General features: G+C 56.9%; 2 protein-coding genes across 2 annotated transcripts in view; both read left to right on the forward strand.

Annotated features, from left to right (window-relative positions):
- Window positions 1-32,976: 32,976 nt before the first annotated feature.
- On the forward strand, window positions 32,977-86,476 carry PMEPA1 (prostate transmembrane protein, androgen induced 1). The gene is made up of 4 exons (XM_079785175.1): window positions 32,977-33,489; window positions 77,662-77,816; window positions 81,858-81,911; window positions 82,341-86,476. The coding sequence occupies exons 1-4, from the start codon at window positions 33,378-33,380 to the stop codon at window positions 82,884-82,886; spliced, it is 867 nt and encodes a 288-aa protein (XP_079641301.1). The 5' UTR covers window positions 32,977-33,377; the 3' UTR covers window positions 82,887-86,476.
- An 11,645-nt stretch (window positions 86,477-98,121) lies between these two features.
- The window catches only part of ZBP1 (Z-DNA binding protein 1), a 10,581-nt gene continuing 3,702 nt past the window's right edge, over window positions 98,122-105,000 (forward strand). The window contains exons 1-5 of the mRNA XM_079783449.1: window positions 98,122-98,290; window positions 100,441-100,662; window positions 102,165-102,347; window positions 103,485-103,649; window positions 104,720-104,911. Coding sequence (XP_079639575.1) covers window positions 98,257-98,290; window positions 100,441-100,662; window positions 102,165-102,347; window positions 103,485-103,649; window positions 104,720-104,911 — 796 coding nt within the window. The 5' untranslated portion in view covers window positions 98,122-98,256. The remainder of the gene's footprint in view (window positions 98,291-100,440; window positions 100,663-102,164; window positions 102,348-103,484; window positions 103,650-104,719; window positions 104,912-105,000) is intronic.

The raw sequence follows: 105,000 nt of genomic DNA on the forward strand, positions 1-105,000 counted from the left end.
GGCCGGCTGGCTTTGCATGTGCATAAATGCATCCAGGAGGCACACATGTCCCTGGGCCCCTGGGCACCCCCTTATTGTGCTCTAATTAATCGCTCTCAACCTGAGCCTACAAGGTCTGCCCTCCCTCAGACCAGCAGAGGCCAGCCTGGGCTGTCCATCTGTATTACTTATCGCACCTGGAGTTGGAGGCAGACAGTCGAGAGAGGAATACACGCTGTGCCCTGAGAGTTAGCAAGCATGGCCACGTCTGAGAGGGGGCAGGAGTCGTCACCGGGAATGGGCAGGTCCCGGAGCCCAGTGATGCCTCCCCTTCTTGGAGCATCTCACGGCAGAGGCACCCAGAGAGCTCACCCTGCCCTCCAGCGACGTGGGCGTTGCCATGCGCCACCTGCCCGAGGAGGAGGGACACACTGTCCCGAGGTTGGACAAGCTGGACCTTCCAGCAGCGGAGTTTACCACCAGAAGGATCCTGTGGCCAGCGGCGACATTCCACAGAGGGAGCAGGGTCTCGCTGAGTGTCTGCCTACAACACAACAGCCTCCACCTGCACTGGGACGCTGCCCTACTGCTCACAGCCCTGTCCTTCCTCGGCCTCCACGCCATCGGCAGCTGCCCTCACCCTGTGGGTGCTGATCGCTTCCCCTCTCCCCCGCACACGTGTGTCCTGTGAGCTTCAGCCCCGCGGGCCCAGCACGGTGCTGCCTGGCCGGTGGAAGGTGCTGGGTCCACTTTTGCTCCATGAAGTGACTCCATAAATGAAATAAAGAGGATTTTGAATCTCAGCTAAGCATGGATGGGTGTGATATCAGACTGACTAGACACACCCGGGCCCCGGTCACCGTGGGCCCTCGGAAGCCACTGGCCCGCCACCTCGGTCTGAGCAAGCTCCTCCCGCACAGGCTCCTCGGGCGGGATCAGCTGTGCGTGGTCACGCGGGCCTCCCAGCAGACGTGGGTGACCGCCTTTGAAACCACTTTGGCCTTTGAGTTTGAAAGCCGCCGATTGTGATGAACTGACCTGAATGTTAACGGCACGGGACTTTCATTTGTATTCAGACGGGAAGGAAATCCGCCACTCGCAGGAGCCGGTGCTGCTTAATTAGTGTAGTAGCTAACTCAGAATCCAGGCCACACGCGGCCAGGACCCGGAAGGGAAGCGGGACCTCCCGGGGACTCAGCGACTTCAGAGAAAGAAGCCAGTGGCTCAGAAATGATGAGTGCGCTTCCTGCGAGAATCAGGCCGGAGCCTCCAGCCAGGCGCTGAGAGTGCTCCCCCGGCTCCTGCTTCTGTCAAAACTAAGGACTAAAAACAAGTGGGAACGTGGTAAGGACTCAAGTGTGCACACGAGGGTACATGACGTATGACTCCAGGGGGGGAAGAACCAGCTTTTAATAACAGCAAACAGATCCCCCCGGTACTCAGAACAGCTCGTTTGGTTCAGAATAGCCCCCAAAATGGAAATCACTCAAATGCCCATCCATAAAAGAAGGAATGAATGAACGGTGACATAGTCATGCCATGGAATAGTATGCAGCAATGAAAAAGGACACGCTCTTGCTATGCACAAGAACACGGACAAAATGCAGAGGAATGATGAGTGAAAATGATGGCACCAAAGGTTACACGTGTACTGGATGGCTCCACCCCCACCACGTTCAAGAACAAGAGAAACGAAGCTGCAGCGATAGAAGGCAGAACAGCCTTACCTTGTCAGGAGGTACAGATAGGGGCTGACATGCTCTGCATCTTGATCACAAAGGGGTTAGAGAAGCATGCATTTGTGCAAAATGCAAAATGTGCGTGTTTAACGTGCAAAGCCACGTGGAGTGGACGTGTTATAAGACCTGTGCACGCACCTGGATGTTGGTTATACTTCAATTTAAGTATATGCATATTTAAAGAAAACCCTCTTCTAAGTAACGTGGCAGCTAAGGTGTGCGCCGCGGCACTGCCTGGTGCCACACTTGTGACACGTGCAAGCTCAGCGCCCGCATCCCACCCCACGCAGCCGACAACCGCTGCTCAGGCAATGGGAGCCATTACCCTCACAATTACAGGTTGAATTCTTTGCAGTTGTCTCTTCAGTTCACAAAATAAATTATACATCTTCCCTGTACCCTCTTCGCCCACGTGTTTGAATACAGTGGGGAGACTGGACAATTCTTGCTTTTAGTTAAGGGCTCCAAGGGGTGGGAGACACGAAGACGCTGCAGATTACGAACTGATTTGCTCCTCATGAAATTTCACGGCAAGCAGGAAGCCATCCCTGTCCCCACGAAGCGCAAGAGGGAGAAATGAATTATGCTTCAAAGCCATAAGACGTGAAAATTGATTCAGGAACGCTAGCTGTTTTCAATTTTATACTGCCATTTATTTTAAGAACGCCCAGGCTCTCCCAAACAGGAGTTTAGAGGCAGATAGAAAATATAATTAACACTTCAATGCCGCTCCGTCCCGGGAGATGGGTGTCTGGGCTCTGATCTGCATAGCCAAGCAAACAGGACCTGGGCCAGAACCCAAGGAAACATCGAGGGATAAACAGAACATGAAGAATCTGCTGCCTTTTTCCAGTTTCTCCTCCCAATCCTGTGTCTCTCTGAACTTCTATGTGGAAACGTCTCTGAGAGGGGTTGGAAACAGTGAGAGGAGACAGAGTTCCAGGGACTTGCAGATTGAAGGATTGACGGAGGAAGCACATCTGGCAAGGCCAAGAGCCCAAGTGAATGCTGCTTGCACATCTGCAGAGAGGAATGCCAGAGGTCGGGCGAGCTTGGGGTTAAGAGGCAGAAAGATCGTATCCCAAGATCAGCTTGATCGCATGCCAGCTTGCACGTGTCAGTCCACTTCTTGAGCCTTGGCTTCCTCATCTGTACGTTGCAGATCCGAGCAGTAACCTGTTTAGGGTTGTTGGGAGGATGACACGGAAGTGATTCTTGCAAAGCGCGTTGCTTAGTTTCCAGCCACAGGGCAGAGGCCCTCACAGGCACTAAAGAGCCAGGCCCCCCCTTGTCACCTGGGAGCAAGGCCGCTCTGCAGGTTGCGGAGCCAGTGCAAAACAAAGACATGGGCCCCTTGTTCAGAAGCAAGGGGAAGTGCCGCTGGCATCTCAGCTACAGCCTTCTTCCCTTCCTTCTGCAGACTCTTGACTTGTCGCCTATTTTTTATTTGCCATTCAAAGTTGTCCTAAGAATGCAGGTTTAATTATTTGCATGCATTGGATCATTCATCCTTTTATTATGCAATGTCAATTTTAAATGCAAATATGAGAGCATTTGACTCATTCGCGGAGTCACCGAAATCACACTATTTGTATTTCATTGCTCATACATGCATATGTATTTTGTTCTTTCTGGAACTGTAGAAACACCGCACAAAACTGACTCAGCTGTTTTAGTTCTCTCTCGATAGCACACACTCTGCACACACCCTCCCGTGGGCCCACTGGTGACTCAGGAAGGCCTTCAAGGTTGCTCTCTCTTCCCCTTTCCTCTATGGCATCGTTTTTAACAGAAGGGCTGGTTGGGACAGGGAAGGGACATAAGAAAGCATACGATAGGGTTCCTTTGGTCATCGTTGTTTCTTAGAACAAGGGTGCCTTCTTTCTGTGTTAGAAGCAAGCTCTGGCTCACAGGGGCTGTGGGCTCGCGGGGTGTCCATGCCACTCTGCCTCAGTCGCAGATGGAATGCCCTGACCTTGTACTTGCTTGAGTCTCGCTGAGCTCCCAGGAGCCTCCCGGGATTCTGTGCCGGTGGGTGTTGTGAAGGGGACAGCAGGGAAGAGGGACACTCATACTGTCTCCTCTGCTCGCACACAGTGGCCTGTGGACTTCACTTACAAACACAAGTTCGAGGCTCCTCAGAGCAGGACGCGCCTCAATGACACGCCCACCCCGGTGACTGACAGCCCTATCCTGCTGATAAGGAAATCAAACAAGGAGTGGAATCTTCAGGATTTTCACTTTTCTCCCAGGTAGAACGTGTTGCTTTCCCTCTGTCTCCTGGGAGCAAGCCCACTTCCCTGTCCACACTGCAGGCAACAAAGCAGGAGGGAAGAAAAGAAGCATGCCTGGTCCTGAGGGGACGATTGCAAACTCAAGATTTAATTATCTCCAGTTGATAACTGGCAAGCTGTCTGTGATCTTCCTGCATCGACTCGACTGCCTGATGGTTTCCTTTTGTTGAATGTTAATGATGTTCTGGGCAGCCTTTGAACTGGACTCCCAAATCCAAAGTGACTCCTTGTGGTGGGGAGATGGGAGAGGGGCTATCTGGGAATGATGGTTGGAGGTTCCCTGGTGGGAGCCCAAGATGACCGGTCTACACATCCTGATGCTGGCTGAGCATATATCCTCTGCCAGACCCTCTCACAGCAACTTGTGGGCGCAAGCACCTTCCCACCCCAGGGCCTTTGCACGTGCTATTCCCACAGATAGAACACTCTGTCCCCATATGACCTCAGAGCAGCTCATCCTCGTCTTCCCAGGGAAGGCTTCCTGGACTCTGCTCTCTAAAGATGGATTATCACACATGCTTGCTTATTTGTTTTGTGCAAATCTCTTACCTCAACCTGCAATTGTACATGTTTAGCCTGTTTATTTGTCTCACCTGTTATAATGTAAGTTCACGAGGTCAGGGCAGGATGTTAGCTTCACTCCATGTCACTTATGCCTGGCACAGTTGTTGTGTTTTTTGGAGGGGGGGCGGGGCGAGGAGGTATCAGATGCCCAATGAATGAACAGAGGTTGAATGAGTGAATGGGCTCAGTATTTGGGAAAGGAAGAAAGGAAGCAAGGAAAGAATGTGGTCCCTTTTGGATCTCAGTGTCCCCTGGCCTCACCTGCTTTGAGCCAGTGACTAGACCGAGTACCAGCTTCATCTGCTTCCCCAGCAAACATCCTCACGCTCTCCTTCCCAGAGTATGGTCAGATAGCTGGATGGTGGATACATGGATAGATGGCAGGATAGCAGGATGGATGGATGGATGGATGGATGGATGGATGGATGGATGGACGGAAAGATGGATGGGTGGGTGGATGGATGGATGGATGGATGGATGGATGGATGGATGGATGGATGGATAAATGGATGGATGGATAAATGGATGGATGGATGGATGGATGGATGGATGGATGGATGGATGGATGGATGGATGGATGGCAGGATGGATGGATGGATGGATGGATGGATGGATGGATGGATGGATGGATGGATGGATGGCAGGATGGATGGCAGGATGGATGGCAGGATGGATGGATGGATGGATGGATGGATGGATGGATGGATGGATGAACATATGAATGGATAAGTAGATGGGTGGATACAGGGATGAACGAATGAGTGCAGACCAGCTACAAGTGCCCTGATTGGTTTCCGTGGATGGAAGTGGTCACACCCAGCCCAGGGACAATCCTTGGCTCCCCCTCGCTGGCTGGGCTCCTGGGCCCTCAGCCCAGCACACTCTTCCCTCCCGGCTGCACTGTGGCCTTCTCTTGCCAGGACACACTTGTCCCTCATTGTTTTCTTGCTGTGACTGGATGTCAGTATTTCCCGCAGGAGACTTGGCTGAGTGAACGGTTGCTTCCCTAGGAGCTTCCTCTGGCTGGACCAGGCACTTCTAGGCAAATCGGGGCATCACCCAGGTTATTTGTTCTCACTTCTGTCAGACAGAAACCTGGAGATGGCTTTCCCGTCCTGCAAGCAACCAAAACTGAGAAGCAGTGCCGTGCCTGGGGTCTGCGGGGGGTCTCCCATGGGACCATATGCTGGAAGCCTTCTTGTCAACTGAGTTGTGCCCAAGTGCTCATGGTTTTCCTAGGTTTTGTTCCCAATCTCCACACAAATATTGACGTTGTTTCCCTTCGCATTACAAATCAAATGAAACCTTGACTTCAGTACTTTATGCGGCTGATCTCATGTGCTCTGTCAACTTTCTCCGAGCTCACATGGGCTGCAAAGCAGTGGGGAGGCGGGGCGGACGTGCTCCCTTCTCCATGGTGTTAGCTTCCGAGGAAGGGATCTGCAGGGGAGCCCTTAGGTGCCGGCAGGTGAGAGCCAATGGCCTCCAGGAAAGGACTCGAGCCCAAGAGCAGCGTGGTGAGTGTGCACAGTAATTTCACTTCACAAATCCCACCCCACTGTCTCAGCGGATGTCACCACAGCCCAGGGAAGGAGAGAGAAGGCTTGCTTCTTGCAAACTACACGTGCGGGGCCTTGGGGCTCAGATGGAAGCAGTTAGCATTTACAGGTCTCCATGTGCGGCATGGAGACTCGCCATTTCCCCCTCACTCCTTCACCTCCCCAGTCACTCACCTGCCTGCCAAGCATTCATTAAGCACCGATTGTGCACCCGGGCTGCCCACTCAGTGCCCAGAACACAGCGGTGAACAGAGCAGAACCGAGTCCGCCTAGTGAGCGTTCAGTCTCCAACAGGGAACAAATGAGGAACAAACAAGGAACAATACAAGGAACTCTGGCAAATCAACAAAAAAAGAGAAAAACCCCAATGGAAACACGGACAAAAGATATGAAAATGCAATTTACAGACAAGGAAACTCATGAAGCTGGTGAACAAAGGAAGAGATGTTGAAATCCATTAGTAACTAGAGATATGCCAATGAAAACATCGACTGACATTCATTTAAAAGGCAGTTAGTACAGAGGGTTTGAGGGCTACATGGGGTGCAGGGGCCCTCGTGCCCTGCCCCCCGGGGAGGGGGGGGCGGGTTCCATCCAGTAAAGTTTCAGCAGTTCTGAATCTTTTTTTTTTTTAATGAGAAAGATTTTCTTTTCTTTTTTTAAAATATATTTTATTGATTTTTTACAGAGAGGAGAGAGAGGGATAGAGGGTTAGAAACATCGATGAGAGAGAAACATCGATCAGCTGCCTCTTGCACAACCCCTACTGGGGATGTGCCCGCAACCAAGGTACATGCCCTTGACCGGAATCGAACCTGGGACCCTTGAGTCCGCAGGCTGACGCTCTATCCACTGAGCCAAACCGGTTTCGGCAGCAGTTCTGAATCCTATGGACGTTGCTCACCAAGGTCCATAGGGGACACATTTGAGAATGTTCATCACAGACCCACCAAGTGTGGGTCCTGGAGACCACCTGGCTGTTCTCTGAATCCCATGGACAGACAGGAAGCATTGAGAGCAATGGACCAGATGTACATGTATGTGTACATAGATGAGCTTCAAAACATGATGTTGAATAAAAAACAAAAGAAATAGTGAGATCTCTAAGTCATGTATCATTTCCAAAGCATAAAATGCACACACCAGATAGTACGATGTATTTTGCAGGGACACACCCAGCAAAAGGAGGCGCAGCAAACACTGAATGACTGCTGGGACTAGGGGCATGGATCGATTGGAGTAAATAAATAGAAAAAAGAGTAAAGAGCGGTGTTGGCTCCTGTTACTCGTGCTGCTCAGGGCTGGCCCTCCGTCCCCAAAGATCCAGGGGCACCAACTCACCTGGCTGGGCGGGGAGGCGGGGGGGTGGTGCTTTACTGTGAAAAGGTCTCACCACTAGCCACAGGCAGCTGCTTGCACTTATATTTAAACTAGAGGCCCAGTGCACAAAATTCATGCACGGGGGGTGGGGGTCCCTCAGCCCAGCCTGCACCCTCTCCAATCCAGGACCCCCCAGGTGATGTCCAACTGCTGTGGGATCGGGCCTAAACTGGCAGTCAGACATCCCTCTTGCTGGCTCTTAACCACTCACATGCCTGCCTGCCTAATGCCCCCAACTGCCCTCCCCTGCCGGCCTGATCACCCCTAACCCCCTGCCAGCCTGATCTCACCCCTAACTGCTCTCCCCTGCTGGCCTGATCGCCCCTAACTGCCTCTGCCTCAGCCCCCACCAGCATGGCTTTGTCCGGAAGATGGCCGGTCGACCGGGTCTAATTAGCATATTACTCTTTTATTAGTATAGACTAGAGGCCCGGTGCATGAAAATTCATGCACTGGAGTGGGGGGTTCTTCAGCCTGGCCTGCCCCCTCTCACTGGGAGCCCTCAGGGGATGTCCTACTGATGTCCTAAGCCACAGTCTGGCCTCCCTCTGCAGGAGGCAACTGGCCAATCAGGGAAAGGCGATGCCCCCATCATGCCTCAGCTGCTGCCACTGCTGGCCGCTGCAGCTGCCTGAGCCTTGGCCCTCGCAGCCACTGCCGCTTGCCTGAGCCTCGGCCTGGCCCTCGTTGCCTGAGCCTTGGGCCCTTGCAGTGGCAGCCGCCGTCTGTGGCTTGCCTAAGCCTTGAGCAGCCACTTTGGCTTTGTCTGGAAGACATCCGCCCTAATTAGCATATTACCCTTTTATTATGTACTAGAGGCCCAGTGCACGAAATTCGTGCATGGGGGTGGTGTGTCCCTCAGCCCAGCCTGCACCCTCTCCAATCTGGGATCCCTCTCACAATCCAGGACTGCTGGCTCCCAACTGCTCGCCTGCCTGCCTTCCTGATTGCCCCTAACCGCTCTGCCTGCCAGCCTGATCACCCCCTAACCACTCCCCTGCCAGCCTGATTGATGCCTAACTGCTCCCCTGCTAGCCTGATTGCCCCTAACTGCCCTCCCCTGCAGGCCTGGTCACCCCTAACTGCCCTGCCCTGCAGGCCTGGTCCCCCCCCAACTGCTCTCCCCTGCAAGCCTGAGTCCCCCCAACTGCCCTTCCCTGCAGGCCTGGTCACCCCTAACTGCTCTCCCCTGCAGGCCTGGTCACCCCTAACTGCTCTCCCCTGCAGGCCTGGTCACCCCTAACTGCCCTCCCTTGCAGGCCTGGGTCCCCCTCAACTGCCCTTCCCTGCAGGCCCAGTTGCCCCCAATTTCCCTCCTCTGCTGGCCTGGTTACCCCTAACTTCCCTCCCCTGCAGGCTTGATCGCCCCCAACTGCCCTTCCTTGCAGACCTGGTCCCTCCCAACTGCCCTCCCCTGCTGGCCATCTTGTGGTGGCCATCTGTGTCCACGTGGGGGCAGCCATCTTTGACCACATGGGGGCAGCCATCTTGTGTGTTGGAGTGACGGCCAATTTGCATATTACTCTTTTATTAGATAGGATAGATTACTTAATATTATATGAAATGAAAACTCAGTTGTACAGCCTCACATGGCTGGTGGCTACAGCAATGGAGAAGAGGGACATGCTGGTTACCAGAGAGTTCTATTGGTCAGTGTTGCTCTGGAGCAGGCTGGGCGCATGGAGGGGTGGTCGTCAGGGTCTGCAGCTGGAGAATGAAGACCACCCGCCCCCCAGATGTGCACATCCCAGCTCTGGTCGTCTCTGGCCATTCAGAGAGCAGGAGAGGTCTGAGCGCCCGGCCCAGCCCCAGCACGCCTGTCGCTCTCCGCGCACTGGGAGCCGCTGCCTTTGCCAAGACAGAATAGATCACTGGGCGACAAATGGAAAGCCAGGAGGCAGGAAGCCTCATCCCCCTTTGGCCTGTCAGTCACATCGTTAATAGAGATGTGGCTCGGGAAGGCAGCCTTTCCTCCTGCCTGCGAGCTGCTTGAGGACAGACCCCCAAACTGACAAGCAAGGCTCCCGGTCGCCCCCACCTGGGGCTGTGGGCAGCTCCCGCTGAGGTGATGAGGCCGCCTGGGGATGAGGGACCGGCTGCGCTGGAGCCCCTGCCTTTGCTGATCTGTCTATTGGGCAGCAGTTAGGACAAGGGAACTGAGCTCAAGGCCCCGGATAGAGACCCAGCCCGGCTCTCAGCAGCTGGGACCCCTGGGCATTTTGCTCAATGTCTTTAAACCCACCTCGCGGCCACTGCTGTGGGGCGCAGATGAGATGCAGCGAAGACTGTCACACAGCACCCAGAGCAACGCAAGTCCTTGTAAACAGTATGTGGACATTGTTTAAACGTGGAGCGTAGTTCACGTGTGGCCTGAGGGGACTCCTGAAGTCCGGAATATAGATCAAACCCTCTAGCCCTGGCCGCCGGGCTCAGTGGTTAGAGCATTGGCCTCGCACCTGAGGGTCTCCGGTTCGATTCCCAGTCAAGGGCACATACCTGGGTTTCAGGTTCGCTCCCTGCCTCTTGTCCAGGCATGTGTGGGAGGCAACCAGTCTCTCACATCAATGGGCCTCTCTCTCTCTCTCCTTCACTCTCTCCCACCTTCCCTCCCTCCCTCCTTCTCTCCCTTCCTCTCTCTCTGAAAAGCAATGGGAACAATAGCCTCAGGTGAGGATTAGCAACAGCAACAAAAAGATCAAACCTCTAGAAGATGCTCCTAACAGAAACCATATAGGAGAGAGGACAAGGGTGGTATTTATTACACGGACCAGGCGACCTGGGTGGCCCTCTCACCTGTGTGTCCCAGTTTCTTCAGGGGCAGTGACAATGCCCCCCAGGGAGGGTGAGGATGGATGTGCAGACCGCGGGCAGAGGGAGGTGCTGGATTAAGGAGTTGCCTGCTGGGGAGCTGGGCTCCTGCAGACTTGCATGAGGAAGGCTCCAGGGAAACCCCATGAGGCTCTGGGCTTTCCTCTCCAGCTCAGCAGGGTGGCCTGTGGCAGAAAGCCCTCCGCCCGGAGAAAGTATGGAGCTGTGTGAAGACTGGTTCCAGCCCCGAGTGCACAGAGCCTGTGCCTGCAGGTCTGCTCTGTAGACCTCCGCAGGGAAAGAGGTGAGAGGTGGCGAGCCTTGTGGTGGCTTTAAAATCTGTTCGCAAATCCTGCTCCCTTCGAGGGTGGGGCTGCATTCCTGTCCCTTGAGTGACAGCTGGGCTTTGTGACTTGCTTCTAGCAGACGGAATAGAGCAGAAGTAACTAGGGCACAGGAGGCACACAGCTGCCTCCTGTTCTTTCCCTTGGTCTAGGATAAGATGCTGCCCTGCTGTAAGGACACTCGGATAGTCCTAAGGAGGGGCCCACATGGCAAGAAACTGAGGCCTCATGCCCACCTCCATCAAGTGAGCCATGTAGAAAGTGGACCCTCCGGCCCCGGTCCAGCCTTCAGATGGTGCAGCTCCCGCTAACACGCTGATGCAGCCTCATGAAGGACCCTGAGCCAGAGCCACCAGCCAAAGGCAAGCCACAGAAACTCTGAGATAATAAATGTCCAGTGCTTTAAGCCACTCAGTTTGAGATAATTTGTTACATAGCACCAGTTACATAGCAGCCAGGGGATCGGGGACTAATATGTCAATTGATTAATTGAATGGATGAATGGGTGTTGGTTTTATTCTCACGTGTTAATGAGAAACTTAGCATGAAAAATAATACCGCGGACACTCCTGGCTGACTTCATGTAACCATTGTCCCTTCCTTCTTCCCCAGCCGTCTTAGTTCAGGAAAAGGAGAGATACCTTATTGTCACTTTCTACTCTTTTGCACAATTTTGTTTTTAGCATGTGTCTATATCTCAGGTTCAAGGAAAAGATTTATTAAAATTAAAAATCTCGACATATAAAACCCTAATATGCAAATAGACGGAACGGCAGAGCAACCGAACAACTGGTCGCTTTGACATATGCTGACCACTGGCGGGGGGTGGGGGGGGCGGTGGTGCATGGAACATGGCGGGCATTGGCAGCAGGCAGCAGAGCATGGAACCTAGTGGGCATTGGCCACAGCAGGATGGTGGAGCAGGTGAGTGGGGGGCTCCAGACCAAGGCAGGGCACCAGTTGCTGTCATCAGGGTGACCCTCTGGTGGTTACTGAAAATTCTTTGCTCCCATGTGCTGTGGTCCCACCCAGCACTTATACCTGCTGCTGACGCTGACCCCGCTCGCACCTGCTGCCAGCGCCTGATCGTCCCTCAGGGCTTCTCCACCTCCCCTTGCTCCTAAGGGGCGATCAGGGCTGGCAGCCACTGCTCACACCCGCTGCCAGTGCCCGGCACCGGTCCCGATCACTTGGCACCATCAATGGGAGTGAGCAGGGCTGGCACCATCAGCACATGGGAGCGGTAATGGTAGGAGTGGGGCTGCCGGCAGCCAGGGGACCGGGGACCGCGGCAGGAGGGGCTGGGCGGGGGCGCAGAGGATGGGCCGAGACCAGCCCCTGTGCCTACCGTAGCCTCGTGGTCCACAGTTCCTTTCAAGGTGCATGAATTCATGCACTGGACCCTTAGTAAAAGAATAAGTTCAATAAGCGTTGTCACGGGAAGATGCCAAGATGTTGTTTTGATGCTTACTTGTTTTGCTTAATATGCATAATGCAACCACATTTAAAGACAAGCAAAGTGATACACATACACACACTCACAATTGTTCTCCCGAAGGTGAGGAGGGACATGCTATAGGGAGGGGTGTAGGGTTAGGGGGTAATAAGACCTCATTTTACTCCCCATACATCTGGAATTTTTAATTTGTTTATAATAAGAATGTTTGCAAAATATTTATGAAGATGTTTTAGGTAAGAAAACATACATTTTAAACAAGAGGAATCATCAGACAGTGTGATGTGAGCTCAGGGGAGCCCAGGCCATTAGGAAGCTAGAGGAGGGCAGCTAAAGAACTGGCATCAGGGAAGGCTTCCTGGAGGAGGAGGCATTTGAGCTCTCAGAGAATGTTCCTCTCCTTGAGTCAACAGAGGAGCGGCCCTAAAGAGGGCCCCTCTGCTTGGTCTCACCTGCTTCTGTAGCAAGAGGAGTGCTGGTAGGACCTGCCTCTCCCTCCTCCAGTGCCATTAGGATTTGCTGGGCCAAGGCAGAATGGGGAGCCGTTACCCACAAACACCAGAGTCCCTGCTTCTCCTTTCCTATCTTGGGCATCCATCTCCTTTACAACAACAATAAACTCGTGTTAACAATCACCACCCCGTGCAGGTGTTGCTGGAGCACCTTGTCTTCACTTAGGGAGGAGTATTATTAAGGGCGACATTCTGACTTTACAGATAACATGTGCGTAGTACACATCTGGAGGCACAGAGTGGGTGAGTGACTGCCCAAGGTCACACAGCTGGAAAGGGGCACAGCCCAGATTTGGGCCCGTGCAGGCTGGCTCCTCGATCCAGACCTCACTGTCTCAACAGACTGCTTTCCTTACAGGCGTTCCCTCTCGCCAGCAGTCCCCCCACCACGGCCCTCTCCTCCCCAACATTTCTCCCTCTTTCCTCTCCTCTCTCCCCACCTCCTGCCCTGGCACTGCGGCACTGCGGGGGCTGGCCCTGAGGGATGTCAGTTTCCGTCCTTCCGCAGACAAAGCACATTTCAGCAGCTCAGGCTCCTGAAGGAGCCCTCCTTCCAAGCCCTTTAAAATTTATTTACCTAATTAAAACTCTCAGCAGCTCAACATGCTGGAAGAGTTCATATTTAACCAACACACGGCCAACCCAGCCGATCGGGAGGGCAGCCCCATCCCAGGAGCACCACACCGCCCGGCCTTGCGGGCCAGGGTGAGCAGAGTGGCCATCGCCCCTGCAGCCGGTCCCAGCCAGCTGTGTTTCCGGCCAGTGAGCCTGCTGCGCAGAGCCTCCTTTTTAATTAACTCCATATCTCAGGCGGCCAGAGCACGCGGCACGCTTCTGTCTGACTTCCCCACGAAGCCCCAGCACATCCCAGTTTGCTCTCTGAGAACAGAAGCGGGAGATGGCGAGGGAGGAGGCTGGGATCTAAAAATGAATGTGCAGCCCAGAGCACAAGGAGCCAGCCTCGGAGAGGGGGAAAGCCACACGCCGCGCACTGCCCGCCAGCCGCGGGGCTGTCGGCTGCGTCCAGGGTGTGAATCGCAGACCTGGCAGCGTGCCGGACTGTCTGGCAGGGAAGGGGGTGGGGTGGCGCTGCCCGAGGAGCTGGCAGCTGGGGACGCCCATGGGAGTCTGGATCCTTTTCCGGGCTGGTCGGTTCCCCCAGGCAGCAGACGGGACTCCTGGGCTTTCAAGCTGGGCTCAGGGGCTCATGAGAGCCCAGATGTGGCCCAAGGTTTCAGGAATTCAGGCGCCAAAGGCCGTGCGGGGCTGGGGGGATTCTACCATCAGGGATGCCCCTACCTCCACCGGGAAAGTGAGAGAGAAGAGGAAAGCCGAACCCCACTCCCCAGGGCGACACTGAGAAATCGATGGGGTGGCATACCTAGTTAATAGTAACAAAATCAGTAACAACAAAAAGAATAACAGCTACCATTCGCTGCGACTTCACTCTGCCCATCCCTGCTCTACATCCTTTGCTTGGCATATCTCACTGAGCCTCCTGACAACCTGGGGGTACAAGTTCTTCTTGCCCCCGTCCTACGGCTGAGGAAACTGAGGACGAAGGTCACACACTCAGGAAGGGGTACCCCAGGATGGGAGCCCAGGGGGCCACTGCGCGGCCCGGGCCCTGCCTCCCTCAGCAGCAGCCCCTGCAGAGCCGCCTAGGCATGGCCTGCCTCCCTCAGGGCAGGAGTGCGGCCAGGGGTGAGGCTATTTGGGGTCCTTGGACCCAGCATCAAATCACAGCAAACTGCACAGGGAAGGTTCCTCCCTTTCCATCTTCCTCAGCCCTTGCAAGGAGACCGCCAAGGAGCAAGTGTCCCTGGCGCTGCGCACCCTTCACACCCCTCGCACTTGCTGGCTCCCCTGAGACCAAGAGCGCAGGCTCGCACCCGCCCCGGAGCCAAGGGCGCTGCTTTGCCCCCTCTGTTTACTCTTCCATCTCTACGGAAAGTGACCCGGTGCTCCTTTTAAGGCAGTGATACAGAGTTCACTTTTAAGGTAAACTTGGTTTTAAAAGTCAGTCTTTTGAGACAGACACTGAAATATTTATGGCTGAAATGACATGATGTCTAAGATTTGCTTCGAAATAATCTGGAGTGGGGGGACAGGGAGTAGAAATGTAGAAAAAAACAGAATTGGCCGTGAGTTGACATTTTTTGAAGCTAGCTGATGGGTTTTATATATATAATATATATATATATATATGTGTGTATATATATATATATATATATATATATATATATATATATTATATATATAATTATTTGTATGATTTTACATACAATTTTAATACATTTTATATATTATATTATAAACTAGAGGCCTGTGCACGAATTCGTGCACGGGTGGGGTCCAGCTGGCTGGCCCCAATGGGGGCCGATCGGGGCCAGGCCAGCGGGGGTGGAGTGGCTGCAGGAGGTTATGGGGGGGGGGCAATTGGGGCCCCCAACGGGCCAGTTGGCCACTGCAGTACGCATCATAGCATGACCAGTTGTTCCAGTCGTTCCACCGTTCCAGTCTCTTGGCTTTTATATATATAGATTATATATAACTGTGTAAATGATATGTTTTACTATATTATAAGAAATACTTATCCTATCTAATACAAGAGTAATATGCAAATTAACCATCACTCCATCATAAAGGTGGTGGCGCCCATAGCGGCCGGGGTGGGATGCTGGCGGCGGCGCCCCAGCAACGTGAGCCCAGCGTCCCACACCCCGGCCATGTGGAGGGAGGGAGGGAGGGGCCTCTGGGGGTGACGCGAGCCCAGCATCCTGCGCCCCAGCCGTGCAGAGGTAGGGAGGGGCCTCTGGCCAGAGGCTGGGGTGCGGGACATTGGCATCATTGCAGGCCGGGCTGAGGAACCCCCCCACCCCCACCCCCTGCACGAATTTCATGCACTGGGCCTCTAGTACATAATATATTCTATTGCAATATATTTTATATTACATATGATGAGTACTTATATTCGGTTATTCAGGCTATTTTTGTATATGTTTGAAATTTCCCATTGGAAAAGGATTTCTTTTATTTCTATATAAACATTTTTTAAAGAAATCTGTTTTAAGAAAAAGGTTAAATCATAGTCTAAAGTGGTAGGTACTCAGGTGTGGCAGAAACAATGAAAGTGAGGTGCAAATAAGTGAGGTGCGCAGACGCTGGCACCTGGGGTTCCCACAGGCTGCCTGGGGTGGGGGTGGGGGTGGGGTGGGGGTGGGGGATCAGGAGAGGTCCGTGGTCTGGTGTCATCCTTGTCCACCCTGGGCGGGAGGGCAGGAAAGAGGGCCTTGCCTTTGCATCTTTCTCCTTCAGTGGTGTAGAAGTGCAGTGTTGCTGAAAAGATTCCCATCTGGAAATCAAATGCATCAGGATCAGCAGGCCTGGCTCAGGGGAGGGCTCCTCACAGGTCACTCCCAGGCCGGCTGCAAGTCCCACCCAGAGGACCGCAGGCTAGGAGCTGGAGTAGCCGGCCTCCTGGTCTACCCAGAGCCCAGACTCAGGGTGGGGGCTCCCACAGTGGAGCTGGGATAGACCCTGAGAGGCTCAGGGCTTCAGGAGCAGAGCCCATGAGCCCATCAGAAGAAGGTGTGAGAGGCCCCAGAGTCCCCACCCAGGGTCCCATATCTCCACCTTTGTCCCCTTGGGTCACTCCCAAGCAGGGCTCCCACAATCGTTTCAAACTCCAAACAACAAAATGCCTCCATCTAATGGGCATTCAGTTTTCCGTGATTCATTCATTCAGTTGCTTAACTGACACTTATCGAGCACCTGCAGTTTGAGAGGCAAGTATCTCATTGCCTCTCAAACTGCATTCTGGGAGTTGTTCTGGAAGCTGAAAACACAAGACAGAGAATGACACTTCCCAGGAGTCTTAGCACTGCCATGTCAGGAGGACACTGTCATCACCCCATTTCCAGATGGGGATCCAGCGTGTTCCCAGGAGGGGAAGGGCACACAGCTGAGCTCTATTGAGCACCAACTGTATCCCGTGCTGTATCCTCTCCTGTCCCCCACCATGAGGTGGTACAGTTGGTAGATGCCTTCTGCATTCTAGGCCAAGGAGAGGGGTGGGTCTGCTACCTGAGTGTGTGCTGTTTCAAACACGCGGGGGACCCTCCCTTTGATCTGTGCTGTGCCGTGTGGCAGCGACGTGTGGCCCTGGAAACGTGCTGGTCTGAAATGAGGTGAACCGTAAGTGTAAAATACTTGCTGGATTTCCACTGCCTGAGATGAACAAACGAAGAATGGGAAGTATCTCATTGATCATGTTTCATTTGATTACATGTCTGATGGTAACATTTTGGATACATTAGGTTAAACATAACTTTTAAATATATTGTTAAAAGTAATGTCTGTTTCTTTTTACTTTTTTAAAAAAATATATTTTATTGATTTTTTTTTTTTTTACAGAGAGGAAGGGAGAGGGATAGAGAGTTAGAAACATCGATGAGAGAGAAACATCGATCCGCCGCCTCCTGCACATGCCCTACTGGGGATGTGCCCGCAACCAAGGTACATGCCCTTGACCGGAATCGAACCTGGGACCCTTCAGTCCGCAGGCCAACGCTCTATCCACTGAGCCAAACCGGTTAGGGCTCTTTTTACTTTTTTAATGTGACTATTAGAAAACGTTGAGTGACATTTGTGTCTAAGCCCATTTCACAGATGGGGAGATCAAGGGCACAGGAGGACCAGCATCGTGGGCATGCACCGTACAGTCACAGGGCCCAGGCTCGGAAAGGCTCCATGCTTATTTTGACGCTGTGCTGTCCCACCTTGAAAGTCTTACTAGCCCTTGAACGAGGGGCCGGGCATTTGTATTTTGCACAGATGGAGGAAGGCAAGCTGCCCACACTGACCCAGAGACTGTAGTGGAGCCAGATTCAAATACAGCCCCCGCCTAAGCCCCCGCATCACTGCTGCCTGGGTTGTGGGGGGGAGGGCAGCCTGCCGGACACAACCTGGAATGGCCTTGAGGACCCAGAGCCACACCCTCACTCCTTCGCCCCATTCTTGGGGTTTCCTGGACATTTCTTTCTGAAAAGCCTGAAGTGGGTCCTCCTTTAGAAAGCTCAAGCACACTCCCGGCCTCGCTAATAGTTTCCCAAACTGGGCCCAGCTCCTCGCTGTTCCCCAAGGCTCCAGAGGCTCAGGCAGCCTTCCAGCAAGTCCTTGCTCATTCCTTGAGTAAAGAGAAGTGAAGAGACCTAATTGGGAGCAGTTTATGATATCACCGAGGCACTTAGGAGTTATTAACACCTTTTATGAACCCATTGTTTAAAAGCCTGCCATGCTTAATCATTTTAGCACCATCAAATCCATATTAACAACCACCCCACTTGCACTCCGAAATGTCACCGTTTGATAACACTCATGAAACGCAATGCCTTGGAAAATCTGGGCAGAGCCGGGGAGCTCTCAGCTTCCCTGAAAATGCACCCTCAGTTTTGGAGGCCCTGAATTAAAGGGGGGTCCCTCCTACCTGCGGCGCAGGTCTAGGGTCCTGCCGAGACCTTCCTGAGAAATCGCTGTGAGCCCCACTTGGATGAACACCCGCGGTGGCAGGCCTCAGAGGGGCCTGCGATCAAGTAGGTAGTGACAGGAACTGTGTCAACTGAGTCATGTTTTATTCTTTTTCATGTTTGTCAAACAATAGAGACATTTGTAAAATAAGAAGTGTTTGCCCTTCTCCCCCACACTCGGATCCCAGCTCTGCTACTTGAAAGCTGTGTGACCTTGGGCAAGTGACTTCACCTCTCTGTGCCTTTATTGTCTTGTCTGTAAAAGAGAACATCATTCTAGCACCAACCTCATAGTCTTCTTGTAAAAGTGAGAGAATCTGGCGGGGGCAGAGGTGGGGGGAAGGGGAGAGAAGGGGGTCCTAATATAAGGTGGCAGAAGATTTGACTTTGGGTGGTGGGCATACTGTGTAATATACATCTCTGAAACCTATATGTTCATGTTGATCAATGTCACCCCAATCAATCCTATCTAATAAAAGGGTAATATGCCAATTGACCATCACTCCAACACACAAGATGGCCAGCCCCATGTGGACACAAATGGCCAGCAGGGGAGGGCAGTTGTGGGCGATCAGGCCAGCAGGGGAGGGCAGTTAGGGGTGACCGTGCCAGCAGGGGAGGGCAGTTGGGGGTGACCGTGCCAGCAGGGGAGGGCAGTTGGGAGTGACCAGGCCTGCAAGGAAGGGCAGTTAGGAGTGACCGGGCTGGCAGGAGAGGGCAGTTGGGGGGGGGACCAGGCCTGCAAGGGAGGGCAGTTGAGGGGGACCAGGCCAGCAGGGGAGAGCAGTTAGGGGCGACCAGGCCAGCAGGGGAGGGAAGTTAGGGGCTACCAGGCCTGCAGGGCAGTTGGGAGCAGCCAGGCCTACAGGGGAGGTCAGTTGGGGGGACCAGGCCTGCAGGGGAGGGCAGTTGGGGGCATCCAGGCCTGCAGGGGAGGGCAGTTAGGGGGTACCAGGCCTGCAGGGGAGGGAGGACAGTTGGGGGAAACCAGGCCTGCAAGTGAGGGCAGTTGGGGGCAACCAGGCCAGCAGGGGAGGGCAGTTAGGGGCAAGCGGGCCGGCAGGGGAGCAGTTAGGCATCACTCAGGCTGGCAGGGGAGTGGTTAGGGGCTGATCAGGCTGGCAGGCAGAAGCAGTTAGGGGCAATCAGGCAGGCAGGCAGGCAGGTGAGCGGTTGGGAGCCAGCAGTCCTGGATTGTGAGAGGGATGTCCGACTGCCCGTTTATGCCCGATCCCACTGGGCAGTCTGGCATCCCTCGAGGGGTCCCAGATTGGAGACAGTGCAGGCTGGGCTGAGGGACACCCCCCACCCCCATGCATGAGTTTCATGCACCGGGCCTCTAGTTTAATTAATAAATATATATTTTTTAAAGTGAGAGAATGTGTGTATGCAGCATAGTGCTCAGCAACTAGTTAATGCTCCCCAAAGTATATTGCCTCTCAAACTTCAGCAGAAACACTCCCAGCAGATCGGGTGTATCCTTTCAGACGTTTGTGCACCTATAAGACCCATCTGCACGCATGTTTCCATGGCTTTGTTGTCGCGCATTGTTCCTCACAAAGCAGAAATCACGCAGTCGTTGCTGTTGCATCCCCCCTGCTGTCAGTGTTTTTCCCAGGCAGCAGTGAACGAGCAGAGCCTCCCACCACGGTGTGTACTGATGTAGCGAGATTTTTCTGAAAAGGGTCAAACAGTAACTATCTTAGGCTTCGTGGGCCATCTGGTCTCTGCCGCAACTACTCAACTCTGCCCTTGCAGCTTGAAAGCAGCCAGAGACGAAATGTAAACAAAATGGCTTGTTCCCATAAAACTTTACCTACAGAGGCAAGCAGTGGGCCGCACTTCCCAGCCCAGCTCTAGCCCCACGCAGCTCCCTGGTGTCCCCCGTGCGATTGTACTATGAACTACCCAGGTCCTGATCACAGGGCATTTAGGTTGGCTCCCAGTGTGACTTTTCAAGCAGAGCTTCCAGGTCTCACACCAGGTCTCTGAGCACTTGAGCCAGGGGATGCAGTCCTCCCGCTGGGATGGCTAGGGGACAGGAGAGGTGCCCCTTGAATGTTACCAAGCCGTGCTTTATTTGTATTTATTTTTAAAATTTATTTTAGGCTTCCCTGAGCACTGGATGGTGGGTAAGGGTTAGAACAGAGCCCCAGGCAGGGTGAACAGTGTTAGCCATCACCATGCTATCCCCATTCTCCACTTTCCAGCGGGTCCTCAAGTCCCCAAAGCACCTTCCCTACAGCAAATCCAAACTGAACCCCCAGTGCCTCCGGGGCTGGCGAGAGCAATCCTCAGACTTTCCAATCACTGGCTCCTCAGCAGCTCCAGGAGGTACGTCCAGTTATTGTTCCCATTTTAGAGATGAGGAGACTGAGGCAGCAAGAGGTTTAGGGACGTGTCCCAGCTGAAACGGTGGGTGAGGGGAAGAGCCCAAACTCACCTTCATGCCCTTGATTCTAGAACCCCCAGTTACACAAAGGGCGGTACACAGGGGTGTCCTCTGAAAACCAGACACAATCTGCGTGTCCACCCATCGGGGATTGCATCCAGTCACTCGTGTTCCGTCGCCTCGAAGACGATAAATCCGCACTCATCAGCACGGGGCGGGGAGAGGCGAGAGGGCAGAGCCAGGCACCCGCGGGGATTCTATTTTGGCTTCAATATCTATTTAAATATATATGTACATCCCCCCATGTGTGCAAATATGCACAGAAATGAAACTGGAAGAAAATGCATCCAAATCTTAAAAGTAGTGTTTATGGGCGGTAATATTCTACATTCTCTGTTTTTTTTCTATTTTGCCGTGAGCATGGATTGTTTTTATAATTGGGGGCGGGTGGAGATGTAAAAAAAATGATTTGGCTATTTTTCATTTTGAAAATTGTGCAGTTTGCTTTCTCTAGGTCCAGAGAAATCACAGCCCCGTTGTAATTCCTGCACCTGCTCCAGAGTGTGGAGGTACCGCTGTTTATTTAACCGGTCCCCTGGTGACAGTGAAGGGGACGGGTGTCACTCCTGTGACCACATTATGTTGAAGGACCCCCATCTTCCCAGTAGACCCCTCTAGACTTTGCTCTTCCTACTGTTTTGAAGAAGGAAGCAGCCACGAGCCCCACATGAGCCACGAGGAAATCTATTCTACCAATAGCCTGAGGGACCTTGTTGCGGATTCTTTCCCAGCCCCACACCTTGAATCCAGGTGAGACCACAAAGCCCATCAGCACCTGGATCTCAGCCAGGTGAGATCTTGAAGCAGATGCCAGACTCCTGGCCCATTGAAACTGTGAGATAAAAAATGTCTATTGTCTAAGCTGCTCGTTTATGGTAGTTTGTTACGCAGCGATAGCTAACTATAACAAGCTCATCTGTTCATTCATCCAACTCAGCTCTGCTACACCGGCTGCGGGTTTAGCAAATAAATACACACAACCCCAGTCAGGTTTGGATTTCAGTCGCATTCAGGTCATATTTCATTTCTTCATTCTTGGACTGAAATTCAAATTTAAGTGGGTGTCCTTTATTTCATCTGGCGGCTCCACTGCTAGACCTCATGGAAAAGATGCTGAGCAGAGACCTTGGGCAAATCCTTGCCTTCTGCTGAGAGGCCTGCGTGGCAGACCCGGCGACGCCCTGAAAACTGCCCTACAAGGCCAGCTTGGGAAAGACAGGAGCCAAATCCTAAATTCCCCGTTTGTAACCCAGTTTTCAGCACCACGTCACCGTCCCGCAGTTGAAGCGCCCTGCATTTGGCTTGCCTGGGCCAGAACACACCCAGACACGGCAAGGAAGTGAGGGCTGGAGCTCTCACACTTAGTGCTCTTCTGGTTAATGAAATAAAGTCATCCGTCCACTTAGCTCCGCCAGGGGCCTGTGACTGCAGTTCATGGCACCAAGTTACAAAGGTAAGTAAGAGACAGTCTTATTCCTCAAGGGGATTAGGACCAGTAGGAGACAGGAGAGAGGGAGAGGGAGAGGGAGAGGGAGAGGGAGAGGGAGAGGGAGAGGGAGAGGGAGAGGGAGAGGGAGAGGGAGAGGGAGAGGGAGAGAGAGAGAGAGAGAGAGGCATTTGTACAAAAATGTTCATCGCAGCAATATTCATGATGGCCAGACACTGGCAACAGCCCAACCGGCCTCCGCAGGAGGCTGGGTAAACAGGCCGGGGACGGCCACGCCGCAGAGCACCACTGAGCCCTAAAAGGAACAAGCTGGGACACACGGGAGAACAAGGGCGAATGTGAGCGAAGAAGCCAGATGCAGACAAAGAACACATTGTATGACCCACGTGTACAAAGTTCCCGAACCAGCACCTTCCTCGTCTTAGAAGACAGGGTGGGGGCGGCCTCTGAGGGGGAGGCCGCGGCCAGCAGGGCACAGGGGCTTCCGCTGGTCATGCCGCTTCTCCGTCTGGCTGCTGGCAACACAGGTGTGTGTGCTCGCGTTGTGGTCGGTGTGATCGGTGCACTTCTCTGTGTGCCTGCCATATTGCAATCCATAGTCGCATCGTAAAAAAAGAGGTAGGTTTATCGACAGGTGACTGGGTGAGCAAGCTGGGGCGGGTCCATGCCAGAGAATGCCACCCAGAAATAAAAGCCACACACAACATGCACCAACCTCACAGCAATCATATCGAGTGAAGAAAGCCAGACCAAAAAAAGCCTGGACTGTGCGAATCCATGCTTACATAAAACTCTAGAAAATGCAAAGCAATCTACGGTGACAGAGCAGGTCGGCGGTTGCTCTGAGGGGGGTGGAGGGAGATGACCAGGGGACACAGGGCCCTTCTGGGGCGATGGAGATGTTCAGTCTCTTGACTGTGAGGATGGCTTCACCCGTGTTCACATAAGTCACACCTGACCACATTGCCCACGCTAAGGATGTGTGTCAACGGCGCCTCAGTAACCCTACCTCTATATATAAAAGCCTAAGCAACCGAATGACCAAACAACTGATCGCTATGATGCTCACTGTCCACCAGGGGGCAGATGCTCAACACAGGAGCTGCCCCCTGGGTCAGTGCCCTCCCACAGCCAACCTTCTCTCCCCTCCCACCCCCCCTGGCTGGCCAGCCCTGATGGCCCCGATGGAGGCTGGGTGAGACAGCTCCGATTGGCCCTGATGACTGGCCAGGTCGAGGAACCCCACGCATGCACGAATCTGTGCACTGGGGCCTCTAGTCTTTAAATGTAAGGGCAGAACCCCAGGATTGGCCACTGGCCGGGATGTGGGGGGTGAGGGACATCAAGGAGGTGTCAGAGCAACCCCAGCCTCGCGGAACAAGGAACTGGGGCGGGGCGATAGAACCTGCATCACAGTTGTCATTTACTGCTCACGCCACCCCAGCTCCCGGAAGGCAGTGCCCGGGCCTGCATTTGGGCACCGTTGTCCCCCTGGTGCTCAGCACAGGGCCGGGCACCAAGAAGGACCTGGCTGTGAGCTGAGGGCTGGCCCCAGGAGAAGGCTCTCTTCTAAAGATGATGTAGGCTGCAGGGCCTGGCCCACCGCCCATCCCTGGACAGGGGCTGCTCCTGTGTGTTTGCTGTGTAGCAGTCCCCACCCCAGTTCTGGGGCAGAGAGCGGGGGAAAGAGAGAGGCCTGGCTGGTATCACAAAGGCCCCACATATCCCCTAGAGAAGAAGAGCAGCGGGCGTTTGCCCCACGTGCTACCGCTGACAGCCTCGGCTCCATCAGTGTCTGCAACACCTTAACCAGGTCAGTACTGATACTACATCCATTTTGCAGGTGAGGAAACTGAGGCATGATGGTTAAGAACCCGAGCTCGAGAGCCATGGTTTCCACCCTGGAGTGATTTTGCCCCCTAGTTAAGGTTGGCAGAGTTAGCAAATAAAAGTACAAGACACAAGGTTAAATTTGAATTTCAATAAACAATGAAACATTTTTTTTTACTATAAATATGTCTCAAATATTGCATGAGACATACTTATGCATCCATTTGGGACATAATTATACTAAAAGGATTCGTTGTTCATCTGACATCCACATGGAACTGGGTGTCCTGTACTTATCAGGCAACCCTACTCCGAGCAGGTGTGTGGTGATGTGCGGGACCAGTTTGGGTTGTCACAGGCAGGGGACATCACCACTTGCATCTAGTAGGGACTAGGGACCACGGACGCTGCTGAGCATGAGGACAGCCCCCAAGACAGAGTTATCTGGTCCCAAATGTCAATAGTGACACCATTGAGAGATCCGGACCTAGAGCAAGACTTGGGGTGAAACTCGGGATCTGCCCCTGTGGGGTGACAGGCAGACCTAGGGTGTCATGCCTCACCTGGGGAGCTCACAAGTAGGGACAGCGAGCACACCCCCACCCCCATTCCAAAAGGGCAGGCCCATCCCCGCACGCCCTGAAAAGCGTGTATCTGTTGGTCTCATTGGTCAGGAGAGTGTAAAATGATACAGAGGGATGGAAAGTAAATAAATAACCAGAGAGGCCCAGATTAGCCGTCTGATGGTTTCAGCATGGAGATTTGGTACAGCTTGCTCCAAGCATCCTGGTTTCCTTGGATACCCTGGCCACGCATTAGCTGTCTCAGGCCAAAAATAAAAGATTTTCAAGAAAGAAGTCATAGGACATTACTGCTGCTTTTAAAAATCACACTCCAGGCTCCGGGACAGACAAGGGCTTAGCTCTCTCTTCCTCCTGTCACAGGACGGTGCAGGGGCTGACAGGGTGGACCCCAGGGCCAGAAGGGTCTGAATTCAAATCCAGGCCCTATAGTAACCGGGCAGGTTTAAGTGCGTTATAACTTCCTCCCCACGCCCTGGGGAAGCGCCTCCTCGTCCAGCACCAGGGAAGACGCTCCCACTGTGAGGCCCAATACGTGGGAGCTGCCTCCCAGGTCACCAGACTCTGAGGGCAGTGAGCACCCGAGTCCCCCTGGCAGCCCTGTCTGAAAAAAATCAACAGCTGGAAACAACCCAGATCAATCAGGTAATCATCAGGTGAACGGTGCGTCGAGGTGGTCACCCGTGCTGCAGAGCAAAAGGAACAAAGCACTATGCCCGCAGCAAGGATGAGCCTCCGGCTCAGCAGTGAGTGCAGCAGAAAGTCCAGGGGAGAACCGGCAGCTGTGTGGCAGGCGGCAGGGTGGATCTGTGAACCTGGACCCCCAAGGGAGCCGCAGGGACACAGACCACGCCCCCGCAGGTGCCTTTCCCTGGCCCCTCCGGAAACTCCCCTCTCCGTGGGCTCCCGGCAGACCCCCTCCAGCCAGGGAGGTTCCGGAGGACGTTGCAGGATCAGGGACCCCTGGTGGGGAGCAGGGCCTGCTTCATGGGGTGGGATGTGTGCAGTCATATGGGACTCTGCCCCTGCTCTGTCACCTTGACACGCAATGGTTTTGAACTACATCTTTAGTTTGCACCGGGCTCCACAAATGACGTGGCTTGTCTTGAATGGAAAGCCGTGATGTTTAGCTTGCTCCTCAATTTCTGAAGCAGTTATGCTGCCGGGAGCATGAAGCTATGGACTCTATGAAGCAGGTGGACCGCAGCTTGATGTAAACAAACAAAAAACAAACAAAAACCCCACAACTTCCCGTCAGCTACACTGGAAACACCCGTGCAGATGCCCGCAGCCACCTTAGTGGTTGCCGGTTTAGACGGCCGGCTCCATGAGGCAAGAATGGGCCTGTCGTGCCCACCAGAGTACCCCCATCCTAGCCTAGCAGGGGCCTGGTATGCCCCAGTGGCAGCCAGTCTATTCACCACTCTGACCTCTGCCAGCCCGGAGGGCTGGGCAATGAGGGGGGTGGCAGGACCCCAGCTCACCTGGCTGTGCCCTACACGCATGATTCCTACGCCTCCCTCCTCTCTTGCTTCCCAGTAGCACAGGCCTGGAGGCAGAGCGTTCCTGGTGAGTGCTGGAGAAGTGCAGTGGTGGTTCAGATCAAGGGCTCTGGAAACAGACCTGGTTTGACTCTAGCCCCACCACCTTCCAGCCACAGGACCTTAGAAAAGTTACGTGGCCTCCCTCTGCCTCTGTTTCCACGTTTGTAAAACGGGGATAATGACAGCACCTAACTTTTCTTTGTGTGAATATCGAATTAGAGAAGAAAGGCATAATTTTTTGAGTATTAAGTTTTATAAGATGTCATTTTGTATTAGTACTGTGCTAAGACTTGGTCTTTGAGATAATTATGCAACAAGTATATATGGAGCATGAACCATGGGGCGGATCCTTCCCATGGATCCTTCCACAAGGTACCCCCCCCACCCCCACCCCCATCACCTCCTCCCCTGCGGAGCTCAGGTAGGGGAGACAGAGTAGGAACTAAGGTAGAGCAGAGGGGTGTTGGGGGGGGGGAGGGGGAGGAGGAGAGAGAGTAAAATTTGCCCTCGGTTACTCAGATAGAAAGGTGGGATTCACAGCGTCTCTCATGGATTGTTATCCCACCGGACCCTGCCTGGCACAGAGTAGATGCTCAGTAAACGTCCGGCGAATGGACGGATGCCACTGGACCTCAGAAGATCCTGTAAGATACCTGCCGATACAAACAGGCCCCGGACGGCAGGAGGCGTGGAGGACGGCACCCCGCACTTCTAAGCGGGGAGCGGACACCAGCCCCAGAAGCGGAGCCGCCGCGGCCACGCCCTCTCGCCACCACGTGGATTTAAAACCCACGCTGCCCCCGGGCTCCTGCCCCTCTTCCGTCATTGGGCGAAGCCGCCCGCACTTGTGTCCAATCAAATAGCTGCTCCCGGAATCCGAACTTGGGATTGGCCGGCCCGCTGTGTCATTTCGGGCTGCCCGTGATGTCAGAAGTGTCTGGCACCCCCGCCTCTTCTGTGTCTTGACTGGAGTTAAAGGAACCACAGGGAAGACGTGGGCGGGTGTCGCTTCAGAGGCGCTTTTAAGTAACCTTTAAAAATTTTTAAATTAACGTTCATTGCAGAAAATACAGAAAACAGTATAAGAGAAATGTACATTCCACAAAACGAACTGCTGTTAACATTTTGGCATATATCATTTCAGTCTTTTTTTAATATAATTTTATTGGTACAAAATTGGGATCAGTTCTGCAGCCTATTTTAAACTTTACTTTATAAAGGATTTTTCTCTCTTCCACCAAATAATCTTTGAAAACATCCTTGTTAAGCGTTGGATTATCTTTGACCTTCTTTGTTTAACCAGCCCCCCCCCCCCCACCCTTCCTTAATTGTATTGCCTTTTTGCTTTCAAAAATGAAGATAGGATCAATATTTTGTCCTTAATACTCAGTTCTCATTATTTCCTGAAAATGTGTTGTAGAAAGGGAACTAGAGCATGAGGATGCTCACACTTTAAGGGCCTCATTCCCATTGCAAAATGGTCCTGCATTCCTTCAGCAGATGTGCACTGAGCCACTGATGCTCCCAGCTGTGGGTCCCCAGGGCCCTTTCCACAGGGCAGTGACATTTCATCACCTTTGAGGTTGGCTCCTGGACATGTGTTCCAAGCCCCCTAAGGGCACAGGCTCCCTGTGCAGAGGGGAGGGGGCCATATCTCTAACTCTGGCTGGGGACTGAACATGATGGCAAGGGTGTTTTCTGTGTGCCACTCCCTTGTAGGGACTGACGGGGCATCGTGTGCCCTGCGGGGCCTGGGCTGAGAGTCACGGACAGTCTTCTAGCTCAACTCTGCCTTCACCAGCAGCTTGACCTTGGCTAAGCCTTGTCCCTGACTGGGCCTCAGTCTACCCATCTGTCAGAAGACAGGATTTGGCTCTAATGTTTCCACTGTCCTCTCCCTCTGCCTACCCCTCATCTCCCTGCCTTGGTCCCAAAGCCCTGTGTTCTCTGTGGAAACCAGTTCCCTCCTGGGAATGAGAAGCTGGAGGGAGAGAAGGAGATGGCTCCCGTGGGAGGGTGGGGGTAGGGACCTGTGACCATGTGGCAGAGCTTGTTTGGCTCGCTGCTGGAGAGCTCAACCATGTGGCGTTTGTCCAAGCGCTAAGCTCCTGTGTCAACACCTAAACACACAGAGACAACCAACAAAACACACAATGCACATATACCTCCCACAGCACATATACACCCCACATATATATGCAACACACATATGGGCGCCCATGGACCCACAACACACAGAGTACACACACACACACACACACACACGAATCGACTTCATGGTTAAGACTGTCTGGCTCTGCTCCAGTACCAGGTAAGTACCTGTTCTTGGTAGGTGCTGGCCCAGGTGCCTGGCTTGCCAATACTTTCTTAGAAGCTTGTCATTAGGTGGGTATTCAAGGGACAGGACAAAAGGAGATGTATGGGGGTGGAGGGAGTGAGGAAGAAAGGAAGATGGAATTATCAGCAATTAAGGTAGCCCCAAATGCTCATGTGAGTGGGTGCTGCTCATGCACTCCCCTGAGGTTTGCCAAGCACCTATAGTATGGCAGCCCCCGATCATCCCACCCACTGGGATGCATTGGGACAAGCCAGACTGTCTGGGCCCTTGGGGTTGCCAACCAAGGGCAGGCAGACAGACAGTGAACACTCAAACACACATTGTCAGTGCTGTTGGCCACTGTGCTGAGGCCTTACTGCGCGCGCACACACACACACACACACACACACACACACACGCACTGTGCAATTCTGTTTCCACCCCCATTTGGCATGGAGGAGATTCAGGATTATCCAGGCAAAATGACCTGCTAAAGTCACTCACACACAAGGTTCTGATATCAGAGTTGCCTCTCTGAGTTGGTCTCCACCTTCTTTCCACCTGAGCCCACTTCCACCTGACCCCTCCCTGCAGAGGTCAGCTGGGAGCCTCCAAGAAGCCCAGGGCCAGTGTTGCCCGAGGCCAGCAGGAAGGCCAGGAGACCCCGGCAGAGGTGAGGAGGGCAGAAAAAGTGCCAGCAGTCACATGCCACTCCATCTCACTCATGCCTCAGTGTTCCCATCTGTCACATGGGAATAGTAGTAGCTGGGACCTCACAGGGCTGTGGTGGGGATGCACTGAGGTACTGCGGGCTGGCTATAGGACCGGAGGCATATATGTTGAATGATGAAGCTGATGAATATGCGAATATGCAGGGCCTGCCACCCAGGCAGTATCCAATGAACATTAGCTCTTGTTACTGATTAAAAGTAAAACAAGACAAAAAAATAAAACATGAAGTCCAAAGATGCAAATCTGGGAAAGTTGACAGGCCGATTAAACCACAGGCAGGACTTGGGGGAAAAATGAGTCAGCTGGCTGGATTTCCAGCGCTGGGAAGTCAGCAGGAGAGGTCCCTAAACCCTACGTCTGGCATTGCTTCTGAAAAGGCAGCTCTGTCCTCAGGCCTGGGGCGGCGGGAGGTGAGGGGACATGGCTGGCCCTGAGCAGGCTGAGATCTGCTTTGTACCACTGCCGCCCTTTGTTGACTCAGTCCAGCACTTTCCACAATGCCCAGCAGGCGCAGTCTGGACATGGCCAGCCACCCCCAGTGGGGGCCAAAACCCATGCTGGCTTCCCCAGCTTCCCGGCCTGCTGCCAGGCTGCCAACGAGAGCCGGCATCCCAGTAGGACCGACTACAGGATCTGCAAGTCCCCTTGTTCAAAAGTGATTAATTATTAAGAATTTCAAGATGGTGACAGTAGAACATTAAACAGAGCACGGGGCACGGTACCTGCACCGGCTGGCCTTGCCTCCGAGCCCAGCAAGGCCTCCTGACTGGCTTAGACTGGACTTTCTCTCTCTAAGGTCCCCCCTGTGGCAGATCCAACCCACACTCAGGGCAGACAGGGCACGTGCTGTCTGGAGGCTCAGAAAGGCGTGTCCCCAGCAGTCGTCTGGGGACACATGTGCTTTTCACAATCCCATGACCCGTAACCAACCAGGTTGGGCAATGTGTCCCCAATCCCAGACTTCCTGGGACCATGAGGATCCCTTCATTCCTCTTCCACCAAGGGCTTTGGCCTGGGCACCTGTGCCCCCTGGCATGAGGCTCCCTCTCAGCTGTCCCACCTCCCCAGAGAGGCCACCCTGACCCCTTGGGCTCCAGCTGGGTCCAGCCAGGGCCCTTTGTATTCTTGCCAGCTCTTGTCCCTCTGAAGCCATCACCTGGACTTAGGTGTTTACAGACCCACAAGAATGAGTCCCAGGAGGGCAGGGAATTGTACTGCCCCAGGCAGATGCTCAGTTAATATGAGTGGAATAAAACACCTCTTCAGGTATTTCCTGACCCCCCTCCAGGCCGCTAGCTCATGGTCGCCATATGTGAAGTGACCTAGTATAGCTACCAGTTTGCATGGGGGCTTATAGTCTCTCCTGCCCCCCACGATGCCACACGAGGACAGCGTGCCCAGTGCCCAGCACAGCGTCTGGCCCGGAATGGGGAGCATAATTCTTACTGACAGAATGCAGGAAACGTCTTTTCCTGATTTGTGGCCTCCCTCCCATGGGCTCAGGCTGGCTCAGCAGAGGTGGGCCAACACCCATACCTCCCCAACACCCCAACCCCCTTAGAGTGAGGCTCTCCCATCGGGGCCAGTAACACCTCCTCATGCGCCTGGCCTGATGGTGGGTGTGCCCCTGCATCGCTGATCCCTAGCACCACACAGGGCGGTGCCTGGCACACGTCTTTGGAGATACAGTTGTGACCACCGTGCCTGACACCCTGTGTTAGGCCTCCGGGCAGAACCAACTTTGGAACCAGGGCTGAGACCAATAGCCAGTTCCAGGTGCCACCATCATCAGAACAGTGGTGTCACATTGTAGGTACTCAATAAATATGGCCAGTGCTCTTTCCCCAGACCCATCGACCAGAGCTCAATGTGGATAGGGTTTTTTTTGGTGTGTGTGTGTGTGTGTGTGTGTGTGTGTGTGTGTGTTTTAATCTACTGAATTAACTGGTTATTTTTGCCTGCTGGCGGTTTAACCTGGATTGCCTCATTTCCCAAACAATCAATGTGTGTGTGTTTCCGCTTACCAGACAGGACAGATGTCTGCGAGAGACTTGGAGGAGGGCAGTGGTTTTGCCGGGCATGGCTGAATTCCCAGCACTCAGAGCTGAGCCCAGTGAAAGTTTGTTGGTTGAATGAATGGAAGAATGGCTGAAAAGAGGGGCAGTGGTGGTGGTCTCCTTGGCCTCAGATAGGAACGGGGCCCAAGGTCAGCCCCAGGCCCAGCCAACATTTTCAGGGTCCCCCAAGGAATTCTTAGGACCTCCTTCAGCCTCTCTCCAAGCTGCAGAGGCCAAATTGCAGCAAAACCTATCCCCTCCCCCTCTGTGGACCAGCAGGTGAAGTTGACCCCTCCTCAAGGTGGGGGCTGAGTCTGCCCTCAGCACTCTCCCCATCCAGGCCTTGGGCTTGGACTTCTCCAAACAAATGATGGTCAGTGCCTTTGACCTCTGCTGTACTGGCACTTGCGGCTCCCCCATAAAGCTCCCACCAGTCCTTCACCCCTCCAGACAAAGTTTCCTGCCCACCCTGGTAGGAGAGCAAGAGGCATCCTGGCGAGCAGTGCAGGGGGAGAACTCACCCACTTACCAGGCCTCTTTCTCCCCATTCTGCTGGTTCCAGTCTATTGAAAGGAAATAATAACTTTAGGACCCCTTTCCCCTTCCGCCCCCCCCCCCCCCCCCAACACAAAAATAATCCCTGCTCATCACTGAAACTCCAGGCATTACAGGGGCGTGTGGATATTTAAAGAACTAGATATGTGTGTGTGTGTTTGTTTGTTTTTGGGGGGGGGGGGGGGCAGGTGAGGGGGCAGGTGCCCCAGGGCCTGGGTCGCGCACAGGCTCCACCATTTGTGTGAGTTGAGATTAAGTCAACGACTCCAGGTCAGTTTCGGCTCTGTGAAATGGGATAATAACAACCCTGCCTCCCCAGAAAGTGCCAGGTTGAGTTCATATTGGTTAAGTTTCTGGCACGGGGTAGGCCCTCCATGTAAAATACAGACTTAGGGAAGCGTCTTGGAGGGGACACCCCAAATTGCCAAAAGGCAGGGGTGTGTGTGTGTGTGTGTGGGGGGGGGGGGGCTCTTACATAACATTTCAACATCTTTTTACACCAGGAGGTGTTCTTGGCATTTGAGTAATTAAAACTTAATGAAACAAAAGTACCTCTTCCTACTCGCGAGCCGCGACTCCCCACAGCCGGTGGCCCCTGGGGCAGCAGACAATGGGTGTGGATTCGCCCGGGGCCCTGCGGGCTGGGACTTCACACTGGTCCCGGACTCCTATTTACATGACAAGGGCTCTCGGGCATTTGTCGGAGCTGCCCGGGGCGTGTCTACGGGACCTCCAGTTTTCCCAGCCTACCTCCTGGGGATCCGGTTAAAGTGCGCCGGGGGCGAAGCGGGCTGGGGGCCTCCTGGGGCTGCAAACCTGGAGGTGGGGAGTTTCCTGCGAAATCAGGCAATGGGTGATCTGGAGTACTCCCCCTTCTCTAATTCCCCTGCCCTGAGCCCCAGGAACCTCCAGCTCCTTTGGGGGACCCAGGCTTCCTCCCAAACTCTAGGTCAAGAACCCGCCGGGCCGAGGGGGCGGGGAATGCACCCGGCAGTGCGGCTAAACCGAGTCTCCCTTTCCCCGGGCCGGGGTGTGCAGGGCAGGGGTCCCAAACTGACCCCGTTGGAAAGGGGACCGAACGCCCCTCTGCTGCGCGGGTCCCGGTTCTTTGCGGGCCGCCTCACTCTGGCCCTTTAAGAACCCGCCCCCTTCCCCGTCACCCCGCCCCGCGGCCCGGGGAGGGGATGCGGGGGAACCTCGGCGGGGATTGGCGCAGCGCGCGCCCCCTCCCCGGCCCCCGCGCGGTGGGAACCGGCAGCCCCGTCTAGCGCTGACGTCAGACCGTCTGCCTGCCTCCGACCGCGGTCTCGGAGCGAAACCCGATCTCCTTGGACTTGAATGAGGAGGAGGCGGCGGCGGCGAAGGAGGCGCTCGGCTGGGGGAAGCCAGCAGCGGAGGCTCAGCCCCGGTGGCAGCGCGCGCCCCGGCTGCCAGCCCATTTCCCGGACGCCACCCGCGGGCACTGTCGACGCTCCGGGGACTGCGGAGGGGCGGCCGGGGGTAGCAGGGGACCGCGGCCCCGCGCACTGAGTCCCGCGGCGCCCCGGAAACTTGGCGGCGTCCCGAGCCCGGCGAGCCGGGGCGCGCCTTCCCCGCCGCACGCCTCCTGCATGCGGGGCCCGAGCACCGGGCGTCGGCCGGAGCCCCCCCCGGCCGCCCCCGCGCACCTCGCACCCCGCGCCGCGCCGCCACGCCGTCCATGCACCGCTTGATGGGGGTCAACAGCACCGCCACCGCCGCCGCCGCTGGGCAGCCCAATGTCTCCTGCACGTGCAACTGCAAACGCTCTTTGTTCCAGAGCATGGAGATCAGTGAGTGACCCCGCGCCCCCCTCCCCGGAGGCCCCATCGGGCTCAGACCCCGAGTCAAGGCGCAGCTGCGGGCGGGGACCCGGGCTGTGCGCGCCCCCTCGGGCCGTGAGCCCTGCGCCCCGGCTGCGCCCGCCGCGCCCCGGGCGCGCCCTCCCGGCTCGCGGCAGCTGGCGGCCGGCCCGGCTTTGTCCCGCGGCGCTGCGAGCCTGGCACGGCCCCCGCTGCCCGCGCCCTGCCCGCAGGGACTCGGACCCGGGACCGAGTGGTAGAGGGCGGCGGGGCGCCCGGCGAGAGATAGCTGGGGTGGATGCGTGAAGTTTCCATTTTATTTCCCTAAGGGGCAGTCGCGTTGGAGCAATTAGGCCGGCTCTATATCAACTTTGGCTGGGAGGGGGGTGGCGGGCATGTGAGACACTGTCTGGCCTGCGAGGTGTCTGGGGCTCCGAGCGGCTGTCTGGAGTGTGCGTGGCACTGTGTGTCTCGGTCTCTGTAAGTGGGCTTCTGTGCGTTTATGGAGTGTGCGTCTCTGTGTATGTCTGTGTGTCTGAGTCGCGGTCTGTCCCGGGAGTACGTGTTTGTGAGTCTTCTTAGGTCTGTGTCGGGCTGGGTGCCTCTCTTGGGGGTCTGGGGGCCGTTTGTGTCCAGGTGTCTGGATCCGGGGCTCGCGCTGGTGGGTCTGGCCCAGCGGTGGATCCCGAGTATGTGTGTCATTGTGTGAGTGTCTGTCCCCGACGTACCTATAAATATCCTGTCTGGACAGCTTGGCTCAGTCAGACTGGGACGATGGTTACAAATGAGTCAAAGTTTGGGGCTGTTTGTGTTTGGGACTGCCTTGCCCTGACAGGGGGAGGTAGAGGAGGGTAGGGAGGGGGGTGTTTGAAGCTCAGCCTGATTTGCCCTGTACTTTCCTCCTATAGCCCACCCAGGTGGAGGTATAGTTGGATGGGGAATTGACTGCCACCCCCTGGGGCCTGTTTTCTAGCCAACACCCCTCCCCCAGCCACCCTTTTGAGGACCTCTTGCCTCTCCGAACTTCATTTCCCCATCTTCGCCCCTGGACACCTCAGGCGAGGGGCCACACAGCCCTCTGCATGGCCAGCCTTCCAGCTGGGACCAGGAGCCAAGAGGCAGCTGCCGCCGAGCCAGGGCAGTCACTAGGTGACTCATAAGCCAGTTTCCAAAGGCGGCTGCCACAGCTTTCGGCCCCTGAGCCTGTACAGTGAGGCTCAAGAGGTAAAAATAACCCGTGACCCGCCCTGCTGGGGCAGGCTGGCGGGCTTGGGTGGTGGGTCCTTCCATTCACCTCGCCCCACCTCCTCCAGTCAATTGAAAGCCTTGCTCCCCCTCCCCCAGCTGCCCTGCGCCAGGCCAGCTAGGTGCCAGGAGGACCTGCCCGGAGCCAGCGTTTTCGGAATTGAGTTGCATTTAAACCAGATTGCTTCCCAAAGGCCCTTTGTGAACTCAGGAGGCTAATGAAATGCACGAGGATATTATTAAAATATGTTTGCACATGTTTGGAGTCTCCCAGTGCTAAATGGATTGCTGCTCCATGCCTTGTTTTTACCCCCTCCTTCTGTAAAGCTGCTTGGGGGACCTCCCGCCCAAGGGATCCACGTTGTGTTGAACTTGTCACCTTGAGGGCTGGGCTCTGTCTAACACTGCTCTTGTCCATCCTTTGGGTACAGGACTTAAAGGACACTCGTTCTTATTTCTGCCCCTTCTTTGGCTAATATTTTGATTGACACTAAGGTGTCAGTAAACCCATGGCCTGCAGGGACCCTTGAGGGTAGCATCCAGAACCCTGGCCTGTGGCGCTGAGCTGGCCCAGGGCGGCCCATTACTCGCCTGTACTTTTTTCACAGGGCCCCCTGCTTGCGGGAAGAAAGCCCATGGCAGAGGAAGCAGCTTTAAAGCCAGGTATAATGTAACAGTTTGTTGCAAGTGCTAATCAGATTTCAGTCAAGGGTCTGCTGAGGAAGCCCGAGGGCCTGGAGTCTCTTTATACAAAGAGATGGAAGGAAGGGAGGGAGGAAGGAAGGAAAGATTGAAGAGAGGAAAGAAGCTGAGCAGTGGCCACTGGGTAGTTCACACAACAGCGCTGGGAACGTTACAGCTGCGTCTGGAGGGGGCCTGCCGGGCAGCATTCAGGTGGCTCTTCCATGAGAGGGGATTGCCCCTGTTAGGGCCTTTAAGCCACCTGGGCCTCAGGTTCCTCACCTGATAAAAGTGACCATGAGGTTGAAATTCTACCATCTTTCAAGATGGGGGCTCTGCCCTCCGAGCTCTGGCTGGAGGCTTCCGTGTCAGAGGTGGTCCGGCTCCAGTGGTCCTGGGTCCTCCGTGGGCTCGGGATCCATGCCATCATCCTAGGGGAGGGGAGGTGGCGATGGAAAGCTTCGCCCCAGGTCCCCCACCCACGCTAGACCCCGACCGGCTTATTTCTCGTGGAGTGCACACACTGTCCCTGGAATTTGGAACTTGGGCTCCAGAGTAGGCCCACCTTGAACTTGGGGGGCTGGAAGGAATCTGTGGCATCCCTTTTGCAGCATGGAAGGAGGGGGATGGGAGGGGGTCTCTGAGGCCAGACATCTGGAATGGGCTTGACTTGACTTTAACAAGATGCTCCATCTTTTCTGAGAGTCGAGAGTCTGATGGCAGTTCGCTGTTCCCAAAACACAGTCCACAGAAAAACGCGCCACTCTTTAAAAGGCAGGGGTCTTGAGATTAAAAGCCGCAGGCTCAAGTGACAACCCACCAAGATGGCAGCCAGGGAGGGGGTTTGCTCCCCTTCCTTTGAGAAGGATTTCTCCTGGTACGATTTTTTCTTGGCGTTCTTGTTGACCTCTTTTCTGTGTCTCTTAGAAATGACCCCGTCTTTCTCCACCCGCTTCTGCTCTTAGGGGCAGGTAGAAGCTGACTGCTCTCTGGGCAGACTGAATTGTCTGCCGTACAGCTGCTGGCTCTTGTGACAACGTTTCTTGAGGGCCCTGGGAGGCGCCCCCCGCACCCTTGTGGGCAGATCTGCTTGGCAGTTTGGGTGTTTAACACCACTGGAGTCTGAGCCTCTGATTCCTCTTCTCCAGCTGGTTCCAAACCAGTAGTCCAACACAGCTTTCAGAATGCAGGGCGCCCAGTGTTCTGACGGTTCTCCTGACACGCGTGTACCGTTGAACACTGAAGTCCCCGTGTCTCAGCCTCGGCACTAGGACGCCCTGGGCCAGATGATTCCCGTTGGGAGGGCGGGGAGGTGGTCCTGTGTGCTGAGGTTCGGCAGCATCCCTGGCTGGTCCCCACTGATGCCAGTGAGAGTAGCTTCTACTCCCCCCACTGAGTGTAACAACCCAAACTACCTGCAGACTTTGCCCAGGGCCCCCGACAGGGCCCCTGGCTGAGACCCAGGCTCTAATCGGTCTTGGTTTCTGCCGGGCGGGGGGGGGGGGGGGAGGGGAGGAGGGGGGGGAGAGGGGAGAGGGGGGGGCAGGAGGGCAGATCTGAGTTGCCACATCCCCTGTCCCCTCATAGTCAGTCCCTGTGAAGACTGCCTCGCTCTCCAGTTTGGCGCCTATTGTGCGGGAAGGGCTGGGGCTCCCTCTGGATGAAGGTCCAGTTTCCATCCTGGGTTTGCGTTTCTTGGGAGGAGAGGCTCGGGCATCTGTGGAAAGTGGGTGTTTCAGGATTTGGGTTAATCTTGGTGCCGAGGGCCCGCCGTGCCCTCTGTGGGCCCTCTCAGCAGGGCTTTTCAACCCACAGCATTTTACGGCTGATCTTAGCTTGAGGTGCGATTAGGGGTTGAGTTTCGGTGGGTCCTCAGGTTGGGCAGGAGGTCTGGGTTAAGCCAGCTACACCGCCCCGCGAGGCCCGGGGTCAGGGAGGGCTTAGTCTTATCAAGACAGAAGATCTAATTGCTCCTGCTGCACAAGTGCCCCCACGTGCCTGCCCACATATACATGCATACCCGTGTGTGCACACTCCCATATGCCTGCACCCATACACACACACACATACATGCACACACTCCTCTCGGCCTTTCCTGCCAGCTTCTCTTTGGGTGTGGATGGTTACTTCTCCTGGGCACGTAGGAAAAGAAATGGGGAGAAAGTGCACACACATCTCCCCCTAAGAGCTGTGCCATTGTATGCACTCTCCCTTCGAGAGAAGGGGGATGGAGTGACATGAGGAGCCGCCTGGAGAGGAGGCTGCTGGGAGGGTCCTGCGGTGGCTGCTGGCCTTCAGCGCAGGAGCATGCACGTGCCCCAGTGCCCGAGAGCTGCCGCTCGGTGCACCCGGGTGGCTGCCCCGCCCCGGGGTTTTAAACGTTATGGTTTGTTCAAACGTAAGAAAGGGTTTGAGAGGAGAGTCCTGGTGGTGGGGCCCAAACCAGAGGGTCCGGGCGGCTTTTTGTTTCAGGTATCGTCTCCCAGAGACAAGTTTGCAGGCAGCTCGGCAGCGGGGATCCTGCCCAAAGAGAGGCCGCTGCTTCACGTTGGATTTGGGAGCTGTGTGCACGTGCGGATGGGAGGAGAGCAAAGCTGAGGGCCCATTTTGTGCTTTTAAAAAGATGTCATGTGCACGCACGTGTGTGTATGTGCATGTGTGTGTGTGCGTGTGTGTGCGCACATATTGAGGGACACACGTTGGGCTGTGCCGGTGTGCCCACTGCCCTGGGTGTGCCTGTGGAGCAGTGGGGCACAGCCTGTGCGCCGGGGGCTCCCGAGCCAGGAGCATGGTTCCCATGAGAGCCGGTTTCTCTGGGGTGGCTGCAGAGGATGAGGTCTGCCCCCAGGGGCCCGGCTGCTGGGCTCGCCATTGCCACCTGGACCCCCATGTGGCCAGATCTTTCTGTTCCAGGGACCTGGACCGCTAGATTTTGATGTAAAACTGGGGTTTTAGGTACTGGCAATAGTCTACTTTTCTCACTACGAGGGCCTACACCTGTCCGCACGCCCGGTGAAGCCCCTGTGCTAGTCGATTAAGAGTGTGATCCGGGGCCAGAGGGACCAAGGCCCAACTCGGTTCCAAAACTCACTGGCTGCGTCACTTTTCGCTGTCACTTGTCCGGTCTGTAAAGTGGGGTAACAGCAGCCCGGGTGCTGGGGTGCTGGGAATAAGCAGGCCTCAGGGCGCCCGTGTCTGCGCTGCTGCCCTTCCCCCTCAGGCGGGCCACACCCCTCTGCGAAGTCATGCCAACTGAGCATTGACAGTCAGCCTCGCCTGGCTAAACCCTGACATCTCGGGGTCTCATCAGGGCCTTGTCAGCCTCTGGCAAGAAGTGCCGGTCACCAAGCTGGGAAAGTTCTGGAATGGCCTGCCCACCGGAGCGGGGGCTTCAGACCCTGGCTTGTGCCTCAAACTGTTTGGGGCATTGCCAAGCTTTCGGAGAGCCACAGAACGGCTTCTCTCTTCGGTTTCCAGGGTGACTGATGGGTTTTTTGCTTCCACTCCCTTTCCTAGTTGGATACAGAGAGCTTATTATGTGCCAGGTACTAGTGCTGCATTTCTCTCCATCTTCAAAACACCACCGTGAGTGAGCTATTGCTAGCACCGATTTGCAGATGCAAAAACAGGATCCGAGAGGGTAAGACACTGGCTGCAGGTCACACAGCCAGGAACTGATGCTCCGTTGTGACTCACACCTAAGCTCCCTACTCCCAGGACGTCTTTCCCATGAGGCCACACTGCCTACCCGAGCTCCAGCGTTTTCTTTGTCAGACCTGACATTACAGTGGTGTTTTTGATTTTGGCCTAAGACCAAAACCCGTGTCGGACCTGCCTTCAGGGAGGAATGCTAACAGACCTCAGAGCTCGAGGTTGCCTCTGATGCCACACTGGCTGTTCCAAGTGCTGTTCCAGGTGCTCCGGGACATCCGGGAGCATCAGCAGCAAAGCCCTGCAGTCCCAGGGCTGACGTTCGGTGAGGACACAGAAGACATGAGCTCCTTTCAGGGGGGGCTGAGACCCCCAGCTCCCAGACTGGCCATCCTGTTTGGGCCCCGAAGCCCCCGGGAGTCTCTCTGTGGGACCTGGCGCACAGTATTGAGCACCATGTGATCAGTGTGCCATACCCGTTCCCAGCATGAGATGCCCCCAGCCTGGCAGATAACTCGTATGTGTAGGAGGAGGGGAGAAAGTGGGCAGGGCAGGCTGATGGGCTCATAGAAGGTTCCAGATAGGAGAGGAGGTAGTCAAGATACAGACTCTGAAAACCGTCCTGTTTTGGGTTTGGACGAGGGTCCCTCGGGCGGAATCCCCTCCGGGCCTCCACGGCCCCTCTGTGCAGTGGTCCTCACAGGTTGCGGGACAGGAGCCTGAGCGCTGAGAGCACCGGGCACAGAGGAGTAATGTGGGCGCTCCACTCCGGCAGGAAGCTGTGCCTGAGCCTCTGCACCCGTGGGGGGTGCTCTGAGGGGCGGCACCGAGATGCCCACAGCCCCGTCGGCGGGAAGAGGTCCAGCTTCTCAGGGTCGTGCCGTGTTGGTCAGGGCATCAGAGTAACCGAAAGGCACCGCCAGGCCGTCCTCGCCCCACAGGGAGAGTTTCTGGTGATTCTGTTCCCACACACTTGCCCCGGACTTGGAGCGTCGTTCGCTCACTCTCCTGCCCGTTGGCACCCCTGGGTGGAGCTGCGTCTGCTCCGATGTGATGTGATGGTGAGATGCCACGCGCTGAAAGGGGTTAGGCAGCCACGTGACTCGCCTTTGGCGGTATCGGGCGGCGATGGGATCTCGATGCCTGTGTTTTCCATCGGGGTAGGGGGTGGAGAAGGGCTGGTTGGCTTGGCTTAGAATCCTCGCCTGCAACAAGCTTGCTGGGAGGCCAGGTCATTGGGAAACCTTACGTTCCTCCCCTTCACATATGTACCAGTGGGTCTGGGAAATGGCTGTACTGGCAGGAAAGAGAGTTTTAATTATTTGGTGACAAGTATCTAAGTGGCTCTGGGATCTGAATGCTGGAGAACATTTACCTCTGGCCTCTACCAGCCAATCCTAGAAACGCCGCCACAGGGCAGGGCTCAGTGCTGACCCCGCACCCCCCCCCCCCCCCCGCACCCCCCAGGCTAGGCAGATTCAGCCGAAGTCTGAGTTGGAGACATTGTTGCAGTCCATTGTCCCTAATATGGGCTTTGGTGGTGATGGGGGAGGGGCAGCGTTGGGATCCGGAGAACTTTTGCGTGATCTTGGCACAGAGTAGATGCTCAGTAAACCGACACAGTTGTGAAAGATGTGCCTTGGTTTCCCCCGTGGCTTGGGAGGTGAGGGTAAAAAGCGGAGCTTGCCATGATGTTCTGCAAACTGCTAGCACGTGATGGGGTCTGGCGGGGGCGGCGGGGGGGGGGGGGCGCTGCCACCCTTTATCTTCTCTGCTGGGGCGTCACCGATTCCTGGTGTGTGGGTCACGGGGGCATCGCGGGTGGGAGCGTCTCTGTTGGTCCTGAGGGTGTCCAGGAGCGAGGTTTCCATCCTGGCCTGGGAGGTGAGGGTGAAAAGCAGCAAGTCTGATCGTGGCCAGTGATGATGAATATAGAAACGTGTGCTTTTATATGTAAAACCACATACCTCTGTGTCTATGAAACATAAAGATGTGTTTTATTGTGCAACGTGTAGACTATTTTTAAATGTGTGCAGTCCACTCCCCAAGGCTGGCATCGCTGCTGATGTGATGGGACTAAGCGGGAACCACGCCCCCACCTCCCCACCCCCATTCTCCGGCTTTGCCCTGTGCTCCCGGAGGAAGGTGACCCCCCAGGGTTCCCAGGCTCTGTCCTCAGAAGCAAGATAAGTGAGGAGCTGAGTCAGTTTCAACAAAGTTTGGGGCAAGCCCACTGCCCTTTCCCCAAAGAAGTGTTTACCCCCAGTAGTCTGGTCGCCCACTGCTCCCTCTGTCGACACCCTGACTGCTGGGCACCCCACCTGCCTTGCGTTGCCCGAGGCTGTGCAGGCAGTGAGTGGCCATGGGCCCGCTGCCCGAGAGCGTAAGCCAGGTGTAGGCTCGCCTATTGCGCATGCCCACGAGGGTTGGACATCCCTGACAGGGACGCTCCCAGACTTTGCTAGTACTGTCCGGCAAGGGTCAACCCCTGCCCTGTGGGGTGATTCATCCCAGCAGCCACACTGCCATGAGGGAGGCTCAGAATTGCACGTGGCCGCTGCAAACACTCCTTCATCAGCCGAAGTTAAAGCAGGTGAAACAGCTTTGATCTGAGGGATAAGTGCAGTTGATGTCCGGGGAAAGGTGGCGTGAGAGTTTGGTTCTTGTTGAAGATGTGTTTGAACAGCCTCATCACAGAAGGGAGAATCTCTGTTCTATTATGGCCCCTCCATTGAAGGAATTAAAAAAAAAAAGTTAATGCCAAGACTGTCACCAGAACTATGTATATCCATGCTTACTCCCTTTATGCTGCTCACGTGGCTGCACATTAGAAGGACTTCCTGAAGGTCTTAACCGCCTGGAGCAAAGTAGAAAGTGAAGGTCGTGGGAGGGTCCATTCAGTGCCCGGGAGGCCTGCAGGAATTTGGTGGCTGCCCCGCCCCAGTTTGCAAATTCCCAAACCATCCGGCTGATGCACAGTAGCCGCTCACAGGTCTAACTCTAACTGCCTTCCTAAAAACAATGTAGCCAGTGCTAATTCTGTAAACCTATGAATCAACTTTGCGCAAACACCCTGAGTAATTTCTTTGTTCCTTTTTTTTTTTTTTTTTTCTACGTGGTAATTGGTGTCTGTAAAAGCCAAAGGTTTGGGCTTGCAGAAGGCATGATTCATTTATTGGTGTCTGCGCCGCCCCGCCATCATTCAGTCATTTCAGGATGCCGTCGCGGTGAGCCAGGCGTGATTCATCCCGGGCTGGGCTTAGCAGCCCGTGGGGTCATGACCATCGGAGGAAGCGGTTTTTTTCTAATCTATTTATGGTATGGGAGAAAGAGGTGGGTGTATTGAGATGATGGAGAGGGTGTCAATTACATTAGTGAATATAACCGATTAAATAACACCAACCAGCCCTTTAAACACCACTCCATTTACTGCTGTAGATCATTAAGATAGACCACAGCTGAACACGCCCCTATCGGCTGCATCTCGCCGTGCTGACGGATCCCGATCTCTGAGCAGGCTACGTGCAGGGATGCCCCGTCTAACCTGGAGCAGAGTTTCAAGCTGGGAGCTACTGATGCAGGGATGTTGCCTTTTAAAAAGTCTACTAACTGGGCCCACCTTGTAACAGTTTAAATGTCTCTGCTTCGGGGTCAGGGGCCACTCCCCACGCCCCTCTCATTTGCTTACACGTGGAGCTGCTGGTTTTACCTAATTTTATTAGTTACTTTGGGCTCTAAATAAAATTGTCACCGTCCTCCCATCTAGAGGTAATTAGTAGTGCTTGCTGCATGGCCGAGGTGTAATTATGAGTCCCAACTTCCAACCCCATATGAATCGAGGCCCGACTCGCAAATCACGGGCCAGAGCTGCTTGTGTTTAGTTGAAGAACGTTTCCTCCTGCGGCCACTTCTCCCTGCCGTCCCTCTGGGTGGTTTTCCGTCTGTAGCATGTGCTCCGAGGTGTCCTGCCCGCGGCCTCACTGAACAGAGGTCTGGCTCCGTTCGTGTGAGGCCTCAGCTCCTGTAAACCGTTAGTCGGGGGGACATCTAGCCAGGATGTCTCCAGCTGCTTTGTGACTTTAAGGTGTGGAACGGGAATGAATGCTTGGCGTTCGGCCCAGCACATCCCTTCCTGCCTGAGACAGACATTGCCAAGCCAGCCCGCGCCCACCCCTGCTGGGCTCCCATTCCCTCCGCGGTGGTGGGCCCATGCCCTCTCCCAGCCCGGGTCAGGGTGGGCTCCAGCAGTGAAATCACCGTGTAGGTGGTCCTCACCGGGAACACTGGGCATTGTCTGCAGAACGGGCCGCGGGAGGGCGGGCTGCGGGACTCCTGGGGGGAGAGAAGCGGCTCCTGCTTGCAGCCACCAGGGCTCCCTGGCTGCCGCTCCTCCTGTCACATGGCGGCGGCCTAACAGGCCAGGGACAGCTCCTCCTGTGAGATCCAAGGGTGTGCCAGCACCTTGGAGGGACCCAGCCCCTGCCTTCAGCTGGCAGGCCTGGGTCCCTCTCGGACCTTGGGGCTTGTGCGTGGGGAGATGGGGAATGAGACCCCACCTACTGCAGTCAGTCCCCGACGTACTTCATTGGTCTTTAGACTCACGGCCACCAACTCGAATGCCACAGAAGCCCCCATTCCACCTTGCAGTCGCTTTCCCGGATGTCTTGAGCCCGACCTCAGCCCGGTGTAGCAGTCCTTTACACCCTAGTGAGAATGAGCTCTGGACACTTTCCCCAGAATAGACTCAGGCAAGTGGGGGTGGGGTTCGGGAAGAAGAAGAAAGGGAGGCGCTGAGAGGCACCTGCACCCAGCACCCAGCACTTTCGCTGACTTACCGCTTTCTGGGTGTTTGCTGGCGGCAGCGAGGCTTTTCGAATCCCAGCGGATCCTCCTGTCAGTCTCGTGGCAGCCTCGTGCACACGGGGAGCAGAGCGAAGGCACCGCACGTGGCTGCGGAGATCACCCCGCCAGGAGCAGAGCAGGATTCGAACTGGGGCCGCGGGGCCCCGAGGCCTGTGCTTTGCCCACTGTCCCCTGGGCCTCAGAACCACCGATCCCCCAGGTGAGGCTGTGGCCGCTGCCAGGCCTCTGCGCCTTTGCCCTCTGGCTTTTCCAGCTGGGCCCGTGTCCTTCCAGTCCCTCCTCCACACTCCCTTCTTGGGAGGGTCACCTGGCCGCGGTCCTGAGGCTTAAGCTGCAGAGAGCAAGGATGTGTCCGGCATCGGGTTGCAGCTGAGGGGAGGAAGGGGTCACCGTGACCTGTGAGGGCCGGGCTCCCCGAGAGGTGCCTCCTGAGAGGGGTGAGGGGAGCCCTCTCAGCCCCTCCTCAGTCTGGCTGACCAGGAACCCTAACCCTCGGGCTGCACCTGGGCCAGTCCTGGGCGTGAGGCAGGGCAGCCGCACTAATTACAACTCTGCTGGTGATCCCAAGGTTTGGCGGAGGGAGGCACACGGACAAAGGGAGGGCTCGAGGGGAAGGAGGGACCCAGGCCATTCACAGCCCGAGCCCTGGCCCTCACCAGAGGAGGACTACTGTAGCGTCACCACCACGAGGCCACCTGCGCTGGCGGGACCCCGCGTAGCCACCGTCCCACTCCCGTGCCTCTGCTTGACAGGGACCCGCGTGCCGTCCCGGCCTGGCTGCCAGCGCGGGGCGGGCCGCTCTCATGTTCCGGATCAGGTGCTGTAAGGGGGGGGGGGGTGCGGCCCTGCCAGTGCGGGGCCGGGGAAACCTGGGGCTGGTGGGCAGGTGGCAGCCTGGGCTGTAGGTTTCGGTCTGTAGTTCTGTTACCGGCAGGGACAGCCTGGGTGGGCACACGGTTCCGCCAGCACTGGCCCGGACTTGGATGCCGGCCTCCTGCTCTGCTCCCAGTGGCTGGCCGGCCCGGCCCTGAAACGGGCCCTTTGTTGGAGCCCCCGCCGCCGTGGCCCTCTGGGTTCTCGGCAGCCTTGGCCGGCTCGCTGCTCCACCGGGAGGCTCGCCGCTGCTTGCAGGGTTTCTTGGCACAGGGGCGGAGGGGGCTCCAGAGGCAGGGGCAGCGCTGGCGGGAGGCGGAATGGTCCGGACACAAGGCTTTCTTGTCCCCGACGAGCCCATGCTCGTCTCTGTCTCCCTCACCACGCCCCCTCCTAACTTTCCTCTCTGGGAAATGGGCATCATTGAACCAGGGCTCCTGGGAGAAGGAGGAAGGCCTCACACTGTCCCCTCTCTTCCCTTCGGACGTTAGCCGTCCTCTCGGGCCTGTGTTTCCTCGCGGTGATGGTGTACTGAGGTGTAATTTACAGTCGCATTGCGCAGGCGTAAGTACTGTAACGGGTTGTGGCAAGCCTGTGTGGGGGGCAACTGCCCAGATGTGCCCCCGCCTTCTCCGTCCGCACCTGCGCCTGAGCCGCCCGCCAGAGATCCCGTTTTCCTGGGGGAGATGTTGTGTAAGTGGGGTCGCCCTGTGCTCCCTCCTGCTGTCTGGCCGCTGCCGCGCAGGCTCCGACTCAGGTCCCCCCGTGCCGTGTGCCAGCGGTGGGCCTTTTCATCTCTGAGTGTCCACAGGGGCCGAGGGACTGTGTGTGACAGGGCCAGGCGGGGCCCCGAGGGATGCCTGTCCCACAGTGGGAATCCAGGCGCTTCCACGGGGAAAGGTTTTGTAACCTGACTCTGGGCCCAAACACAGGTACTCGAGACCCGGACATCTGTCCAGCCCCCGCTGGGAGTCTCAGGGTGGGGGCAGAGCCCACAGCCAGGGCCCCGCCAGCTGCTCATGCCCACCGCCTGGTCGCCTCACCTGGCCTGCATTCCTTTTCGGGGAATGAGGATGTGGGTGACTCCAGACAGGTATGAATCATGTCTGGGGGAGGTGGTTACTCACAGGCGGTGAGCTCGGGGCCGAGTTCCTGTGGCTGGTGGTCGGCTTGGACCTCGGAAGGGAGCGTGTGACCTGGGGGTTGGGGCCTGCCTCTGGGACACGAGGAGCTGGAGGCTGTGGGCCCCATCCCCTAGACTCTAGAATTCTCTGGAGAACACACAGTAGCCAGATGGCTGCGGAGCCAGGTGGCAGTCTGGAATCCTGGCTCCTTTGCTTCCCAGCTCTGTGGTCCCCAGTCCTCACGTCTGCATCTGTAAAACAGATATCAGGATGTGTTCTGACTTCTTTGGGAGGTTATGAGACAACACAGGGTTCGCTGCTCTTGCTGAATGCCTGCTGTGCGCCAGCCCTGCGGGAGCTACTGTATCAAGCCCATTTTTCAGATGGACAGACTGAGGCTCGGAGGACAGAAGTCACTTGCCCAAGGGCACGTGAGTGGTAATTGGCTGAGCTGGCACCTGCATCATAACTACCCTACCTTGTAGGTTTGGAGGCATCAAGTGACCCAAAGCAGACTGTAGCCCGTGAGAAAGTTCTGGAGGGCCCGTGCATGGGCCTTTCTCATTTAATAGTCACGCACTCGAGTGTTAAATGTGCGTTAGGAAAAAACAGAACAGGCACCTCATTGATTTCCTGAATGTTATTGTTTAAGACAGAGCTCAGTAGTCAAAGTGAGTTGGTTGAGTATTTATTGAAAATGTAAAATGAAAATATTGAGGAATTGTAATTCCTTTCATGGGTGTTTGGAAATGGCAGCCATGGGGAAGGCTGGTCGGCAGCAACGTCTAGTGCGCATCCACGGCGCCCTCAGGGGCCTTAGAGAGCAATCACAGCATGGAAGCGCTTCACTCTTCGGCCTTCGTAGGTCACCCAGCCATTTGAAGGTCAGGGTCAACTCGATTCTAATGACATCAAGGTCATGGGATCCTGTCGCCCTCCGAAACCCAAGGGGCGAGTCCATGGACGGCAGTTACGGGCGGAGCAGGTTCTCCCGTGCTTCCTCCCGTCACTCAGCCCAGAGCAGCTTCCCGCAGGTGGTGGGTCCAGCTTCGTTCTCAGGATGGCGCTGAGGGTGGAGACACCAGCCCTTTGCCCCACTGGACTCTCTCCGCTGAGGCTCGGAGTGTCTGTGACCTGCCCGGTCACGGCTGTGTGCCGTCTGGATTCTGTGTGTGGTTTCTTTGTCATCAGAGGATCTTTTCCCATTGATTTTTAGAGAGAGTGGAAAGGAGGGGGAGGGCACAGAGAGAGAAACTTCGATGTGTTAAAGACACATTGATTGGTTGCCTCCCACACGCCCCAACCAGGGCCGGGGAGCGATCGAGCCTGCAGCTGAGGTACGTGCCCTTGACCAGAATCGAACCTGGGACCCTTCCGTCTGCAGGCCAACACTCTATCCACTGAGCCAATCGGCTAGGGCTGGACTCTGTGTTTTAACCAAGATCTCTGTGTTCTTTTTTTTTTGTAATGGAAAAAAATCTCCTTTATTTAATTGCCTCAGTGCCTGACATGGTTTGATATTTCACAGAATAGATCTGTGATTTATTAGCCGGCTTCCTAATGTACCTTTCGGCTCTGGGGAGAGGAGATATGGTGGGAAGCGAGTGAGCAAAGGTGTGTCCCGGCTCTGGGCCTCCTGGTGGCTCCCCCCATCAGTGGTCCTGCTGGGAATGTCCCGGTGGTGGCAGCGTGGCACAGGGCAGTGCATGCCACCTGTCTGGCAGGGGGGTTGGCAGAACTGTGCTTCTACTATTTTCAAAATGGTTTGTGCGAGATGGGGGTGAGGGTGGGGGTGGGAGAGCTGCTTGAAGACCCCATGGTGAGACTGGAATGGAACCTCTGAGAGGGGGCAGAGCTCCCTCGGGGGACCCAGCCTGTGAGGCCAGCCTGGCCCAGGAGAGAGCCGCCTTCCTGACTCATAGACCTTCCTGGGCCTCACATCCTGGCCTGGGGCTGGTCCCAGGAACTGAGAGGAAAGGGCAGGAGGTGCCTCCCTCCACCCACTGGCCTTCCCTGTGGGGTAAGGGAGAGCACAGCTCCTGGCCTGCCTCCTGCCTGACTACCTGTCTGGGAATTTTTATTGCAGCCCACAGAGGCCTTGCAGCCCCGCTGGAATGTGAAGGATCCTGGCCCAGCAGGTGGCCGCGGTTCTGCTGCTTTGGGACTGTCTGGGCTTTGTGTTTAATTCTGCCTGGTTGGTTCTGGTTAGATTTGGGTTTGACCACTTCCTGGAGACCTTGGCCCACAGCAGGGACTGAATCAACAGTTGATATGATGAGGTGTGAAAGCCAGGAAAGTGGTCCTGAGGGTAAGAGCTCCTAGGCAGCCCCATTGTGTCCCTAACCTCCCCACACTATGGAGTCCCCTGGGGGTACTTACTACGGTCGGTCCCATTGTACAGATGTGCACACTGAGGTTTAGAAGGCACTTGTCTTGGTCTCATGGCTGTTGTGGCAGAGCCCGGACTCCCACCCCGGCAGGAGTGGGCTTGGTGGGGACAGTTACGGTCCCTTACGGATCTGATCCACCTTGCCAGTCAGCCGTCCGTCCGTGGGAGAGGGGGTGCCCACCCTGTGTGTCCGGGTGAGGTGGGGTGGACAGAGGGCCCCGGGCCGCAGCCTGACTCCTGCTTCTGCAGGCCAGCGGGCCGCCGGCCGCTCTGCCTCTTCTCCATCTGGCAGCCTTTGCCCCCAAGGAATTCCTCCTGGGGCCAAGAGCAACGTGCGTCCCTTGTGGCTGGAGCCAGAGACCCGGCTCCTGGGAAGGAACAGGGCTGAGCAGAGGGTGTGGGGAAGAGGACCAGGCCCAGGGACAACCGGGCACCAGGATGGTGAGCCCGGGGCCCCCCTCCCCTCTCCTGGCTGTCGGTGGTTTCCTGCCGCTGGCCTCGGCAGCCCGGTTGTCTGCCCCACCCCATGGTTTCATGGGTGCCCTGATGGGGATCCAGCCCAGCCTGTGGGACCCTCCAAGAGGCAGCCCCGTGTGCAGGAGCGAGCAGGCGCTGAGGACCTGGACCCAGAGGGGGTGGCAGCAGGTGGGCGGGCATGAGCCGAGCAGCCTGGACCGCCCCCCACCCCGGGAGAGTGTCCTTGGGGCTGCTTCCCCTCTGAGCCCGCTGCCTCGTCTGTCAGCTGGACGTCCTGAGAATCAGCTGCTTCGTAGCTCAGAGTGAGGATCAAATGAGAGAATAGAGCCTGGCTCCCTGCCAGGTGCCTCGGACATGCTCAGGAAATGCCACCTGTTCTGCTACAAAGACGTGGTCCGACGGAGGGAGCCACGGCTCCGGAAGCCCCGGGACCTCCTGGGAGACGGCGGGGAGGGAGGGCTGGGCCCCTAGCTCCCGGGGGAATGCGAGCTGGGCCTTGAGGCTGGAGCAGGAGTTCCCCCCGGAGGGAGAGGTTGCTGAGTGAGGTTACAAGTACCAGCCCCTCCCCATCACCTGCCGAGTCTGTGCTCCATTCCCAGATGGTGGGGCAGGTAACAGGCTGTGGACACCGGAGGTGGGTCCAGGTGCTGTGGACCAAATCGAGGCCAGGAGACGGTGAGCAGGGCCCCAGCCCAGGCGACCCAGCGTCCCTCCCCTGCTCTGGGAGGCTGAGTGGGGGCTCCTGCCCCTCTCTACTCAACCTGCTTAATTCCCACAGCAGGGCAGTGGTTTCTTTTGGGGAGAAGTTCGCCCCACCCCGCCCTGAGTGACCAGAAGAGGAGTTCTGGGGGTGGGAGCTGCTGCCCTCCCCTGAGCACCCTTCCCCTCCCGCCTGCCCAGGGCCCCCAGCCCAGCCCCCTGGGCACCTACTGCAGAGGAAGACGAGCCGGGGAAGGGGGTCCCCGTCCCGTACCGATGTGGGGCTGGAAGGCTGGGCGGGTCGTGTACGTTTGTGCTAATTTGGGGACCTCACTGATGGACAGTTTTCCTCCCTTTTCACTCCTTCACTCGTGAACTCATGACATTTATGAAGCACCTACGCTGTTGGGCCTCGGGTTCTGGAAATGTGCAGCCGTGAGAAAGACAGACGCACAGTGGGGAGAGGTGGCAGGACGCCCTTGTAAGCGAGCCGGGTCCTGGCTGTGGCTGCATGGAGTCCACCAGGTGCCGCGGCTCTGAGCTGGATGCGCACCTGCAGGGCGCCCTTCGGCTTCCTCCGCGGTGCTCACCCCTGGACCTGGTGGGCCAGGGTCTGCGTTTTTGCAGTTTTCTTGTAGGAGAAATGGATTCAAGAGCTCCAGCTCCTGGGTCCTGTCGGCTGGGGCCCCCGCGGTGCGATGGTCCTAGGGGTGCCCTGGAAGCCTGGCCTCTGTTTCTGAGAGTGGGTTCCCCGCCCGGGGACCCCAGGACTAACAGGTGCCCTGCAGCACGCCCAGGGCCCCGGACACCACCCCTAAAGAGACCATTAGCATTTTTGCCTCTTGTGTCACCATGAAAACGGTGTGACTCTTCTGATTGTAAGAAGTGATGGATGCTCCTTATTTAACCAAAATTCAAAGAATTTGATAAATGGCAAAGACAAAAGTCAAAATGCCTGCCGTCCTTCCGGGAGGTCGGTTATTTGGCTGATCACTCCCACAGGCCTGTCTCCAGGCGTCTGAGCTGAAGGCTGATAGAGGCTGCACAGTGGTTAGGGAGACGGGTGCAGGCCCGCCGCCCCCCCCTCCCGGCACCTGCCCACACACGTGCCGCGACCTCTGGCCGCATCAGCACTGGCAGGGCTGCCCTGTCATCCACTTGATATATTGAGAGCTGCTGGTGAAACCGGTCTGAAAAACCAGAGAGGGTGAGCAGGGCCTGGGCCACACAGCCAGCAGCCAGTCACGTGTCCGGGAATGTGCCACGCACTTGAGCAGGGCCTTCCAGAAACAGGAGACCCTGTTGCACACACACACACACACACACACACACACACACACGTACACACGTGCGTCAACCGGAAACACGCGCGAAGCTTCTAAACCGATCCTTACAAGGAAACAGCTGAGTTCACGGATGTGCCGGGGCCCTGGGGTCCCAGACTTTGAGGGCCTCCTGGGCGTCCGTTCCTGTAGTGGCGGCTCAGGAGTCCCCGAGTTTCAGTGGGGACAGTGTGCCCAGCTTTGTGGCCCAGGCTGGATTCCGGGTGCTGGGCTGGCCATGTCTGTCCCAAGAGAGACAGGAAGTGCAGGGCACCGGGCGGTGGGCCCGGCCAGGGCTCCAGCTCCCAGCCCTGTGCCCGACCTCTCCGCCCGGGAGGCCAGGCCTCGGTCCACACACAATGCCCCCTCTCACGTTCAGACGGGCGGTCTAGACGCTCACACTCCCTTTTGTGCTGGAGGGTCAGGGGTTGGGGAGTGGCCCCAGAGAGTGGGCTTGGGGCCCCGGCAGGAAGAGATCTCCCGAGAGAAGAAAGGGGTGGGGGTGGGCGAAAGGACACCAGTCTCAAAGGAGGCGGCCAGTGACCAGCCCGACCAGCAAAGCATGTGCTGATGGTAATGACCGGGCAGCTCCGGACAGAAATGCCGGTGAAACCCAATCCAGCTGACGCCCACGCAGGCCTGTGCCCAGAGCTGCTCAGCTGACACGTCTAAATAAAACCCGCTGCCCGTGCCAGTGGGTCTGGGCCAGAGGCAGCGCCCAGCCAGGCCGGAGCCCAGGAAACCCCGTGCGAAGGGGTGCAGCTGTGCCACGTCCCCCACCTCAGCGCCCAGGGATCCTTGCCACGTCCCGGTGCTTTGTAAAGGGCAGGGCAGACAAACCTACGGGGGACCCCAGGATCACCTGGTCCCCGGGCTGTGGGTGTCACGGCTGGGAGCTGGCACTGACCAAGGAGAGATGCGGACTGTGCACCGGGACGCTCTGCTTCCAGGTCTGTCACCTTTCAGAGCCTCGGTCGCCACATCTGTGAAATGGGGACATTAATGGCCACAGGAAATCCTCCTGGGGGTGACGGGTGATTTCCTGAGCTGAGCCACCTTCCCGCCTGGCACAGTTAGTGTCCCCCTCCCGATGTGGAAAACCGGCATTGTTTGGTCTGGGACAGGGAAGGAACAGGCAGACGCCCCTCCGCTGAGTTCGTAGAGAGCACGGGCCGAAGCTAGTGCAGGGGCAGCCGGGTGGGGACCCTGCCCAGGACTTGCTGTGCGATGTGGCCAGTCGCTTGCCCTCTATGAATGGCCAGTTTCTGCCAGAAGGCCCCCCCAGTTCTGTCCTGGGGAAAGCCCCCAGAATGGGGTGCTGCATGGCACTTCCAGCCTGGCGGAAGGAGAGGCAGAGGGAGCGGACAGTGCCTCCGGGACCATCGAAGCGCCCAGCGGCTGCCGCTGATGGGTGAGGCGTGGCCGGCAGACACAGCTGCCGGGTGTGGAGGCGTTTGGAGTTGGTGCTGGGGTACTGGGGAGCCCTGTGAGGGTGTAGAGCAGGGGAGGGGGATCAGGGCCCGATTGACACTGGGGATGGGGCTGGAGGCGGGGAGAGCAGCAAGGGGTGCCCCTGCCAGGGTCCAGGGCACTGCTGATGGTGCTAGATCAGGCGGAAGGGAAGGTGGGTTCAAGGTGGTAAAGACAGGTCGCAGCAGGACTGACCCCACAGCGCTCACAGCTGAGAAGGAAGACAGACACAGAACCGGGAAAGGCCAGGGCCAGAGGCCTTCGGAGCCCGAGGAGGGACTGGCAGAGAACCCACGCGGAGAGAGCTGTCTGGAAGGCCCTGTGGGTTTGGGTGAGTTTGGGAAAGCAGAACAGGACCCAGAAAGGCAGGCAGGGTGGGGTCCCGTGTGGGCAAGGGTGTGGGCGCTGGATGTGGTTGTGGGTGGTTGGGACGGCCCGGAGCCAGCCTCTTCTGTTGCGACCCGGGCCCCAGACCGTGTCCGCAGGACTCTGTACCTCCTCAGGCTCCTCTCGATCCCTTCCTCGCAGGCCAGAGCCCCCTCGACTCTGTTGGGGGAAGAGCTGGCAAGAAAAAGTTCGTTTGATGGGCAGTGGTCCCCTGGCTGGTGGGGGCGTCCGCGCTGGGCCGAGAGGGAGCGCGCTCATGGGTGAGGGGCCCGCCCGGCCGCCAGGGAGAGCGGCCCCGGTGTGCGTAGGCCATCACCAGTGGGTGCTTCCCACTCCTGCTGGGTCACCTGGGCAAGTGGCACCCTCTGGCCGGGGGTCGGCTGGTAGGAGGCAGCGCTGGCCCAACTGGCCTCGGGGGCGCTAGCATCTCAGTCCACTCCCGGCCCTGCCCCGGGCACAGGGCACCATGCGGGACTGGTTCCCATCGCCCGGCTGAAACCTTGGTGGGAGAACACTTCTAAATCCTGGTGCCGCGGCTCTGCCCCGACTGGATCCGTGGCCGCGGGAGGAGCGGCCTTTTCCCCACAGCTACTAAAAACGAGAGCAAGAAACCGGGAAGGAATACGGGGAGCACTCGGGTCCTTGGTCCTGACAGGTGGCCTGTAGCCTCCCCCGTTTGAGTGGTTTGGGGTCATTGTAACGAGGTCTGACAGGTCGTGTCCTCAGGATGGCCTCCCGGAGGAGGAGATGCGGACAGCGTGTGTCCTGCCCGCCGGTGCTTGCCCGAGCGCAGCTCTGCCCCTGTGAGCTGTGGCCACTGCCTGTTCACAGGGAGGGCAGGGCGGCCGGAGCGGGGCCTGCAGGACGCCGTGCCTGCGGTGGACCCACCCAGGCATTGAATCCTCAGCACAGCGCGTCAGGGCGAGTGACCGGGACCCGCTTCACAGTTGGGGAAACTGAGGCTCAGAGCCGTGACTTGGCGTGGGTGCCTGGAAGGGATGGAGCTGGAGTGCGAACTGTGTCTGACTGCACAGCGTAGGGGGCGGGGCGGGCGTGGAGAGGGGGTGGCGGTGTAGCCCGCACCCTGGCAGAGCAGCAGTGAAGGGTGGACAGAATGACCCTGGTGGGTGCTTATCAGGCCTTGGCAACCCCAGATGGAGAGAACAGAGACCCCCTTTGAGGGACCCGTCCCTGTCAGCCTCTCCAAGTTGTGACCTGGCCAAGGGGTGGCCCACGAGCTCACGGGTGTTTCCTCCTCTGTTTGGCCTGACCTGGCTGAGTAGAGGCACATCCCCTGCTTCAGGGCATGTTTGGGGTCACAGTATGTCCCAGGGTGCACCCCGGAAGCCAGCCCACACCCCCGAAGGGAGAACGGCCATTTTGCAGCGTGCCTTTGTGAAAGCAGGGCCCCTCCTGCAAATGCATAGTTGGAAGTGGCACAACATTCCTGCTCTCCCATTTATTTTTCTCGGTGCCCCCACCCCCCACACACACAGGTGGAGACAAATCTCATCCCCAAGGATTTTAATTTAACCCCTTTAAAATTGAACAGAGCTACACTAGGTGTTAGAAACGTTTTAACAGTCAACCTCTTACAACAAGAAGAGCGAGAATTATCTGCAGGTCAGCCACGCACAGTCCTATTTTAAGAGCAACTTGGAGTGCAACCCAATCAAAGATGATCTGTTTTCTGTTTCTCCCCAGCAGCCAGCCCCTCGACAACCCCACCCGCCCCTTCCACCGGCAGCCCCCAAACCAGACCGATAACTTAGCATTTTCATTTAAGTCCATCTGACAAATCGTTCTAGACGGAGAGAGCAATACTGCGTCTTTAAATGGCTACTTTGTCAGCGGTCTCTGGGCGCTGTAAAAAGTCCTTTGTTATCTGTGTCTAGACAGCACGCCAGCGGGATATTTGGTCTGCGCGAGGGAGAAAGATCTGACAAGGTTGAATTCATTTACCGGCGTATTTAAAGCAGAATTTCAAAACACTCGCTCATAAACTGTTCGGCCCAGACGGCCCTGGCCTCCCCCAGCCCACCCTGGCCTTTCTCGTCTGGTCCGGTGGCTCAGCCGGGCGCCCTGCGAGGGGCAGACGAGGGGTGACCGGGGCTTGCAGCTTTCTTCTCTAATTGTCCTCTTTATGCCGGTCCAGACACCCTGCAGATGTGCGTTCTCAGGGGCTCTCCTCTGACGGGACACCGCGCGGAGGCCCAGACGCCGCCCCTCCAGCCTTTGGACCGCCCCCCCCCCCTCCCCAGACTGTCCCGCCCTGCAGTTAAGTGGCTTCACCGCCTGGCAGCCGCCTTGTGTTGGTAACACAGTGCCCTGACTGCGAGGTTTATACCGCCACCAAGAAGGAGAGCGCGTGCCGTGCCAGGCCCTCCCTGAAGGACACACAGAGACCCCTCGCGCCCTCCGCAGACTCCCCCTTTCTGTCACGCGGCGGTCTTTTTCTTCAGTGGCCCACATAGACGACTAAAGCGCCAGAGGTTGGCTTTTTACAGATAAACGTACTGGGGCCACCTGAATGGCTCTGAGGTTCGAGTTATTCCAAATACAGGCAGTCCTCGGGTTACGGCGGACTCGACCTGCGTCGTTTCGTGGTTGCGTCGCCATCTCCCACTTATTTATACATTTAAAAAAGTTCCGTCATTTCAGTGTATGTACATATGTGCTTTATGTTTTTTATTATTTATTTAACGCAAGTAGAGGTCAGGCATTGTTATCTTTTAAATTTTTTTTACCGTCTCACTTCATTACTGCTGTGTGTGTGCTCCACGTGAGTGACGTAGGTGCTTATGTAGGTGGGTTCCGACTTACGGCGAAAATCGCGCCGTAGGAACGGATCTCCGAGGACGTGACCCGAGGACCTACTGTAGGTGCATCAGTTAACCTTGCTGCCTGAGTGGCCAGGTGATGGTGGCCCAGTGAAAAGGGGCCAGCAGGGGGAGTGGAGGGCCCCCGCCGGGCCCAGTCCGCCCATCGCCATCCCTGCAGGAGCTGAGCCTCAGGTGGGCACTGTCCTGCTGGTGACCAGGAAAGGGACTGCTTTGGGCTTCTCCCGGCTCTGCAGTGTGTGGGGGAGTCTCCCCGCCTCCCCCGGGGAGCAGGGAACGGACCTGTTCCTGTCCGGCTGTGTGTCAGGCCCGCCAGCGCGCCCTTCCGGAGCAGGAGCTGCAGGCCGGAGAGGTGACCCGGGCCTGCTGCCCCCCAGCCAGACCGCCTCTCCCGCTTGAACACCAGAGCCATTGCTGTTGACCCAGCAGAACACTTCCATCCTCCCCCGCCCAAGTCATCCATCTGCCCCCCAGGGTTGTACATGGCAGTGGGCACAAAACGGGGGGGGGGGGGGGGGTGGGCGGCAGGCGGCCCAGATGTCTCCTGGGATCCCCACACTGCGTCTCAGTTCTGCCCGACCAAGCAAGCCCGGCTCGGGAGGGGCCGGCACAAGTAGGTGCAGGGAAGCTCGTCTCCAAACCTGGCTCTCTTGGCCTGATCCTTTGGTTTCTCCCCCAAAACAGTCCAAACCCACCGGCAGAGCGTCCGAACCCTGCGCCTCCCGTGTGCAGGCACCGGCACGGGCTTAGGACCGGCTTCGTGCGGGCCGCTCGGCACGGAGCTGAGGCGAGAGCTGGGTGCTGTGGGGCTCGGAGCTGAGCCTTTTCATCGTTTTAGCCTGAAAACCTGCAATTCCTGGCCCGCGAAGGGAGAGGTCGGCGACTGAGTCTGTACCATTTTGAGTTACACAGTCATTAAGGTTTCTCCCTCTCCCCCATTTCTGCAATGCCCATGTTTAAGGAGAAAAGTCCCGAATGTACCATTTGGAGGTAGGGATCTTTTTTAAAAAGAGGGAGAGGGAGCCCGGCTGCTATGGCCTACGAACCAGAAGGTCACAGTCTGATTCCTGGTGAGGGCACATGCTTGGTTGCGGGCTCGATCCCCAGTAAGGGACGTGCAGGGGGCAGCCGATCGATGTTTCTCTCTCACTGATGTTTCTATCTCTATCCCTCCCTCACCTTCTCTCTAATATCGATAAGAAAACATATATATAATATATATATAGATATATATAGATATTATTATTATTTTTTTTAAAGAGAGCCCAAAACAGCATTGCCAAGTTTGAATGGGGCACATGCTGGCCCAGCCCCTTTAGCAAGTTCCAGGCAGGAGCGATGGGCCCTGAGTAGTGGAGCCTCGGGCCAGGGACTGTCTGCGCTGTAATTGGTCTGCCGCGGAGTAATTAAAGGAAATGGTGACATGAACCCGTCACCAGGCCAGTGCGGCACGGAGGAAGGAGTAGCACCAGGATTGATTTTTCCTTCCGAAAGCTGGCCTTTCTCAGCACATAAAAAACGTGCTCTCAGCTTGAGTTTGGGAGACTTTTCTTTTTAAAATAATTGATTGTGTATCTCCTGGACTTCTTTTTCTTTCGAAAGAGCGGTGGGGTCCCCGTTCCCTCTCATCCAGCGGCTTCGGGTTCCCCGGGAAGATGTGACTTTGAAGCCGCGAAGGGCACAGCACAGCGGCCCCGCGGCCTCGCAGTGGGGCCGGAAAACATCTCCTTTCTAAAGCCCCCATCTGGGAGGCCCGGACTCCTTGCTCTGCTCTTCTGAAAAGTTGGAGAAGCCAGACTTGCAAGACGGCCGTGGTGTGCTGCCTTTTTTAGGAGGCAAATTGCTGCTCGTTTGTCAGACAAAACAGATGTGGCCAGGAGACAACATCTCTTTCCATGATGCAGAACCAGTCTGGTGAGCCGCCTTGCCTTCCGCGGGGCCTGCTCATGCGGAAAGCCCAGCCCGCAGCAGCGAGCAGAAATATTTATAGCTCGTCAATGGCACTTCCCTCCGTCCAGGAGGAGCTGCTTGCTGTGGTGATGGGAACGTGAACTTTGGATAGGCAGAGGGCTGAAAAGTCTTTCATGGAGAAATGGGGTTCCTGGCTTCACCTCTCAGAGGGTCTTCTCATCTTCCGAGTGTGTGGGGTGCTGGCTAGAGACCCCTGTTTGCCCATCGTGTTAACACCTCTTTGCCAGGAGGGGCAGTTGGAGAGAGAACTTGAGGGAACCCCTCTGGGCAGGCAGGTAGCACCCCTGACTCTCCAGGAAGACCCAGGACCTGGGCCCCTCGTCAGTGGGGTGTTTGTGCTTTGGTTTGCTAGGGAACTGGGGGTCATTGCCCCATTTTATGGATGAGAAACCGAGGCTCAAAGAGAAACACCTTGCCCCAAGGTCATGTGACGATTTGATGGCAGGGCTGGTCTTGTCTTGAAAGCAGGACCCAGAAAGGACCCGGACCGCCAGGTTCTGCCCAAGCCTTCAGTCCCAGCTGACCCCCTGGCTGCCCTCTTCAGCCGCACGCAGCCGTGTGCATAGGAACTTGCAGTTGTGCAGGGAAAGAGGTGGGCCGGGCGTTCGGGGACTCAGCCATCACCTGTTTGTCCATCAAATGGTTAGGCTCCTGCTCTGTGCCACAAGGAGCTGAGACGGACGGTGGTAAAGGAGAGGCCCGGGCCGAGCTCAGACTCGGGGGGGGGGGGGGGGCACAGGCAGCTGATGTCAAGCCCTCGCCCAGGTGGGACAACCACAGATGTCTCCAGACACTGCTAGCTGTCGCCTGGTGGGCAGAATCGCCCCAGTGAGGACACTGCTCTAACCCACGGGCCTGCCCTTGACTTAGCTGTGCGTGTGGGCAGGCTGGCAGCCCCTTCATCTGTCAAATGTGCGTGATGACAGGACTCCCACCGTGGCTGGTCGGGAGCCTTGAATGATAGAATGCACTCAGAGCTCTTAGCACAGCCCGGCCGAGGCTGAGCCACGGCGGCCGGAACGCTCCCCGCTGAGGTCTGAGGGGCAGAAGTCGCTCCTCCATTCACGGGTCCACCCAGGGTTCCTGGGGCTTTAGGTGAGCACGAGCCAGGCTCCACGCCACGGGCCAGACCCACCTCGCAAAGACTCTCGCCCGGACCTGACTAGGTACTCCCGTGTGGGTGGCCACTACCCAGGAAACTGGAGGCTGGCCCTGGCTATCCAGCTTTGCCGGGTGGCTCTGTGACTCTGCGCAGCTGTCTTTCCCTCTCTGGTCCCATCCCTTTTGCATCTGACCCATGTCAGGGGATTTCCAAGTTGCTGCCTCCCCCAGACACCCAAACCCAGTCGGCTTGCTGTTTGCCCAGGTTCATTCAGGGGCCCAGGCGCTGCAGGGATCTCTGAGCCACTCGAGGTGCCCGGCACCCACCGAATGAGTTTAAATGTTAGACGCCAGCATTTGCTTTCATGTCTGGGGCTGCAGCACTAGAGTTTATCTGTCTCTTTTTGTTGTTGTTAATCCTCACTGGAGGATATTTTTCCATTGATTTTTAGAGAAAATGGAAGGGAGGGGGAGAGACAGAGAGAGAGAAACATCGATGTGGGAGAGACACATCCATAGGTTGCCTCCCATATATGCCTGACAGAGCCGGAGATCTCGTCTGCAACCGAGGTACATGCCCTTGACCAGAATCGAACCCAGGACTCTTTAGTCCACAGGCTGATGCTCTGCCTACTGAGCCAAACTGGCTAGGGCACATAAGAGTTTATTTGAGCTGGTGGTTTCTCCACTAAAGGAGTGAAAGCCTGCCAGAGATCATTTAATCCACAGCGGGCCGCTTGCAAAAAATACCAAATCCAGCAGGTCCCTGGACCGGCCCCTGAAAGATGTCGTCAGTCTGTTGGCTGCAGAGGCCATGGGGCTCAGTGTGCTGTGTTTAAGGAGCTCCCACAGCGATTCTGTTAGTGGCCTTGTCTGGAAATCACACTGGAAAGTGATACCTGGATCGTTTTCAAACTCACCTTTTCTGCCCAGCCTCTGCTGGCATACACACACACAGGCACCCAGGAGTCGGATGTACACTTGCCCAGAAGCAGCTAACTCCTCACCATACCCTCATTCCTCACCCCAGGGCATCAGTCGTCTTTCTTGCCCTTGAATGTGACCGGCGTTGCGACCTCAGGACATTTGCACCGGCCATTCATTTGGCCAGGAGTGGACCTCCCCCGTCTCCCCCAGCTTTCAGGTCTTGGTGTCAGGCCACCTCCTCAGACATGCCAACCCTGACAGCCCATCTGAGGGGCCCTCCCACGCAGCATCCGCTTAGCACCTCTGGCATCACCTTTCTAGCGTGGGAGCTACTGGTACTTAGTGCTTATTCGTGTATTTTCTAGGGTTAGTGCCCCCCGAGCTAGCACAGGCCCTGGCATGGACCCCCAGATGCAGAGGGGCTAGTACTCATCGCAGATCAGATCCAGCTCAGCCCAGGTTTCCTGAGAAGACAGGTGAGCAGTGCGTATGTAAGAGGAGGATGCTCAGGTGTCTTCAGCTGCCCATGCAGCTCCTACTGCTGGGCCTGTGGTGGCCGCTGGCCGCAGAAGGTGTGGTCACTTTATCATTGGCGGCACAGTGATACTTGACAATGATAGAAGGACACTTGGGTCCATTGTAGTGGGGTATTTGATTGTGTTGGGGACACAAGGACACTTGGATACACTGGGATGTTTGATTGTATCAGGGATAGAAGGACACTTTGATCATTGTATTGGGTGTTTGATTGTATCGGGATATAATGATACTTTATGTTAGGGAACCCCAGCTGCTCTTCCTCCCCTTGGGAAAGAAGCTCTAGGTTCTTTGCTAAAGGGGAGCCAATAGGAGGCAATGTCTAGAGGTCACTTAAAATCTTCTTTCTTCGTTTCTAAATTTTAAATGGCATGTTTAATTTTCAAACCTGGGAGCCAGACCAGCAAGTTGAGAGATGACAGCCGAGAGATGGTTTCATTTGGCTGGCTGCGGTGGCCAGGTGGCAGCTGCTGGAGCGGGAGCTGGGGGAGGCTGGCGGGGGGGTGGGGGGGGGGGAGCGGCTCCTGTCCCGGCTCTTCCCTCCCCCTGCTGTAAGCCATCCTCCCGGTGCCAGGCCTGGGCTGCACCCCGCGGATCACTTGAAGCTGCTGGCGGTGCCCTCTGCCAGCGTGATTCGAGGGCCCCAAGGGACAGGGCCCTCCAGACGCTTTACTTTTGTTTAAAAAAAACAAACACACCTTTATTTTCGGATTATTGTAGCATTGCATGCAGTTCTAAGAGAGTTTTTGTGCACATCACTCAGCCTCCCCCGGTGGTAACATGTTACCCGGACACAGACAGCAAATTGACATTTGCTACACTCCACCACCTCACTCAGGTGTCCCCTTCACGTGCACTCATTGAGTGCGTATGTGTGTGCATACGTTTAGTTCTGTGCAGTTTCATCACATGTAGATTTATGTGATCCCACCACAGTCCAGACACACAACAGCCCCATTACAAGGATACTTCCTTTCTGTCCACACCCATCTCCTTCCTACTCCCTCCCTAACCCCTGGCGACCGGCATCTCTATAACTTTGTCATTTCAAAAACATTGTATACATGGAATCATAGACTGCAGGCTTTTCAGATGGGCTTTTTCGCTCAGCATAACGGACGATCCCACCAGGTTATCATTCCTCCCGGGGCAGGCAGCACTCTGTGATACGGCGTGCCAGTCCGTTTGCCCACTCACCTGTTGAAGAGCCTCAGGCTGCTTCCGGCCGGGCTGTCACTGACAAAGCTGCTGTGAGCACACGCACAGGTGTCTGGGGACGTCAGTCTCATTTCTCTGGGATGAAGCCCAGGTGTGCGTGGCCGGGTTAGACAGCTGTTGGGTGTTTGGTTTTGTGAAAGACCCTTCACTTGTCAACACCGCTGTGTCCTCTGTCCTCTGGGTAGAGACGTGAGTCCTGGTGAGTGGACCCGGGACTTGGATTTCTTCTGCCTTCACATCTTAACCGAGGGCGGCATATTGTGCCAGGCGTGGTGCTAACCACCCGAGATGCAGCGAGAACAGAAGCCAGGGCCCTCCCAGGGCGTTTTCTCACTGGACCGGTGAAGTCGGTAATAAACAGGCAAACAAATTAATAAAGAAGGTAGTTTCTCAGAGTAGCCAGTAGGTACACAGTGCTTTCCTATACTCCAGGCACTTTCTAGGTACTTTAAGTCCTCAAACAGGCCATTGAGATGGGGCTAACACGTCCACCATGGTGCAGCCAAAAAAGCAGAGGTGGTGTCCCTGTGGCCAAGACAGGCCAGCAGGAGATGCAGTGAGGTGAGAGGCGAGGACATTTGAGAGGGATGACCAGGAGGCATCCCTGAGGTGGGCCATGCAGAGATACCAGGACAAAACTGCATGTGCAAAGGTCCTGGGGTAGGAATAGGAAAAAGGCAAGCATCACCAGAGAGTGGTGAGCAAGGGAAGGAGGTGGAAGGTACAAAAATGAGGTTGAGTGGGCCTTGTAGAGTTTTAATCTGAGCATGAGTCAGTAATTCAATAGATGTTTAACAAAAAATTCTGCACCTATTCTAGGTGCAGAATAGATGGGGGAGGGGAGCCAGTGTGCACGGAGGAAACAGGAAGATGAGGGAGGACACGTAGGCAAACCTTTTGCTCCTTTTTTTTTTTTTAAATCTTTGTTGTTGAGAGTATTACAGATGTCCTCCCTTACCTCCCCTATTGCCCTCCTCCGCCCGGCCTCCCCGCCCCCAGGCCTTCACCACCATATTGTCTGTCCATAAAACCTTTGCTCTTGAGGATGACTGCTGTGTCTGCCCAGCCTCAGCCTGGGGACACCCCTGGGTCCCTTTGGGGTAGAGTCCAGGACGAGGTCTCTCCGTGGCTGGGGCCAGGGCAAGAGAGAGCCCCCGGCCCCCGCCACCTCGGTCATCGGCCTCTGCACCTTGTATTCCCAAGTAGGTCTGTCTCCTGATGGATTTTCCTGGTTTCTCGACTTTTCTTACCACGTCGCTCTTCTCCCTCTGCCCACACCGGTTGTTGGCACAGGAATGGAACTCACTGGGTGGCATCAGCCGCTCCGATCGATGGTGAATGAGAGTGTGCTGGTGCCCTGCGGCCCGTGCCTGCCCTTAGCGCGCGGTGGCCGCCGCCTGCTCTGCCCTTGCTGTATGGTGTCGGCAGCGCGGGTTCGCCCACCAGCTCGGTGGCTGCTCGGCAGTCCTGGGGGTTATGCTGTGGTGGATCCATGCTTTACGATGGGGAAACGAAGGCAGGGGCGCCACCGTCTCACATCAGGATTTGAATCCGGAGCCGGGCCACTCTGGCCCACAGCTTTGCCGCGAGCTTGGAGCAGAGGCCCCGCGAGCTGCTGTTTCTCTTCGGGAAGAGGCGGGCGGAGCCGGGGGCTTTCCAGCGCTTGGCCTGGGAAATGCTGGAAGATGCTTTCCTGCCTCTGGACGATGCTGTGTCCAAAGGAAGTGATTCCGAGGCTAGAAGTCTCAGCCTGGGGGGGGGGAGGGGACCAGGAGAGGCGCCAGGGCGGGAGGCTCATAACTGCCCTCTGGGTATTTCGCGTTGCCTGCCACCTGGAAAAGAGAGGAAGAGGCTCGAACAGGGTGTAAGGAGAAGACCCCAGCCGGTCATACACGGAGACACCAGGAAAACGGACCCCGAGAGAGAAGGAGACGTTCACAGGCAGATGGGAGACACACACAGATGCCCTGGGACAGACCCGGACTCAGACAGGCAGAGAGACGTCCGCTTCCCCCGGCTGGGGCCCCCGCAGCGCTGGGCGCCTCCCCCGAGCCTCCCTGTTCCTGCCCGGCCAGGTGGCCATGCAGGGGCCGGTGCCACCGTGTCCAGCGTTGTTCCCTAGAACCTTCCCCACAAAACACACTGGCAGGAAGGATTCCCCAGCCCGGGCCGGGGCCGGTCCGCGGGATCGGGGTCCCAGTGAAGGATGAGCTGAGCGCGGCCCAGGGACCATGCGGGGCTCTGTCACAGGCCTTCCCGCCCGTCTGGCTTCTGGGGGACGCAGGCCTTCCTGTCCGCTGCTCTTTCTCCGGCTGAGGGGGCCGGGCAGAGGAAGGCGCGGCACTGCTGTCCTCACGGGGCTGCCAGAGGGCAGGCTGGTGTGGCTCTGTGTTGAGTTCGTGTCGCTCTGTGACGAGATGGAGGTCAGGACACCAGGCTTCAGTGTCCCAGGCCGGGCCCCCTAACCTGTGTGAGCTCGGGCAGCCTCAGATTCCTCGTCCCTAAAGCAGGGGGACAGTGGGACGAGGACTCTCTGGAGAGTCGTCGGGAAGGTTTGGTGAATGACGGAGACCTCTGACCCCGGGCAGGACACAGGGCGAGGGCACAGGTGCCTGGCGGGCCTTCCTTGTTAGAACGGCGCTGGGAGATTTCAGGGCATCCAGCGTCCACCCAGAAGTAAACCCAGGCAGGGGCACGGGTTCGAACCCCGTGCCGTAGAGGAGACCAGTCATGGGAAGATTGAAACCTCAGCTTCCAGGGCGGCTGTGAGCCCCGCACCTGGCACACAGTAGGTGCACAGCCCTGTGTGCTGCTTGAATGATGGCGGGACTGCAGAGTCCCCAGGATAGATTAGACTAAGGTCGGCCTTTTCTGTCCCCACTGGGTGCTTGTGCGTCTCTGGCACGGGTTCTTCCCCCAGGACTTGCAGGCGGTCTCCCTGCCGGAAGCTCCTTTGTTGGTCTCTCCCAGGGACACTCGCCCTGTAGGATCCGCGCTCACCCCAACGGCCTCATTACTTTCTCAGCGGCCCCATCTCCAGACACAGCCACCCTCGGGGTCCATCCAGGCTTCAACAAATGGATCTGGGGGGACACAGACATGGAGTCCGCAACACAGGTCCCCTTCCTGAGACCCAGGCGGAGGACCTGGGAGGCAGGTGAGAGCAGCCAGCCCTGCAGGTGGCTCTGAGCAGCAGCCTCCTGAGCCGCCGTCACTAGTGGGTTTACTGTGCGCTTAGCACCGAGACGCGTTTTCCCACCGATTCTCACAACGGACCCCCAGCATGGCCAAGGGTCTGAAGGTGGGAGACGGGCCAGAGAGGTGTGTGCTAGTGGTGCCTCTTCTCCAGTTGGGGAAACTGAGGCACAGAATGAAATCACTTCCTCGGGTCACATGTTCAGCCACTGGCAGAGCTGGGGTTGGGTCCCGGCAGGCCAGCTCCGGGGCCCCACTCCCCTGCCCTGCGTGTACAGAATTGAAATCAGTTCCTGGGGCCCAGGGAGCCTGTTCCCCACCTTCTCCTGCCTTCTGACCTTTGACCTTGGCCATCCGTCCACCTCCCGGCTTCTGCCCTGGCTCAGACCCAAATAACTCAGTCCTGAAAGGGAAGGGCTGCCCCGGGTCAGTGGGGAGGCCCCTGCAGATGGTGGCCGCCCGGCCGACCCGGGCGGCGCCCCAGCACGTGGCCGGTTGATTGAGGAGCTATTGAAAAGTGACTAAATAGGGACCGCATTGTGCCGCCCGACTCGGAGTGGTGCTTGCTTTGTGTCAAGAGGCTTGGAGCCGGAGCCGGCCCACCGCCCCTCCTGGCTCATGTTGTGAAACACCAGCTCTTGGAAAGGGGTCGTTGAGAGAGAGGAACATCTGCTGGTGTGCAGGGAGCGTGCCTCGCACTGTTGGCCGCACTCGAGCTCACACACAGGCACGCGTACCCCTGGGTCTTTCTGGTATGCTAATTAAGATTTTCTTTTTAAACCAAAGTGACCAAACATATGCAAACTATAGAAATACAGAGAGTAACAAGTATAGTCCCCCTCTTCCAGAAGTAGCCATTGTTAACCATTTGCTGTAGATCGTCATGTTTGCTGTAGAAATGGGTCTGTGTGACATACACTGTTCCAGTCTCTTCACTTCTGCCCAACAGTGATCTCTAGCACATCCACCACCAACCTATGGGACCCGTGGGCTTCAGCCGGGCGATTCTCAGCCAGGGACACATTGTGGGTTGTCACACCTTGGGGTGATGTGCTCCTGGCCCCGGGGGGCAGAGAGCAGGGTGTTGCTAAGCACCCTGTGATGCACAGGGCGGCTCCCCCGTGGAGAGTGGCCCAGCCCCAATGTCAGCAGCGCCCAGGCTGCGAAGCCCTGATGTAGGTTTGTATGTTCTTAGTGGCCCCGTCATATCCGTCATGTGACTTACTGTGTGTTTAGTGGGATGGAGGTGCCGCTGGTTGTTCGCTTACGGAATGCTGCGGTGGTCGCCTCATGTACCTGTGCTTCCTGGCCCATCTGTGAATTTTCTGTTAGATACAGTCGTGGAAGTGACATTCATTGGGTTAGAAAGGTAGCATGCATTTAAAAAAAAATGTTAATCCCCACCCAAAGATAGGTTCTTATTGATTTTAGAGAGAGAAGAGGGAGAGAGAAACATCCACATGTGCCCCACCTGGGGATCGAACTTGCAATCTAGGTATGTGCCCTGATCAGGAATCAACCCCGCAACCTTTTGGTGCACCAGACGATGCTCCAACCCACTGAGCCACCTGGCCAGGGCAATTTTGGTAGGTACCGCCAAAGAAGATTATTATGGCCAACACTACCAACGGCAGATAACTCCCCCACCCATACCCACCCCTCCCATTTGTTACCTACTCTCCTGAATTAAAATGCATTTGATATATTTTATTTTTAATTTTTATTATTTTTAAAAATGTTTTTTTAATTGATTTCAAAGAGGAAGGGAGAGAGAGAGATAGAAACATTAATGATGAGAGAGAATCATTGATCGGCTGCCTCCTGCACACCCCACATTGAGGATGGAGCTGCAACCAGGCATATGCCCTGACCGGAAATCGAACTGTGACCTCCTGGTTCATAGGTCGACGCTCAACCACTGAGCCACGCGGGCTGGGCTGTTTGATGCATTTTCAGTAACTTTCCATTGCACCCCCAGCGGGTCCATTGACGGAACCAGGTGTCTCTCTGCAAGTTCACTCCATTCTGCCGATAGCTCCCGCGTGGTGAGTGATATCCTGCTGACAGTGGGTGTTTAAAGATGTTCGATGTCGGTGACAATAGAAAAAAAAATCCCATTAGTTCTTTCCATTTGGATAATAGCAAGAAAGATAAAAGCACTGCTTTGTCTTTCCTGTTGAAGGAGCTTTTAATCATGAGGTTCTAAAATGATTACATAGCCCTTTGCGGTCCCTCGAGCCCACCAGCCGGTTCCCACAAGTGCTTTCGGACCCACACCCGCCCCTCCGCCCCCTCCGAGGCCACCTCCTGAAAGATGACCTGGGCCGAGCGGGGCGAAGCCCCGACGAGGGAGGCTCTGCACAGCTGCCACTTGGGCATCGGCAGTCAGTTGTGGGTGGTCCCTCCCCGCCGAGGAAGGTGTCCCACCAGGTGGAGGGAGGACGCGCGGCAGGCAGGACAGGTGGAGGGAATGGTTTACCTTCAGAGCCCTTTAGACCTGGGCCCATGTTGTCGGCTCATCACTCACCTTGACAGTGTCTGGACCCTTGGCTCCGCATGCTTCCACCTGAGCTGGGGCAGCCTCACGTGCGCCTTCTCTCTTAGTGGCCCCGGGAGCACAGAGCTGAGTCCTGGGTGCCCATCCCGAGACGCCCAGACCAGAGGGGAGACGAGTTGGAACTCAGCGTGGTACCCAGGTGCTTGGAGCCCAGAGGGGGGCGGGGGCCAAGCCCAGCAGGGAAGTACATTGTGTGCACGTGCGCACACGTGTGTTAGACCAGGGAGGCGCGAGGGCAGAGACGGCCGGCCAGGCGAGGACAGCCTAGGACGGGCCTTGGGGTGCACTGGACTGTCTCCGGTGTCACATTGGCTCTCCAGGGACACGCAGGTGGGAGGACACTGCCTTCTGCGTCGCCGCCAGTCAGTCCAGGTTGAGGAGAGTCTGGCCACATGCGTCTCCCCTCCAGCGAGGGGGCAGGCCCAGGGGGACCTCCTGGCACCTGGACGGCACCTCGGGCTCCCCAGCCAGGGACACCTGATGGGGTGGTCAGTCACCTCAGGGCCAGCCAGAGGCCACCTGATGTCTGGGCTTCGCCCCATCCCCCCAAAGTGCTGCCAGACTCAGGGCCTTCACCCCCCACCCCACCCCCAAAGTGCTGGGAAGTGTCACGTGGGAGGCCTCTGTCTGTTCCGGATACTGACAGGTGCTGCTCACATCTTGTCTCTTTCACTTCGAGTGGAATTACGTGCACATGCAGCATGCATGTCACCCGCTGGCCCCCAGTCCCTACATACCCACAGACATGGGTGTGCAACATTCACTTGTATGTTAACATATATATATATATTCATACTTCCTTAAACAAAAATGGGCTCGTCCTATTTGGTGGCTTCTTTCTCATAGCCGGGCGGTTTTCGAGTTGGTGCGCGCGGCCTCCCTGGCTGTGCCGCCCCCTGGGGGACGTTGACGGGGCTCCCGGTGATTTTGTCCTTCCATGCAGACCTGCGTGGGCCTCTGGACACTCAGGTGCGTGCGAGGGAACAACGGATCATTGACTCAGAATGTGCTGTGTACCTGCTCCGGGGAAGGCGCTGTCCTCGGTGCTGGGGCTGCAGAGACTAAGAGTCGCTCCAGGTGACACGGATGTTCTAGGACAGTGGTCGGCAAACTGCGGCTCTGTTGACTGATGAGTTTACTGACCAGTGGGATAGGGGCTTAATCACAAGGAACAACAACAGCCTGTAATTATTGGAATCGAGAGTCTAGGTCAGTGGTCGGCAAACTCATTAGTCGACCACTGTCCTAGGAGGGGTGGCAGGAAATAAGTGGTTGGACAGGTCACAGATGGCGTTTCAGATTAGTGCCGCAGACAACAGTGGGGCAGGCCCAGGACGTGGGTCCTGGGGTTGGGACAGTCAGACAGCGTGCTCAGGGACACGTCCTGGGGAGGTGACATTGGGACAGAGGCCGAGGGGAGGAGGCAGCGAGCACTTGGATGTGGGGAAAGATCCTTCCGGGGAGCAGGAAGGGCCCGTGCCAAGGCCCCGAGGTCTGCCTGGGCGAGGTCCTGTCACAGAGAGCGCGGAGCGAAGGGAGAGAATTCCAGGAGAAATCCATGGGGGGGTGAAGCCCAGAAGTTGCTTTCCCTGGTCAAGGCTCACACTTGAAAGGTTCCAGGAGGTTTTTTGCTCTGCAGGGGCCTGAGCCCCAGCTTACGCTGTCCGCTAGCCCCGGCCCTGGCAGAGGGCACCACTCCGCGGGCCTCTCCAGCCTCGGTGGGTGGATTCGGGCATCCCGGGCTCCTTCCTGGAGATATTGACTCCAAAGGAGCGCGCGTATTTCTTGCACAGCGGTGGGAAGTGGGGACCGGTCAGCCCTCCGTTCCCCCCCAGGCGCCATTTGCCTGAAGTCACAGTAAGTGGCAAGGCTGGGATTCAGACTCATGGACCTTGGGGGCAAACTTCATGCTCTGAACCTGCACCCTCAATTCTGCCGTGAGCAGCCGGGCAGGGAGCCTCAGGCCTGGTGCCAGGCACGGTCCAGCAGGCGCGTGACTTGTTCCCTCCCGGACACCGGCACACCAGGCAGCGTCTCAGGCTGCGCGTTCAGGTAATGGGGGCCAGACGCTCAGCTGCGTGCTTGGCACACAGTGAGCACTTGATACGCAGAACAGTCTGTTTTTTATTATTATTACTAGATGCCCGGTGCACGAATTTCATGTGCCAGTACGGTCCCTAGGCCTGGCCTGCGATCAGGGCCAGCTGCCCGCAGCCGGCCCCTGGCCCCGCCCCCCATTGCCACCCACCCCCGGTTCGCTCTTCGCCATCGGGTGATTGGAGCCTGCTGGCCGCGGGAAGGGACCAAGAGATCAGTTGTTCCCGCCTGCTCGCTGGCCCCGCCCTGCCACAGGTTGCCCTCTGTGTGTGGGGTGACTGGTAGGACGGGGGCCTTCGCCTGGTGCCACCCACCCCCGGTTCCCCATTCGCCATGAGGCGATTCGAGCCTGCCGGCCGGGGAAAGAAACCAAGAGGTGGTCAGTGTGCCTCATAGTGACTGGTCGAGCGGTCATTCTGGTCATTCCGCCATTAGGGTCAATTTGCATATTATCCTTTTATTATATAGGATTTCTTTTTTAATCCTCAGTCAAGGATATTTTTTCCATTGCTTTTTTTTTAGAGAGTAGAAGAGAGAAAGGGAGGAGGAAGGAGAGAGAGAGAGAGAAACATCAGCATGAGAGAGACACATTGATTAGTTGCCTCGCTAACGCACCCCAACTAGGCCTGGGAATTGAACCTGCAACAGAGGTATTTGCCCTTGACTGGGAATCGAACCAAGACCCTTCGGTGTGTGGGCCGCTCTGATCCACTCTAATCAGAGAAACACCGGCCAGGGCCGGTACATTTTGTTTTTTTAAAAAAGAAAATTGGCCCACGTTTGTTGTTCACCCCCAAACCTCAAGAGGAAGATATCCATTTTTTTGTGACCTATAAATGACCTTACCCAAGAAATTATCATGCCGTGGAGGTGTCTGAAATGAATGGCACCAGGAGTATACAGATGATGTGTTGGAGAATCGTACACCTGAAACTTACATAATTCTCTTAACGAATGTCACCCCAATAAATTCAATAAAGAAAAAGAAAGGAAGAAAGAAAAGAAAAGAAAAGGGAAGGGGAAAGGGGGAAGGGGAAAGGAAAGGTAAGGTGCTGGGAGTGATCAGAAAGTTATTCCTTTGATGTCTGGTTCGATTCTATTTGAAATTTGCGGGGGGTGGGGGGGCTGGGTTCTCATTCAAATGCAGGGGGGTAGAGAGGGAGGAGGGACAGTAAATGAAGTGGCTGGAGCCCAGGCAGGCTGGGGTGCCGTGGAATGACAATGAGGCCTTCCCTGGTGGGTCTCACCCAGGCAGGCCTAACAAGATTAGATTTTCATAAGTTTCAGACAGCGTCAGTTCCTAATTCCTCGGTGTGCGGCCGGGAGGCCAGACACGGGCAGCCTGCACGGGCTGCTTGTCAACCAGGATGCATGCGGGCTGCCCCTCCGCCCGGAGCAGACACGGGTGGTGGGGGTCGTCTGGTCTGGAAGCTCCCGTGGGCTGGCAAGAGCCAGTGAACTCTGGCCCGGCTCTCCAGCTGAGGAGAGAGAAATGAGCCCCAGCACCCCACTTCCACTCAAATGATTGTCCAAAATCTCAGTGGCCATCACACCCACTTATATATATACTAGAGGCCCAGTGCACAAAATTCGTGCCCGGGGGGTGTGGGGGGGTGTCCCTCAGCCCAGCCTGCACCCTCTCCAATCTGGGACCCCTCGAAGGATGTCCAACTGCCTGATTAGGCCCAATCTCAGTCGGACATCCCTCTCACAATCCAGGACTGCTGGCTCCCAACTGCTCGCCTGCCAGCCTGATCACCCCCTAACCACTCCCCTGCCAGCCTGATTGATGCCTAACTGCTTCCCTGCCAGCCTGTTTGCCCCTAACTGCCCTCCCTTGCAGGCCTGGTCACCCCTAACTGCCCTCCCATGCATGCCTAGTCCCCCCCAACTGCTCTCCCCTGCAGGCTTGATCGCCCCCAATTGCCCTCCCTTGCAGGTCTGGTCCCTCCCAACTGCCCTCCCCTGCTGGCCATCTTGTGGTGGCCATCTTGTGTCCACATGGGGGCAGGATCTTTGACCACATGGGGGCACCCATCTTGTGTGTTGGAGTGATGGTCAGTTTGCATATTACTCTTTTATTAGATAGGATGGAGGCCTGTTGCACTGGTGGGGGCCAGCTGGTTTGCCCTGAAGGGTGTCCCAGATCAGGGTGGGGGTTCCCTTGGGGCGTGAGGTGGCCTGGGCGAGGGTCCTGTGGTGGTTTGCAAGCCGGCCATGCCCCCCGGCGACCCAAGCGAACGCCCTGGTATCTGGGATTTATTTATCTTCTACAATTGAAACTTTGTAGCCTGGAGCGGAGCCAAGCCTTCTGCTTGGCGGCCATTTCTGTTGGGAGTGATTTACCTTCTATAATTGAAACTTTGTAGCCTTAAGCGGAGGCCTGGGCCGGCCAGGTGTGCAGAAAGCTTGGCTTCCTCCATCGCCGCAGAAACCCAAGCCTCCCTCCTGCTCTCTCTGTGACTGTAGCCATCTTGGGTTAATTTGCATACTCGCTCCTGATTGGCTGGTGGGCATGGCTTGTGGGTGTGGCGGAGTGATGGTTAATTTGCATATTACTCTTTTATTAGATAGGACTAGAGACCTGGTGCACAAAATTCGTGCACGGGCAGGGTCCCTAGGCCTGGCCGGCGATCAGGGCCTATCTGCGGGTGACCAGTGGGGCAATCGGGGGGTGGGGCCCTGCTGGCACCTGCCTTGGCTGGCCTGGGGCCTGCAGGCTGGGGCAGCTCCTGCGTTGAGTGTCTGCCCCCTGGTGGTCAGTGCACATCATAGCAACCAGTCGTTCCGCCGTTCAGTCGATTTGCATATTAGGCTTTTATTATGTAGGATAATACTTGCATAGCCAGGCCTGTTCTTGGCACAGATTAGCAAATCCTACACCAGTCCCTCTCCATTTACAGCTGGGAAGTGGCCCAGGTTCCTGCCCGTAATTCAGGTGACAACTCTGTCACCAAGAACAGGGGGCCATAAACTTGGACTCAAGAGAATCCCATCTTTCCCTTCACTCACCCCTCAGGAACACGTGCTCCAGACCACAGCGGCGCCAGCCGCACCCGCGCAGTGGTCATTGGGAAGCACGGGTCCGATCCCCATTGAAACCTGCCAGGCCCAATTTAATGCGGTCGTGTCGAAAATGTATCCTTGTGTATTCTTCCGGTGTCACAGAGCTGGTCGAGTGTTTCATAACTATTTTGAAATAATTGATTTTAAGCCACGATTTTAATGTAATCTTAAAACCAGGTTCTGAGAGAGCATCCTGGCAGCCGTGGCTTCGGGATGCTCCCCCCTCGGCCCCTGGCTGTGAGGGGCTGGCGTGCACCCAGGTGGTCATGGGAGTTAAAGCGGGAAGTCCTGTCCTGGCGAGGTGCTTGGCACCCAGACGGTGCAGAGGAGTGGGCAGCTGCTAGTGTCTTTATGAAATGCCCAGGGTGGTGCCCACAGCTCCCTGTGCCTGCAAGTGGTTCCTTCCTCTCTGTCCTCGCTTTCCTCCATGTTGGTGGAGAGAGATGGGCACCACTGGCCACAGCCACTGGCTTCCAGGACCACGTGGTGGGTGACGCTCCAGCCAGGGCCAGGTGGCCAGTCCCGTTAACACGAGGCCTTTGCCTGAACCCCGCTGTTGGCGACACTGGAACCATGGGACTTAGGCCTGGGTGTGGGCAGGCGGCCTCATCGGGGCCCGTGGGCTGTAGGGCCTTCAGCCAGCCCCTCACCTCTCTCAGCCTCCGTGTAACGGGGGGGAGGTCGCAGAATGACAGTGAGGATTCGATAAAGCGATGTCCGTGGGATTCGGGCCGTGCCGGACACCCAGGGGATCCGAGGTGTGTGTGACCGTCTCAGCCACTGCGTCTGTCTGTGGCAGAGAAGACAAAAGCCGGGAGGCCTGACCACTCGGGGCCGCAGAGGGAACTGTGTGTTTGGAATTATTCACAAGGAAAGAGGATGCTAATTAAACTAGAGCGGCCTCACTCTGCACGCGGAAGAAGGGCCCGGTCACCCCGGAGCCTGCCACACCCGTCACCCACCCCAGGGGGGGTACAGAGTGAAAGAACAGCTACTCTCGCCCGCCCACCCCGCAGACCTGATGCCCCAACACAGTGAGGAAAAGTGCTGTCTTTCCCGGGGGCTCCGTCCCACAGCCGGGTCCCCGGAGCAGGGACAAGGGCCCCTAGTCCCTAGTGGCCTCCGACCCAGCTGCCAGCCTGGGTGGCCTTTTGGATGACCTTGCCCCAAACCCTGAACCCTGGGACAGAGCCAGCATTTATTTCCTGGGCACCAGTCTTGGGGAGGGGTGCCATTGTCCCCACAGGGGTGTCGGGAATCACGGTAACAGTGACCACGGAGCACCTGCTGCGTCCTGTCCTCTCTGAGCTCTCTCCAGGTTGTAACTGGGGCTCACAGAGGTGCGTGTGCCCAAGGTGTGGTCACACCTCGCAGCTGGCAGACGCAGGTGTCCTCAGAGGCGCTCGGGGTGTGGGAGAGCCAGGAGAATTGAGCAGAACAAGGCCCTTTCCCACTTTAGCTCTCAGGGAGGCTCTGGGTTCAGGCCCTGGCCCTGCTTTTTCTAGGTATGGCCAAAGGCCACTGCTCCCTGAGCCTCAGTTTGCTGGTCTGCAAATTGGGGATGGGGATGGCATCCACCTCATCACCCGGGGGAACAGAGCTCAGCGCCGGCCTGCACATGCTGCAGCTGTTAGCACCGTCACCATGGTTACAGCGAGTAGTTACCATGAGTACCGCGAGTGGGGCTGTGGACCAGCCCGCCCACCCCCTCTCGCTCTGTCCCCTTTGTGACCAGGCTCTGGCATGGAGTCCTGTGGTCACAGGAGATTTGGGGACTCAAGTTGGAGGTCAGTGTTAGGTCCCACCTCTGCATGTACCATCCAGGCCACTTGGCCTCCTGTCCGGGTAAAGGGAGGTCTGTCAGTTTGGGGAAACTGAGGCAGGGCCCTGCATCTAACCATTGGCAGCTGAGTGACCTGGGACTCCGCTTTGGCTGGAGGTCCCGAAGCCGCCCACCCTGTGCTTGGCCTCCCAGTGCCTTTAAAGCTCTTGGACGAGTCACTGGCACTAGAGGCGGGGCAGCCTCCTGGAGGGTCCCTAGGTTCTGGGGAGGTGGGGAGGTGGGCCCACTGGGGAGCCGCTGGGCACTGTCCCCCTTGGCCCATGGGGTTCCAGCAGCGCCTTCCAGAGGGCTGTGTGGACTGGGGAGAGGGGCTCAGGCTGTGAGTGCTCTCCCCCCTGCACCCCCACCCCCTGTGGGAGCCAGAGTGAGGGTCACACGACGCTGAGGCCCAAGCTACCCCAGGGGCCAGGCCGGCGACTGACCCGGGAGGGGCTTGGGCCAGCGATGGCACAGCCTGTGTAGAGGGTGGCCGCCACCCCGGTTAGGGGACTGTGGGTGCCGATGAATGTCCTCGGGCCTCCAGTGTGCCACCTTTCCCAGCAGGTGCTTTCGGGGTGCACATCCCAGAGAAGGGGTTCATGTCCTCTGCTTGTAAAAGTGCACGGGGGTGCTGTCGGCAGGACCAGAGTCCCCTCACCCCACAGCCAAGGCCAAACCCCGCCCTGGGCGTTCTCTCCTGTCCCGGGGAGTCCGCTGCTGGGGCTCCCGCACACTCGGTGCCCGCCCAGAGCCTTTGTGCCGGGCGTGATCTGCGGCATCCAGGTGACCCCTTTCTCCTCGGGCTGATAGGTTTGGGCTGCCCTTGTTTTGCTGTTGCTGGGGTACTAGTGAGCCCCCCAGTAATCACGGTCACCTTAAGGGCACCTCCCTGAGTGCGGACACATCACCATCCACAGGCTTCCCGGGCAGCTGCCCTCCGTCCTCCCCTCAGCTTGGGCAGCAGGGATGGACTCGAGCCAGGTCAGGGCACAGCGGCTGTGCCGGCCTGGGCCACGGAGAGGCTCGGGGACCCTGGCCAGTCTCCTCCCTGCTCTGGACCCAGGCCCCATGCCTTGGCTTCCAGAATATGACCCCAAACCAGCCGTACTTTCTTTTTCTGAGAGTTTCTCCCTCCCCCGCCACGGGGGTTTGTGGCCCGTGCCTTCGTGGGTTGTGGCCGGCACCGGGGTGGGTACAGTAGTGCTGTCAGGAGCCCCCTCTGCTCATTTCTGGGGGCGATCCTCTCTGGACACCGGACCCCAAAAGCCAGGTGCTCTGGGCCCCTGCTGGCTGTCCGTGGAGCTGTGGGCGTTCTTCACACCCGCTCGGTCTGCGGGGGCCCATCCGTGGCCCTGTGCTGCAGCCGCTGTCGCCATCCAGACCTGGCGACACCAGCAGGAGCGCAGAGCCTGGCCTGGGCCCTGCGGGCCGCCTGGGCAGAGACAGAGGCAGCCCACACCCCCCTCCAGGCCCAGCATGGGCAGGGCCCCTGAGACAGCGGGGGAGGGGAGACGGGTGCCCACTGCTGCAGTCTGGCTGCGGGCAGAGTGGGCCAGGCGGGGGGGCGGGGAGTCACAGGCCCCTCGGGGGAGGCCATGGTGTTGCACACAGCCGGCCTGTGTGTCCCTGAATGGGTGGCTTTATCCTGGGTCCTAACCGCCAGGACCTGGCCCTGTGGAACCAAGCCAGGCTGCCAGGCCCGGGACCAGCCTGTCTGGGGAGGCAGGAGGTGTGGCCATAGTTACTGAGTTGAGGCCAGACGCCTGGCCTTTGCCCAACCCAGGCCCGCCCTTCTGGCAAGAACCCAGGGTGTCCAGAGGGTGGTGGCGGCTGCTGAGTCTCTGCCTGGCAGGGCCCCAGCCTTCTCAGGTCTCTGTGTCGCACCAAAGCCCCTGGCCATCCTTCCACCTGGCCCCTCCAGAGTGAAAAGGAGACACAGTCCCACCCACGGGCCAGAGCCCAGGCCCAAACTCCAGATTAAATTCCTGGGTGCAATGACCGTGGGAGGAGCCTTGGGTGAGGAGTCTGTCACCTGACCTCTGAGGGGGCTGATGGAAGTGGCCTGGGCTGCACTCGGCCCCCCACAGGGATGCCCATGCCGCTGTTCTAGACCCTCCCGTCGCTGGGCATTCTGTGCCCACCACGTGCCAGGAGCACCCCTTGTTGTGACCGTCACTCCTGTCCCCAGACATTGCCACATGTCCCCTAGGGGCAGACTTGCCTGACTTACTTACTAATGGTGCCAGTGGGCAGATATGTAAGGAGAGGTGGGCATCCTGGAGACCCGCGGGATGAGGGGCCAGGCTCCCGGAGGGTGTGGCTCTGTGTGGAGAGGCTTCCGTGGTTGGACCGACAGCAACGTTCACCGCTGGAACCCTCCGGAAAACAGACCAGGGTCAAGAGGCCCTGCAGGGCTTCGAGTTTGGGTGGGCCCCGTTGGAGGCAGAGTGCTAACACAGCCACGCCTCACTGCAGCCACAGCCACGCCTCACTGCAGCCACACCTCACTGCAGCCACAGCCATGCCTCACCTGCAGCCACAGCCACGCCTCACTGCAGCCACAGCCACGCCTCACCTGCAGCCGCAGCCATGCCTCACTGCAGCCATGCCTCACCTGCAGCCACAGCCACGCCTCACTGCAGCCACATCCACGCCTCACTGCAGCCGCAGCCACACCTCACTGCAGCCACAGCCATGCCTCACTGCAGCCACAGCCACGCCTCACTGCAGCCACGCCTCACCTGCAGCCATAGCCATGCCTCACTGCAGCCACAGCCACGCCTCACTGCAGCCACGCCTCACCTGCAGCCACAGCCACGCCTCACCTGCAGCCACAGCCACACCTCACTGCAGCCACAGCCACACCTCACCTATAGCCACACCTCACCTGCAGCCACAGCCACACCTCACCTGCAACCACAGCCACGCCTCACTTCAACCGCAGCCACACCTCACCTGTAGCCACAGCCATGCCTCACCTGCCGCCCGTCCCACCCCGCCCACTCCACTCTTCTGTCTTGGAGGAGAAAAAGCTGAGCCAAGTGGCTGTGAGCTTGAACCTGCCCTGAGGGCCCCTCAGCGAGTGGCTCTGGAGTGCCTGGTGGCATTGTGGAGTCTCCTTGTCCGTCTGGGTCAGGAGGCACCATCCTCTGCTTGTTGGACAGGGTGTTCTGCCCAGCAGGCCGGGGAGGCTAACACCTGCTGGCTGGTGGCCCCTTTGCATGTCAGCCCCAGTCCCGGCAGGACTGGCACCAGTGTCGCCTGCTGGGGGGGGAGAGGGGGGGCTCTGCTGGCACCAGCCATGGCCACCTGCCAAGCCCCTCAACAGGGACCTGCTGAGTCAGCAGAAACCTCCAGCAAGATCAGAATACCCTTCCTTTCCCAGCACTTGAGAGGTTTTCTGTCTTCGAGGGGAAACGAAACAAAACCAGAAATAAGAATTGCAGTATCTGCCGCCACGGGGACTGGTTGTTCTGAGCCTCTTGGCCGGAGGGGGGTCCTCACACTCCCGTCTGTGGAGGGTGGCGTGTGTGGTGTGATTGATTGTGTCTCTGTGAGTGGGGGCGTCTGCGGGAGCCGTGGGCGTTTATGGGCTGGGTGTGGGGGGCCGTGTGGGGTTCCCAGGACTCACGAGTCCCCTTGCTCTTGCAGCGGAGCTGGAGTTCGTGGAGATCACCATCATCGTGGTGGTGGTGATGGTGATGGTGGTGGTGATCACGTGCCTGCTCAGCCACTACAAGCTGTCCGCGCGCTCCTTCATCGGCCGGCACAGCCAGGGCAGGAGGAGAGAAGACGCCCTGTCCTCAGTGAGTGCCGCCCTCGGGACGCGCCAGGGTGCCCCCCGCCGGGGTCCCGGGACCTGCAGGAGACAGAGCTCCAGGTTCAGGCAGAGGCCGGGCAGACAGGGCGGTGGCTCAGGTGCCGAGCCCTGCTGGTGACCCAGACACGGGAGAGCCCTTCCTCTCAGCCAGCGCCTCCGGGCATCGGGCGGGGACTCAGCGCCTTGGAGGCAGCAGGTCACCCGGGAAGGGCCCTGTAATCCCAGCTCCCCCGGTCCTGGCCGTGTGCCCTCGGACCAGTCCCTCCTTCATGAAACGGGCTTCAGTCCCACTCATGTGAAAGCCTGGGGCAGACGCTGGGGTCCGAGGGCAGCTGGGAACCGAGGAAGGTGGCTCCAGGCAGCCCCGAGACGGGGCTGAGCCGGTGTTCTTTGGGCACCGGGAGGACAGTGACAGGACAGGAGGCGGCGCTGGGTGTGGCCTCCCGGTTCCCGGGTCTCCGGCTGAGCCAAGTCCGCAGGCAGGCCTGTCCCAGCAGGTTCTGGCATCTCTGCTTGCATCAGGCCGCAGCCTCAGTGTGCCACCAGGTTGCCAGGGCAAGGAGCGGCCGCTCTGAGGCCTCACAGCTTTTAAGTGGCGGTTTGAGAGGTTTGAAGAGCCACAGCCCGTTTGTTCTCCTCCCTGTTTGTTCTCCCTCGGGGCTGGAGCCCGTGAGGGCCTTTTGCACAACGGACAATACGCCAGCCCTGCAGGCCAGCCCTGTAGACATGCTGCAGGCGGGTCCCCTTCCCTCCAAGCCCCAGGGAGCCCCTGTGGAATAGGTGGAGCCAGCCTTTCTCCCGCCGCCCCGGGTGGCCCAGCCTGTGGTCCAGGAGGATGAAGTTGGCGACTCTGGAGGTGCAGAGGCTCCCAGGGGCGGCGTGCCTGCTTCCACGGAGGGAGGCAGCTCTGTGGCAGCACCTGGGCCTTCCTGCCCAGACGGAGGTTAGGATTCAGGATGCCCGGGGCTAAAAGAAAGGCGCCCCTCCCCCCTGCCATCTGCCCAGCCACCTGCACAGGTCCCCGGGGACCCCCTGCCAGACAGGGCGTGTCTGAGGAATCTCTGGGTCCAGCAACCTCCCAGAGAGACCCACACCCTGCCACAGTCTGCCTGGGGCTGGGCCCAGCCTGGCCTGGCTGCCCTGCCATGGCCCCTTTTCGGGGTGACTTTCTGGGTAATTGTTTCCTCACTCAAGCCCATTCCCATGGAATCTTCCCTGGTGGCTGTGTTTGCCCCAGAGCAATGTTGTTAGTGATGTAACAGACCGTCTGCCCCACCAAGCAGGAACTAGCTCACTCTCTGGCCCTTTGAGGAAACAGTTTGCAGACCCCTGGTTCTACATGGGGAAGCCATGCCAGGTTGGACAGGCTCACCACAAGGAAGCTTCTAGAAAAAAAAAGATGGAGCCTGGGGGTGCTGGGGATGGGAGGGGGGCAAGAAGGAGCGGTCAGGAACAACCCTGAGGGTCTGGCATTTGCATCTGGAAAGATGTTGGGGCCATTCAGTGAATTGGGGAACAAGGCAAGGAAGACCGGCTGCTTGGCAGGGGTTCTACTTGAGTGCAGCGCCGCCCTGGCGGTGGGTTTCTGTACGCAGGGCCAGGCTGGCGGGGAGCTGGGGTGCTGTGGGAGCCTCCAGCCAGGCGTCTGGCCCGGTGGGTGGTTCCCGGAACTCTGAAGGAGGAGGTGACCTCCAGGTGCACGAGTGGAGGTAGTCAGTGGCAAGGATGGTGGGTGGTTCTGGGTCTGCCGTGGGGCACCCAGGCGCTGATGGGTGTTTTCGCAACCTCCCTGGGTGGTGCTACTTTGCAACCAGGCGGAGAACCTCTGGGCTAGGGCTCCGCCAGTGCGGGGTGTAAGTGGGGGAAGAGGTGTTGGCGGCCATGTCCTGCCGGGGCTTGGCTGGAGGGCCTCACAGGAGGCTTTTAGAGGGGCTTGTATGGGTCACATTTCATCCAAGGCCCCGTGGCTGCTTGCACCCCTCCCCAGGGCTCCCGACTCCACTTGGGAGCAGGTGGTTGGTTTAGTGGGAGAATTGAAATGATGCTTAAAAGAGTTTATCACAGTGCCTGACACCAAGACAGCAATTGATATGGCATTGTTAATTAATATTAGCACCAAAATGGCCATTGACGACCATATTAACAATAACCGTGTATGTCTGCTCTCTGCATCCCCACACCTGGCACATACTAGGCCCCAAGGCGTCTTCATGGTTTAGTCAGTGCATTCCTGTTGGGACAGTTTTGAGAGACACAGGGCCCCCTAGTGGCCATAACAGAAATTGCAGCCCTCCAGGGAATCCTCAACTGGGAACCCCTCCAGAAAAAGTGCCCCCAATGAATTAATGGGATGATGGATGTGTTTGTTACTCTGATTGTGGTGATGGGTTCCTGGTATATACATATGCCAAAACTTTACCAAGTTATATACTTGGAATATGTACAGTTTATTATATGTCAGGTATATCTCAATAAAGCTGGCTTTAATTTTTAAAATTATTTTGCCCCTCAGATGAACTGATCCTGGTGTGGGGGTCCCACTTTCCTGGCCCTCAGGTCTCCGCATGAAACAGGAATCTCAGTACAGAGGGAGGGGTCTTTCGTCAGATGATAGAGGTCCCGGGAACCTCGGGCAGGGTTTCCGGCTCGGTGGGAGCTGAGGCCCCGATGTCTGCAGAGCATGCTGTTTCCTGTCCCCGGGCCCCTCTGTGGTGGGCTCACTGTCTAACCTCTGACGGGCCAAGGTCAGCGTGGCCTGAGCAGGACAGACGCTGCCCGCTGCGGGTAGTAGGTATGAGGGAGCCAGCAGTGTGGCTGGAACTCATACAGAGCCGGGGCAGCCTGGCCGCCTGTGCGCAGACGGGAGTCCAGAGCCAGCCCTGTCCATTCCCCAGGGGAGCTGCAGGCTCCACCCAGAGTTTCAGGGCAGAGGGCATAAGCCTCATGAGGTGGCAGCGACATGCCTGGCACCTGGCCCGGAGCTTGGCACAGAAGTGGGGCCACATCCACATTTGTTGACTCACTGAATCATGTCGTGGCAAAGCAGCGAGGTGGGGCTTCCCTGATTAACGCGTGTATTTCTTCACCTGTAACCTGGGCTCACAGTGGGGAGGCCAAGACAGTCACGAGCTAAATAAACAAGGAGGCAAGCTGTCTTGTGAAGGAAATCATTAGAGGACAGGATTTGCAATGGGTGAGGGCCCTCCAGGTGTGGTGTCACAGGAGTCTGCAGGGGACACTGGGATGAGAAAGCAAGAGCCCTGCTGGGCGGCTCGGTTGGAGCATCGTCCCGTGCAAGAAGGGTCTTAGATTTGATGCCCGGTCAGGGCACATCCTGGAAGCAACAGATGGACGTTTCTCTCTCACACATCTCCCTCTCTCTCCTCCCTCCATCTCTCCCTCCCTGCCTGTCTCTAAAAGCAATACACATATCCTCGTGTGAGGATAAAAAAGAAAAAAACAAGGAGTTGGCCATGCAGTGGGGTGGCCAGTCCAAAGGCCCTGAGGTGCACACTTAGCATCTCGATGCACTAGATAGCAGTCAGCAGGGCTGGAGACAGCGTGGTGATGGCGTCCAGTGTTTTCATTTGCTCGCAGAGGGCGCCGTGCACTCCGAGCGGTTTGTACGCTCCACTCCTTCAGTGCTGGCATTCAGCCACTCGCCAAGGTGGCACAGCCAGGAAGGCGGGGGTGGGCAAGGCCAGGAGGGCTGGATCTGGCCAGGCTTTCTTAGCAGCTAGTCCATGGTTACTTTGGGTTTATTCTAAGGCACAGGAGGTGCTGGAGGGTTCAGAGAAAGGAGATTCAGCTGCATGTTTTAGAAAGTGTGGAGCGTGCATTTTCAGGGACGGGGGGGGGGGGGGGGGGCAGAAATGGGTGTCTGAGAGGTGTCCAGGGCCCGGTGGGGATGGAGAGAGGTGGATAGTGCGAGGTCTCATTCCAAATGGAAGGTCCCAGGGTCAGAACCAGGTGGACCCCTGGCTCTCGACTGTCCTTCATCCCCTGACCTGCCTCTCCTCCCACACAGGAAGGATGCCTATGGCCCTCAGAGAGCACCGTGTCCGGCAGTGGAATCCCAGAGGTGAGCCCCAGTGTGCCTGCCCCCCCCCTTCCCCTCCTGCCCTCCATACCTGCCCTCCAAAGTGCTTCAGTGGACCCAGAGGCCCCCGGCCCAGCGGTGCCCTTCCCGGGCTGAACAGCTGGCTGCTACAGGCTCCCACTCTGCCCTTCTCTGAAGAAACGCGCGGTGGCTGGTCCTCCCTGCCCGGACAGGATGCACCCGCCCCAGGGAGCAGCCCCGTGTCTGCCCCAGGCCGGCCAGGGCGGCCCCTTCAGCTCTGATGGCCCCAGGCCAGTGCTGCAGGAGGGCGCGGTACTCAGGTGGAGGCCAGGCCCCAGGCTCGCCTCTCCCCGCCCCGCCCTCCCTTTCCCCAGAGAGCAGGGTCGCACGCAGCCATCCTTGCTTCGGGCCCTGCTTCTGGGGACCCTCACTCTGCTCTGCTCCCTCCAGCCTCAGGTCTACGCCCCACCAAGGCCCACGGACCGCCTGGCCGTGCCCCCCTTCGCCCAGCGGGACCGCATCCACCGCTTCCAGCCCACCTACCCCTACCTGCAGCATGAGATCGACCTGCCGCCCACCATCTCGCTGTCGGACGGGGAGGAGCCGCCGCCCTACCAGGGCCCCTGCACCCTCCAGCTGCGGGACCCCGAGCAGCAGCTGGAGCTCAACCGCGAGTCGGTGCGCGCACCCCCAAACAGGACCATCTTCGACAGCGACCTGATGGACAGCGCCATGCTGGGCGGCCCCTGTCCCCCCAGCAGCAACTCGGGCATCAGCGCCACGTGCTACGGGGGCGGCGGGCGCATGGAGGGGCCGCCCCCCACCTACAGCGAGGTCATCGGGCACTACCCCGGGTCCGCCGCCTTCCAGCATCAGCAGAGCAGCGGGCCGGCCTCCCTGCTGGAGGGGGCCCGGCTCCACCCCGCGCACCTCGTGGCCCTGGAGAGCGCCGCCGCCTGGAGCCAAGAGGACAAACAGAAGGGACACCCTCTCTAGGGTGCGGCCGGCGGCCAGGGCAGTGGTGGGTGAAAAGGCAAACACTCCGCACTTCGAAGAGGAGAGAGGAGGCCAGGGCGGACCCGCGCGTCGCCGTCCCCTCCCTCTCCCTGTGTATAAATAGTCACATGTCTGTCTGGTCCGGATGCACAAGCTAAGAAAGCTTGCAAAACAACAAACACACACGCAGAAACGATGTTTCTTTGTTGAGCCCTGTCTTGAAGGCAAAAGAGAAGAAACAATTCTGCCCTAGTTTTTTCTGTTGCTAGTCGAGCTTCGTGAAGGCTTCCTTTCGTTTGTTTATGACGATTTCACTTAACTTTAAAAACATATTTGCACAAAACCTTTGTTTAAAGATCTGCAATATTATATATAAAAATATATATAAAGTAAGAGAAACTGTATGTATGAGGGCAGGAGTATTTTTGTATTAGAAGAGTCCTATTAAAACACACACCGGCTGCTCTCTGAGTGAGAAGGGGCAGGCAGGGGCCACTCGGAGTGCCAGCTCAGAGCGTGTGTCTGACCTTGTAAAGAAGCAATGACAAAGCAGGGGTTTAGAGTTATTTATATAAATGTTGAGCTTTTGCACTATTTTTTAATATAAATATGTCAGTGCTTGTTTGACGGAAACTTTTATCACGTTTGTCGAGACTCTTAAGGGAGAGATGCCGAGCTCGGCGGCGGCGGGCAGAGGGGCTCTGCCTGAGCGGAGAGGCTGGGACGGCGCGGCCGCAGCGGGCGCCGTGCTGGGGTAGGCTCTTCCCTCCTTACACATTCCCGCCCGAAGGGGACACGCTTTCTCCTCGGGGTCAGAGCAGCCTTTGAATCGCATGAAATAGAGGCACCGAGTTCCAGGCGGTGGCTTTGCTTCCCCAAATGAAATAAACTGTTACTGAAGGAATTTAAGTTTTCCCTCCTATTTTTTTTTTTTTTTTTAATCATGAAGGTCCCCATAGGCAGGGGCGAAGGTGCTGCTATTGACACGCCAAGGGGTGTAGACGGCTTGTTGTGCAGAATTCGATGGTGGCTCCAGAACTGGTCGGTTACGGTCAGTGCAGTCCACGGGCTACAGGAACGGCCCAGCGTCTTAGGGCTGGGCCTCGTCCCTGTCTCGCTCTCCACGTATGATTCCCACTTCCTGGGCCTAGCACAGAAGACCAGAGATGAAGAAGCGACACTCCCAGGACGTGCAGAAGGACCGTCCGCCTCTGCACCCCGCGCTTAGGCTTTAGGCCAGGGTTGGGGACGTCCTCTAAGACCCGGGAAATCGTTGGGTCTGGCCCTGCCAAGGCATTAGGGTGAGGGCGTTACATGTCTGACCGTGCACAGCAGGCTGGTTTCTAAGGTGGTAATTGTGGATGGCCCGCGAGTGAAAACAGCTTCCCCACCCCTGCTTGGAAGCGGGTCCTCTGCCTTCTCTCCGTCCCCATTCCTCCTGGGAACAGTCCTGTTCCCTGTGTGTCTTTCCCTGTGTTCCCATCAGCATCTTCCTCAGACACGACTCCTGTTTACCGGGGTTTTACCGAGTAGATTTGGGTGTGGGGAGACCCCTCGTGGGTGTGCGTGGGCACACGTGTGTGCGTGGGCAGAGATGAATGGCAGGAAGTGGAGTGGGGTCCCTTGGCATCTGCCGAGGACGGTGGCTGGAGCTGGAGCCCTGTCTCCCGGTGAGGACTCGCTAATCTCCATGAGGGGTGACCCCCCCCCCCCGTCAGCCGGAAGAGCAGCCCCCCGTCCCCCACCCCACGGAGGTGTCCTCATTTTGGCAGAATGCCAACTAGCCGACTGACGTAAGAGAAAGATATGAGGCAATAACTATTGTTTTTAAGCAACTATTTTATTACTTGAAAAATGAAAACCTGGGAACAGTTTTGCAGTTCTGACCATTTGAACTCTGTTTATATACAAATTTTACAAACAGGCGAGCACCAGGCACGGCCGCCGCGTCCTCGGCCAGCCTGGCAGAGGTGTCCGCCTCACAGCACCTGCCCCTCCGTGGGTCTTCAGCCTGAAGCTTGCTGCCCTCAAAGAGGGTTCTTTTCAAAGGCCGAGCAGAGACGCCCCTGCCATCTGTGCTGACAGGACAGGGACAATTTGTAGGGGACGGTTTTAAAGGTACGTTTCCGGGGAGTCTCCCTAGTGCCTTACTGAGGGAACACTGGGCTCCGGTCGCCCGGCGGCATTCCGGGGGTGCCTGGCTCGCCCGGGCCCGCCTCCCGCTCCTGGCCCGCAAAGGGCTGCTGCTTCTCAAACCCCCCTTTGCCCTCCCCCGTCCCAGCCCACCTGCCCTCCCCCCTGCACTCCTCCCTGGGCCAGGCGACCCCTCCTGCCCCAGCCTCCCTGGCCGAGTACTGTGCTTACCGCCCCCCTGGGTGGAAACCTGGAAGTGGGCCTGACAAAAGCCAGTGCGCAGCGCCCCCAGGTCCTCTGAACCTCGGTGCCCGTGGCGTGGTCCGATCTGCTGTACTTGCGGAGTTAGGAGGAGTTAGGAGGAAGCCGGGCGGCCGACCTCAGCCCGTTGGAGGGCAGAGCTGGCTCCTCTGATCAGCCCCAGTCGGTGCTGCAGGCCAGGTCGCCGTGCGGCCTGTCCCTGGGCTCCTGCCCGGCCGGTGACAGCTGGGGCGTGCATCTCGAGAACAGTGGTGTGTTTCCAGAAAGTGGCGCCGTAGCTAAGCTCTGGGTTTCTCTGGACCCCAGAGCTGGGGTGCGGGGGGCACGATTTCCTCTAGGTGTCGACTGTCAGGCTGTTACCTTTGAAAAGCCTTTGCGCACCCCTCAGGAGGCCCCCTGTCGCCAGTAGAGCGTTGGGGGGTCTTTAGAAGTGGCTGGTTGGAGGGGGACCAGGTTGGGCTCAGAAAAGGCGGTGGAGCTCAGCTGTCTGTAATGCTCATTGTTTTCCTGCTGGTCAGTCATCACATCCCCTGCACCCCGGTCCAGGCACACGGACTTAGCAAAGTCCACCGTGAGCCGTCCATGTACCCTCAAAGCCCAGTGTCTGCGCACAGAGCTGAGAGTGACCGCTTCCCCGAGCAGCGAGCGCTGAATCCGTCCCTGTCTTGTCTGTCCTGTCTGTGAATTCTGCGTTTCAGAGATTCCTCTTTTCCACATGTAACGCAAAGCTTCCAGGTCCGTAGAGCATCCCAATGACAAGGGAAGAATTGTTGTCCTCCGGAACCTGTGCTTCAGGTGTTGCTGTAACTGTGGGGCTGCGAAGGCCGCGCTCCCTTGCCGCCTGGTCCGCGGTGATGTGCGGATGGCGGCGCCCACTGGTGTCCTTGGCGCCGGAACTGCGCGCCTTTGCCGCCCTGTGTCCCGACTTCGTTAAACTGCAAACTGTCCGTGTCACTCGGACTGGACCGGGCTCGCGCCGCTGCTGCGGTGGTAGCCTGTGTTTTCGATGCCCGTCCACGGGCCCGATGAAATTGCTTGTTGTTATCAATAATCGTTAGTGGGGAGGAGGACATTCTGAAGAGCTGCAATACTTACACAATAAATTTTACAATCTTTGGAATGAGGCTGGTTTATTTCTTTGGTCGTTCCCCTGCCCCCACCGCCCTCGGCAACCACCCCCGGGCCCCACGGAGCTGCCGGGAGACCTTGGCCAATTCCTTCCTCCCCTGCGTGAGGGCAGGGAGCCCCGTGCAAACTCGAGCTCGGGTGGGTGGTTTTAACCAGAGAGGTGGTGTTTGGGTTAAAGGAATTTCCAAAACATTACCTACCTTTCCTCCTTGGAAAATTTTTAAATCACCAAAGCATGACAAAAGCTCTGATAAGGTCTGCGAGAAAAACTGTCTGAGTAGGGTTCTTCTAGAAGTAAACCGAGGCGTGCCCCTGTCTGAAGGGATGTGTCACGGCTGTCTCCCAGGGAGACCAGGGAGTCGGGAAGTGGATCACAGAACCCCAAAAGGGATCTCGGGTCTGAGGGGGGCACCCACAGTGCCCACGACAGAAACTTGTTTATTTCTCTCAAGTCTACGTGTTGTTTTCAATCCGCCTAAACAGCGTCCATGACCCGAGAGATGACCAGTTTGGTCTCAGCCCCAAGGCTTCCTAAGCTTCTGGGCCACAGGCTTACAAAGCTGCCCCACCGTGTGGGGACGGAACTCAGCACGCGTGCGCTACCTGCTGCCTGCCTCTGGTGTACGAAAACCTCAGATCGCAAAGACTTGGGGGGGAACCTAAAGAGCTCACTTATGCTTCCGTGCTAGGGGCAGGGCAGGCATCGCAGCGCTGTGCCCCAGCGGGGCTCTGGAGCCCCAGTGCCTCCCTTGCTGACCCTCAGCCACCTCATCTGTAGAATGGGCTGATGGCGGTACCTGTGAGCTGGTTGCGCTTGGTGTCTGAAAGGGTGCCTGCCGCATGCAAATGTGAGCCGCTTTTATTAATAACGGGCTCCCGGGATGGGTTTCCGGTAACCCAGTGCCCCTGGAGCTTCTGGGCCGGTGTGTAGGTCCTGGGCTGAGCTCACGGGCAGCACCTCCCTGGGGAGTCAGGATACAAGAGCCTTTCCTGTCGGGAGGGGAGCCTTGGGTCCCAATGGGAAGGAGACCCCCCCACACACACACTTTTGAGAACAGCCCAAGCAGTATAGCCGTGTCCGTCCAGAACAGTGGTCGGCAAACTGCGGCTCACAAGCCACATGCGGCTCTTTGGCCCCTTGAGTGTGGCTCTAACACAAAATACCACGGCCTGGGCGAGTCTATTTTGAAGAAGTGGCGTTAGAAGAAGTTTAAGTTTAAAAAATGTGGCTCTCAAAAGAAATTTCAATCGTTGTACTGTTGATATTTGGCTCTGTTGACTAATGAGTTTGCCGACCACTGGTCCAGAATAATGGCTGAACTCGGAACAGCTGATGTTTTGGGAGCTTCTATTAGATTGCAAGCATGATGCTAAGTCATGGCAGAAGGTGGCTGCTCGTTGGGGCGCTGAGGAGGTCCTGGGGGTACCAGTGCATCAGGCCCAACCCCAGACCTCAAAGAACTCACCTGGGACCACAGCACAACCCTGAGAGGGCGAGAGGGGGCTGTCAGAAGCAAGAGGGAGGTTGCCGAAGGCGGCATTATTGTGCCCAGAGGCATGAGGAAGAAAAGGAGGGAGAGGCTGAGCCAGGCGGCTGCGTGAACACACAGGACGCCGGGGGCTCGGCAGGGCAGCGCTGACCCGCAAAGCGGGGCCCTGGAGGGGAGGCTGAGCCTCACTGCACAGCGACCAGGGAGGGCGGTGGGTGAGGCCTGTATGGAGGGGGCACCGAGAACATGGTTAGGAACGTCACACAGGCCATCGGAACGCGGCCGGGAAAACGGCCGAAGCCTGCCCTCAGAGCCGGTCCGACGAGCTGGTCCCCACGCCAGCGCCCGGCCCACGTCAGCTGTGACCGTCTGGATCCCATTGTCGGCAGATTTCCGGTGGAGGCTGTCCCGTGGCCTCCATTCTCTGGTGGTGAAGAAAAGTTGTTGGTTTTTAGTTTGTCCACTTGTTTCTTCTTGTGAGAGTAAGAGTGATGACCGAGGCTGTTTGCACCTCAAACCGGAAACAGCAGTTCCCTGTACAAATGAAAGTTCTCTTTTTTTAGACGGTGAGCTAGATTTACATCCTATGAAATTCACCGTTAACACCCAGTGGGCTTAGTATAGGCACAAAGTTGTGCCTCCATCCCCAGGATCGAATTCCAGGACGTCCGCGTCATCCCCAGTGAAACTTCGCTCCATTCCAGTCCTTCCCCAGCACCGGGCAGCCACAGTCTACTTCCTGTTTCCGTGGGTTTGCCTACTTCGAACATTTTGTATGAGCAGAGTCATGCAGTATGTGATCTTTTTCTTATATTGTGTGTCTGGCTGCTTTTCCTTAGCCTAATGTTTTCCAAGGCTCATTCATGTTGTCGCGGGCATCACTACACCTTTCGGTTGAGTACCATTCCATTGTATGGGTGGATTATTACAGTTGTTTATCCATTGCTCAGTTGATGAACATTGGGGTAGTCTCCACGTTGGGCTAGTCTGAGGAATGCTGCCCTGAATACTCATGTACAAGTTTCTGGGCAGACATATGTTTTCACTTCTCATCCTCGGAGAGGAACTAGCCGGTTGGGTCACATGGTAGTTTTATATTTAACTTTTTGAAGGTCTGCCAAACTTTTTCCTCATCAGCGGCACCAATTCACATCCTACCGGCATGTATGAGGCCCCAATTCCCACATCCTCACCAGCACTTGCTCTTTCCCTTTCTTAAAATGATTATGTTTAAGGCCATCCTGGTGGGTGTGAGGTGGCATCTCATGGTGGTTTTGACCTGCATTTCCCTGAGGATGAATGATGGCGGGCATGTTTGCACCTACTTATTGAACGTTTGCATTTCTGCTTCAGGGAAACGTCCATGCAAACTCTTTGCCCATTTTTTAAATTGATCCTAGAGAGAGGAAGAGGGAGAGAGAGGGAGAGAGAGAGAGAGAGAGAGAGAGAGAGAGAGAGAGAGAGAGAGAGAGGAGAGAGAGAGAGAGAGAGAGATGAGAGAGAAACATTGATCAGTTGCCTCGTGTACCCTATGTGCCCCAACAGGGGTGACGCTCCAACCAACTGAGCCACAGCAGGGCCCTTTGCCCATTTTCTACTTGGGTGACTTGCCTTTTATTGTTGAATTGTAATATGTCTGTATTCTGGATCCTAGATCCCTACTAGATATAGAAAACGCTTCCATTCTTTGTGTTTTCTTTTGCACGATAGTTTTTAATTTTCATGAATTACTTATTTATTTATTGGTTTCTTGGTGTTATATCGAAGAAACCATTGCCCAAACCCTGATTTTTATGCAGATTTACACCTGTTTCCTCTAAGAGGTTTCTAGGGTTAGCTCTTCTATTTAGGTCTTCGATCTATTTTGAGTTAATTCTTGCACTTGGCATAAGGTAGGAGTGCAAATCCTTTCTTTTGCACATGGGTGTCCAGTTTTCCTTGCATCATCTGTTGAAGACTCTTCTTTGCTCTGTTCAGTTGTCTCAGCATCCTTGTCAAAAATCAACCCACCACAACGGTATGGGTTTATTTCTGGGCTCTCGATTCGATTTCACTGAGCTGTGTCTCGCCTTACGTCAGCTCTACCCAGTCCTTGTTATGGTAACTTTGCAGGAACTTTCACGAATCCTCCAATTCTGTTCTCATATTTCAAGATCGTTTTGCATATCTCGGGATTCTTATGAATTTGAGGATTGGCTTTTCAGGTTTTGCACAACAGCCAGCCGGGGTATCAATAAGGATGACCTTGGATCTGTAGAGGTCAGTTTGGGGACTATGGCTGCCTTCAGGAGATTAAGTCTTCCAACTCATGAGTGCAGGAGGCCTTTCCACTTATGTAGAATTTATTCAACTTCCTTTCGGTGATGGTCTTGAACGCTTGGTGGTGGGGTTTTTTGCTAAATTTATTTCTAAGTAATTTGTTCTTTTTGATTCTTTGGTTGCAGGGCCCAGATGCGGCAGGGGCCAGATATGGCAGGGATCTCCATTTTCCATGTCCAGCACGGAAAGAGAGATGAATGAACCGGTTCTAAGTGGAGGCGGCCAGGGATTGAGAAATAATAGAAATAAAGAGAGCAAGACGCAGAAATAGATTTATAAAGCTGGGAGCCAGGTGGGACGCCATCCTCTCTGATGGAGAGGCAGCAACGACGACGACCCCATGCAGCGCGTTTATTTTTACACCCCCAAATACCAGGAGGTATCACCAAAACTTAGGATCAGAGGAGCTTATTTGCATTCTTAAGTAGGCCCGAGCATTCCAAGTGCTTGACTGGATTTACATATCTAGACCCGCCCCTGCCGACACCTGGGCTGATAAGAAGGCCAAGCCGATTACACTGTCCGCCATCTTGGGGAAATGTGTATCCGAGACGCGGCTCTGCCAGTTGTCTCGGACTCAGCTGACAACAATTTAAAGAAATGTCCATGTGCCTTCCCAGGCGGCCCTCTACATTTTGTAAATGGAATTTTTTTTCCAACTTTTACTTTGAATCTTTCACTACTAGTCTGTAAGAATGCAGTTGATTTTTATATAATGACTAGAGGCCTAGTGCACGAAATTCGTGCACTGGGGATGGGGGGTGTCCCTCAGCCCAGCCTGCACCCTCTCCAATCTGGGACCCCTCGGGGGATGTCTGACTGCCCGTTTGTCGGACATCCCTCTCACAATCCGGGACTGCTGGCTCCTAACCACTCGCCTGCCTGTCTGCCTGATTGCCCCTAACCACTCCCCTGCCAGCCTGATTAACACCTAACTGCTCCCCTGCCAGCCCGATCACTCCCAACTGCCCTCCCCTGCTGGCCTGATGGCCCCCAATTGCCCTCCCCTTCTGGCCTGGTCTCCCCCAACTTCCCTCCCCTGCTGGTCTGGTTCCCCCCAACTGCTCTCCCCTGCAGGCCTGGTCCCCCCAACTGCCCTCCCCTGCCAGCCTTATCTCTCCCCTAACTGTCCTCCTCTGCTGGCCTGATTGCCCCCAACTGCCCTCTTCTGCTAGCCTCATCTTGCCCCCAACTGCCCTTCCCTGTTAGCCTAATCACTCCTAACTGCCTCTGCCTGCCTGATCACCCCTAACTGCCCTCCCCTGCTGGCCTGATCTCATTCCCAACTGCCCTCCCCTGCAGGCCTGTTCTTGCCCCCAACTTCCCTCCTCTGCCAGCCAATTTGGTTCTGATTGGTCGGTTTCTATGCCAGTCAGCGTCAAAAGCTTCGCCTCTTAAGGAGCCATTGACTCCTAACAGTTGACCCAGGTTTGGTTCTGATTGGTCGGTTTCTATGCCAGTCAGCGTCTCTGGGCCTATCAACGGGGCCTGATCAGAAAGGCGGGGCTGATCAGCAGCCCCAGTGGAGGCCTGGAGAGAAATGGAGGCACAGATGCTGACCAGGCCTGGAGCTAAAGAAAGAGGCAAGTGCTGATCAACAGATCAGACCCTGCTTCTCTCTTCAGGCCTCTCTCTGGGCCTGATTCGCAGTACCCTCAGCAGTCAGTGCTGGGTCACCATGCCTGCAGTCACCATGCCACGGCAACCCAGTGCTGACTGCAGGACTGACTTCCAGTTGGTCCAGCCTCCCGGTCATTGCGAACCCAGGGTTTTTATATATTAGGAATTTGTAACCTGCAACCCTGATGAACATGTTTACTAGGTCTGAATTGTTGACTTTCGTAACTGAAAAGCAACAGGCCAGAGCTGGGCTAGATCACACACCACCAGGTACAGATAGATGTGCACATGCAACGTTATGAAGGTGTCTGTCCCCCACCATCAAGCTTCTCTTCTGTCTACTGGTTCTCCTTTCAAGCAGATTCTCCTGTCCTGGTGGCGTCTTCTCCCCGGTTTGTTTCTGATCGCTCTAAATCAAACGAGAAGAAATTGGTTTCCAATTCTTCCACCGAAAGTCCCAGAATTAAATCCCATTGGCTTGGCTTAGATCACATGCCCATCCCTGAACTGAGCCACAAGAAGCCAGTGCTCTGATTGGCCAGGTTTGGGTCACATGCCCTGTCCTGGAAGTGGGGTCAGCTCCCTTCCATCCACATGGATTGAGAAGGGAGAGAGGTGATTCTCAAAAGGAAAATTGGGAGTCCTGGTCGGGTAGCTCAGTTGGTTAGAGTGTCATCTTCATATGCCAAGGTTGTGGGTTCAATCTCTGGTAAGGGCACATACAAAATCAACCAATGAATGCATGAATAAGTGGAATAACAAACCAATGTTTCTCTCCCTCACCCCTCCGCCGCTCCCCCTCTCTCCCTTCCTCTGACCCTCTAAAATCAATTAATAAAAAAGGAAAATTGGGGTGATTTTACCAGAAGAAGGAGGTCGGGTGCTAGGTAGCTAAAAACAGCAGATGCCACCCAGCTGGCATGGTCAGTGGTTGAGTGTTGACCTATGACCCAGGTTCCGGTTCGATTCCTGGTCAGGGCTCATGCCTGGGTTGTGGGCTCAATCCCTAGTAGGGGGCATGCAGGAGGCAGCTGATCGATGATTCTCATCATTGATGTTTCTACCTCTCGCTTCCTCTCTGAAATCAATAAAAATAGATCTTAAAAATAAAAGCAGCAGAGGCCATTACACTGGACAAGTGAATGCGTTAATGCTGAAAAAGAAGCTGTTTATAAACACGGCAACTCTGGCACTGCGCTACCGAGCTGTCTCCTTTGCACCGGGGGCGGGGGAGGCAGCAGCGCCTGCACCAGCCCTGCGAGTTGGTTCTGAGTTGATATTTGTTGAAATTACTTCAGCATGTGTGTCTGGCTTCCTGTCGCGGGCACCGACGGCACGTTCGGAGCGAGGAGAATGTGCGAGCCAGCAAGGGAGGCAGAACACACAGGGCGTCTGCCAAGCGGCTCGCGTTTCCTTTCGCACTCTGTACAGTTGTCCCAAAGAAAAAGCGCTGCTTCTAAAAATAAAACAAAATATTATAAAAAGCTTCACAATCAGACGCTTTGGAACAAATGATGGGTTTAAATGTGCAAATACATTTCGAAAACAAATGCCCATCTGTGTGTGCACATGTGTGTCTGTGTGCGTGTCTGTGAGCGTGTCTGTGTGCGTGTGTGCGTGTGCACACGTGCCTGCTGGGACCCTGTGCCCCTCCCCTACATTTCCTCCCACACCCCCTCCACCAGCTCCCCTCCCGCCCCTCTGTGCTCCCTCCTTGCCTTGACTGGTAGCCCTGCGGGCTGAGGCTGAAATCCTGGTGTTCAGCTTATTAAAAGGCTTTCACTGAGCTCGGAATAATTAAATTTGTCTTTAAAAGCATCTAACTTGATTGAGTGAACAAGTTCAAAACCGGATTGTTTTAGATCCATGGTGCTCGGCTTCTCCTGCCTGCTCTTCACAGGGGTGGCCAGCGGAGCCACCAAGCATGGGAGCCATTTGGCTGGCGCTGTGGTGGTCTGATCCAGAGTCAAATCCTGCCCCTCTGAAACCCCCTCCCGCACTCACCCCGGCCACAGCCCCGGGGGCTCCTCCTCTTATGATGTGTCTCCCCATTTCCTTCTTTTTCCCTTCTGGGCGTGGCGGTCTTAGCACCTCTGTCTTCCAGATGTTTGAGCTGCAAAATACAGGGGCGGGGGAGCATCGCAAATTCGGAATTCATACGTATTTAACTAAAAGCCTAGAAAACCTAACATGTCAAGTTCACTAATTGTTCCATTTAATCATCATTAAAAATTGCATCACACTTTGAGAGAATTCCCGAGACTCCTGGACACTCGGTGAAGAATTGGTGGCCAATTGTAATTAAATGAATTTCTTGTAGGCAAATAATTCTGGAAGTGAAATTATTTTTAGAAATCATTGATTATAACAATAGAAGTTAGATGTGAATCAGTCCAGTGTATTTGTTGGGCTTTCTGAAAAGAGTTGGTGGGAGAGGAGGGGCCCGAGCCGCCCAGGGCTGGCCACACCCCTCTCCCTCGCCCACCTCCAGCCCCAGGACACCTTTCCAAATCCCCGTCTCCCCTTGGGTGAAAATCCTCCAGTCCCCCTTCCTTGGCCCTTGGGAAAAATCTCAGGTTACTACCACGGCTAATTCCCGGCCCTGCCCAGCTCCCTAACTCAGTACCACCTGCCTGTCCACCTGCCTATCCATCGCTGCTGAGAGCTGGGGATGGGAGGACCCGGGACTCAACCTGAACCACCTGTCAGTCCCTGGACCGGGCAATGTGGCCTCCTCTGCAGCCAGAGTGGGAAGCGGAACCGGGAACCAGTGAGGGGGTCTTTCTCCTGCTCCCCGCTCCCTGGGCAGGCCCCAACGTGTGGCCTGGGGTTAAGAAGGCACAAGAAGCCATTTGGTGAATGACGGGCTGAATAAATGGGACTGCTCTGTCACCAGAGAGAGGACCAGCTGGAGATCCTATGATGATGATTAACCAGCTCCTGTTTAATGAGCACATGCTACGTGCTCAGTGCTCTGCTAGCACCTTCAGCCATGACCTCATTGAACAACAACCCCACAACTGAGGCTCAGATGAGTAGTGGCTTGCTCCAGACACAGAGCTGAAAGGTGGGGGTGCCAGGACCAGAGCCCCAGGTTTGCCTGCCTCTGGGGACATGGGTGACCAAGCTCTGTCTTGAAGGGCCGCGAACAGAGCCTTCGACGCAGCAGCTTTGCTTGGTCTAGGTTTCTCTCCCTCCTCCTCTCCCTCCTGGGACCTTGTGCAGTCCTCTCTGGCCACCTCCAGTTCTCTGACCTTTGCCCTTGACCAAAGACTTGTCACTTCCACATTGGTGCCTTCTGATCCCGGAGACGAATGCGCGGGGGAAATGCGAAGATAACACCCAGGCTGCCTGGGAGAAAGGAGACTGGGTTTCGACAGCACAATGTGCGGTAAAAATATCTCTCTTCACAAAGAGCGCGAGGGAGAAATCTAAAGACTCGAGATCAGTAACGTGTCATTATCATCTGGTTTGGGCGGAGAGTTCTTAACAGTTTCTAGAAAAAACAAGCCATAGAAAATGAGTCTGCTTTTCGGGGCAAAAGGAGGTTTGGGATCCAGCAGTCAGTGGTGCCATCTGGGATTGCCTGTGGCCTCTCAGGCCCTTCCCAGGGGGGCCAGGCGACACCCGTGTCCCTGTCTCCCGTCCTCTCCCCTTTTGCCTTCCACCCTGGGCGGCAGGCTCTGCGAGCGTGGAAACTGCCCTGGAACTCGGACCTATCAATAAACAGGCCCCACGAATGGCCACACCTAGAGGCACAGAGGAGGTACCGTGGCCCCTTCCACGGAGGAACGCCTGAGCCTCTCAATGGAAGGGACAGCTAGGTCTCCTCCAATATCTGTTGTCCCATATTTTTAAGTACCAGAAGCCCCCATTTTAGCTGGGAGCATTGCGGCCCAGAATAAAGACCGTTGCCCCCCAGCCTCCCTTGCCGGGACATGAGATGAGTGGGATGTCAGGGGAATGTGTTTGCAGCTTGCAAGTGTTCTTAAAAGGGAGATACATGCCCTTCTCCCCCTTCCTTCTTCCTGCTGGAAGGAATGCAGATGTGATGGCTGGAGCTGAAGCAGCCATTCTAGAACTCAAGGCCAATCTTGGAATGGAGGCCACAAATGGCAGAGCAACAAGATAGAAGGGGCCTGGGTCCTAACCTCATGATGTGCCACACCAAACCTGGACCACCTGCCAGACTGAGGAGAAAAAAAAGAAAGAAGCATCTGGATGGCGGAAGCCATTGATATTTGGGTTAAAGACAATCTTTAAAGTCAAAATTACCTTGAAAATCCCTTAAACTGAGAAGAGAAATAAAAGATAATCATTTGGATTATTTAACAGTGAGAATCCCACTCAGTGTGGCGAGACGCTCACAGCGGCTCATGGCTCCCTGAATTCTGGACGTGCTGAGCCACGCGAGGGAAGTTGGAACCCACCCATGTTCAATTGTTTTTCTTTCTCTTTCTCTCTCACTTTTTTTTTCTTTTGCCTAGTGCCCACGGTTACATGGTAGAGAGGCATCCAGCACATTTTCTAACTTGTGAGAACCTACCGAGTATCATACAGACATGCTTCTTCTTCTTTGTTATCTCTGTTTTACAGTTGAAGAAACTAAGACTCAGAGCAGTCCTGACCCCCCATGAGAGGCAGGGCCTGCCCTGGAGAAGAAGGCAAGACAGAATCCCCGCCCAGGCGGCACCTCCCAGGCGCCTGGCCTTTCCCGCACGGTGGCTCCTGCCGCAGGTTCCGGGGACCACTCAGAGAGCAGGGCGGAGGCCACGCGTGGCTTCAGGACGGGACAGTGGGGGCAGGAAGGGCCCTCCAAACACTGCCCGATGGACAGCCGTCACCACTGAAACACAAGTGGTCCTTCCAGAACCCAACTGGACCCTCAGGAGGAAGCCCGCCCTCAGCCTGGCCTGCAAGCCCAAGAGGCCAGGCACCTGGGTCAAGGCCTGGGCTTGCTGCTTCCACCCTGGGAGGAGTTAAGGAGCCCAAGGAGGAGAGGGCGGGGGAGAAGCCGAGGTCGGGCCAGATGGACTCGGGTTTCGCTGGGGAGATGATGGGTGGGAGGTCCCCCCTCAATCAGAGGGACCAGGCGGAGGTGGGCCAGCGCCCGGGTTGGTGAGCGGGCGCCACCTGGTGGCCGGTCCCGGCACGGAGCCTCCCAGCATCCACGGGGCTCACCCATAGCCTTTTCCACAATCTTCCTCAACACCCGTAACCGCCCTGCATTTAAAGTGCATGTTGTCAGTTCATATAGAGATACAGGCTTCTTCGGTTTTACATAAAAGAGGAACAAAAGCACCCTTGTGGTTCCTGTTTTTATTGAGTGGTCACACTCTCCACACCGCACCCTGCCAACGACATCACCTGGGACGCCCGGCCCCGCCCGCAGAGGTTGGAGTTGGTGGATCTGCTGTGGACTGGGCATCAGGACTTCTGCTTGCTCTGCGAAGGCAGCCTCTGGGCGAGCCCCGGACCCGTCCCCTCGCTCGGTCGCTGTTCTCCACCCCTGCGTTTGCAGACAGGCTGCCAGGGGAGTGCCCGAGGGAGCGGGCTTGTCCGCTGGCCCGCCCAGGCCTCTGCGCTGGACCCTCGGGCCCAGGGACTTCCTGGGCAGGGTTCTTGGTCCTCTTGGCTGCCTCACACAACGCCCCTCATTTCTGTGGGCCTCAGTTTCCCCTCTATTACCTGAAAGAGAACAATGGCTCTGGACTGCTTGGGGATCACTTATGAAAGTGATGGGGTGTTTCGCCTGAAACATGCGGGCACCCAATTGTGCTCATGACTGTAAATGAAACTGGAAGTAAATGGAGGCACAGAAAGGTTAATAACTTGCCCAAGGTCACAGAGCCAGTAAACGTGTGGGGAGGCGCTGGGTTAGGACCCAAGCATGTCTGTGGCCTTGAACAGGTGGCCGCACTGACCAGAGCCTCAGTTTCCCTCTGAGAAAAGAGGCCAGTACTAGTCCCTACCCTGTAGGTGAGTTAGAGGGGCCCATGAGATTTGAAAGCACACAGTAGGTGCTCACCAAAGGGAGTTGTCATTTTGAAGTGGGCACCCAGTGTCGTAGCCTCTGTGTGTGGGAGGGTCAAGGTGGACATCAGTGGGCACCTGGAAGTTACTCAGCTCTTCCCTCCAACATCTAGTCCACTTCCTCTTACTCATCAACTCTGCTTCTGATATCGTTTCTTTCGAAAGCCACACACAGAAGTTTCATTTTCTTTTTCTCGGCAATGCTGATCAGTTCCGGCTCTCTAGGCCTGTTTCCGGGTATAAACAGCTGGTGCCTGCCTGTGAAGCCAGCCTCCCGTCACAGCTGCCAGGAGCCCCGGCCTCGGCCACACAGGGACACCAGCCTCGGCCAGCCCACCTCCTCCAGGCCCCCAAGCCTCCCCGGGCTCCTAGCCGCTGCTGTCAGCATGGCCCAGGCTCCCGCAGACGCCGATGGGACAGGTACCAGTACGCCCTCCCAAGGGATGGTGGGGACCTGGGGGGCTGATTATAGCAATGACAGCGCCACGGCGCCCAGGGAGAGGAGAGTGCGGGCTGGGCTGGGAGGCTGGCTCTGCCCTCGGCGCCTGGCCCACGCCCCATGCGTTTCACCGGAACCAGGAACCGCAGGGGTGAGCGCTGCCATGTTCCCATTTCACACATGAGACCACCAGGGCCCTCAGAGACCAAACCTCAGGGCGTCGGCTGGTGCTGGGGGCTGAGCGCGTCTCCGCACTCATTTTGAGAAGCAGCACAAGCCGCTGTGAGGAGACACACATTTCCCCACTGCCCCTCCCTCTGAGAGCTTCACCCCGAGGCCCAGTGGAGGGGCCAGCCCTGAGCAATCGCCGGGCTTAGGGTGCCCCTGGGGGCTGCGGGCTGCGGGTGGGGTTTTGGCTTCTTGTCGTTGTTTTTGTTCTCATTAGCTCATTTCATCCTCACCACAATCTTGGAAGTAGCTGCTATTACCCCACTTCACAGGTGGCGAAACTGAGGCAGAGTCACACAGCCAGTAGGTGGCTGAGCTGGGGCTCACACCTGGGGAACCAGCCTCAGAGAACAAAAAGGAGGCAAAGGGGGTGCAGGGAGGGGAGGGCAGGGTGTGGCCCAGGTGGACTGGCTCAGCTCCAGTTCCTGTCCTGCTCCCCCAGGGGACACGCAGGTACCAGTCCAGGGCACTCGGTGACCACGTGCTGCTTCTTCTCTGGTGGCTTCCCCCTCCTCATCACGCGCCGCTGGTACCCTGTCCATTTCACAGCCTCCCAGTCGCTGGGGGCTCGCTCCCTCACTGGCCTTTGCAGTCAGGGTGGAGGGGGCGGAGGAGGCTGACCAGGGGCCGGCTTTTCAAGAATCAAAACTCTTTTCAGGACAAGGCAGAGCCCGTGTGTGGTTGGCTGGACGAGGATTTCTGGCGGCTGATGACCGCTTGGGGTAGAATTGGGGTGAGGGAGTGGGCTCACACCTGGGGAACCAGCCTCAGAGAACAAAAAGGAGGCAAAGGGGGTGCAGGGAGGGGAGGGCAGGGTGTGGCCCAGGTGGACTGGCTCAGCTCCAGTTCCTGTCCTGCTCCCCCAGGGGACACGCAGGTACCAGTCCAGGGCACTCGGTGACCACGTGCTGCTTCTTCTCTGGTGGCTTCCCCCTCCTCATCACGCGCCGCTGGTACCCTGTCCATTTCACAGCCTCCCAGTCGCTGGGGGCTCGCTCCCTCACTGGCCTTTGCAGTCAGGGTGGAGGGGGCGGAGGAGGCTGACCAGGGGCCGGCTTTTCAAGAATCAAAACTCTTTTCAGGACAAGGCAGAGCCCGTGTGTGGTTGGCTGGACGAGGATTTCTGGCGGCTGATGACCGCTTGGGGTAGAATTGGGGTGAGGGAGTGGGCTCCCCCAGGTGTTCTAGCTGCACTTCACCTGCCGGCAGGTGAAAACGTTGTGACGAAGGCGAGCTGCAGCCGGGCTGTAGCGCCGGAACCGGATGGTCCATCCCCACTAGAACTGCCACCGCAGAGCCGGACGGACCAGCAGGCAGAGGACCCGCTAGGCCTAGGGCCACCTCCCCGGAAGGGGACCCGACTTCCCAAGCAGGGCCCTGCTTTGCATTTCCCTCGGGCTTCCTGGGGTCCAGGTTTCCTGCTGATGGGTGGGGCTGCCGCCCACAGCGCCCTCTGCATCCTGAACTCATATCCCCTTGGTTTGGGGGGTCCTGCCCCGAGGAGGGGGAAGCAGAGAAGAGGCGATGAGGGGCCTCAAGGGAGCCAGGAACAGCGTTTCCAGGGCCAACCACCCAGGCAGGGACGGTGGGCCCCAGGAGGGCAGATTTTGAAGGGAGGAGGCGGCTGGGTCTGGGAACAGAGTGGCACGCCTCCCTCGGGCAACTGGCCCACTGCCCCGCGCCCACCCCCCCCCCCCCCGCACCTCCTCTGGCCACCAGGCTGTCCAGCCAAGGCCATTTCTGATCAGCCCACGAGCCCCTCACTGAACAGAAGTGTCGTTGGTGGATGCCTGCTCGGGCTCTGCCCCGGGCCCTCCCCCGTGGGCCTCCCCTAACCCAGAGCCCCTAGCCCAGGCTCCAACCTGGCACTCAGTTCTCTCCCTGCCCCTCTCTCCTCTCCCAGACCTTGAGCAGAGGATCCTGCAGGTGCTGAAGAAAGCTGACACCCCTGTGAAGGCTGCCCAGCTGGCAAAGGAATGCCAAGCGCCCAAGAAGAACATCAACCGAGTTCTCTACCGGATGAAGGATAAGTTGCTAGTGGATGACGCTGGCTCTGCGACATGGTGCTTGAGAGAGGGTGGGACTGGAGAAATGGTTCCCACAGCGCCGGCCCAGCCCAGCCATGGTAACCTGCCAACCTTGGGGCGGGGGCGGGGGGGCAGGGGGGGACCCAGCACCAGCAGTCCTGTGCGGCGGGGGCCAGACATGGCGGGGATCTCCCTTTTCTGCGTCCCGCGCAGAAAGAGAGATGAACAAACCGGTTCTAAGTGGAGGCGGGCAGGGATTGAGAAATATTAGAAATAAAGAGAGGAGACACAGAGATAGATTTGAAAGCTGGGGCTGGGTGGATCTTTCTGTGCCTGGCTGAGGCCACAGAACAGATCCAGACTGCAAAGCTGAGGCTTTATTTATAATCAGGGACAAACAAGGCAATTAACAATGTTCTTGTAAGTTTCACTTGTTTTGGCAGCACTTGCTGCCCCTCCCACAGCCCACTAGCTACCCAGGAAGGATCTAGGGATCAGTTACAGGATCAGGCTTAATTATGCTGGGAGGGGTCTGCCTTCCAAATGAACTTGTTTGTGACCCTGCCACAGGTCAGTCAGAGGCTTAACCCTATAACCGCTCCCTACAGTCCTGGCAACGGACAAGCCTGGATTTGGGCTTGGGTGAGAATACAGGCTCTGCCCCTCGGGGGTGCATACTGTCCCCTCATCGTGCCTCACTTCCTCTTCTGGCCAACGGAGACAGGAGCAGGGCTGCTTCGTGGGGTTTCCAGAGGATTAGATGCAAAGGGCTCAGCCTAGTGCCAGCACATAGTAGGTGCTCAGCAAAGTACAATAACAACAGGAAGTAATGATGACGACGATGGCGATGATGATAGAACCAAGTTCACATCACAGGAGATCCTCCTGGCCAGTTCTGTAGCCCACAGACCGAAAGAGCTGACACTTGTCAAGTACTTACAATGGGCCCGGCGCACCCGGGGTTCCCGCGGTGCTAAGAGGCGGTACTCACCCCCCTTTTCCCAGAGAAGGTAGGTAGCAGGGCACCGCACAGCTGGAAAGAGGCAGGGCAGGATCAGAGCTCACGACCCAGCGCCTTCGCCTGGTAGAGTCCCGTCCGCTTCCTGCTCCGCCGCCCCTGGCCGTCTTCCTTCCCCGGCAGAGGGGCCCCTGCAAGACGCAGTTGCAATTCCCAGAAACCTGGCTCTCCGCTCGGTGACCGGCGGAAGCACCCGGCTTCCTCGCAGCTCCTGGGACAGGGGCCCATTTTCTCTGACCCCAGCTCTCCTTGGCCACAGGCGATGCTGTGAGAGCTCGGGGGCGAGGCCCTCCCACCCCACTGAGAGGGTCCCACACAGCGCCCGGCTCTGCCGTGGAAGAAGCTAACTGCCTGAGAAGCGATGTCTCCGGTGGAGAGCTGACATCACTGTGCAGCCCCGTGTGCCAGGCGCGCCCGGAGGCTCGGTGCCCATCCCCGGCCCCAGGACAGCCTCGCTGGCACGGTGATCATGCGCGTCCGCTGGACGAGGGATGGCTCAGAGGGGCCGCACAGCTAGTCAGCAGTGGAGCAGACTCACACTCCGGAGTCCTCCTTAACCACCCACCGCCCTGCCTCCCACAGAGCCGGTGCAGGAACAGATCCGCAGGCTACTGGCCGCCAGCGGGCCCCTGAGGGCCTTGAGCATCGCCCAGTCCCTGGGGATGAAGACGTCAAGGGATGTCAACCCATACCTGTATGCCATGCAGAAAGAGCACCTTCTGGACTTGGACAAGAAGTCAAATACGTGGGAAATTTACCAACCAGGTAGGCCCTGACATGCTTCCCACACCTGGGCAGGGCAGGGAAAGAGACACTCCGGTGCCCAACATGTGTTCCTTGCTGGGCACCCTGCTGAGCACTTGGCCTGCTCCGCCTTCAGAACCTCCCAGAAGCTTGCACTTGTCTTGCTGAGCAGTCACTGGAAGGGGTTCCAGGAGGGAGGGGCATGACGGGGGAGTAACCAGGGAGGGCTTCCTGGAGGCGGGGCCTGAGGCTGTAGCTGCAGAAGGCAAGGGGCTGGGAGGGGCGGCCCACTCCTGACTGTACTGGCCTGGGCGCAGGGCTCAGCCTGAGGTTGCTGGCAGTTTTCTGTGGGCACTTGGCCCAGCTTGGAGTTGGCATTGCTGAGGGAGAGCAGGCTGGGCTCAGATAGCCGGGGGCGGAGTCCCAGGGCGCCTTATCCGCCAGGTGCAGCAGTCGCAGGGCCTAGAGCCCACGGTCCTTTTACAGGCCCACAGCAACGTCCTCATTTCTCTTAAAACCAGAAGAAAAAAGTGAACGTTATAATCATAACAACGACTCTCGCCTAGATTATATGTCTTTGTCCCAATGCAGTCATAACATGTAATTAAAAAAAATATTTTTAATGGAGGAAGGGGCCCACAAAGGCACAAGAGCCCAGGGCCCACGGAGGTGGGATGTGGCCCGTGTGTGCAGCGGCGAAGCCCCGGGCAGGTGCCCAGCTGGCCCGCGTGGGCGGACACCCCTACTCCAAGGGTTCTCACATCCTAGGAGTGATGACCTGTGACAGCAGCCAGATTTTAAACACTCGTCACAAAAGCAAATTCTTGAAAATGCCTTGGGAGGCAAGCAAAGCTTATCTGGTGGCCACAAACAGCCTGTGGCCAGCCCGCCAGCCTGTGGACGCTCCCCCCATCCTCTCGGGGAGCAGAGGACACTCAGGTGGGGTGACCTGCCGTGACGATGTCCAGGGGAGAGTCATCTGAGATGCCGGTGGCATTTGTCAGACATGCCAGTTCCTGACTAGGGGCTCCGGACTCAGCGCCCGGTGGGCACTGGGACTCGATGTCCAGGCTGGCCAGGAGATGTGCTCCAGGCGGCAGGTGGAGCCCCTGCTCCGTCGGGAGGTGTAGAGGGGTTGAGTGGCATGTCATTCCACAGGGAACCCAAGGGGAAGGAGTCAGTCCACCCCTGTCGTTTACCAGCAAAACTCCATCACGATCTGTCAGAATGGGCCACACGGCCAAATCTCCATCGGGAACTCCGAAGCCGTCCAGATTGGACACGGGAACAGCATCATGAAACACCTGGCCCCTGCGGAGAGCGGTGAGTCCTCTGGGAGGCGCCGTGGGAGGACCGGGGGCAGCTGCTCTGTCTGGGTGGGTCAGGGGACGGGTGGGCGGGGGGTGGGAAACGGGGGCAATCCACCCTCCGCGGAGAAAGGGCGGCTTTCAGATCACCACGGTCCTCCCTCATGGTCTCCTGAGAACAGGGCCGTCTTTCTCGTGCCTGGATCAAACCCTTCCTGATTCCCTCTCATTCCAATGCCGTTAGCCTCATGTTCCGGGGGACCCCATCGCTCCCCGTGAGAAGCAGTTCAGGTCACTCTCCTCAGTAGGAGGCACAGGGGTCACGGCAGCATTTGTTTATTCCGAGACGCACGGTTTTCTCCGTGTTTTAACATCTCCAACCCTGGGATGCGTCTCACCAGTGGTGCCCTCGTTACGATGAAACACGGCCCTGCAGGCACTGTGGTGAGGGGGCAGGCCACCCCTCAGCCCAGCGTGGGACAACAGTGAGCGCATCAGCCCCAAAGTGGGAACACTCCCTGGGACTTCTGGAGAACCCTTCCCCCTGCTGGGCCTCAGTTTCCCCAACTGTGAAATGGAGAACTTTGTCTGAAAATCTAGATCAATGTTTGCCCAACGTCAATCCTCCGAGCCTCCCCCCCCCACTCCGCCCCCAATTCCAGCCGTGCCCGTGTCTGATTGTTGACTCCATGTTAAATGGTTTCCCTTTCATTCTGCTCAAATGTACTTTCGAGTAAATTTGTGCAGCGTTAACCATGTGGGAAACCAGGAAGGTCACCATAAAGAAGCACTGAGAGAAGCGTGGGGGCTCGGAGCCGGGTAGAGATGCGCTCACACCAGAGGGACTTTCTCCCGAGGGCTCCGAGGACTGAGGGCGACGAGGAGGCAGAGGGTGGGCTCACTGTCTGGGTTTCGAGTGCCCCAGTGACTCTCCAAAACCCAGGGACCCTGTGCTGACTGTTCTGCTGGGCCGGCCTTTCCGATGGTGCCAGGAAGAGTCCGGAGGCCTGTCTCCCTGCCCAGCCAGCACTCTGAGTGTGGGGGTGTTGGGAGGGCCAGAGGTCATGTTGCTGTGTTTCCTGCCAGGCTCCATGGCTCCCCTCTGCCTCCCTCCACCACCAGCAGCGGGTCCCCGCGCTCAGGATCCCCCGGCTGGAACCTGGGCGCCGCAGGACATCCGCATAGACAATTCTGTGCTCAGACGGGTGCAGCTGGGACATGGCAACGAGATGAACCTGCATGGCACCCCGGCCACCGGCCCTGGCCACAGCCCCCCAGGTAACTGGGGGTCATGCAGCCATCTGCCCACCCCACCCCACTCGGCTCCTCAATGGATGGAACCTAAGCCAGTCTTTGCAGGGAGAGAG

This window comes from Cnephaeus nilssonii (assembly GCF_951640355.1).
Source record: "Cnephaeus nilssonii genome assembly, chromosome: 11".
NCBI lineage: Eukaryota > Metazoa > Chordata > Mammalia > Chiroptera > Vespertilionidae > Cnephaeus > Cnephaeus nilssonii.

Excerpts from the sequence above, each read along its gene's own strand:
- PMEPA1 (XM_079785175.1), top strand. The coding sequence starts at position 33,378 with ATGCACCGCTTGATGGGGGTCAACAGCACCGCCACCGCCGCCGCCGCT. Across the intron at positions 33,490-77,661 it reads GTTCCAGAGCATGGAGATCA|CGGAGCTGGAGTTCGTGGAG; the intron begins GTGAGTGACCCC and ends TTGCTCTTGCAG. Across the intron at positions 77,817-81,857 it reads GAGAAGACGCCCTGTCCTCA|GAAGGATGCCTATGGCCCTC; the intron begins GTGAGTGCCGCC and ends CCTCCCACACAG.